General features: G+C 47.1%; 6 protein-coding genes across 10 annotated transcripts in view; 3 read left to right on the plus strand and 3 right to left on the minus strand.

Moving 5' to 3' along the window:
- Window positions 1-20,461: 20,461 nt before the first annotated feature.
- On the minus strand, window positions 20,462-42,725 carry AREL1 (apoptosis resistant E3 ubiquitin protein ligase 1). Of its 3 annotated transcripts, none has more exons than XM_055715492.1 (20): window positions 42,615-42,725; window positions 38,133-38,380; window positions 36,921-36,980; window positions 36,038-36,261; window positions 34,139-34,376; window positions 32,969-33,138; window positions 32,736-32,889; window positions 31,744-31,991; window positions 30,137-30,214; window positions 29,487-29,628; window positions 28,958-29,079; window positions 27,134-27,209; window positions 26,655-26,764; window positions 26,033-26,212; window positions 25,737-25,862; window positions 25,417-25,546; window positions 25,277-25,335; window positions 24,976-25,065; window positions 23,833-24,008; window positions 20,462-23,647 (listed from the first exon to the last, which is right to left on the minus strand). In XM_055715492.1, the coding sequence occupies exons 3-20, from the start codon at window positions 36,934-36,936 to the stop codon at window positions 23,545-23,547; spliced, it is 2,442 nt and encodes an 813-aa protein (XP_055571467.1). In that variant the 5' UTR covers window positions 36,937-36,980; window positions 38,133-38,380; window positions 42,615-42,725; the 3' UTR covers window positions 20,462-23,544. The 3 variants fall into 3 exon arrangements, with proteins under 3 accessions (XP_055571467.1, XP_055571466.1, XP_027668355.1); XM_055715491.1 differs by having other exon boundaries at window positions 32,709-32,889; XM_027812554.2 differs by lacking the exons at window positions 34,139-34,376; window positions 36,921-36,980; window positions 38,133-38,380; window positions 42,615-42,725 and having other exon boundaries at window positions 32,709-32,889; window positions 36,038-36,172.
- FCF1 (FCF1 rRNA-processing protein) lies at window positions 42,690-47,268 on the plus strand. Its single transcript, XM_055715493.1, has 8 exons — window positions 42,690-42,786; window positions 42,875-42,942; window positions 43,061-43,132; window positions 43,340-43,488; window positions 43,932-44,004; window positions 44,908-44,995; window positions 45,443-45,537; window positions 46,637-47,268. The coding sequence occupies exons 1-8, from the start codon at window positions 42,784-42,786 to the stop codon at window positions 46,683-46,685; spliced, it is 597 nt and encodes a 198-aa protein (XP_055571468.1). The 5' UTR covers window positions 42,690-42,783; the 3' UTR covers window positions 46,686-47,268.
- A 4,302-nt stretch (window positions 47,269-51,570) lies between these two features.
- Window positions 51,571-90,326, plus strand: YLPM1 (YLP motif containing 1). The gene is given in 22 exon segments (XM_055715562.1): window positions 51,571-52,530; window positions 52,532-52,681; window positions 58,042-58,284; window positions 59,211-59,405; window positions 60,637-61,367; window positions 65,163-67,544; window positions 70,276-70,381; window positions 72,438-72,681; window positions 73,849-73,941; window positions 74,289-74,463; window positions 74,604-74,749; window positions 75,135-75,289; window positions 75,916-75,978; window positions 76,279-76,398; window positions 76,679-76,855; window positions 77,074-77,157; window positions 77,419-77,502; window positions 78,975-79,061; window positions 82,103-82,154; window positions 87,393-87,523; window positions 89,346-89,525; window positions 89,891-90,326. Coding segments are annotated over 21 exon segments (6,471 nt in total). The 5' UTR covers window positions 51,571-51,624; the 3' UTR covers window positions 89,493-89,525; window positions 89,891-90,326.
- Window positions 90,327-107,784: 17,458 nt separating this feature from the next.
- On the minus strand, window positions 107,785-111,597 carry PROX2 (prospero homeobox 2). Its single transcript, XM_055716504.1, has 4 exons — window positions 109,992-111,597; window positions 109,337-109,444; window positions 108,701-108,895; window positions 107,785-108,593 (listed from the first exon to the last, which is right to left on the minus strand). The coding sequence occupies exons 1-4, from the start codon at window positions 111,522-111,524 to the stop codon at window positions 108,408-108,410; spliced, it is 2,022 nt and encodes a 673-aa protein (XP_055572479.1). The 5' UTR covers window positions 111,525-111,597; the 3' UTR covers window positions 107,785-108,407.
- Window positions 111,598-115,836: 4,239 nt separating this feature from the next.
- DLST (dihydrolipoamide S-succinyltransferase) lies at window positions 115,837-132,432 on the plus strand. The gene is made up of 15 exons (XM_055716149.1): window positions 115,837-115,961; window positions 120,554-120,587; window positions 121,872-121,920; window positions 122,984-123,039; window positions 123,397-123,471; window positions 123,872-123,927; window positions 124,632-124,743; window positions 125,170-125,325; window positions 125,614-125,699; window positions 126,375-126,472; window positions 128,308-128,438; window positions 129,005-129,078; window positions 129,942-130,025; window positions 130,569-130,736; window positions 131,218-132,432. Exons 1-15 carry the CDS (start codon window positions 115,893-115,895, stop codon window positions 131,350-131,352), a joined length of 1,383 nt encoding a protein of 460 aa, XP_055572124.1. The 5' UTR covers window positions 115,837-115,892; the 3' UTR covers window positions 131,353-132,432.
- A 2,098-nt stretch (window positions 132,433-134,530) lies between these two features.
- The window catches only part of RPS6KL1 (ribosomal protein S6 kinase like 1), an 8,347-nt gene continuing 2,418 nt past the window's right edge, over window positions 134,531-140,459 (minus strand). The window contains exons 4-10 of one of the 3 annotated variants that reach the window (XM_055716146.1): window positions 139,954-140,001; window positions 139,091-139,223; window positions 136,845-137,756; window positions 135,938-136,027; window positions 135,707-135,789; window positions 135,318-135,413; window positions 134,531-135,218 (exon numbers count right to left, since the gene is read on the minus strand). In XM_055716146.1, the coding sequence (XP_055572121.1) occupies window positions 135,108-135,218; window positions 135,318-135,413; window positions 135,707-135,789; window positions 135,938-136,027; window positions 136,845-137,756; window positions 139,091-139,223; window positions 139,954-140,001 (1,473 nt within the window). In that variant the 3' untranslated portion in view covers window positions 134,531-135,107. Of the gene's footprint in view, window positions 135,219-135,317; window positions 135,414-135,706; window positions 135,790-135,937; window positions 136,028-136,519; window positions 136,581-136,844; window positions 137,757-139,090; window positions 139,224-139,953; window positions 140,002-140,459 lie in introns of those variants that run through there. The other 2 variants (XM_055716147.1, XM_055716148.1) reach the window with 2 other exon arrangements.

The raw sequence follows: 140,459 nt of genomic DNA on the forward strand, positions 1-140,459 counted from the left end.
GGGATGAGGGCATTGCTGCCTGCCCTCCAGGGCACACAGAAGCCAGGAAAGGAGTAGAAGCACAGGGAATGAGTCCCCCAAAAGCACACTGGCTCTGGACCGGAGTTCCAGATGGATCACATCCCCTCTGGCTGGGGTCCTGCAAGAGAGAGAGAGGCGAGGTAACTTGGCAGGTGAGCAAGCGCAACAGAAGCGATAGGGCTGAGTGCATTCGCGTTCTGACCTTGGCGCTGGCAGCTGGCTTTACAGGGCAGCGATGTCAGAGGAAATACCAGCGGGTGCTTTGGCACTTCCTGGGACGCCACCAGCTCACCAGCCCACCCTGCCAGGGCAGAGCCACTGCTTGGCCAGGAGCTTGCATGGCCCTGGATGCTGTGAGCAGTGAGTGCCCGATAACAACCATGGCTCATTTCTTTGTTCCGAGGAAGAAGAATGTCCTTTCCATCCTCACCTAATTACTTTCTTATGCAGCAGTGGAAAGAATGCTTGCGCCTAAACCTGACACGAGAAAATTATCAACGCCATAAACAAAGCCATAAACAAAGCAGCCAAGAGCCCAAGCAGTGCTCAAATCTAGAGCAGGCAACCCTGGAGCATACTGACTTGGGATGCAAGTGGATTCCTCCTGTCTGGAGGTGCTGGGTCACCCCAGGGAAGATGGAGACTCACGGCACCCCCAGGAGACCACACCTCCACAGGAGCCTGCACTTGGAGCCCTGACGGTGGCAGGGCTGCAGGAGCTTGTGCTTCACTAACAGAGCTGGCAAACGAGACGTGCAAACCCAAGGAAGCCATCGATGGCCCTCCAGTACCTCTTTGCAGCTGGCTGTAGCGGAGCCTGGCCCAGGGAGCTGGCATCCCTTCTCAAATCAGCTTCACTCCATGTTTACAGTAACCCTCCCCACAGCTGGACACTGCGCTCCTTCCAGCCTCACACATGCAAACACTCCTGTGCTCTGCTGGGACATGCTGGTGCCGTTTGATCCCATGTTAAGCGCTGTGGCAGAGCCGGGGCTGGCTGAGGGCACAAGGGGCTGCAGGCACAGGCACCTGGGGAGGGGAGCGACCACATCCCCAGTGCAGGTGGGTGATGTCCAGGTGCTCAGGCACGGGCTCGCTGCCTCTTGGCCCTATGGCTCATTTCATATTTGGCCATCCCTGAAAACACACCCTTTGGAAAAGGGGAAGCACAGCACATGGGGAGTCATAGCTCAGGCTGGGCTTCCGCGTGCCGCTCAGTGGGGGCTCAGCAGGCAAACATGAAATACCTCATTTCTTAGGAACTCGCACAGGCAGAATGCGGACAGTCAGGCTGATGGTTGCTCAGATCGAACCCATGCCCAGGAGGAGATCAGCAGCAGAGAGAGGATGGGGCAGCAGGCTGGTAAGCATGGTTTGACAGCCTGGCCTCCATCAGCAGGGAGCACAGGGCTCCTCCGCAAGGGGCCAGCTGCAGGTGGGCAGCTCGAAGTCCCCTTCACTGCCTTCACTTCCCCTTAATTCACTGCACGAACTTCTAGGCAGCAGAGATGGCACCAGAGGAGAGGCTGAGGGCAGCTGCAGCTGCAGTACCTCTCTAAGTCCATGCTTTCCAGAGCCAGAGCACCAAGGTGAACGAGGCAGACTTGGGGGCCAGCACAGAAAGCAAAGGTCTTATCAGATCCTGCAGAGAAGAGCAGCAAAGGTGGACTATGCTGATGGCATAGCCCTTCTCACCTGCCACTGCTACGGCAGAGATGAGGGGTGCTTGGGCAGCTGAGGATCAAAGCCACAGGGCCAGAGGCAGAAGGGTCAAGGTGGGCTGAGAGATGAGCACGAGTCACATCTCCCTGAGCCCTCTCAAAGGACAAGGAGGTAAGGGGGTCTTCAGGACTGCACTGATGGGGGTCCCTCTGTGGCAGGACCCCTCAGTGCTCTCATTCCCCTACCCACTTGCTCCACACCAGCTCTGCATGACTCCCTTGGGGGGTAGCACCTGGGAGCCATGCTTCCAGGGCCAGTTGGCCCCCAGATGTGGCTCCTGGCACTGTATCCCTTAGATTAATTAGCCCCCTTTCTCTTCCTCTTTAGAAGGGTTCACAACCCACATGTGCTGCTTCCTCCGCTGTGAGCAGAACCCTAACACGCTGCAGATGGGACACATTCCACGGATTCAGGAGCTGCCGGCAGCTCCCACAAAGGAAGAAGGAGCACTCCCCCCTACTCGGGGCTGAAGGGCAGGGGAAGGTTGGCCAGCTCCACCAGCTTAAAAATCAGGGTGTGGAGCCAGCCTTTTAGAGGTGCAAGTCAAGCTTCTCTGAACAGAGCTACCTCACACCAGGAGGGAGGACACGGCAGCCCTGGGGAGCTGGATGGAGAAATAATAGAGGCAGCAGTGCAGAGACACCTCTGGAGGGGACCTCTGTAACCACGAGCATCAGAGAGGCAGGAAAAGCGGCTTCTGAATTTGCAAACACATCCAGCAAATCCTCCACAGACAGCATTCCCACCCCTCGCCTTTGCCATGACATACACACAGCTCAGGACATGCATGCTTACAGCACCCAGGGAAGGAGACGTTCCCAGTGGACAGACAAGCCACTCCAGTCGGACACACAGCCTGGCCCTCCAGCCACCTCCACCCACTCTTGGTGTGTCCCTCAGAGCCCTGGGGTACATCCCAGCCTCTCCCTGTGAGGAAGCCGCCAGCAGGCAGCCGAGAGCCATGTAAGCCACGGTTTGTTGACAGAAAACAGAAGGGAAACTGTCCAGCAGCTCCTTGTCGAAAGCCAAAGTTTGCTGGTTTTACTGTTCCTTCTGCTTTGATTTAACCAGGGCCATCTCTGAGAAGGAAGAAGGAGGCTCAGACCAGCCAAGTGGGTGTCCCACAACTGGAATCCTTGGTTGTGGCTGAGCACATGCTGGAAAAGAGGTTACAGCAGGAGACGAAAACGTGCCGCTAGGAAGAAGAAACCTGGAGAACAGGACCAGATGGCAGAACCCAAGGGATGGGGGTGCAGAGTGAGGCAGTGAGGAGGTTGCCGTAGGCTACTGCAGCAGAAAGGCTCTGGTGGGGTTGGCTGCAGAGCACAAGTGGTTCCTTATTTATCCATCACATTCTTTCAAGCCCCTTCAGCAACCCTTCAGGAGAGGGGGAAAAAAACCCACCAAAAACAAAACCCAAAAAACCAACCCTCAGCTAGAATGTGACTCATGCAGAGCTACAGCAGCTCAGGGGAAGCTGTCCATTTATAATTAATGAAGTCCTGTTTGCAATGATCCAACTGCAATCTCCTCTCTCCCCAGGAGCCTGGTCTGGCCTCTCTGCTTCTTCGATACCTGCGGCTGGAACCACACGTGGCGGGGAAAGGGGCCTGGAAACCAGGAAAGCCTGAGCATCCCCGAGGAGCACGGAGGCTGCCCCGACCAGTAAACCCATTCCATCACACATTCCCTGTGGCAGCAAGCCTGGTCAGGACATCAACCTGATGTGAGGCTCCAACCAGAGTGCTCATTAGTCAGCTGTCCTCACTAAAGGGAGGAAAGGAAAGGAAAGAAGGAAGCAGAACCTCTTGCCATTTTCAAGGGCTGTGACCCATGAAGCGAGAATATTCCCCACGTGGTTGTGGCAGTGTTGAGTGTGGAAAGGGCCCCAGTAGTGTGGATTTCCATCACCTTTCTTCTCTTCCCTTTTCCACTGGGGTCAACACAAGAAGGCTTTTCCTGAGGCAGCCATCAAACATCATCAGCTTGTCACAGACTGAAAGGGAACAGGGAAGCAGGAGCAACGACTTAAGGATATGCAGGGAGCGTGGGGTGCTCTCCTCAGTGGAAAGTCTCCCTTCCTGGTCTCTGGTACCACTTCAGAGGCAGTGCTTCCCAACTAGCCCACAACCTGGAGAAAAGATAAGGGATCTAAGCAAGATGACCCAGCAGCAAGGACGGAAGAAACCAGGCGATCCCCAGACTGTGCTGAAGAAGGTCTCTCTGAGAAATTCCTCCCACACTGAACTTCTCAAAAGAGCTGCATTTCCTTTGTATTATTTTAAACAACAAAAAGACCAGAAAAAAACCAAACCTAAATCAAATTTTGATTTCTACTGGGATTAAAGCAGTTTCATTCCTGCTTCTGATTCCAAAGCAATCTTCCTAAAAAGCAACAACACTCATTTCCTTCAAGTTGCTGTTCTTCCCTTAAAACCCCCACCTTGGCTGCCCAGGGCATGGGGAACTCTGACTGGAAGTCCTTCAGCCCATCAGCTTTGCATATCCAAGGAAAACTGATGATGGCCACATAGATCCTGAAATGGGAATGATCAGTGGGGCTGACATTATATCTGTATTTTAGTTTGGTTACTCTCCTATCCTGAAATTGCAGGCCTGCTCCCCATCGCAGGATTTTAGGTGCTTTCCTAACAATTTGGGCGCTGGAATGGCTGCATGAGCAGTGATCTCAGCTCATTACAATGCAGTGATTTCAAGTGGATGTTTAATAGCTTATTAATGAGTGAATCTTAGGGAACTGCAAGAAGTGGCAATTATTAGGTGGCGTGTGTTAGGACTGAAGTCGAGCAATAGACCAGTTCATTGACACTTTACAGTCCCATTGGGTAATTATTGGGATTAGGCTGAGTACCCAAATTTCCCAGCTATGACTTCATAGGCTGGGAATCCAGCTCTCCCATGACATCACAGCTCCAGAAGTCTCCCTCACCAGTTGCCACACTGACTCTGCTGTCACCCACTCTACAAACAGGCATGGCACACAGCCTTAAGAAAGGGCCCAGACTCTTACAGGAAAAAGAATAATGAAGAATAAGTTTAACAAGGAAATAAATGCAGGGCAACTGCAGAGAACATGAGCAAAGCCCCTTTCCATGCCACACCACATCAGGTCATCTTCTGAGAAGAGCAAAGAGCTTGGGATGGGAAAGCATCCACTTCCCTCCAGGGCAGGGACCACGCCAAGTGCAGAACAAAAAAAAAAAAAAAAATCTATAGCAGTATTACAGAGATGGCACTTGCAATTTTCCTGCCTCTCCCAGAACTGGGTTTGGAGCTCAGGGAGAAACAGGGACAATGCAAACCTGCCCTCTGTGCCGATGATTGCTCCTGCCCCATGCGTGCTGAGCTCTGGCACGCACTTTCAGGCCATGCCTCTGCCTTCCCTCCCTCTCCCCTTCCCCTCTCTCTCAGCCCCGCTGAGCAGGCAAGGCAACCTCGCACAGCTCAGCCACGCAGCAGCGCCAGCAGCCTGGGTGGCTGCCCCGATGGCAGGGGTGGTGGCTGAGATGGCAGCTGGCACTGCTAAGGTGGGAGAGACCCTCTCTCCTTCCTCCCTCTTGGAGCCTGGCCCCACGCATCCCTGAGCCAAGCGAAGCATGTCTCGGAGGGTCGCAGGGCTGAAGGAGGTGGGAAGCTCCCAATGTCCCTGGGGAATGTCCCCACAGCAGCAGCATCAGGCCAGAACTGCCTGCTCCGAGGCTGTGTGAAGCTAGGTGGGTCTACAGGCAGCTCCTGCTGCAGGTGAGCAGGAGGAAGGCAGGCAGGGGTACGGAGCAGCAAAGGCACTTGCACAAGCCAGGAGTGCTTGTGCAGAAGAGATGAAAATGAAGCAACAGCACCAGTCTGCCTTATGCCCGCCAGAAGGGACAAAAGGTTGCTGAAGGCTCCTGGCTCGGCACAGAGCATGGCCAGGGCCACCCCAGGTGCAGGAGAAAGTGCTGTTTGTGGGGGCCCCTCTCAATGCCACTTTGGGCTCTTGTTCCGTGAGCGGTTAGGACTGATATGGATCCCGGCTTTCCTCAGTGCTGCCCCTGGCCCGAGTTACCCCTGCCTTACTGTCTGCTTCCAGCAAAGGCAGCTGCCCCTACGGCACGTGCTGCCTACCTTGTTGCTTTTGGTCAGGCTCTGCTCCCCTGCAAGCTTGGCTGGCTCTGTGGTGGCTCTGGAGGGTGTGAGCATCACTGACAAAGCCTTTAGGCTACACGAATCACCCAGCAGTACCAGTGGAGCCAAAATCCTGTGTGAAAGCAAGCTGAGGAGCTTGAGGTGTAGGGAGATAGACCATCAGCCTGGCTGTCACCTCTGAGCCTGCATGCACCATGTGTAGCTAAGGTGGTGTGGTATCAGCCCTGCCTCATCCCCACCATCCACAGGCTTCCTGCACCCCCTGCATCCACAGGGCTAGCTGTCCCCCCTACCCCAGAGGGCTGGTGCCCCCCTCTCTGACAGCTCACTGCTGCCACTGGTCCTCCCACTGGGACTGCACTTCTCCCCAGCACAGCTTTTGGGAGCCTGATCCAGGGCCAGCAGCAGGACACCTTCCCCAGCCCAGGGGGGATGCCTGCTTTTCAGGCCAAAGGCACATGGGAAGTTTGGCCCAGGGAAGCAGTTGCCCCATCTCAGTTCCCTGGACAAAGCCGGTGGGAAGCTGCTGCGACCTGCAGTGCCTCCCAGACCACAGAGCTGCTGGAGGGGTTGAGACAAACCACAGAAAATACCACAGAGGCTGGTGGCCAGCTCTAGCTCTGTGCTTCCTCACCAGGACAGATCTGACCAAGGCTGATGCACCCCCCGGGCGCATCCATGTCGCCCGTACAACCAGGACAGCTTCTTCTGAGATGGCTCCAGTGCTGCTAAATGGAGGCTGGGAGCTGAGGGATATTCTGGCTTGCCCCTTTCTTCCCTCACGGTCTGACTCTGGGTTGCCATGAACTACGGCTGACCCACAGCTCTGTGCCTCACCTGTCCCTGCCCCAGTATCCATATCCTATATGGCACCAGCCCCTTGGCCTCTGCTCAGCTCAAGCCTCCAGCTGGCTTTGGGGCCACTGCTAGAAACATTATAGCACACCTGTTCTTCAGATGAGGGTTTACAGCCAAGGCTAGCACATCTGGATTGTAAAATAGACATTTGGAAGTTTATCAACATGTTTCCAAACAGTCTGGGTATGGCAGAGGCTCTGTCTCGATGCTTTAGTGGAGGAAGCAGCTGGACTGGAAGGGTGGTTCAGTGTCCTTCTCACGCCCCGTGCAGGCTGGGCCAAGCCCCACACGCACATGCACACCCCAGAAACCAAAGTGCCTCTTCCTGACACTCGTGGTCCAGGAAGCCGTGTCAGCAAGGCTCTAGGAGGGAAACGGGGAAGTGAAATCCAGTGCCCTTCCCACCCCAGAACCCGCTGACGCAGCTGTGCTGAGCCTAGACTTCAGCCAAACATCTCCTAGAAACACCGCCTGCTCAGAAAATTGGTTGGGAATCTGCAGCGTGTGCGCTGGGGGGGATAACTGACTCCATCAGCTTGGTCCTGTGCAAAGCTCAGCCGCCAACAGCCTCCAGGGCTTTCGCTCTCAGCAAAGTCCTGATCAGCAGCAGCGTCAAGCTGCCACTAATGGGTTTGTCAGCACCAAGCAGATCTAAAGGAGGAACATGGCCCGCTGCCCTGAGTTGTTTCACGTGCGCAGCCTCTCTCATCGTATTAGTTCCTCAGATGTGCAGCTCTCACACCCGTGCTAACAACAGACCTCCCACGTAAGCGTTCAGTAACATACTCTGATTTTGGTCTCTACCCAGCCATCCCCCGCCAACAGAAACACAGCTGATACTTCGGAGTGTGAGTGACACAGAGGCGAGAGTCGCACAAGACCTGTAAAGCTGGTGGAGCAGGAGGTAGCTCTGCCCCCAGCGTGCAGGAGAGCTTTGGTAACGTGGTGGTGGTTGCTTCCCACAAGATCTTCAGGTGGTCTAGGTCTAAGTTCACAGCAGCTGCTTAACAATCCTTCTCCTGACAGTAAAGCAAAGCAATGCTAGATACAGATATGCTGCCCTCCAAAACTGCTCCTCCCCTCACTCTCATGCTGCAATAGCCTAGCTGGCAGCTGGCATGGTCTCCCCTCATCTCATTCCATTTTGCCGGTCCACCTGCAGGTGAAGGCAACACTACCGCCATGCTGTGCTCTCCTCACCCCTGAAGGAGAAACCGCTTTGCTAACCTGGTGGCTGAGCACTGCACAAGTATCTACAGGAACCAGCAAATATGGCACAAAAGGAAACACTTCTTTCAAGCTGGATTAATCCCTTCACTTCTCTGCAATGCAGTAGCCTATACATTTATACCTATTTTACAGCCCTTTGGGGGCTTGGGCAGACCTAGGTTCCTGCATCAGCTCCACCTGAGTGAATCTCTTCCCTCTCCAACCCACATGTTCTCAGTAATATTGAACTACATCTTTAAAGGCACTAATTCAAAATGGTTCCAAGCTCAGAGCACTTTGGTGCAGGAGGCTGGGGAGAGATGAGGGTGTGAAGGCCAGGGGTAACACCAAACCTTCAAACGCTACACCTGCAGTGATGGAAATGCAAATGTATTTCTCTAGTGCTTTGCCCTCGGCCGGGTTCTTTGGCCTTATGGATCTGTTTCAAAAGCCTTGTGCTGGGGCTGCAGAGCTCCCAAAATATCCTGGAAATAAGAGCGACCTGACTTGGAAGAGCAGCAGCATAGAGAGACCTGATGATGCCTAAACAGAGCCCGTGACAAGGGGGGCGGGGCACTGCCCCACAGTGCTGATGCTGGGACCCGAGTTCAGTCCTGGCTCTCACACAAGCTGCTTCTGTGATCTCAGATGAACCATCGAGCTTCAGCCCTCAGGTACAAAGTGGGAAAGAGACCTCCCCCACACACCCACTCTCCTGTTTGCCCGTATCCCGTGCTGGGCCCTCTGGCACTAGAGTGAGCCACATTACACAGAACAAAGAGCATACTGTAGGAGAAAACATCTGAATTCATGTGAGAGCTGCACACACGCCACCGCTGAGGGGAAACAAGCCTGTTTAGCTGCACCTACCCCTGAGCACGTGTAACGCTGTCCAAAGTGCATGCTAGGGCCACATTTGCTGCTGGGTACTTCTTCCATGGGACCTGGAGAACATGCAAAGTTGCTAGCAGCAATTCAGGGTGAGAGGCTTTGCAAGACATGACCTGGAAAATAAGGAAAGGGGATCCAAACTGTCATCTGGATCTTCAGGCAAATTTGCCTCTTGCAACTGGATGGGCCGGTGGGCCCATCTGCCCAGACCATCCCAGATGGTGTGTTTTCACCGACAGAGGCAATATAGCTTTGCATTTCTCAGTAAATTGAGCTGGTCACCTCTAAGCTTACAGGTCACTGGGTCTGCTGTCCCTTCCTCCCCCTTGGGGCATAAATCTGACCCCACCCCCACCCCCCCACCCCGAGGCAGGCAGGTCCTGCCCATGACAGCCAGCGCTTTGTTCGGCAGCTGAGCCAACATTTCCTCCCGAGGGAGAGTGTAACTCCACAGAGGCAAAGGTCAAGTGTGCTCTTCCCAAAGCTGAGGATTTGCCTTTGCCACTTAATCCAGGCTGAGATCTCACAGCCGGCACAGAGCTGCTCCCGAGGCCGGGAACACAGCCTTTGCGGGAAGAGGAGGGAGCACGCCTGGGGCACGAGAGACCGAACACCTGCCCTTCACCACAAGCCTCCAGGGCAGCAGCAAGGAGGATGCCAGAAAAACAACTCCCCACCAGATACCTCATCGCTATTTTGTGAAATAACCCTGCCCTTGCCCCCACCGATTCAGGTCGATCACCAAAGAGTCGGTGCCTAAGTTGCAGGTCACTTTACAGCCCTGCCTGCTCTGGGGAGGAGTGGAAGCCAGCCAGCTTCACCACCTCAATGCCTGGAGGCAGCACCTCAGGCAGCTTCCAACAGCTCTCCGGAGTGGTCCTACCCTGCAGGGCTCAGCCACAGCCCTGCAAGGGAGCGGTGAAGGACCTCATCACGCTGGTTTCAGAATGGAGGTGAGGAGGAAACAGGCTCCTACTGTCCTTGTCTCAGTCAGCCATAAGCCTCCCAGCCATGACCAAGCAAGAAGGTGGTCCTGGCAGTGGACAGCATCCCTTGGTAGTCTTCCACAGAACCACAGACCGGTTGACGTGGGATGGGACCTCTGGAGATGGTCCCCATCCAGCCTCCTACTCAGACCAGGGTGCTCAGAGCCACATCCTGTTGGGTTTTTGAACCCTTCCCAGGATGGAGGCTCTGCAGCCTCCCTGCACAGCCTGCTCCAGCGTTGTTTACTGTCGTCTGACCTCTAACACAGGTGGCCACTGGCCATCTTTGCTGCAATGGGTTTGGTCACCACCAGAGGAGATGGGGTGCCTGTCTTGGGGACGTGACATCCCTGAACTCGCACAACACTCCTGGCTGCGCCGCCTGGCTCCAGTCCCCAGGGGTGTCCTCCAACCCCCAAGTCAGGGCCGGGTTCAGGAGGCGAAGCCCAGAGCAAAAGGGGGGTGTCCCCATCACTCGCACTGACCATGCAAACAGCGACAGCAGATCCAGCCCTTGCTGTTTCGCTCCACTTCTTGCTTTCTGTTCAAGGCAACCGAAGAAGCATGGGGGGACACACACATCATTTGGCAGGAAGACTTTCTTCTTTCAGAGTTGATTGCCTCTGAGGTTGAGGAGGATTAACCCTACAGCCCCTCTGTAAAGACCAGACTCCCCCATGGCCACCCTCCCTGCCGGCCCTGCAGTCAGCGCGGATCCATGAGGATCCCCAGCCCATAAGCCTGTTTTCACGGATCTGTGCCATTTTACCTCCCGGTGCTTTTCTGGTTCTCATTATCTCTGCAGAGCTGATGACACTTAGACATTTCAACTCCCTGGAGGCTTTTTCTGGCACTTTAAGCCTGATTTATGCAATGCAGCCATGGCCTTCCCAATCACCCAGGCTCACCTCTGCCTTGTTAACACCCTGGCTGGCCAAGGACCTTCCCCCACCTGCCAGCAGATCCGAACCAGGCTGACCCTCTGCACCCTCCGGAGTTAAAGCCTTGGCAGTTTTCTCCTGCTATCCCTTTCCCTCTCATTCATCACTGGTCATTAATCACAGCAGCCTCTTTCCACGGGGGACCTGCCTCCACAGACCCAGACCTGCCCCTGCAGCTGCCAGGGGAAATCCCAGGGGCAGGAGCGGAACAAGGGTAAACCCAATTAGCAGTCATCATGTAACGCTACCAATAACCTTAGCCTGGTCATTAACCTCAGCTGCTGGGAGGGCATCACGGGCTTGGGGTCCCTCCCCAGCCCAGTGGGATGCTTCTGGCAGGGAAAACGGCCTCTTCCCCAGCCTCACGTCTTCTGCTCTTGCTAGAAACCAGTTCAGAAACACAACAGTTTGGGGTCTGAACAGCCCTTAACACTTATCACTGCCTGTCCCCAGAGGCAAATCCAAATCCAAAGTACAGCTACAACACATGTATATCTGTTTGCAACACCTCGTTGGAGGAATTAAAGAGTAACAATGATACCGTACTTGGGACACGATGACAACCGCTTCCATCCAGCCAAACAAGACCGAGGCCAAGGCTGGTCCAGCCTACTAAATGGTGCTAGAGCTTCAGGCTGGGCATGGTACCAAACATTACAGTGGAGCCCCTCTACATGGCCCCTAGATATCTTTGCATTTGCAGGCCTGGCGACCTTTCCAAGCTTCTCTCCACCATCCTGCTATTTCTTTTCAGGCCGTTTCTTGCTCCTTGTCCATACTGCCTGCACGAGCTGTTTTGCAGGAGGAAGGTCGTTTCACGAGCCGTCTGCGTTGTACCTTATGCAAGGCAGGGTGAACCGCCTCTGCAAGGCAAACCTTGCACCTCCATGTTGTACTTGGACGCATCCGTCTCGCTTGTGTTATGGGAACGGCCTGGCCTCTGTCCAAGTCAACCACTGCTGTCACCTGGAGAGGAAGGGTGACAGCTCTATGACCTGGATACCCCGCACATTCCCTCCGAGACCTCTGCAGCGCCCGCATCCCACCGGGCCTGCCAGGGAGCAGGATCGAAGGAGGGCAGCTGGACAGGAGCCCTGCAAGCCAGCCAGGCCTCCATGTACCGGCCACTGGATTTGAATCTGAAGCCGCTAACAAATGAGGTGAAGGAAAAGTCTGGAACAGGGACCAAGTCTGGTCGTGGTTTGAGCCCTGAGTCCAGAGCAGCTGGTGCAGCCTGGCAGGCGATACACAACTCAGCTGTCCCGAACACCCTTGCTGAGCTGAAACTTTCTCCAGCGTGGGCCATGCGTACCATTCCACCTCAAACTCCTGCAGTCTGGTAAAATTACAGGTAAGGGAAGGACCCTCTGCCCCCCGCCCAAAGCCGACTATGCATCCAGCGTGCAAGGCAAGCTGAAGCCCCAGAGAGCAGCTGCCTAAAGCTGTTTGTAGTAATTTACCACAACTGAACATCCCCCCACCCCCAAACTCCTAGGTCCCAGGACCCCAGCAACACATCATCCAGAGCACAAGCCTTCCTCAGCTCACACCGCGCTGTGAGCTCTCCTCAGAAGACGGGTGCCCCTTCCTACTCTGCTTGCAGAGCTGGGGCAGGCTCTCTTCCAACTGGATGCCATCCAGAGCCTCCCCCGAGGTCCGGAGAAGGGAGCACTGTTGCTCCGAGGGGCGGGAGAAGGGACAGGGAAGGCAAGGCACAGGGGTTAGGTGGCACTACAGGAACCCAGTACCTGGGGGTGTTGGGGTGAAACGTACTGTGGGGTCAGACCTTTCTGTCGCTACAGCTCCAGCGATTTCCCTCTTTCCATCTGCCTTCCCACCATCTGCTGAGGCGACTGCAAGGGAGAGGAGGTTTGCAAGGGTCACTCTTGGGCCAAAGCAGATGGAAAGGACCTGCTGTGAGCATTTTGCTAGAGATGGGCCAGACAGCTGCAGCATGCCTCTCAGCCCTGCCGATGGCTCACCAGATCACCCAGCACACGGAGAGCACCGGGGCCAAAGGAGCTGGCTCAGGACGGCACACGCTGCCCTGGAGGCTGGCCTGCAGTGACGGAGGGTCTGCAGCTGGGCAGAGGAGTGAACTAACAAGCTGTTCAAGTCCTTCATCAGAAGCCTGAGCAAACAAATACTGCCAGGACCTGGTCTCTCCCCAGTTGGGGACCGTCCTTCTGATCAGACACGGTTTTTCACAGCATTCCCTGAGGGGGAGAAGCAGCAGCACCTTTGCTACACGGAGCTCCAGAGCCTTCTCCTCCCTCCGTGCCTGTGAACCCGCTCCAGACTTCTCAGCCCTGCAGGCCTCCAAACCTGGCCTGCCGCAGACTTAATTAACTCCCTTGCTCATTTATGGTCTTTTGTCACTAAAGCAAGTAATTGGCGCACAGAGGCAGCAAATCCTCATGTGTGCTCACATGGACCCAACTGCTCCCTTTGGCCTGCTGGGGAAGCCCTCTCCTGCTCACCACTGGTGCCCGCAGCCCCCCTGCATGGCCAACCACTTCAGGATCATCCGTAGGGAGCAAGCACGCTGCCTCCCTGTTTGTTGCAAGCTCCCTCAGCACCTTTGTGGCCATCAGAAGACACCAGAGTCTTCTCAGGGCATGACCCCTTTGAATTGAAGCAAGAAACTTTGTCTGGATCATACACTGCACGCTGTCTCCCTGTCTCCCTTGCTAGCACCAAGACACCCCTCCGGGTTTCTCATCACTCCCTTTTGTTTGCACATTTGCTCACGCACGCTTGGAAGCCTCCAGCCCAGCACAGGCACCAGTGAGACTGCCACACTGGTTTCCCTCCTCATTAGTGCTCACTCAGGTTTGCACACAGCCGGTGTAAGAACAAGGTGGCCCCACTGCTCCTTTAACCCCCATGTTCCCTCTTGCCCCTGGCACCACAAGGATGGAGAAGAGCAGAGCGGCAAGGGCCTTTTTCACATGGGGGTATCTGGGCAGGATTACCCCAGGGTCCTGGACCAAACAGGCAGCTCCTCAGCCTTTGGAAACCTCCCTCGCCTTTGTTCCTTGGCCTTCTAGGGTTGGGGGAAGGGATCCCAATGAACATGTTTGTGCTGTTGTTCTTAATAGGGTGTTGTGTAACACAGAGGGAAGTGACTACACCGGGGACCCCAGCTGAGAACAGAGACTTTAATCCTGCTGCCCAGGGAAAACTTGGAAAAAATACCTACATCTGTTCTGTTGCATTAGGCTCATGGCTCAGAGACTGACAGCTGACCCTGGCTGCTCATGATGCCAAGGTACGGTCCCTGCCAAACAGTGCCAGGGTAAATTACCATGACTGATTAGAAAGGCAAAAGGCAGCCAGAGAAAACTAGGGGAGGAGCTCTCCCTGTGCAGGTTTTTCTGGAGAAGACCAAGCCAGAGTGCATCAGGGCACTTTATCTCGCCACATAGCCAACCAGAGCAGAGGAGCAACAGTGGAAGACAGCAGAGCAGGGAATGGGATGCAGGGAGAGGGATGAAGGTGTCCTCACCAAAAGCAAAGAAGAAATCACAGCTGCATCTTACCACTCTGTGGGGCTCACCAAGGGTGGCCTTCAGGAGACAACCCTCCTCCTCCTCACTGAACATGTGCTAGGCTGAGGCCACAGAGGAAAAAAGGTGCTCTTGTGTCTACAAGCAGGGATCATGGTTCAAGAAGGGGAGGGGGCAAGTATTGCCCGCACAGAGCAGCGCACACTCTTCCTGCCATGAGTCTGCCAGCTCTAGGACAAGTAAGAACACAAGTGTGGGGCTTCCTGACCCAGCACTGCAACACAGCTCCCTTCCAAGCTCAGGCGTTGTCATCACCTCACATCCATCCAACAGCTCAGAGAAGAGTACAAGGGAAATAAGTTACCCAGGGAACAAAACCACACTACCAAAATTTGGCTAATGGCAGACACCCAGACACTTTGGAAACATGTCAAAGACTTCTCACTGTATTTGGTGGGGCTCTACATTGATACACCCACTGGGAATGCAATAGATGCTGCACTGGGACCACAGGGCACGAGGGAGAGCCCCTTCTCTGTGCAGCCTCTCCTACAAACACAGCAGGGTGCTGAGGGTGGCCCTCCTGCAGCTGGGAGAGGGTTTCTGGACATCCATTAACACCCAGTTTTCTGTGAAGGATCTGCCTGTTCCTTATTCAAGTATTAAATCGACTCAACCGTAATTAGCATGACATCTATGACAGGATTAAAGCGGATTCTCTCTTCCTGCCTAGGGCCACCAGTTGCCAACCACTCCTCCAGGTCAGCATCCTGCACAGGGGTGGCTAGCAGAAGCAGAAAGGAAGTGCCTTTGTAACTCCTGTCTGTCAGAGGCAGGCTTTGGCCCTGAAGCAGGAAGGTTTGTTTGCTTTAAATCTTATTTAACCGCGGCTGTTTTCATTATCCACATCCATGTCACACTTTTATCCACCCTTCGGAGGACAGGGAGGAAAGCTCTTGCTTTCCTCAGTCCATCTGTGGAGCAGACAGCTTTGATTAGCCACGTGCTTGTTGCCTTTCAATCCCTGCTGGCTGTCGCTTTGACCTTGTTCGACAAGACAAAGAAATCAGGAGAAGCTGTGTTTCCTCAGGACCTTTCAGCCTTTTATAAACTTTTATTTCAACACCACAACCTCCTATCAGACTCCGGTCCTCCATCAGTCTCCATAGGCTACCTCTTCACACAATCCTAAAGCAAGAATCCTGCTGGGAAATGCAGCCAGAGAGATGCCTTCTGATCCATGAGCACTTCTGCTCTAGAATCTAAAGATGCTTCTCGGGTCCAGCACCACCAGTCCCATGACTCTACCACCTTCTTCCCACTCTGCTGTTGCTGTTTGACCTGGTGCCTTTCCCTCTGCTCCTTACACTGCTGGGGAACAGATCCATCAAGGTCAGAGCCTCAGGCCTGAGCTGGCTTGGCAGCACCAAATGCATTACACCTCGCTAATGTGTTTGGCATGTGGCTCCTCTGAAACCCTGCCACTTTGCACTTCCATCGCAGCTCAGCCCTGCTCAGGGGGAGGAACCAGAGGGGCTGAGGCACAGCAGAGCCAACTCCTAGAAAGACATTCCCAAAGCGCCTTCCAAAGCTACTTCCAACAGGCTACTGACACCACTAGCTACAAAGTGCAAGGTCATCTGGGCCAAGGCACCTCTACTCAAAAAACACCTGATGCAGAGTGAGGCCTGTGCAGGGACCACTTCAGGACAGTTGCCCTCTGAAGGTGGTAACAGGGTCCTTTTTCCCTCCTGTCCTTGGAATGGCTGCACTGCCTCAGTCACCTACTGCAACTCATCCAAGCTCACATCACCTTCCACTCCCCCAGGCTCTCTGGAAAGGCTAGTGGTGCCTGCAGTTAATTAAAAAAAAAAAAAAAAAAAAGGTCCATTTTGTTATAACGAGTCCTAGAAAGAGAATGTCAGGTCTCTCTGTGCTCTGTGCATCAGCTCAATTCTGCTTTCCTGGTTCATGCATTAAAACTCTTTCTCCCCTCGCAAACCAATGACTAATCTGCATCTCAGAGCCTGAGGGAACACATTTAATCTGGTTAGTGTTAACCGATGTTGTTTGTTTGTATTAAGCACATTATTCTTCCTAAGCTATTTGTCTTGAATCTCCTGAGAGAGGGCTGCAGGTTAATCATAAATATGTAAATCCAGCTTCCCTTCATGCATTTTACATGTGTTGCCTATTGGAAAACAAAAAGGCAAGGGGGAGTGGTGCAACAGGGAACATTTCCGAGATGCTCATGTCTCATATGCTCCAGTTTGGGGATTAGAAGTGCAGCAAGAGAATCTGCCAGCCTAACAGCCGTTTACCAGACTAACAACAACAAAAAAAAACCCACCACAAAACCCCAACCTGCAGCGTTTCACGAGAGCTGAAGCTGGCCGCTTAAACCTGACCAGCTCAAGTCGACTATCGGTCCCCCTCTGGTGGCCAACCAGCCGGAGTCACCTTCTGTCGGCAGAACAGGGCTGCCACATGGGTACCTGTCCCTGCACCGCGGCACCTGGAGCATCCCTGAGCCCGGGGCAGTGTCATGCAGCGGCACTTCAAAGCGCAGGGCTGAGTCAGGGAGCATGGCAGACCAGGGCATCAGGGTAGAATGTCACGGAAGTCTTCTAAAAAAGGAAAAGGTTCATTACCAGAACAGGCAGCATCTGCCCACTCCCCTCCAACTTGGCAGCCTTAGAGCTATCTACAACTAGGCTCTCCATTTTTAAGAGCAAAATAGTGTAGCACTAGGAGCCCCCACCTTGAAATAGGGCCCTATTGTGCAAGGAGCTATACAGCATCTGGTCACAGAGAGACTGTCTGCTCTTTGGGATGGGGAATGAGATGGGGAGAAAGGACAGGAGATGAACAAGAAGAAAGCCAGCTGAAGGGAACTGGTCAGTGTAAGAGAGAGCAAGCGGTGAGATGCTCTCAATGGGTGAGGGAACGCAGCAAGACAACAGTTCAATGTCTTACTAGAAGACGCCAAGGCAACATTTTAGCGCTGTCATTTTTAGTTTCAGCAATGACTACAATTGCTACCAGTGTACCGCACGTTGTTCCCAGTACAAAAAAGCCTAGGAGAGGGAAGGCTGCATACTGCTGCTGACTGCTCTAGTCACAGACGACTGGGCTGCCAGTTTTCCCTAAAAAGGAGTCTGAGTCTGTTCCACACCAGCAATAAAGGCCTCGGCAAACCTGAGCTAGCTTCTACACAGCAAACCGCTTCTCCAGACAAATCCGAAACCCCCAGAGCTGGTTTAATCATCCTCCAAGAGGAGTGCACAGAACCGCGTTTCCTTGTTTCTTCACCCACTGCCGTAAGCGGCACTATCTCACCTCAAGGCAACCTTACACTTCAGCTACTGCAGCACAAGAGAACCCCCGGCAGCTGTTCCTTCTGGTAAGAGATGAGATTTCTAAGATTACTCAGAAAATTGCATGAGTTTACAGGCCTTCAGAATTATGTTAGCATAATTCCCTAAATTAAGTGGTGGGTACGGGCCAAGACACTTCTTGCAGCTTATCAGAAAATTGCCTCAAGAGGGAGAAAAGAATTTGGTTTTGGCCACAGCAGAGTCACTCCCCCCAGAACCACCCAAACTCACTCCGGCCTTCACATGCTTCAGAGTTTTCTCTGAAGCAGCCTTAGGCCAATTCCAGTTTCTCCATCCCTCATATGGTGCAAAAGCTCTACTTCCTTCATCTGTACTCACTGCAGCTTTATACCAAGGCTGAGAGGCTTGGCTTTCGGCCTCACTCTCCACTTCCAACCCCGTGTGCAATTGCCCGTGCCTCAACAGACTTTGTAGCACGCCATCCCTGCAGAAGGGTAGCTGGAAAACACTGATTGGGAATTTTGGGTGAACTTCAGCTACAGCTGTTTCATTTTACTGCAGAAAAAGTTATAGCGAATGATGTCTACAAATGAACACATTCATGCAGTAACACCTCCCTCCTACAATCAAGTTTCATGCTCTGGAGAGCGGAGATTAGGGTTTCTCACGCATTCAATAAAAAAAAACAAAAAACAAAAAACCCACAACAAAACAAACAAGGAAAGAGCTTAAGAGGAAGATTTTAGAATCTCAGATCTTTGCACCATACAACTGATGCCAAGACAGGCTAAGGTTCTGGTGGACTTTGCTGTTTCCCATAAGTGTTTTCCTTTTATAGCTCCCACAATCACAAGTTCAAACTATTTCTGCTGCCATATGTCAGGTCAGTCAGACACAAGATGGTAGCAGAACAGCCAAATCCATACAAAACACAGCAATTCACAATGTTACAGCCTGGTTCAACTGACTAATTGAGCCATAACACTATGAGAGCAAGAAGAGATCTTAGCAAAATCAAGCATAATTTCCCAATTTTCTCATTCAGGTATCTGAAAGAAAGTCCTTCTCTGTTAGTTCTACAATTGAGGCAACCAGACAGCTGAGCAGCGAAACAATGCACAAAAATCCATTTTTCCAAGCAGCACAACTTGACACATCTGAGGTCAAGTGGCTGTGTATGGAAGCAAGGATCCTAAGACATTAGGCAACTCCTTGCTATTGCTGGACACACAAGCTGAGGCATGTAGGATTCCAGCACGAAGCGCACAGGCATTATTTCTCTCCTAGCCACAAGTCCGTGCCAGGTGCCAGAATAAATGGAGGCTGTGCAGTCAGCAACAAGTCACTGTCACCACTCCCTCTCCAAGACATCACAAGAAACTGGCGATCAGGACGGACAATGTGGGCAGCCAGATGATAGCACACATCCTGCAAAGAGAGGCAGAAACTTTAGCACCTACTTCATGCTAAAGTAATCCAGCATGTCAAGCTCCCTCCTTCACACCCAAACAGATAGTTTCTGAAAACTCCAGCCCCGACTTGGCCCCCTTCCCGTGAGTAATACTGGTCATGGCGTGCAAAGATATGTCCACATGTTTTACTGTGTATCATTTTGCTCATGCCAAGTTTGCAAAGTCACCCACCTTTTAGCGCCCTAACCCCAACTCTGGCTGCCCTAGACTCACAACCTCTGCAATTTGCAAGGGTCACTGGAACTTCAGTTTCTGGATTCCTCATTGCTTTATCTAACCTCCGCCTTCTCAGAGTTCAGCGTAACACAACTTTGTTCCCACTGGAGCTTCTAAAAAATACCATGACCCAGCACAATGCTACAGAGGCAATCCCAGAGATGCACATGCACCGCTCGCTCTCTTCTATAGCTAGTGCTCATGGCTTGAAAGGCAGAGTCAAGGCTAGATGCCAGTTTCATAATACATAACATCTCCTTAGTTACGTGGTGGAACACAACACAGCCAGCCATTGCTATACTGGCTGAAGATGGGCTAAACTGGGAGCCCAGTGGGATGCTGGGGTGGAGGTACCACATTCTGTCCAGTACCATTGCTCCGACACCAAACACAAAGCCCAGGAAACAGTGTTTTCACCATTTTAAAGGCAACAATGCTATTGGACAGAGAATCATGTTGCAGAATCTTCTCAAGTTTTAAAGTTATGATTTAAATCCTTAGGCTATTAAAAAAAACCCCAACCTCATCCAAGGAAAACCAGCGATAAATTGAATGCTTTTTGTCAGAGCTAGCAACAGCTCAAAGAATCACAGAAATTGGATATTGCCCCTGAAGGCAACAAGCTGCTAATTTACTCATTACTCCGTATTTGTTAGCACGTACTTGCAGGTACATTGTTTCCACCCTGCAATCGGAAAGTATTTTATACAACTTAAAACTCTTCTCCTGGCTTCATCTAACCCTCTTAACGCTATAGTGAAGCATCAGCAGTACAAATACCTGCAGCTCAGAAAGTCAGGTAATACACGGCGAGATGGAAAAGTAATGGCACCAGCTGCATTATTAGTTTACGTAAGAGTCCTTAAAATACTTTCTGGCATTACCAGCTGCTTCAGCCCATATTCCAGCCTACTGCAGAGAAGTCTCACGGTGGTCTGTAAGCCCCCAGCCCAGAGTCCTGCCTCTTCCCAGAAGCTCACAGGTCCTGGGTTCAGTCAGGCATCCTGAAAGGCTGCAGGTGGAGAACCGTCCTCCCCCGGCTGCAGCAGACCTCAGCGAGACACCTGAAGACCTGGAAAGGCCCCTTGCCTAGGGACAGCACTAACCAGTTTGATTCCCTCTGTACCAAAAGAACACTGAGCTGAGAAGGCAGCGTTTTTAAAATATTTTATTTATTATACAAACTATTTACAAAATCAGCTACTACAACCGCAGGCTTCCAAATTTTGGCTGTTCTCTGCCAGCAATTCACCAGAGGGAACTAGCATACGACCTGTATCATCCACAGCTCCTGGTTTCTAAAAACACGCAACATGGCCTGCAGGCACAGGCTGAAGCCAGGCCCTCTGCACCTCAAAGCAGCTTCAGGAGATACGAAACCTGTCTGAGATGATACCAGGATCCTAAAGATTTCTACAGAAGGGCCTCTATTAAGTGGGAATAGAGTGGGTAAAAAGAAAAGTAACGAGCCTCTGCCAGAAGTAACGTACAGTACAGGTGACCAAAGCACATCCCCACTGCCAGTGTTAAGGGCAGCATAAAAAGTGACTGTCCTGGGAAAGGGTATAAAGCTAGAGACAAGTTTAGAAACATTATGATGGATCTCAGGAACACGGGACCAGCTAGGGGCCCGTGGAAACAATGGGAATGGGTTTAGTTGACTAAGCACCCATCACAGTTCTGACTGCACTTGTGTTAAGAACTCCTTGGCATCTGCACAGCTGCTAGGAAGCATGGGGTGCTGGCTGCAATGTGATGAGAAGCATTTAGGAACTCCTTCCAGCAGAGGAAGACTGCTCAACATCCAGCTACTTTATCCTCAGAATAAAAAAGTCCAGCTCAAGAGAAGAAGGGAGAAGATTCCTGAGGAAGATGTCACTGGCAGAGTTTACCCATAGCTGCAAGTCTGGAAACGCCCTCACCAGGTGAGACTGCAAGACAAGGCTGCAACATGGGAACAGCATGAAGCTATGCCTCTCAACAAACAGGAGTTAAGCCAAGCACCACCACCTTCTCTCAGTCCCTGGAGAAAGCAGTGAAGTGGTGGCAGGGAGAACACAGGAGCTGTACCTCTACCGAACATGGAAGCCACCTGTAGCGTAAATAAAATAGTACCGTACTCTCCACCCAAAGGAGGTCAGGACCTTGCAGAATGGAGCCCGCACTAGAAAAAGGGAGAACAGCCACTACTGAAGTGATCCATCAGAGCGCGACAGTGGCAACTCTCACGCTGGCAGCCTCCCAGCACCTTGGTGCCAGTGAGGGAATGAATTCACAAGGCAAAGAAATCCCCCTGAGTAGTCTCAATGTTCAGCTGGCTGCTTTTTGGCACCAAAATGGCTTATTCTTTAATGTACAGAAGTAACACACTCAGCCCAAGAATGGCTAAGATGCTGCCTTAAAAACATTTCCTAGATGTAGAATGTTTCCTCCGAATTCTCCATCAATTCAACTAAGCTATACTGGAAAAGCACACACAGTTATCTTAAAATATCCATACTGCGCAGAAGTCTGCCCAGTTCAGCCTGAGGATAGCAGAAGGGGACTGAAGAGGATGATGTGACTTTTCATCTAATAGCGTTCTAAAATTAGCTCAGGAAGGCCAGTCTGAGACTCCATTCTGGAAGAAATCCAGCAATTCCATAATCCAGGGAAAGCTTACGTTGCAGGTAATAGCAACACAGATTTCTCATACTTTGACTCCTGCATGCCTTTGACTCCTGACCTGAAACGTCTAAAAAACAGTTGAGAACTTTAAATATCTTGAATTTTGCTTCACTGAAGAACTCATCAAGATTCTCAGATTTCCCTTCCCTTTATTTCCCTGGGAAGGGCTGAATGGACTGCCAGCAACAACACAACCCAGTCATAAGCTCACTTCTCACGCTGGTCTGCCCACTCCTCTCCCCACAAGCCAGACAACAGTGAGCGCAGGCTGTTGAGTGATCACTTGAGTGAAGTTCTAGTTAACATTTTGTGCTGGAAAGCCTGCAGTACTGAACAGAACAGGAGGAAAGGAGAGCTGAAGAAGGAGGTGGAAAGACTGGGAAGACAGAAAGCCAGCTGCTCTCCAGGCACCAGCACCCCTCTGGAAACTCTGCCTGAAATGCAGGAGAGAGAGAGAGAAGCCTCAGGCTGCTGCATGATAGAGGTAGAAGCCAAGACCCTGTGGGATGCTGGGGTGGAGGCACCATGTTCTACCCGGTACCATCACCCCAACAACAAACACAAGCCCAGTGCACACTGTAGCTGCTTACTGACCTGTCCCTTACTACAGAACGTACATACCCTGAAGGTGAACGTGGGATAGGCATTGGTGCTCAGCATTGAGGGATCACACCCATGCCCATACTCTCTCTCCTGAGGAAAGGAAAAGAAGGCAAGGGCATGGGACAGCTTCCTGTGCAACATCAACTATCAGAAACATTCAGTGGAGGAGAAACTCCTCTTCCAGTTCATTTGCAGAGGCTCATTACCAGCCGCTGCTGGAGAAGGACGCTTCTGCTGCTGGACCCTGGTGGAGGTAGTACAGGATCACTGTCAGGGCCAGCACTTGTGCTCCAGTGAGATTGTTCTCCCCCTTGGGTTATTCCCTCCAGTGGACACTGCCCATTTTTCTCTGTGGCACAGGCAACAGCAGCATCCAGAGCAAGATGGAGAAGAACCACCAGAAACCCTTCTGGGTCAGGTGCTGGAAGGATGGACAACCCTATACTCCTCACGAGTCATAGAGTTAGATGAGCTAATCGGAGACATCACTGGGGGAGTTGAGCCAAGACATGGGAAGTTACTAAGGCTTCCCGTGAGCCAGGTTTCCAACAAAGCTCCATGCTGGTCTTCCCTCTTCCTGCCAGAGAGCTACAATAAAGGCAGCTCAGCGGACATCCTGCACCTCACTGTAACTTCTGCTTATAAACTTCATCTTGTCACAGAAGGATGGTGTACAGGGTGCACAGAAATCAAATGCAGTATCTTCTTGATGAATGCACCACAGTCCTTTCACTGTTTCATGTTGACCCAGAGGGAGAATGAGGGAAAGGAAAAAGATGAGCTCTTGATGACATATCTGGGACACAGAAAGGCCACGTGACATCTTCTAGATAACAAATTCCTTTACATGGAGTCTTTGCTCTGCTTCCATTGCCCATGTGAAGGGAAGGAGAACAAGCAGAGGACTGAACCTGGGTCTCGCCACGAAGAGCCAGGAGGCTAGATGGTCTCCTGGAAAGGGGAAATCACAGCATGCCAAAGCCCTCACAACCCTCGCTGATAGCTAGCTGCAGCATCTTGTGCACTTCTTCATAGGAGTCATAAGTAGGGAGGCACAGCTGGTTAAAACTGTAAAACAAAACAAAAATTCCATTCAGACCAGATCTGAGAGGTGACCATCTCCATCAGCTGCTTTTAGACGAGTTGACAAGAGCATCACACACATTACATGTTACACATTGCTTGCCCACCACAACTAGCTAGTCATTCCCAAAAGCACGATGCAGAATGTTCCACTGTCCCAGGATACTTGCCAAGTGTGGGCTGTTGGCAAAGTACTGTGAGTTGGAGCCGCAATGATCTGGAAAGATGGGCAGAGTGCAGCAAAACCTCCTGGGGGCAGCTGGGAGGAACCAGTTGTGAACTGCAAGAGCCTGGCCAGCTCTTCCTGTGTGAAACTGGAAACCACGGTCCAAAACCACCTCATGACCTGTTAGGAAACAGGAAAGGTAAAACCAGGTCAGCCAAGCAAATCAAATAAGCATATAAACGATTTATAGGAAGATCAGTCAATTGCCCTTGCAAGCAAGTACTCTACTAATAGTCACAATTTTTTGTTTTTACCAGGATGACACATAGAGACAAGTATTAGATAGTTTGTTCTTATCAGTTAAGAAATGTCCCACGCTACTACCTCCCACCATTCCTTTCTCTTAAAGCAGAAAGGCTTCTGCTCTTCCCACAGAGATTTTATTTTTAGAAATACCTGCATAGGCAATGAGGCAGGTCTACAATGCAGAAGCTCATTTTGCTTCATGCACTACGCTAATCTCTTACTTTATCACATCCTCTGGTACTTTTGTAGGAAGGTGGAACCATCCATGTTTACAGCCAGAAGCTTGTATTCCCAGTCTCTTTTCATCTTGGGTGTTTTGGCAGCTTCCATTATTTTTCTAAATGAAGCTGCTACCATTACCATACCCCTCCCACCGGGAAAGGCAGGGAGGGATGGAAACAATTACAGGGTACAAAATTAGGCTACTACATCAGTAGCCTTTACCACAGCACTGAATTGCAAACACTCCATGTGGGCTGCAATCACGATCTTCAAGCATCCCTTAGAGATCAGTGTACCACCGTTAACATCTTCAGTAGCAAGAATTGCCATCAATTCCTCCCGATTCCCTGCTGAACTGTATTTTGTTGGATGTTCTTACAAAGACCACTGCCGCTGATTTTTACCTCCTGGTAACTGACTAAGCATCGTCTCCACTCAGCCAGGCTGAAAGATCTCTCTAGGGGGAAACATTATTTCATAATGCAGGGAGTCCTACTCCTGACCCCTGAATCTTCCAGTTCATCTTTCTGGAAGCTTAATTTCCAACGAGGCAATCTGCCACTGCTGTAGTTGGGATAATGGGTTTCAGCAAGCAGGAGGGAGAAATCCTTTCATTTACCTTCTCACGGAAGTGCCAAGATCCTCCTACAACTACAGCATGTGCCTTGAAGTCACAGACACTGATATCTCCAGTACCACACATCAGCAACTGAAAAGCAAGAGACTGGAATCAGAAAGTCAGGAGCCCAGGAAACAAGGTAACAGCTACTGTGCAAATTACAAACATTTAAAATGCTTAGAGAAGAAACATTTTGACTTTATTCCAGATCCAGGAAGTGCTCTATTTGTCAGAGAGGAGAGGAACTTTGTCAGAGAGGAGGGGAAGTAAGAGTAGAGATCTTTAGGGAGGCAGCAATTACCTCAAGCTCATTCTCATCAAATATAGCCAGGAGGTTCTCAGGAACTAGTTCGTTAAGACCTGGAAGAGAAGAGCAGAGCAGCAAGTGCTATCCCCTGGGACATAAAGGCAGAAAGGAAAGGGTAGCAGACAGCATGTTACCTTTCAGGAAGTGATCCACCTCCTCTCTAACCTGATTGGCCAGCCTGTACTGCGCAAGCAGATTTAGATATAAGATTTTGTTTTCATTGGTCACTGGTACTTGTGCCCCTCCTGTCACCAGTTCAACTACCTGAAAACAGGAGAACACTTGACATGAGCAGCCTTCCCCAGACCTCAACTCCCAGCCAAAATAACCACAGGCAAGGAGCTACTGCCCAGAGTAAGCTCAGTTTTCTGGGGCACTGAGCCGAGTTCTCAGCCTCCACTGCTATAGGCAGAAGGGGTTAAACTGTCCCACCTTCAGGAACTGCCTCCCTCACCTTCTCCAGCTGTCCTGTTTTGCTATACTTCTCCTCAGCAAAGACCAGATCCATCTCACTCACATCATTGTTCAGTATGAAACAAACTTTGGATTTATAGAATTCTGGATCATCTGTTTCAAAATACTGTGTGAAAGAAAAAGAAGGCAGGGACATGGAGGGAATGAAAAAAAAAATATATACACTGTTAAAAATATATACACTGTTAACCAGGACTCTGGATCTGCTTCTACTACACTAATGTTCGACCTCTCCCCAGACCAATACAGGCTTCAGACGAGGCTGGGAAGGTTTACCTTATAATGCATGCGTAGTCCTATGATCTGAGCCAGGAAGGATCGGGTGAAGCGAGCTCGAACCAGTTGTTTGTAAGCACCTCCCAGAGATGATTCATAAAGACACTTTCCTACTAGGCGGCCTGCAAATTCATACACTTTGAGTCGTAAATATGTGGGACGCCCTGGATTTGGATGCACCTGTGAAAAGGAGGCAAAATGAAATATCCAAATATCAGACAAGGCTAGCACAAATAGCAAGTATGGAACCAGTTCAAGTCACTACATCTCTCAGGCTGCCCCAAGGAGCTTTAGTGTACTATCCTCAAAGCCAAGCAAGAGAAATAAAATACCTGAGCCAGAAAAGGATTCTGAAACATTCAAACCCAACATAACCTCTGGACACTCTGACATCAACTCCTCTTGCCCAGTCCACCCTTCCCTGTTCATCTATCCAGTTCTTTGACACTTTAATGTGTTAAGATCATCAAGCAAAGCTTTGAGAAAGGCACTGGAAGTGGCTGTGCAGGCAAGCTAAAGAATGGGTAAGGCTGCACATCGCTTAATAGCAGCAGCATTATTTAACCATCAGCACATCAATGCACACATTTCTGTGCATTCAGCATGGGAACTGCAGACTCACCAAGGCCTGGTTGTTATCACTAAAGCGGGTAAAGAGTTGATTGGTGGTATCAAATAACGCCTTACAGATGAGCTCAAACCACTCTCTTCGTGGACCTCCCCAGTCCAGAGCTACAAGATAAAAAAAAAGCTTGGTCATTCATGGGTCATTAATTTAAGAGTTTCATGCATGCTGCTTAGTATTACCTGACACGAGAGCCCATGACAGTGAGCAGCTCCATAGCAAAAAAGCAGTAGACAGGGACTCCAGCACTCTAGGTTCTTCCCCCAAACCTAATCCTAATACTTTTTATTTGGTCCCCATGTAAAGTAGGGATAGAATTGCAGCAGCAGGATAATTGACTAACATCTGTGAGAAAGTGAAAGGGCTGGAAAGCCACGAAGGATAGACATACTACAAGAAACCAGAACTTCAGACTAAAACTAATTCATCAGCATCCCTTTCATTTCCTTCCCACATATATTCACAGGATAACTCACCTTCTTCATCCTGAAAAATTACTTCAAAGTTTTTGCTCCAGTCAGAAACAGAAAAATTCCGTGTTGCTTTAAAAGACTGGAAAAAAAAAAAAAAAGAAAAAAAAGAAAATAGCAGCAGCCGTTACTGCTTGGCACCTCATAACCAATATGCAATCCTGCACATGTGGATGGGCAATTTAAGCAACACAAAAACCCAAGAAACAGTCTAGTACTCTAAAGTATAACAGTGAGAATTAGGAACTCCTAAGGTCTGATTCTTATTTGTCTAAGGTCACATAAGCCAATTCCTCATTTCCTATTATGAGACACATTATTCACACAAATACAGCTCATCTTAAAACCAGTGTGAGGTCTTAGCACAGCACAGATATAGCCCTCTCAGGGCTGCAGTACCATAGTTTAAGGTATGAAAGTGCCTGTGGGAAGAAGCAACTTCTGTAAAGCACTCTCAGCCCACGAGTTAGATTTAAAAAAGGAATGTTTCAGAGAGCATTAGAAAATAGCTTGAAGGTTTCACTGAGTTCATACTTTAAGCAAGTCACGATGCAAAAAAGTAACAAAATATTTGAAGTGTCTAGAACTTCCTGCATCCCAATTCTGGATTCCAGTTGAAGAAAATTTAACAAGCTATACAGCAGTCCTCAGTCATACAGGTAACTTTGTCTTAGCTTGTCTTCAAATAGGTTAGAGCATCACACTAGTCACGCCTCTGCACTAAACACACTGGTCACATTCATTGTGCCTGTCAACCTTGGACACTAAAGCTTACATCCATTATTACGGCACTAAATTTATTTTGTCTTACTAGGCTGTAACACCAATGCTCATGACCGTGCAGGAACTTCCAAAATAGTGGGGAAAAAACAGTCATGGAAATACTGTTTAGAAGTGAAGTCATTTTGTAGCAAGCTATTAAGAGAAACAATCTTGCAAACACTTCAAGCTTATACATGCAGAAAATATTCCAAAACACCAGGTTACTGAGTATAAATCAATGGAAATCTCAGCCACTCCTGCTTTCCCTTCTATGTTCTTTTCCATCTTTGCAACACTACTGTTGTGAGATGCGGGAACAGTAAGTCAGTGTACACCGTATTTAGAATGTCAGTTAACTGTATTATATGAATGACTCTTAAGTTCGATTTTAGAAACACATCAGCTCAGGTCAGCATCAGTGAAGCCTTAACTCAAGGACTCTACAGAATATTTTATCATCACACTGAACCACTACTAGAAGCCTGTTGATGCAGAGTTTCACGCATGCAGCTTAGCAACACCTGATTTGACAGCTTATCTCACTGAATGGCTCTGTACCAGAAAAACTGTAAATAAAGACTCAGAAGCTCTAGGTTCTGCACCCAAATCTGGTCCAGTTAGACATCTCCCTCTAGGCCTCATTCCCAATGTAAAGCGGGGACAGAACAGCACCAGCAGAATTCCTGCTTTTACAGGCTTTGCATGCATTTACCCTAGACATCTCGCAGGGCTTGATTTCCTCTGTGATGAGCTCCTTAGAACCTTACCAAAGCTGAAGTTTCCTGATTACTCAAGAAATTGATCTGATCTTACTGGCTGTAGAGAAGTAATGCAGGACCCCACACAATAAAAAACCTGAACACAGAGGAGCTACCTTGAAAATTTTTATGTGGGTTCCCCCCCACTCCCATCTCAAGCCATCTACTGGCATCTGTCTTGAAGCAGAAGGTCTAATGATTTTCAGCACGGTTGCCCTAGCACATGCCAGTTGGGATTTCTTTAGGCACCAAGCAGAAGGAAAAGCATGAAGAAAGCACCGGGTTTAAGTGAAGTGACCTATACACTCACCGACTCCAGCAGACAGTGACGGCTGACCTTCAGCGTGACCTTCGAATGAGGTCTTTTCATATGCACCTGACGTAGCTCTCGCTGAAAGAAGTTCACTTTGTCCTGGAAGGTCTCCGAGCCTCCTGAGAATAGCGGCAATTTGGGTCAGGCCTGAGATGTCAACACCGCAAAAATCTTGAAGGCATTCCTAAGACTAACTGCACAGATCAGCTTTACAGCCCAAGGATGAGTTTATTACAGCACGGTTTGGAGACAGAACTCCAAAGGCACTTTGCAGTTAGTCTTGCTCACATTCAGACACTCACAGGCGTTCTTTCAAAGAGCCTGACAGAAAACACGATATGAATAGGAACAGCTGGCATGATGAAATACATTCACTGGAAGCACCAAGAGGAATAGAACATGATATTCCAGGAATCAGAGTTTTCATCAGAGGTCATTGAGTGCTGGAAATCCTCATTCCCCAGGGAAAGTACCAGACTGAAGCGCTAATTTCCTGACTACTGTACCCACCTCACCACCCCTTTACCTATGTTTTTATGCAGAGAGCGAATGAAAGTGGCTGCCAAGATGTTCCTCTCCTTGCAGCTGAGCTCCACAGGGGGTTGGATCCCATCATCCACCACCAGTGTCAGTAATTTGTGCACAGGGTCAGGACCAAGGTATGAAAACTAGCAGCAAAAAGATGCAAGAAAGAGTAAACCCATCATGCACAAGACACAGTATGCTCAGCACAGAGCAACACCACCTGCAATCTAAGACTTTCTCTGCTCACCCATGCAGATGCAGCTAACAGGAACACTATTTCAAGCATTCAGACTCCAGTTAGGAGACTGCTTCAAACTTCACACCCTAGCCTAGGGGCTTCAGTGGACACAATCACAGCATTTTTATAGCAAGGTTATGAGGAAAAAAAAACCCAACCAAAAAAAGCAAAAAGAATCAAGACTTTTGCCTAGCACTGGGACAAAAGCCAGGAAGAAGTGATACAATAGGCTCCTATTCATAAACATTAGCAGAATTTAGGCACCGAGAGGGGTTGTGTTGATTTTTTTATGCAACAAAATGTTGCTCTGTGGGTGGAAGCCCTACTCTCCAAAAGGAAAAACGCTGTCGTTCACAAGGACCACAAGCTAACGACACAGAGGTGCAGTGACAGCTACATGGAAAGAGGCTCACCTTTGTGCCAGGACATACTCTAAAGGTGAAAAGGCGCCATGGAATGATCTTCAGATAAAATTCTTTCACTGAGAATTGCTGAGTAACAACAAGGAAAAGAAAATGTTAAAGGTCACACATCTGTTAAGGGCTGTCCCTTAAACATGAGGCATAGCACAGATCCACAAGGCCAGACCTCCCTCCACGCCCAGGGACAGGTTTCTGCAACATTTGGTGACATCTTCTGGCATGATACATAAAAACCTTTTATGTTATACAGAACTGTAAATTACCTGTCAGTAAGACTTTACTGCCTGCATTTATGATGCATGTGGGATCCCAGCACAACACAGATTTTACAGCAGTAAGCTGCTGCTTTCAGTAGAACATCACCAGTCTAACAGGAAGGTAATGTTAAGTACACTTGAGAGGCTGAATTCAGGACAAGATTGTAACGTACTGACAAAAAGGTTTTGGAAAAAGTCACACTAACAAAACTATTGCTGTTACTAGTCCCTAATTTTCAGAACCATTTCAAACAACTTTTTAAAAGCACTTGCAATTGCTAAATCCAGGAGATGTAGAGAAATTTCTTCTCAATGTATTTCTGCCAGGACAAATAACTACCAATTTTGGAACTGTGGCCTTCTGGAGAGCAAGCTAAAATGAAATTTTAGCATCTTTAGACAAAACAAAAACCCATTTCCTGCACAAGCCTGTTCTAGCTGTGATGACTGGAAAAAATGACGAGCAGCATTTCTCCAGAAACAAAGCTAATATGAAAAGCAATCCCTTAAAGCAATAACAGCATACTAAGTTATCTGCTGTAGCGGACAGATGCTCTAGGTACATATACAGATATCCAGGGATACAATTATGCAAGCAGGCAGCAGATTTCTAAATCTCTAGCAACACCCTCCATCCTGTAACTGTTTCACAGTCCTCTCTCTCTCAGAACAGCAACTCCTACATTAGTCTTTGATTTTGATATTTACCACTGCATTTTTCAGAATGAATTCAGATTGATAAATTAACAAAATGAATTTAAATTTATTAGAAGATTTAGTGGAATTTTCCTTCTAGTTTCCCTAAATGCTCATAGGCAATAATAAGGGGAAACAGTCCATTAACATATTCTTACTATAAGAGTTTCTCAGTTTCTCTTGACTTGCTTGAATTCTGTTTCTTTTACTTATACATTTATCCTTTGTCCTCTGATTACTTTTTTTTCTTTTCCCTGAAACAGTCAAGAAACAGAACAAAGACAAAGTCTGAGAATCTCTAAGTTCCAGTCTACAGGTACCAGAAATTAAGAAAGTGAATTGCAGGTCTGACCTGACCAGAACAAAGGAAAGGTAAACGGAATATCTACTGAACAATCAGGAAGAAAACTCCTAGTGCACTTTAGATCAGGCTTAGAAAGATGCATGGAGTCCTAAAACTTCAAGGAGGATTTTAACATTATTCTCAGTCATGAGCTCTGTGTTTGCTCTCTAGCCTGAGGCAAACCTTTTTTAACCAAATCTGAGACGCCTAAATCTGGAGCTAAGATACAGGGCACAAGGAAGCTCTTCAGCTGCAGTGTACTTTAAACGTGCACTCAAGAGTGGTAACTTTGTGATATCTACCTTAGGTGACACATAGCAGTACACTTTTTTAGGTTTCTTCACTTTCTCAGGAGTTTGGCTGTCAGAGGGAGAATCTTCATCTTCATCCTCAGTTGCAGTAGAAGGACGGCGCTGGGAGGAGCTCAGATGCACTGGTGGAAGTTGCCACTGAGTGTTGGTATAACTAGGAGCATCATAAAGGTAGGCTTCAAAGTAAATACTGACACCTGAGGTGGACACATTGCGTTCTACAATGTTCTTTTCATTCTCTGTGGGAAACAGATATAAAAGAGTTGTGTAAATCTTAATGGAGACCAGAATCAAAAAGTAAAGTGTCCACAGACCACCACCAGATTAGTTACTATGATTTTAAAGAAAAAGCTACACATCCAAAGGAAAACCTCGTCAAATAAACTCTGATAAAGAGAACCCAGGAGTGAGATGAAAAGATTTCCAAACAGCAGTTTGTGTCCTGGCTTCAGACAGTGACTGGTTGAATAAAAAAAGGAAAAAGGCATACAGAACCTCTCTCTCAGAGCACCAGCCTGAAGGGATAGCCACTTGACAGCCACATTGCGAACTGGCTCACTCCTGAAGAAACCAGGAATTGTGAAATAGTGAAAAAGCACATAAGTTACACCATATAGCTTAACATACAACACCTGACTGGCTCACTTCCAGCATGGCTCAGATGCCAAGTATTAGCAAGCAATAAAAATTGCCTCATTTCAGAGGTAAACCACCTGAGATAGGGGAAAAAACACATGTGATTTTATCCGCTGATGGAACAAGTGTATCAGCCTTCAGAGATGTCCCTTGCCAGCAGCAAATTCATTTACCTTAGCATTTTTAAATGAACAGGCATTCCTTGAGCAATAAAGCATGGCTAGCCTGTAGGGAAGCCACATTTGCTCTGCTACATAAATGTGCAAAGCACCTTGTAAGAGGACACCTGGACAAAGAATACTGAGTAGCTCTTGACTCACCACTTAGAACAATGATATCAAAATCACCATTGCTTATGGGCTGGTTCTGGTAGGAGATGCAGGCATGGAAACATCCCCTACGGTGCAAGGTGAGTCGGAAGAACACTTCACAAGTCTGCCTATCGGACACCACAGACTTCTCAAACACAACGTCAGAGCTCTCTTCTTCTTGAGGACCCAGCTAAACAGAAAACAAATTAATAATAGGGGGCTCTCTAGCTCACCTGAAGTCAAGCGGCAAGGGATAAGGTTGCGCTCACCTCATGGATGGAGAGGCTGTAATTGTGCTCATCTATCAGGGACACAGAATTGCTGGTGGGATTGTCATACTCATCTCTGGGAGCTATCTGCAGAGTGTGCTGCTGCCCACAGGTCAGCACCAGAGTGGAGAAATGGCAGACAATTTTGGTTTTGGAGGGAACCACCATCCCTGAAGCAGACAACAGTTTAGAGTCAAACAAATTGCAAGGTGAAGCTACAAAGAACAAAGGAAAAGCAACTAGGGGCACAATACCCTTGAAAATGGATCAAATCTAAACACATTCCATGCCCCTAAATTCAAAAGACAAAGTATCTGAGCACTGAAATACATGGTGTGGTGCACAGGGCTTGCCTTGGATCAGAAACTTAATACTGATAAAGCAAACCCGGTTAGTAGCCCTCTAAGGAATACTTTTTTCCATCATCCCAACCTTCAGCTCAAGAACTTGATCCCACTGCACGTATAAAACACAAGTCGGCTGACATCCAAGGAAACCTGCAAATTCAGCTTACCAAACAAACTTTAGCCTGGAGGGCATCTGAGTTAAACCTGAGCTGCTTCTTTCTGAAGGGGTATCTCACCAAACTTTGTGTCTATTCACAATGCAATGATATTAGAGCTACTTTCAATGAACATGCACAAAAAATATAAAAGATGCTGATTGGGGTCAATAAACAAAAGTAGAAGGGAACAAATTCAAAATGGATAAAAAGGAAGTGTTTTTAAAGAAGTGTATAACCAAAGGTATCAACTGCTTCAGAAGCTTAAAGAAATAAAGTAAGGTATTCAAAAGAGGAAGAGTCAAATCATGACAGCATTTCTAATTCAGATACAAATGAACTCAACACTCACAAAAGGCATTCTCTGACTACTAGATGGATCACGAAGAACTTGCTACAGAACAGAGAACGTGACAGAAGTGATTAGGGTATTTAAGCAGCACTAATGACTTGTTCTGTAAGACAATTTCTATTTCACCACGTACTGGCAGCCACAAGCACGTTTTAATCATGGGTCTACTGCTGGGATCTACACAAGGCAAGAGGAAAATGGTGTAGGGCAACTCTTTCCCTGTAACTTACCTATTTTAGCTGGAAACACATTTACCTAACTGCCTCCAATACCTCGAAATCTACTTTGAATCATCAGAGGGCCACTTAGACCTTACCTGGCTGGAACACCTTGTAGTAAGGGCTGTAGGCCACATTCAAGCCACCAAGTTTTACAGTGATCTCGTATCTCCCAGCCCTGCGCACAGTGAAGGCCACTTTCACCACATTAGAGTTAGGCTCCTGAAGAACTTCCTGGGTTACAGGAATATCAATTGCTAGCTCCACATGGCAGATGTGAACTCGCAGCCCCACAGTTCGGTGAGCAGGGAAGGGCTGCCCATTTTTATAGAATAACTGCATGGGAAATAGAGAAGTCCAGGTAAGCAAAAATGTGCAGCGCACAGAGTAAAAGAAAGCAAATTGCCTTGGGGCAACAAGGGCAAGAATCCCAGCTCGGTAAAGGAAAAAAAACTAACAGCCAGCTCTGTCACACAGGCTGTGTTTTCCAAAGCGAACAGGGCACAAGTGGGCATTTAACAGCCTCATGCTCTTTTGTGCTGGGGTTCAAATGAGTGCCCTGAAATGAACATCTCTAGGCACTTCTTCTCTGCACTGTTAGTGCAATATGAGAGCAGAAACCAAGAGGAGCCACTACGGAAAAGTAAAAAGGAAAGCTACATGCTTTCAGAGAAACAAGCAGGTCTTGCCCATTTGTACAGCTAAGCTGTGGAAAAGCTGTCACCAATTTGTTACAGAAAACACCACGGAGAAGATGCCGACATAAGAAGCTGACCCAGTGTGTACTGATAAGAAGCATCAGCATGAAAATGCGTTAGATAAAAATCACAGGCAGCTCAATCACAATCTGCCAGACAATTTCAGAAGGTATCACACCTCAACAAGTACTTCTTTCCAAGGGAAGAATTACACCTTGAAACCCCGTGTGCATGGCTCTTCAAGAGCCAGCAGCTTGTGGGCCAGATCCTGCCTGCCACCTGCAATCAGCCTGCAGTCAGCAAAAGGTTACTATTATTCCCTGTTTCTAAACAAGGGAGGGTGGGTGGCCTGAAGTAGTATGTATCCTGACTGTCAGTGAGAGAAATCAGTGCACCTAACAGCTACTGTTGATGAATAAAGGGCTAAGCAAACGGGAGACAAGCATGAAGCAGAAGGACTCACTTCTGGAGCTGCCATGAGTGAGAGTCAGTAAGGTGAAGGGACTATATTTAAACAGCAGGAACAGAACAAGACCCTTTCCCTTTAGCTCTTTTACACTGCCTGCTTTGGACTTAGAACTCCTCACTCATCCTCAAGCAGAAGGGTTTTCTTTATCTTCCCAAGAGGGATAGGTATGGCAACTTAGATGAACCTTTCTTCTTATTTTGATACCCTTCTGGATAGGGAAGGTGAGGCAGAAAGGTGGGCACATGAGCCCAACAAAACCTGTTCAAACTTCTTCCATGTAATGCCGAACTCCCAGCGTTCAGGCCCCTCTCCCATCTTACTTGTATACTTGTCCCATTCCCCTAGACTTGGCGTTTTGGGATTGGAGGGAAACAAGACTCCTTGGCAGGCTTTTCCAGGTCAGGCACAATAACAATAAATTTTGGAGGAATGGGGAGCGGCCATAAAGCACTAAAGCTCTTGGGTTGGTAAAATGCCCATTCCCACGCTCCTGACTTCAGCTGCACAACCAAAAGAAAGATAGCACCAAGTCTATTAAAGACAGGCTCAGCCACTCACTTCCCAGTAAAGGAAGCATTAGACAGGACAAGCTTGGTCTCCTCCGGCTCTTCAGAGGATTCTAATCAGAGGGAGATAATACTTTAAGGAGGGCAAACCTCAGATATGTGCTTACAGAGTTCTGCAACACAGTTACGGGGGCAGAAGACAAACAGATAGCTTTCCTACTCCTTGCTTGGAGCTTGGGCCCAACGAAACACATCTGTAAATCCCACCCCTCAGACCTCTGCTTCTGCCCCCAAAGCTGTATGGAAACAGAAATATTCCCTTACATGCACTCGGAAGGCCATGCTATGGCCCACCTCATAGGGGTCCTTCCAATCCCAGGAGATTTTGCAGGACCGGGGATCCAGGTAGTTGCCTCGCACGTAGTCATAAATAGTTCGCTCCCCTCGGCGTTCCCGGTCCTCATGCTGAAGGAAGCTGACTATACGTGCGGCAAATTCAAAGAGGAACTTAATGGTGAAGAAAGCTACCACAGATACCGTGATCCCACCTGCAGCAAGGAGAGAACAGAGGGAGGTTGCAGCAGCATGGCTGAGTCAGGCACCAAAATCCCCTCCGCATAAGCCCAAGATGCCTTTTATTAATGACATTCTACTCTACTGCAAATTAGGTGTTTAAGGCAGAAGCTATTGTGTGAACATTTATCATTTGTGTTATGCTACAAGTAAGGTTAGAGAGTAGCAAGTCCCTTGAAACCCTGCAAATGACTGCAAACAGAGGAAATAGGTAAAGGTGGTACAGAGCCTCAGGTATGGCTAGCAGACATCCCAACAGAAGCATGGAATTTCCTTTGAGTTGCAAATCAGAACTACAGAGGTTCCTTTAAGGGAAACAGTCATATAAGCACACAACCCCTGCACATCACATTAAGGCTGAATTAAGAAGCACCATGGAGGCAACAACCCTGCACTAGTTCTCAAAAGAAAAAGTAAGGGGATGGCTTGGGAATGAGGTCAATGGAAGGATTTTAGGAACAAGAAGAATGATGGAGAGGCAAGTCTGCCAGGTGGAGGGCACAGTGTGGGGTGACAGTAACTTCATGTTTGTTAGGTAGACTCTGCACTATCATGAAAGCAGAGGCTTTCAAGAAACCCTTCTAAAGCCTATGGAGAGGTCAACAAATACAATGGCAGCCTTTCCTTCACTTACCAATAATGTAAAACATCAGGTCCCTTCGGTGAGACACACAGCCGAGGATCACAGCTGCATCTAGAACACAAAATAGGCCAAGTCCAGTCCAATGACTCTTCCTCACACACATTGGCCTAAATTTAATCTAGGATTCCTCAGGCAAGTACCTATTGATCATCTGTCTTCCTCTCCAAAGACATCCCTAAAGCATTATTGCGTAAGACTGTGAAATAGACAAATAGCACAGCATGCTACAAGGAATGGGTCTCCCTCCATCACAGATTCAGAGATCTATAGGGACAACATACTACCCTCAGAAAACAGTGAAAGCAGGCTCTGGGTACAGCAAGAAGGAACTGCTTTTTGCAGGATCACCAACTTCAACAGCAGCAGCTAAAAGCCATTCATCTAAACACACCCACTTGCTTCTACAAGTTGCAACGTTGACTTCCAGTCTGCACATCACAGAGCCACCACCGAAATGGAAAGAACTTGGCCCTCAACCAGCAACCTTAGAAGAAAAAGCTATAGAATAAAAGGGTTGTGGACATCCCCATTTGTTCAGAACAAATAAAATCCTTCTAGGGTGGAGCAGAATCCAGTTTTTGCCCTGTAACTCTACGACAGAAAGTACGAATGCAACTGCACAACAGCCCACTTGTATTTTCCTACTCACTTCCACAAAGTGGAACTCACTCAAAGTGCTGAAACTCTTGCTGATCAACACATAAACTAAAACCTTGGGGTTTTACGCTACTAAGATTACCGCAGTTTTTAGAGACACCAACCTAGAATCAAGTTTTCACTGAGGGGACTGCTAAACAAACATGGAGTGAAAAGACCGCACCCAGAACAACAACATGCTGTTTGGTTGATAAGACACAGCTGACAGATGGAACAAGAGCAGCAGCAAGGAACATGTGTGGCAATTAGACAAACAATTTCACATACATTAATGCATACAATGTAGCTCGCCATGTCACCATTCAGTTAGTGAGAAGGTACATTGTGCATTCAAGCTGCTTTTTCTTTTTTCTTTTTTTTTAACCAAACACAAAAGGGGAGTTATTCATCAGTCATCTCAACAGCAGCAGCAATGGACATCAGCATGCAGAAAGCTTAAATGAGGTATTTCCCCCCCAACAATAGCCATGACTTTCCAGCCCAGCAAATCCCCTTTGCTGGCCTCCACAGATATTCCATCGCTCCAACCAAAGAGGATCCACATACCTTTACACAAGTGCCCATGTTCTAAAAGCCAAAAGGGGGGTACCCATTCTTCAGCATCCTTCCTCTTTGTGCCCAACACTGGGGCAAATGTCAGCAAGAAGAGGCCATAGAGATGATGATGAAATTCCTGGAACTTGCATCACAGAATCACTGCTGAAAGGTGAGGACCCGAGCACAGCAATTCCTTCCTCTTTGTGAAAAAGGATTGTCCTGCAGTGCTGCTCCCTGTAGCTTGTTTGCTAGGTTCCCTGGAAATGGAAAAGGAGAGAGAAAAGTTAGATCTCTCCATTGTTGTGAAGAAGTCTAGCAAGTAGAAACATGTGAGGGCTGCAAGATGCAAGAGTATCACCAGACATCGTATCCATAGGAGAGGTGCTATACAGGTATTGCTGTCGATGAGGTCCTAGGCTTCACCGTATCCTCAAACCCTGCCCTGTCACAATCTCATTTCATTATATGACCCCCCGAAACCAGCAGATTCAAGATGGAACAAAGTATGTCCTCCTCCATAGGTTTCATCAGGCTCATGGGTTTCATGGAACAGCTAAGAACCTGTGCTGTTCATGAGGAGTGCTAAGGATCGGTACCACTTCAAGACTTCAGATCCCACAAAATGCCATGTACTATTCTCAGACTGATTTTTCCCAGATTTAGAGGGCTATTTACAGTAAAGCTTAAAAAAAAGAGAAGTCTTTGAAAATTCTTGGACCCCAAATCAAACCAGGTAATTTTTTTTTTGCTGTTGTTTTAGGTATTCAGGAAACCAGTATCCTCATAAGGCACTTTGCTATCCACTAAATTACAGTTTACTGCCAGGAGTGAGATAAAAGAATAAAAATCTAATAGTAGCATACAAAACCCAGGACACATGCCAGAAGAAAAGCCATAGAGCCTACACAGTTGGTACGCAGAACACAGATTATATAAAGGAGTGAGAATGAAATGAGCAGACCCAGGCTCATCACAGCAGCTGTCTGTAAAGACAGTCACCTCTTCTGGGGATGTGATGTGCTCCTCCTGCCTGCCATACCACCACCTCAGCTGCCACTTCCTCCCTTCTCCCCCCTCATCTACCTTCCTCTTCAGATGTCTCTTATGTCCCTCCATCCCAATAATCATACAGATCTGGCTGCCTTCGTACACTTCCACTAAGCTTTCTAACACAGATGAAAACCGACAGCTAAGCCTGTGCGGAGCTCTTTGATTGCACTGCAGAAGCAGCCAGACTCTCACAGTCTTTTCATCCCCCACATCTCAAGGAAAATCCCACCCACCCAACTATTTTCTTCTTTCCTCTGCTTGAGCAAACAGTGTTGCAGTCCCCAGGGCATAAATTCTCATTCTCCTCCTAGACAAAGTTTCAGGTTTCTAAACTCTTATCTCTGAGTATTAAGGATCACAGAGCCAGCAATTTCCTTGCTATTTTAGCTCTTTCACAATACATACCCAAGATGTGCTACAAATGCCTGGTTGAAATTCTACTCCAGCTTGGCCTGGCTGCGGAAGGTGTGTGGCTCCTTCCCACACAGCTGAGGAATTTCACAGAAACTTATCAATATTTGGGAATCTATGAGATCTCCCTCCAGCACCTTACAGAACCAGTCTCTTCATGTCACCAAAAAAACGTGACACAAAACCGGCCCTGTGGGTTCAACTACCCAAGCTATTTCTGCCTCTAGTTGGCAACTCTTTCCCTTCTGTAAAGCATACCACAAGTTACATAGCCTCTCTCTCTCTCAAGCAATAAAAAGAGAAAGACCCATAATTTCAGTTACAAGCATTTTAAAGTCAATTGAAGCCTGAGTCTTGATCAGGGTTGCAGAATTTCAGAGCTCGCTGGACACAGGGAATTAGAACTGAATCCCTCAACCAGCACAGCAACTTCTCATTTTATTATCTCTGCATGAAGTGGTAAACAAGACATCAAATCAGGCAGCCACCAGAGATGAAGTGCCTGTCATACAATCAACCTCCTTCTAACATACACGCTGCCAGCAGCTTTAAGGATGCTCTTGCAGCTGGGATACATCGGGGTAAAGAACCTCGTGGCAAGTAGCTGGTATCCAAGAGATGTTGCCACTCATGTATCAGAATGCAGATCTAAATTAAAATAATATCCGCGTTAAGAATTGTCAGCTTACACTCTGGGAAAATAGTTCTGAAAATCAGCAATATCAGGTGCCAACATAGCCAAGCTGGAAAAAAAAATGCTGAATTGTCCGACAAGCCTTAGTGATCTTGATCCAAGGACAGAGCAAGCAATGGTCTCCTGCCACCTGCAGGGAACATGGGGATTTGGAAAGCTTCACCTTGACTCAAGGAGAAGTACTGGCATAATCAGGATAGACAGCATGGAATCATAAAGTAAACTATATTAGTGCCATTGCTTCTCTCAAGTCAGCAAGGAAAAGAAATCCAGTAATGGGCAATATGTCTTGTTTCTACTACAGCTCTGCAAAGCCAGAGGAACACAATGCAAAGCTCCAGAAGGAAGCACAAGTGTAGCTGCACATACAAAAATAACTATATAACGCATTCACACATGGCTACAGCTACAAAGGCAGTCATGAGCACGCTGTACAGAACTGATTTACTGAGCTCATTGGAAATCTATTGTGCCTACTGGGTTTTTTGGTGCTTTGATAAATTTAGCTTCCTTTCTTCTCTCCCTTGACAAGCTCCAAAATTAAGAAGAAAGATGGCTTTAAAACCTTTCTGCAGGTTGATACTACCTCATACAATCAAGATGAGAGAACATTTCATCTCCGTGCAGAATGTCCTCTCGATCCATGTGCACAGATGTCCACCACCAACAGCACATGCATCTTATGCCACGCACAACACAATTCTCTTCTGAATGAAAAGGCACAGTATTTTCTCACACGAAGTAAAGCTTGCACAAACCAATGGACAGGAATGCCCATGGAACCCAACTTTAAAATACAACTACAGAAGTCTGAAGAGTCAGCGCAAAAGGCACTGAGCAGGCTCCAGTATCAGCTGTCAAGGACAAAAGCCACATCAACAGCCAATGTCCACACAGAACAGTCACTCACTCATCAGGGCTGGAATTTGTCATATGCATTTACACACAAGCCCAATAAAATAGTGGCAAGAGGAAAAAAAATATAGGAGACTTGCCAACTGCCTAAGTCTAGTGAGTTTTCATCGCAACTGAACCACCACCAGCGCTGTCAGCTCCTCCCATCCTCCTCAAACACAGCCAGCCAGCCAGATGGCAGCTTTCAGGCCAGTCTCATCTTGACACCAGATCTGCTCTCCAAACCACAACATTCAGCCACTTGCCACCCTACATGCCCACGAGGAAAGCATATCACTCCCCTCATCCTTGATTATTTCCTTCACCCACACCTTTTACATAACTTAGGCAGCATCAGGGGAGCTCCACCAACTACATTTCATCAACCACCAATTAAGCCTGGTACAATCCCCTGGGTGGACAGCTCAGCCATAGTTTCCCTAATGAATCCAGTCCTTCCTTAAGCCTAATTTTCTTCCTCATTGTCAGAGCCTCAGTTCACAGTTCTACTGAAGCCAGCACTTCAGGAAAAAACTCTCGCATATTAAGTACCTCGTTGGCCGCACGGCTGATTTTTCTGACCAGCACACCAGATAAAACCGGTTGCATTTGGAAGATACCAACAGCTACCAGTTCCCACTAATCCCAGAATCTTGCATAAGAAAGATGGTAACAGGGAGGCCTCTCTCACCCTTTCCTGCACAGGGCACTAGAAACCAAGTGCCCAGGACTAGTTTGAGAACTTGGAGAACATCTTACGTGTGCAGGAAAGGTATTTTGAGCCAGCCTACACTATTACAGCTGCAGCATGCACAGCTGAAGTGACGCTCATTGGCTAGGATGATCTCGGGTCACAACTGTTGATAAGATCTACAGATAACGGCAGCTCGCTGCTCTTCATGAAGTTCCCGATCCAGGGCGCAGCAAAGCCAGCATTACGTTAAATCTTCAGAACTCGCCAGCCCAGCTTAAAGCGGGCTGAAGACCTCCATGGCCCGCCAGCCCCGCAGAGCGGCACAGCCGGCGGGAAGGCGGCCGGCCGGTGCGCTGGGGCTCCCGTCCAGCCCGCACTGGCTGCGGCCCGGCCCGGCCACCAAACCCCGCGGCCTTTCCGCCGGCCCCGCTAGACCGACGGCCCCGCGCAGGCGGCGCAGCCCAACGGAAAGCGAAAGCTGGAGGCCGCGGCGGGGCAGGCACAGTCAGCCCCTCCCGCTCACCCCGAGCCGCCCGGCCCCGCCGCGGCCCTCCCGGGGCGCCCACCCGCCCAGCAGCCCCAGAGCCGGCAGCGAGGCCGCCCGCGCATCCCCCGCTGCCACCCGCGGCCGGGCCGGCACCCCGGGGGCGAGGCGGGGAGGCCGGGACACGCCTGCCCCGCCTCGCCCCACTCTCCCCGCCGGAGCCCGCCCTCCCGTTTCCCCGAGGCGCGGGAGGGGAGCCATTACCGAAGGCCCCAGACGCGGCGCCGGACCCGCTGCTGTGCGCGACCGGCACAGGCTGCCGCTGCCCCGTGCTGGCGGCCGGAAGTGACGCCACTGCCGGGCCTTCCCGGCGGGGCGGGGCCCGGGAACGCGCCGTGACGTCACCGGAGGTGGCGGCGGCAGCGGCGGCAGCATGGTGAGCGGAGCGCGGCTCAGGGGCGCCGGGCGGGGGGTGCTGGGGTCTCTGCCCGATCCGTCACGGCTGCGTGCCTGTCTCGTTGCAGGGGAAGCAGAAGAAGGTGCGGAAGTACGCGGCCATGAAGCGCATGATCAGCCTCCGGGACCAACGCATGTGAGTGTGGCTGCGGCGGGGCCCGCTCCCGGGCGGGGCGGCCATCCCGGGCCAGGCCTCTCGCCGTGGCCGCCCTTCCCTGTCGCGCTCTCCCAGGAGTGCCTCTGTTTCTTTGCAGTAACGAGAAGGACCGGGCGAAAGGCCCGGTGAAGAAGAAGGAGGACCCGAGTGCCATCAAGGAGCGGGAGGTGTAAGTGCTGCGGTGTTCGGGGGGGCCGGCCACGGTGCCCCAAACCGAGGGGACTGGGACTGGGAGATGGTGAGAGGCCCGATGGGTCACCGTGCCACGCTGCCGTGTGTTATTTCTGCTCGTTACCCTTCCTTTATTCTGTGCAAGTTCTAGGATTGGATGTTTTAATTGCAACTAACTGATTTGAATTCTTTGCTTTCCTGGCAGCCCCCAGCATCCCTCTTGCTTGTTCTTCCAGTATAATACCCAGTTGGGACCCCCTTACCACATCCTCGTTGACACTAACTTCATCAACTTCTCCATCAAGGCCAAGCTGGACCTAGTGCAGTCGATGATGGACTGTCTCTATGCCAAGTGTGAGTGTCTGCAGTGCTCGCAGCTTCTTCTGGACCATGTAGCACCATGGCGTGCACGTGATGTGCTTTATCGGCCTCACGCCACTAGCTGAGGATAATGGAAAACTTGAAAAAAGGGATACATGCCATAATCATCGAGCTCACTGTTCATGGCAGTGGTAACCCTGGAACTGTTTGTGGTTTCAGTCAGACAGTGGTCTTAAATGCTAATCTCAACAAAGGTAAAGCATTAGTAACTTAAAAATCTAAAATTGCCGTGGCATGGGCAAACTCAGTGGCTCTACATTTCATCACTTTGCAGTGTTATTTGTTCTCATAGGTTTAAAACTGTAAGTGATATGTTATAGAATTCCATGGTAGATAGTTCCTGGGCATGTGGGTAATATGCAGGGGTCTGTGAAGAAATACTGCTTGCTTTTAATACAGGCTTTTTTTACGTGTAGGTATTCCATGTATCACAGATTGTGTAATGGGTGAAATTGAGAAGTTAGGGCAGAAGTACCGTGTGGCGTTAAGGTAGGTGCAGGGTGTTCTTTTCCATTTGTGGAACTTAATATTTTAATATAAACAAATGAAAAGCACTTTTCCATGATGGTGCTCTGGCAGTAGAGGGTGTTGCAGAGTCCCAAACTAGGTTTTCTTTCTCTGGCTGTACGAGATCAGTACAATGGCGTGAGTTTTAGATTTTTTAAAAAAAACCTGAATGCTAAGTGTGAGTGCACAATGTTGATCTGTAAATATTTTTTACTCCTATGACTTTCAAAATAACTTTCTCGCGTTTCTCAAAATATATATATTTTTTTTTATTTACAGAAATTTCTAAAAATTAAGAAGTGACCCAAGTTTTATGGAACCCTTCACTCATGCCTCATGTTATTCTTATAGGAGTAGGTAGCATGTACTAATAATCTAGAGCCAGGTTATTGCGTGATCTGTACAAAACTAGTCCAATGTAGTTCATGCTGTCCCGGTGTACCAGTCATGTATTGTTCTTTACTTTTTATTTTGGCCCGTTGTGTTGTAAAGTATCTGAGTGCATCCCTTAAACAGCTTTGATGTTCTCTTTCAGAGAGCGAGTGAAGTGTTCCTATATGCATGATATGAACGGTCAGATACCAGAAGTTCTAGTTCTTCTCACAGATAACTTGTTTCAAATGACTTCATTAGGCAGGAGCCTAACATTGTAGGGATCTTGAATCCAACTAACAAGTAACCTATAAGAATTAGCTGAACAAATTTCGTTCTTTTTTTGCTCCTTATTTCAATTGACCTGTTGTGTACCTTTCACTCCATCCCTTCAGCCTTTGTTTTGAGAGTAACGTGCTGTATATCACAGAAAGGGGCATTCCTGTTCCTCCATACTGTGTTATGGTACACTCCAGCCTAATTGCTGTGATGCTGCCTTATGTGTCCCCACAGAATTGCCAAGGACCCTCGGTTTGAACGCTTGCCATGTATGCACAAAGGGACCTACGCAGATGACTGCTTGGTACAGAGGGTCACTCAGGTATTTCTATTTCTGAAATTTTCTTTACTGTGCTAACATACTAAAAATTCCTGAACCTTCCTAGTTACTGATGACTTAAATTTCTCACAGACTAACTGTAAAATCTCACTACAGGACAGTTTCAGTCCCTAGCACAACTTTATTTGAAGCAAGGTATAGTCTTCCCTGAGCATTCTTGTATAGGACAGCACCAAGAAGCACTTGGGGTGGGAGAGCTGTTGGCTGGGAAGGCTGGACAGACTTTGGATGTTTCTACGAGTGTGTTTGGATGAGCAGAAGGACATTACTAGTCTGCTATGGAATTCTGTACAAGTCCTAGTTACACCTTGCGAAGGGCTCGTAGCTCTTGTGTTAAATGAGCCCACCCCAATAGAAGTTTTTGCTCAGCTTTGCCTCCTTTCTGTGAGTTCACTGGTGTTGAATCTTGACTGGCTTCTTTCTCTGCAGCACAAATGTTACATTGTGGCCACAGTGGATAAAGAGCTCAAGCGGAGAATACGAAAAATCCCAGGAGTGCCTATAATGTACATTTCCAGGCACAGGTAAGGGGCCTCTGACAGGGAGGAACACCACCTGGTACGATCTTGGTCTGACAGGGTGAGGCCAGTGTTTCCATAGATCAGTTCTGCTTACCAGCAGCAGGACTACCAGGCAGATGCATTCTACAAATCGTGAGGAAAAGAACCTTTCTTCTTCCACATTCTATTTGGTAGCTTTGTGTACCCTCAGCTATGTGATTTAATTTGTTTCTTAGCAAAAAACTAAACCAACTCAGAAGGATACTAGTGCAGCAATTTCAATGCAACAGATTTTTCCAGTACCTTCAAGTACTGGCTTACTTTATTATTTTTTTTTTATATGCAGTAGGACCAGTGATCTACTGTAAAAACATTTGTTTAAATTCATCTGTTCCTTCCAAAGCACTCGTAAAGCCTAGACTAAGAAGTCTTTACTCACCTTTGTCATATACAGTGTTGTAATTTTTCCTCTGCATAATGTACAGCCCAGCAGATCTATCTTGCATCAAGCCTATGCCAAATTGTTTCACAGTATGGTAGATCTGTTTGGTAGCATGGTAAGGAGATAAGTCAGGGTGTGGAGAGAAAAGGGCCAGTGTCTTCAGATTGGATGGGAGAGATACTGGAAAGGAGGCACTATGCTAGCAGTGGAGACAATGAGTCTAGTAATGCAGACAAAGCAGTGTATCAGAAATGTATAAATATACATAAATATGTAAAGTCTTAACTGATCTATAACGTGGCTCAGAAGATTTTTCTCTCAAAATGTCTTTGCCTCTTAACTCACTCTGGCTACAAATCATAAGTTGAATGGCCAAAGTTTTATTTGCCATGGTGGCTGGCTCTTGAATCCTAAGTCAGATCTTATCACCAATTTTTTTCCTTCTCTGGAGACAATGAGTTTTTGAGATGCCCAATTTCTGAGTTTGAGGTGAAGGATAACAGCAGTCTTATGAAAGTTTTTCACTTTTGGAAGTAATATTTTCTTGCTGGGTATCTGAACTGCAGATAGAAATGCGGCAAAGCTTGTTGCTGTTCAGTCTCCTGTAAGCCTGTTGCTGCATGGGGAGAGTAGAAATGTGGAGCAGGTTGTCTTCATAGGTTTTCCCTCCTTCTTTCTCAGATACAACATTGAGAGAATGCCAGATGATTATGGAGCACCTCGACTCTAATCTGTTCAGCCAAGCCATCAATGCCAGGACTCAGAGCCAGGATAAGGGTCTCTCTCGTTCCAGCCCTCCTGCTTCCTTTTTTTGCTGGGACTCTGCACATAGGACTGTGGGTGACATTGGACTGACATCATAGCCTTGATCTTCCAAGAAAAAGCTACTTGGAAGAGTCTGGTTTTATTCATCCTTGCTCTGACTTGGCCTGACTACCTACAGCTGGGAGAAGCACATGAGAAATAGAGGACAGCAGTGTCTGGAACATACTTAACTCTCTCTTCATTGGGATCATTGGAAAAAGTGATTTCAGCATTCTAAATTAAATATTGGTGATGCAACTCTGGCTGAGAATGAAACCACAGATACTTCAGAAGTTTTTTTATTGCTGCACCTGTAGATGGACTAATACTCCTCTGGGAAGCTCCCTCACACCTGTGCCATGAGCAAATCAGAATCTGCATTCTGGAGAAAAGGCATCAGATCTGCACCAGTTGGTGTGCCTTCTCTGGGCCAGCGGTCTGGAAGATTTTAATTCAGAATTGATAAGCTCTTACTCAACTGTACAATGAATGAAGTTCAGTTAAGTGTCCTGCTCAGATTCCTGTGTCTGTACTGGGTTAGCTGGCAGCCCGGTCCTTTTGCATGCAGAGTGCTGGCAGGAGGGCAAGGTTGGGCCAGGACAGATCTCTCCCTCGTGTTTGCTTGGCACCTATGCACCTCAAAGCCTTATCCCTTCCGTTAGGTGTCAGGGAAGAGCAGGAAGGTATCAGACTGTGACAGGAAGGTGTCAGACTGGGGAAGATATTAATGTGGGCTTGAAGCAGAGTTGGGGGGTGGAGGGGGAATCAGAGCAATGGCAGTGGATCAAGAGTCACACAGACCTGCAGCATTTGCTGCAGGGAAGGAAGTGGTCAGAGGAGGGAGGAAAAAGAAGTGGTTAAGCCACATGGAGAAATGCAGGGGAAAAAATACTTCAAAGCCATGACTTTGCATTCTCGTATCTTCATTACTTTTTAATTTTTAGCAATATAATTTGCTCTTCTGATCTCTGCGGTGAAGAGAATTGTCTTAAGACTGAGAGACAAGAGAAAATATATGAGGGTCACAAGGAGCCAACGTGCCAAATCATGCTTCCTGGCCAAAATGCTGGAGTTGAGCTATAGTGAAGGGGGAGAATTAAAATCTATATTCTTGGTATAATTAAGAAAACTTCCAAACTTTAAGAGTTTTTTATCCTGTAGTGCCTGGTTTGGCTGTAGAGAATAGCTGAACTCAGCTGTCTGTATGCTGGACACCATACAGCGATGATAATGCGTGCTGGTAACTTTCTTGCCAGCACTCTGCCTCTACAGATACTACAGAAAACTTTGGGAACACATCAGACTCACCCTTCATATTGTCTCTTTGCTTGCTGCAGGCTCACCTACTAAACTCATCCCTGAAATAGCAGCATACTGACACTTGCAAAACAAACCCCCTTCCAAGCTATCATAACTGAAGTTTATCTTCTCCACCTTCAGCCAGCAACCCTGAGATTTTACACTCGGTGTGTAATTGTACATTTCAAAAATAATATCCTTGGTTTTCTTCTCTCAATCCAAGTCACATTTCCTTAAGCTAAATGTATTGTCACAAACACTTGAAGACCATGTTTAGTCAAATGAGGACTGAGAAACCGTTGTAGAATGAGATCTGTGTAACTTTGTTTTCTGAATAATTCTGGTGGTTTTGAAAGATTTTTTCAAGTACAGAGTTAACTAGAATTGTTCCTGTGCAAATAACTTCACTAGAATTAGCCCAAATGGAAGGAGGCTGGAGGAGAAACGGTCGCTCCTGGTAATATTGGATAGAAATCTTTTTGGCACTGGAGAGGAGGTCAAAGGCACAGCAACATGATGAATTTGGGGGATGTCTATCTGCCAGCAGAATGCCTGTTGGAGGGACTTCATGAAAATATATGTATGTAGCATGAACTGTGGGTAGGAATCAAAGCAAATGTGTCCATTTACTGAAGTGTTTTACTCCTTAAATTAACGTTCCAGTTTTGCCTCCTGTTGCTAAAAAGGCAGATTACAAGGAATAGGCACAAGGCAATTGCTAAGGAAGTCTTAAGAGGGCTGGAGGATTAGCAGCAGAGAGAAAGTATTGGCAGTGAGAAAACCCATCAGGAAATTTTTATTAATTGAGGATAATTGGCAAGACAGATTAACTCGAAAGAGCCTAGTCAGAAGAGAAACAGGACAGGAAAGGACCACCAGAGTAATCAGTTGCTTCCCCTGCAGTCCCAGGGAACCTGAGTACCAGACACTTGGTTCAGAGGAAAAATATTTACTCCATGCAGACCATGGCATCCCAACCTCAGATCCAACTTACAGTATATCAAAAGGAGGAAAGATTATAACAGGAAAGAGTTTGGTAAGCGAGAATGCTTTGATGTTCCTACAAATGCAGAACTCTGCCAGTCCAAACCAGAAAAGAAATTCTTTCCTGACCCAACTCTGGCAGTTGGTTTAAACCTGCACATGAGTTAAGATATCAAACAGATGCCTGCAGTGTTTCTCGGTAACTCCAGGGAATCCGGCCTCCCCCTTAACATCCTGTCTCTTGCTGTAGCCAGTTTCCATAGCTTCAGAGGACAGAACAATCAGAAAAGCCACAAAAAAGGTCTGAAGTTATGCAAGGGATGGGGGAAAAAACAATTCCTGCTTCTTTCTGGGGGCCACCAGAAGGCCCAGGATTGCTGAGCATTCCCACTGGGTAATGTGAAGAGATGTAAGGTGCTGATCCAAGATGTGACAGTGGTTAATTGAGGGATAAGTGAAATGTGGTAAAATAGCATTTAGAAGCAGGAAGAGCACAGACTATTAAAAAATGAACTAAAACTAGCATGATGACATATATTAATGTTACAGACTGTAATAGACTAAAAGGGCATAATGTGGACTTAAAAGGGTTGCTTTAGGACAAGGTAATGTTGGGTAAAGCCAATGTATCTTGGCTGGCAGGAGGCAACTCTACTGCGGCACGAACCAGATTTGGGTATTGACAAAAGCATCTGTCAAGTTATTTGGAAATCACAGTTTGGCCTCCTTGATACAGGCTGGAAAACAGTTGCTGCTGAAGGTGGTTGAGTGCATGTATTTCTTCATAAGGGGTGTAAAAGGTTTCTTTGCAATATTGAATAACCACAACAAACAGCAAGAAACAAGCAAAACAGCAGGAGAGACGTGCCTGCAGGAAATAACGTTGAGTAAACTGATGACAAGAGAACTCGCTTTCAGTGAACCAGTCAGGAGGGTAAGTCAAAGGATGTTTGCAACGGGAATTCCTTATTTTGAAAGAACGGGCTTTCAAAAGCTTAGTGAGTAAACTGGTCCAAAAAGCTTGGGTATATAGGTGTCAAGTACATGTATGATATGGAGGAGATGGGGGCTAAAAGCACAAATGCTATCTGGAAGTCATATTTACTGCAAGAGAGATCTTAAGAGTTGCACCACCCTACACAGAAAAGGATTAGATGAAAAGAAAGGATGCTGAAGAACAGAAAAAACAGGATACTAAAGAACAGAAAAGACAGTTCTATATGTATTAAATTAATTAAAATAGTTTCTTTAAAGATTTGCATCTTGTAACTTGAGTTCATGCTCTACTTGAAGCTTTTCTTGTAGATTCATGGCGCATCACCTCCAGATTCCCTGTAACTATAAATGAACAAAAAAGTCCGACTTTTCCAGCAACTGGGACAACACTTATTTATACACCTAACAATCTGTTTTTCCTGATTGGAAAGGCTTTGGACTTTTCCTCCAACACCTGCCTTTCTCCGCTGGCCAGGGATCCTTGATTCACCAGCCCCAAACCAGAGACTGAACATCAGTAATTGCTCAGGTTTTCTGTTCAGGAAGGAGGGCAAGCAGCGGGACACCACAGCGCTGGTGTGCTGCTGAGCAGAACAGCAGCCACTAGGCTTTGCTGCTCAGCTTACTAGAATTGGTATGTCCAAAAGCTCCTGTCTATTCTCTACAATGGGAGTTCAGCACTTCGTATATAAACCTTTGTTAACCGGCTATGGAACATCTCTCTGTTTAACTTGTTACTTCAGTGTGGGAAGAGAGAAAGGAGGAAAAATTCTTCCCTGCTCCTCGGGGGACAGTTGCTTCTGGAATGGATGGGGCGGTTTCACATATCCGCTGCTCTGTTTGCCTCTCGCGTTTATTACAGCGTATATTCAGCGTATGCAGTGAAAACACAAAATCCTTCGCATCGATTCCAGGCGGCAGATCCCCTGGATCGCCCCCTCCCCCGCACCGCCCTTCGGGGCGCGCAGACTCCCGAGGCCCAGCCCGGCCGGGTTGTGGTTGCGCTCGTTTCACCCTTCAGTCACTACGACAATTAATTAGCTCCACCGGGGCACCGGCTTTGGCGCGGCCGCGGCGCAGCCCCTGAGGAGAACGGCGGGCAGGCGCGGAAACATGGCCGCCGCCCCGGGGTAACCGAGGCCGCCGGGCCGGCCACGCACCGCCTGGCTCGCAGTCCCGCGGCACCCGCCGGCTCGTCGCCCGCCGACACAAAATGGAGCCTCGCTCCGCCCCGCCCCGCCCGCCGGGGTGCGTTCCATCTGCCCTCCGCCGCTGCCTGTCTCTCACCCGAGCCGACCGGGGGCTGGCGGGAAGCGGGGCAGCGGCGCTCTGCACTCGCCTCCGCCCCTCTCTATACGCTCTGCCGCCTCGTTAGCGGCCTCCCCCCCGCAGTGCCGGAAGTTTCCCGCTAGGTGGCGCGGTGCCGGCGCCTAGCCCCCGGCGGGGGACGCCGCTCGACGCTCTAGCGCGCCGGGCGCGCTCTATTGCCCGGGAGGGCGGAGCGCGCCCCCGCGCAGGCGCCGTGGGCCGCACGCGCCGCCGCCGCGGCCTGTGGAAGCGCCGCGGTCCGCTCCCGCAGCCCCGCCATGTACCCGGCCTGGGGCTTGTACGGGGCGGCGGGGCACTACCCGCCGCCGCCGACCTCCATCCCGCCCCCGCCGCTGCCCATCCCTCCCCCCAGCGTGCCGCCTCCCGCCGTCCCGCCGATGCCGCTCCCCAGCTACCCGCCGCCGGGCCCCGCGCCCCCACCCGCCGCTACCGCCGCCGCCCCGCCGCCGCCGCCCGCCGGTACCTCGGGGTTCCTGAGCCTGCAGGAGCAGCACCTGGCGCAGCTGCAGCAGCTCCAGCAGATGCACCAGAAGCAGCTACAGTCCGTGCTGCTGGGGCCGCCGCCGCCGCCGGGGCCGCCCCCTCCGGGGCTGCCGCCGCCGCCGCTGCCCGGCTCCTTCACCGACTGGCAGCAGCCGCCGCCGCCCGTGCCGCCGCCGGTCCGCAGCTACCAGAAGCAGTTCGCCCACCGCGAGCCGCCGCCGCCGACCCGCAAGCCGCCCGCCGCCGCCCGGGAGCGCGACGGCCAGGAACCGCCGGGCGGCCACGGCGACTGGGGCGAGCCGGTGCCCTCCTCGCCGGTGCCCATGGACATGGAGCTGTCCTCGCCGCCGCAGTCCCCGCAGCCCGCCGCCCAGCCCTACCTGCCCCCCGCCCAGGCCTACCTGCCGCCCCCACAGGCGGAGCCCTACCCGCCCCCCGCCCAGCCGCCGTCGGCCCAGTCCCCGCCGCTCCAGCCGTACCTGTCCCGGGCGCAGGCCTCCCAGCCGCCCCCCTCCTTCTCCGAGCCCCCGCCCTCCTACCTGGAGCCCCCGCCGGCCACCGCCTCCCAGCCCTACCTGCCGCCCCCTGCGCAGGGCTACATGGCGCACCCCCAGCCCTACCTGCTCCCCTCGCAGGCCTCCCCCTCGCAGGGGGCGCAGCCCGGCCTGGCCCCCTCCATCCCCCCCCCCTGCCAAGCCGTCGCAGGCCCATTTCCCCCCGCCCCAGCCGTCCCTGCCCCTGCCCGCCGCTGCCCAGCCGGAGGCCGCGCAGGGCGCCGCCAAGGAGGCCGGGGGCGCCGAGCAGCCGGACCCCTCCACCATGACTCCCCAGGTAAGGCAGGGCCAGCCCCGCACTCACCGGGGCAGCGGTGGCCGCTGGGCCGGGGCCCGGTAAGGGCACCCCGCGGGTGCGCTCGGTCCACGTAATCCTGAAGGATTCAGTCTGCCTTGGAAGCCCGGGAGCGACATGGCTCTGGCCAGGCTCCCTAAATTCTTCTTTACCCCGTGGTGGTTGTCAGGATGTAACAAACTATCGTTTCTCCAGAGCGGATGAGTTGTTTAAGGGACAGTCTGACTCCTGGCTGAATTAAATTTATTTGGTTTTTTGAGGGAGTCTCTGTTAGTCTCTGGAGAATTGTTTTCCAGCGTACAGCGTGTGGGCAACCTGCACCAAACCTTTGTTGACTTCATCCAACCTGTTGTGAGATGCAGCACTCTGCTTAGTGCCCGCTGCGGGATGGGTGCTGCCTGTCTTCAGTGCTGCCTTCATTTAGTTTTCTCATGGGATTGTGTTTCAGTTGTCTGATTGATGTCAGAATCATGACTTTTAATCTTGCCATACGTTGTTAAAGCTGCAAAAGTGTTCCTGTCACGGTACATTGTTGCCCGTCACTTAGACCTCTATGTTTTGTGCTACACGTGCTTGATCTTCTGGTCTCAAATTGTATGGGGCGTTGCAGGAAAATGTTCTGAAATGCTTTTGAGGTAAAAAATATTGTTCATGCTGTGTGCTTTTTGTGTACACTAGGGCCAGAATGCCTGCAAAATGTTGGCATGCTTCACTTCTTAAAGGTGGGCAGCTCCATTGAGCTTGACATTACTGTTCGTGTGCATTGAGTTAGGGACAGGCCACTTGCTTGAGGTTAAGCATGCACAAGGAGACACATGTGGCGAGGTCCTCAGCTATGTATGCAGGTCAGGCAGATTGACTGAAGCTTTTGCATGGTTTTAGGGTCAGGTTGTAGAGATCCGGCTGCTGGAACAAAGCTGAAGTGCACACTTTGCATTGAGATTATTAAAGTTTTAAAAGACAACTGGGTTTGGCAAATTGATCTTAGGATTTTGATTTGAAGCAAAGTTTGCAGATATCCTGAAGTCACTGACACTTTAAATGTTAATCGTTGTGACACCTTTTTAACTGTGTCCATTAAAATTCCATACCAATACCTGAGTATGTTTGGGAATATATAATAGTTAAGTTTGCACCATATAATTAATCACTGCCTAGCAAAGGGGTGCTTTCAGTTCATGCATTTAATTTTATGAAGGTTTTGGACAGAACTAGGTGATCTTTTACAGTGATAGCAATGGTGTTGTCTCTAAAATGACCGGTGTGCAGCAAACCAATCTTACACATTGAGACGAGATACTGTTTTATTACAGATGCGCAGGTCTGGATGCTAACAAACCAAGCTAGCATACTGCTGTACAAAGTTACAGGCGTTATATACAAAATCTTATCACACTTGCCCTGCCAAGAAGGCAGGTCCATCTAGAGGATTGACTACACATTGGCATATCCATTACCTAACTTACTACTAGGTATGCTCGCTGAGGAAGGGTCTTTTAGGGAGCCTAGGGCTTTCCCTTAGGAGTGTGACTTTTAGTATTATAATGAGGCTAATTCACTTCTAGGGGAAGGCTAAAGACCATAAGAGCTCAGAGTTTTAACATAAATAAGGTGGTCTAAGTGATGTGCATGGCTTACATCAGGAAGATAGCATGTTCTTTGTTTCTCCCAAAGCTGACTCGCTTGATTAGAAGCCCAGTCATTAGTTGTTCTTGATGACTCTGGGGGTCAACTTGATGTAAACTCTGTGCACATGTAGTTAAGCACTAAATCAGAGTTCAAGAATTGAGGAGTTTTAGATGATAATGAGACTCATTAATTTTTTTAATGACAAAACCCTGAAAAATCAGGTGTAGAAAGTGATGTTAATTTGGTATTGAGGCCACTTGCTGACTTCTTAAATTACTGAACTTAAGGCTGAACAGTAAACTGTAATTCCTCCCCCCTGACGTAGCCTGCAATTTCATTAATGTTATTTAATTGTTCTAACCACTCTCTCCTTTCCAGAAGTCACAAGTAATGCATTATTGTGGTGTGCACATAGAAGCAGCAGAATACTGCTGAAGTTTGTCTGGTGTATGAGTGTTTATACAAACAACTTCTATCCTGACTAATTGGATTACCGTCATGCACAATTCAGTCTTAACGCAAAAGGAGTATGGTACTTTTGCTGATCATAAAATCGTATAACAGATTGATACAATTTTGGCTGTCTTGGGCTGTAAAATAAGACAGGATTTGGAGCAACAAGTCCTTAAGCAACAGGAGTAGGAAAGCAAAGCATAGTGATGCTTTCTTGCTAATGGTCTTAAAATCCAAGTAGGGAAATACTGTAAGTTGCCATGTATAAGATCCTGTTAAGCCTTTGTTTAAACTGGTAATAGAAAACGATTCTTTCTCATCCCACAGTAACAGTGGCTGCAGCCACACAGATCAGTGTTTTTCTCTTAACGTAGACAATATTATGCAATTTGCCATGAGTTAGTGTTTTATTATTTCTCTTTCCTGTCTAAAAATAAGATACCACTCTTTGCCTTGACAATATTGTGAGTTTAGCATGGTTTCTTACATGGGTGTGCAGTTGGATTAATTTGCTGGATTCTTGTGTTTCTCTACAATCAGTTGCATCTTTTGTCAAGTCCTGATAAAAAAACCTGTGGTATGCTCCATCTAATATTCGGGTGCTGAATGCTGCTGTTTATTTGCAGTAGTAAACAAGTATGTGTGGGTGCCACTGTACCCATAAATATGCATTTATCTACATCTGTTGAAACTACCTTAGCTTTACCACATTACCTCTCAGGAGTCTGCTGCACTCTTTGAAATCCCCCCTTTGTTTTATAAAGGGTGCTAAGCCATTCTTTTGCCGTCTTTACCAGAAAAGGACCAAGTGTTCCCCAAAATAGGCATTATGTTATGGTCTAGGGTCACCTAAATTAATTTCAAAGTAGTCTTTTGGTACAGGCTCTGCGTTAATATTTTTAGTGGTATGTCCTGCGGTCAGGAGCTGATAGTTTTGGTTTCAGTGTTCCCTGTAGAATGCAGCAGGTGTAGTTTCTCGGACAGCCAAAGATGGAAAAATGCAAGTGTTGATGCTGCTGTGCTTCTTGGGTTTAAGGATTGTAACTGGACTTGAAAAATGACAGTCATCGTGAGAAGATGAGCGCTCAAATAACTGAGCTTTTCACCATCAGGGATTTTCTACACTAGCACTTCTGTTTTGCTCAGACTAAGCTGTAGAGATCTTCCTTTCCACTTTTCTTGTGCTTCTCAGATAGAACCTGCAATACATGTGTCACTGACTTCATCTGCTACAAACAGTAGGTGACAAGATGTTATCACAGCTCTTTGTGTGAACCCCTGGTCATATTACGGGTTTTGGCCCTTTGTCCAGTTGGTAGAACGAAGAGAAAAAACCAAGGATCTGCAGAGACAACAATTTTTTGGCAGTAGAACGGGTGCTCACCAAGCACAGCATCCAACACTGTCATGGTAAATCCACCTTTTGAGAGGGATAATTGAATCAGCTTCTGTATAGCTGGGGATGTATACTCCTCCCTGGTGTTGAAAGTTGCACTTACTACAGCATGTTGTTGAAGGCTTCAGAGTGTGAATTCTGGAGTGTGGATGTGTATCTTCCACCCAGAGCCATGGCAGCTCTTCTGAGTCATATTCTTGTTAAAAAGATTCTTGGCAGGAATTGCTGCAGGATCAACATAAAGTCCAAGAAGCATAGCCTCTCCTTCCATTGACCTCATCTCCAAGTTACAGTTCTACAGAAGTACTTTTTTAAAAATACAGCTCCGTGTTTAATTGCGCCTGCTAGATTACTACCAGTAGAAAACATCATTCCTTATTTGAGAGTAAGGTAGGCTTTTGGAGGAAGCGTGCGCTTCTTTTAAACCTGTTTTAAGATAGGCAGAATGGTTCAGTTTTGAGAAATCTCATCAGACAGTACCTACCGCTTTGTTATTGTCACACTTGTATTTTTAAATACCTGCATCTTTTCGATTCTTCTGTTTCTGAGTGGGCTTTATCTAGGTGTCTTTTCTTAATTGTGCATGCCTGGACGAGAGGGAAGAACAGAATATACGAAAGAAAAAGAGCAGTCACATTCTCGGAGGTAGTGGGGCTGACAGGAGAGCACGAGAATGGTTGCACTAGGTCAGACCAAAAGTATGGTATTTTATCATTGTCTTTGACAGTGAATAAAAGCAGATGCTAAGAGAAGAACTTAAAAATCAAGTGTGTAGTGGTAGTTCCTAAAATATAGGAGCTGCCTTAGCTGCAGTTGGTGTCATTTATTTTTAAAATCTGTAGACTTCTCTTCGATGAGCTTATGGAGCTGTGTCTTGAATCCACAAAACTGTAGCCCTTGCAGTGGTCTCTGACAGGGACTTTGGTAGCACGAGGCCATGTCAGGTGAAGAGCTGCCGCCCACGTGTTTTAAATCTGCGTCCTGCTAGTCTGGTTTGATGCCTGGTATTTCTTGCGTTGGGAGAGATACAGAACTGTCGGTTCCTGTTCAGGTCTTGTTAAGAGGTACCACTTCTTAGGTGCTGAGATACATACCTTCAGTGTTTTGTTCTTTATGTTGGTGGCAGCTTACAGTGCTTTGAATCTACTGTCATCTGCCTGGAGTACTCTAATTCTAGCCTGAAATAGTTAAAATTGAAAGCTTGGTCACTTCTTAAGTGAAAATTTTTTTGGGGTGCAACCATCTCTACTTACCTCTTCAGCTGTTCAATGAATAAGAATTAACGAGAATTCAGACAATAAATAATCTTTGCTATATGCTGGGTTCTGATCGTGCTTTTCTCTGTCACAGGCTTCATTGAAATGTCTCCACCACAATTTCTCAGCTGTCATTTTTGCTCTACTTGATGTGCATTCTCTGTTTCATTCTTTCTTGTACATTTCCTCCTTTTTCTCTTTACTGCTCCCTTACTCATATTTATCCTACATTTTCCCTTCATTTTACCTAAGTTAGTCTTATAGTAAGTACCTATAGTTGTTAGGAATAAAAAGCACTAAAAGTATGGTACTTATCACATATCTGTAGTAATTTGGTTTATTGTTGGCCATCTTTCTGCTTTTCATTATTGTTCTCTTTAGCTGTAAGCTTTTTGAGATAGGAAATCTGCTGTAGGTGCTGTGCCTTATGTAGTGGTTTCTGAATTTTGGTTTGTTCTTCTGACATCCATTGTAATACTGTCGATGATGAAGGGAGTTTTCCCTCAGATTTTAATACTACTGTAGAGTATAATTCTAGTGACTATCATGAATTAATTTTCATGGTTTTTCCCATGAAACTTGTCTTAGAAAATTTCTGTGTATTGTAGGAACAGCAGCAATACTGGTACCAGCAGCACCTGCTTAGCCTGCAGCAAAGAGCAAAAGCCCATGCTCAGGGACAGCAGCAAATGAAAGGTCCAGTAGTGAAGGATTCATCTGAGCAGAGAGCAAAGTCTGAAGAAGGGAAAATGAGTGCTTCAACTCAACAGTCTGAACCTCCTCCGCTTAATGAATCCCTGCCTCCAGCTTCCAAAGACGATGAGTCTTCTCTTACATCCACTGAAACCCAGGTAGGCTCTGTAAAGTGATGCCACTCCATTTGTTGTGCTAGATGGGACAAAGAAACAGGAAAATAATGCCATCAAATTGTCATGTATACTATGTAACAATAACAAAATATGGCAAAGCAATCTTAAAAGAACATTTGCTAAGGCTGCACCTATTAAAAAAAATAAAAATACACTCCTTGTATATAGACTTATATAGTCACCCACACATGCACCGAGTGAGTCCAAGCTTGACTCGCTTACAACTTCCCCAACATTGTCATCTTTATCTGTGAGATACACTTTGTGGTACCTAAGTGCAAAATCAAGTACTCGGTAGGTAGGGAATACTATCTTTAAGACACTGTTCCTTAATTCCTCTCTGGCAGTTTGTCAGTTCGGGCTCCCCTTCTCTCTGTGTTACAGTTTGTCTGAAAGCCAAGAACTCTTCATGCAGTATTTTTGTCAGCATGCTTAATTACAGTATATAATGGATGGAGATCATAATCAAAGTTTGAACAGATTGCTGTAGGGTAGTAAATTGACCTGCAGCATGTGCTCCACTTTAACCTAAGGTGTGTGGGTTCCTACCAAGTGGCAAAAATAATGCACTCAGAGTTACTTTACCTCATCACAAAAAAGCAATGTTGTCTCATTATGCTGTGAGCACCAGATGACAGATTTTATTAATCTCTTTCCTGTAGGTAGTTTCTGTATGTATGAATACCCTAATTGCTATCAACCTAACCTTTAGATTAGACTATTCACATTCAGAATAAATGATATAAACATCAGCCTTCCAGAAGCTGTGGGTGGCCAGAACACTGAAATACAGAGTGATAAAATAACAGACACTGAGAAAGTTCTGGTGAAGCGGGTAGTGGCCAAGCGTGTTTCTCTTTTGACAGAAGGAGCTTTCTTTTATTTATAGTATTTGCCTTTTTCTCTAGCTCAATATTGAACCTCCTGATGACCCTGAGGAAGATTTGAGATTGCAGCAACTGCAAGCAGCAGCAGCTCAGTGGCAGCAGCATCCCCATCACCGGGTTGGATTTCAGTATCAGAGAATAATGCAGAAACATGCCCAGCTGCAACAGATAGTACAGCAGTATCAACAGATTATGCAACAGCCTCCACATTTACAGGTGAAACACTAAGGAATATACTTCCTGCGTGACCTAACACTCATGATCTACTGAAAAACAAGTAGTTGAATAATTTCTCGTGGTTGTCTCGTTTGTCTAGCTACTTTTTCTGCTTGGGTAGAAGTCTATATCCCCTTTTCCTACTGTCACTCAACTTCAGAATGAAAAAAGAATTGACAGATGGCAATGAAGCTTCAGTAGGATGAGAAATACACAATTTTACACTTGTAAGATTTTTCAGACGTACCTGGGTGTTACAGGAGCAAAGCTGAACACAATATTTAATTTACTCAGCTTTGAATGTTTTACTGCTGGTGAAACGGTTCAGAAGAAAGGTCGGATAAACAGATGATTCCATGGAGTAATTTGGTGGCTGCTTTTCTTTATAACACTGTGTAGTACAAAAATAAATATGTACAATGATAAGTAAACAGATGCCCAAAAAATGCAGTTAAAGTAATTTAAAAAATCACTGTCTCGTATTATTTTTGACTCAGATAATCAGTGAAATAAAGAGTCTTAATAACAAGTTCAGATAGTTGTATCAGTGTTGCAACCTTTAAGCTTTTAAGTAGAAGATTTCTTTATTAGAGAATGGAGTCAGCTTTTTCTGGAGTGGGGGAGTTTGTACATTAAGGATTTCTTTGTAGCTTGGGCTGTCTGCTTGTTTTTTAAAAAAAGTCTTAGGATTCCCTTGAATCCTAAAAATCTCAGACAAGATCAAGCCATGGATATTAAGACCTGTATCTACCTATAATGAAAGGGAGTACCTCCTTGAAAGAAGCTTCATTGTGCTAATAAGATGATCTGGCAAAGGCTCAGAGAAGAATAATTGCTGACAGTGAAGCAGGTTAATAGCAGAAACTGAAACCTTGAGAAATAGCAGTGTACTGTATATATTGAAAGTGTGAAGAATGATTTGGGCTTTAGCCATTGTTATTGTCCAGTAATAATTCAGCTTGGAGCCCTTTGATTATAGCTTTCTTCAGCTGATCTGTCTGGAAAAAAAAAAAGCCTTTTACACATAGAAGTCCTCTGGTCATAAAAATGTGTAAATTGTCACAATGAGTTTAGACATCACAGTTGGCATTCGCTTTTGTTTCAGTGCAGCTCTTCCTCAAGCTTCTGCCCAAGTCAGAAATTGTGATAGCACAAGTGATACTGAAATATGTGGCTCTGAAAATAACTAAGATGGCATTTTGAAGCAATTCTTGTATTATTATTATTGCAGACAATGTCAGTGGACATGCAGCTGCGACATTATGAGGCACAGCAAAAACAGTTCCAGCAGCTTCATAAAGATTGGGAGCGATCAATGAACCAACAGTGGCAGCATCAGCTTCAAACCTACCCTCACAAAGACCAGCTTCAAGAGTATGAGAAACAGTGGAAAGCATGGGATGAACAGATGAAGGTGACTCAGTCCCACCTGCAGGAGAAAGTGAGCTCACTCCAAAATCTGAAGAACCAATATCCTGCAAATGTTTCGCTGCCACCTCCATTTGTTCCATATTCTCAAACCACTCAAGGTGGCATTCCTATTATGCCTCCAACGTTACCTTCAACTACACCTCCACTGGTGCCCCCACCTCTCTCTTCTCAGTTACCCAACTCCTCTGCCCCTTCAGGATCCAGTTCTCAAAGCAGTCAATCTACTGAAACACCAAGGCCAGCTCTGCTTCCAACCCCTGGTACCTATGCATCAAAAATAGCAAGTTCAACTGTCTATTCGTCTTACCATTCTCAAGTAGGTTCATCCTTTGGCTCTTCAGACCATGGAAAGTCTCAAGTTCATCTTGGTAAACAGAATATTTCATCTGAGCAAGGATGTGGGGATCTGAAAGGCACTTCTGCAGTGTCTTCAACACATGCACCTACCATGCAGGATAAGCCAGTGAGGTCGGGTGGATTGCTTCCAGATCCTCCCAGATCAGCTCGTTTTGAAGGCCCCAGAGGCCCTAGGTAAGGATGGTTTTGTTGATTTCTACATGTTCCAGGCTACAAGACGTTCAGTGATATGTTAAGAAATGAAACCTATATCTTACTCTTAAATCTTTCTGAGGTCACTTGAAGTGTTTTGTCTTTGGTGAAGGTTTTGGTTTTAATGTATGTACACCATGCTCTGTATTTATCTTATTAAAGCAAGGATAGATAGGTGCCTTTCACCTGAGCATTATCAAGAATAGAATGCTTCCCCCCCCCCCCCCCCCCCCCCCAGTAAAATGCTTGGGCACACCACACCATTTTCATTCCCAGAGACATAATATCCCTTTATGTGAAAATGGGAAAGCTCTTGTGAATATTTGATATGTCTTTGCTGTCCTTAGTTTGAAGATAACTCGCACTTGAAAGAGTGATCCTATATGAGAAGTGATCTAAATTCCCAGCATTTTCTCTGTGGTACTTGGAACACAGTTTAGGAAAATTTAAAGCAAAAATGTTGAAAGGTTGTTTTTTAAGGTGTTGCTATGTATGGTAGCACTTCAATGTGGGCATTCTGGAAGGCATTCAGGAAAGTATTCAGATGTATGAATGTACTAACGTAGCTGCTTACTGGCAATTTAGATGCTATTTATTTTTTAGAAATGACAAAAAGTACTCTGTAATCCAACATTTATTGCAGAAAGAAATGAAGGTTCAAAACTGTTCAGTACTTGAACTTCTAGTGTGAGAGAGTTCTGAGCTGTACACTTGTCCTACTCAATGCATTTTTCAAAGTGGCTGTTTGATAAGAGAGGTAGCGCTTGTCATAAGTACAAATCAGTGGTTTTCTACACGTGTGGCATTACTCAGCATTGAAACAGTTATAAACAAGCGAGAAGGAAAGAAATGAAGATTTGAGCCTTAGGATCCTAGCATTGGGATTCTTTGCCACTTTTTCTTTTGCATTACATCATGATGGTCTTTGTTTTGAAAGTTGGTACCTTTAAGTTTTGGTAAGATACGGGATTTTTTTCTAATTTATATCTTCATTTTTATCAGGTGGATGGCCTGCTGTCTTAATGTAAAGCTACTCTAAAAGCCAGTGTTCTGTGACTCTTAAGCGGTTTTATACCTGCCACACGGTTTAATCCAACACCTTGGTTTTGGAATGTTTTTCTTTCATACTTGTCGTGGTATCAGGTTGCAAAACCACATCTGTCCTGTCCAGTCATTAGTTCAAGATGGGTTGATGTGATGCCTAGTGAATCAAAGAACAGTGGTGTTCTGTTCAGTTGTTTCTATCCTTGCATACCCTGCTAGACTTTACAATCGTATCTTGGTATTTATTTCCCTTCTCTTTGCTTCCAAAGTTATTTTTCATGAATAATAATTCATTAATTGCTAGCAATGTCGATTATTTTTTTATAACTTTGAATAATTTTCTACCTCTCGTTTTGTTTTTTTTTTAAAAAGTGTTGTTTCTGGTGCTGGGGATTTGTTGGATGTACTATTCTGAACAGACTGCTTTCATGATTTGCTAGTGCATGTCTTTTATGTGTACTGGTTTAGAGCTCAGTGATGTGTGATGATTGGCTATGAATAATCAAAAAATCTCTACAATGTGCACACAGGAGCTCTGGTTTTGAGCATACTTACAGTATTTAATTAACACTGTAATCTTTGTGCATTCCTATATTGTGATTGCATGACCATTCTAGTGTTTTATCAAAGCTTTCCCAAAAATCTGTTTACTGTCTCTTCTTAATATAGTTAGTAGAAAAGAGAGTCCCAATAAATTTTTAACTGAACTTGAGATAAATTAAATTTTTTGTGGTTACCTGCTGCCATCCCAGCTAAAATGTCCCAGGTAATGACTAAAAATATGAAAAGACACACACCTTTCCCCTATTTTCAGCAATTTTCTCAAGAAACTCTAAAGAACTGTCTTGAACTAGTTTTCAGAATTTTGGGGATAAGTGTGTCTTACAGTATCCAGCCTTTTACCTGCAGCTTCCCTGTAAAAGTTGATCCTTCGAATCTAATTTATCTTGCCACTATGCTTTTAATTTCTTCTTTTTTCTCTTCCTGTTCATCTTGACCTCCCTCTACCCCCAAAAAAGACAGTTAACTGTGTTAATTTACCAGGGCTATTAAAGCTGTTTGAGGTTGTATAAATTATTTGCCAAATTGCTTACTGAAAGAGTAAATTCTACAAGTCAACTGCTGTTGGTAACTAGGCAGTAATGAATTAATATCCATAGAATTATAGTTTGAGTTGGAAGAGAGCTTTAAAGGTCATCTAGTCCCAACCCCTCTGCCATGAGCAGGGACATCTTCAATGAGATCAGGTTGCTCAGAGCCCCGTCCAGCCTGACCTTGAATGTTTCCAGGGATGGGGCATCTGCCTCCTCTCTGGGCAACCAGTTCCAGTGTTTCAGCACCCTCATGGTAAAAAATTTCTTCCTTATATCTAGTCTAAAACTAACCCTCTTTTATGTTCCAGCGCAACAGGCCTTACTAAAAAGTCTGTCCCTCTCTTTCTCATAAGTCCCCTTTATATCCATACTTCCATAAGTATTGGAAGGCTGCAATAAGGTCTCTCCAGAGCCGCCTCCTCTCTAGGCTGAACAACTGTAACTCTCATCCTGTCCTCATGGGACAGGTGTTCCATCCCTCAAACCGTTTTTGTGGCCTCCTCTGGACCTGCTCCAACAGGCCTATGTCTGTCTTGTGCTGAGGACTCCAGAGCTGGGCACGGTACTGTACAGGGGGGTCTCACCAGAGTGGAGTAGAGGGGTAGTCACCCCCATCGACCTGCTGGCCACACTGTTTTTCATGCAGCCTAGGATACGGTTGGCTTTCTGGGCTGCAAGCACACGTTGCCAGCTCATGTTGAGCTTTCTGTCTACCTGCACCCCCAAGTCCTCCTCCACAGGGCTCTTCTCAATCCCTTCATCCCCCAGCCTGTATTGATACCAGGGGCTGCCCCAGCTCTGGTGCAGGACCTTGCAGGATCTTTGTGTCCCTTGCCAAGTTCAGCTCCAGCCACACTTTAGTCTTTCTGGCACCATCCAGTGAGACACAACCATGAATCCCAAACGTCCAAGCAACCTGACTTAGGACATGAGTTCTCTATTTTGTGTAAAATGATTTTGATTTGTTCGAGTCTATTATGTAAGTCAGTATTTGAGCATATGCTTAAAGATTGAATTTTTTTTACTAGATTGGCCTTGTTAAATATGATCACAGTAATTATTCTTCATTAGTTTGCCTGACCTGTGTCCTCATATTCAAACAACAGTTGCAGGTGCTCTCAAAAGAAATTATAGAAGTGATGTAATGAAAATATATTTGTTTTAGGCATATGTTCTTGCATGGAACTGACCAGTTATCACAGTCTGTGCTTTCTGAAAGGATCCATATTTACAGATTTGTTTAGAAGGCATTCATCACCATAGTTAAGTAGGCTTGTTGCATACTGTCAAAACAAAAGTTTGAGTTGTTGACTGCAACAAAACTTCTGTTAAAAGTTGAAACTTTTTTTCAAATGAGTTTGCTGGCTTTCTTTGTCAGTCAGGTTTCAGTCCTGAGGTATTTAAACCAAATTTCCTTTTAGGGTTGCATCATCTGCAAATGGCTTAAATGGGTCTTCAGTGGACGATATTGAATTGGAGACCGTGTCTCTGTGCTCCTGCACTGGTTCATTAGGGACTGATCTGAAGGCACGCTAGGATTCATCAGTTAGAAGTTACTTTTGGAGGGGTGAAACTGTCTTTTAGAGGATTTGAATTTGATGTGTTCATGTGACTAAAATGGCCATTATGTCATCTATAGGTTTGATCGACCTCGAGGAAGAGGATATGACAAATTTGAAGGCTCCAGACAGAGAGGGCCTCGTTTTGACTCCCAGCGCTCAGAAGGATACCGGTCGCGTTTTGACCGCCAGAATACAGATGGACAGTCTTCAAGTAGGTGGGGGACTATCCCACGAGGACCAGCAGCACAGTTTTATACTTCAACAAATGCATCACACGGACATGGTTCCCGACCTAGCGGCCCACGGTGGATGGGGCCCAGGCCTCATTTGGGACAGCAGCAGCAGTCACAGGCAGACTCACAGTCAGAAAACAAAGAACCTTTTACAGATGTAGCTGGCAACCAGCAGTCCGTAAGCAGAACACAGTCTACTCCAGATGCACAGAGTGCAGGTTCCGTTGAGCCAAATGAGGACCTGACAAGCACTCAACAGGAGCCATCCAAACCCGAAGTTAAAGAAACTATTTCAGACCCGCCCAAAAAGTGGACGTGGAGTTCACACGATCCTAACCAGCAAGTAGAAGAGTCCAAAGCACCTACTTCACCTATTCAGAGCCAGAAATCCGCAACCCTTTCTAGTAACCCTGTAGCTTTGCAATCAGGTATTGCAAGAACAGGCGGTGCGGTAACCCCCGTCACAGGAAATCAGGATTTGGATTCACCAGATGACCAGTTGATTGCTTCAGATAGCACGCAGGGTCTGCCCGGCCCAGAAGGCAGAGGGAAAGGGCCCTTTATACATGAAGATAGAGGCAAGGGACCAGTAAGCAGGGGAAGGGGGCAGGGCAGGCTGGATGATGGCCGTGGCAGAGGGCAGGGGGAGGGCCGTGGCTGGGGAATGGGCCGTGGCCGGGGGATGGGCAGGATGGATGGTGGCCGGGGAATGGGCAGGATGGATGGTGGTTGGGGAATGGGCAGGATGGACGATGGCCATGGCCGGGGGATGGGCAGGATGGATGATGGCCGTGGCAGAGGATACGTGTACAGAGGCAGAGGGCAGGCTAGGCAGGCATCCATCCGTGGCAGAGGGATGTTCAGGAGAGCAGGCAGCAGGGAGAGGATGCCAGATAGGCGGTCAGGCAGCAGGGAGAGGATGCCAGACGGGCGGTCTGGCAGCCGAGAGAGGGGACTGGGTGGACGGTCAGATAGCCATGAGAGGGTGTTCTGTAGCCGAGACAGAGAGCTAGCTGCACGGACAGGCAGCCGGGACAGGGGACGGGCAGGCAGCCGGGAGAGAGGCCTCGTCAGGCGGGCGGGTAGCCGGGAGAGAGAGCCCATGCGGCGGGCGGGTAGCCGGGAGAGAGAGCCCATGCGGCGGGCGGGTAGCCGGGAGAGGGTCCCTGTCAGGCGGGCAGGTAGCCGGGAGAGGGTCCCTGTCAGGCGGGCAGGTAGCCGGGAGAGGGGCCCGGTCAGGCAGGCAGGTAACCGGGAGAGGGGTCCCATCAGGAGCTGTGAGAGGGAAGCGGGAAGATCGGACACAAGCAATATAGATAAACCCATTCACCTAGGAGATGACCCTGACAAATTGCCTCCATACCATCGAGATGAGACGCTCAGGGGTTCTTGGGGTCATGAAGATGATAGAATGCAGGAGGAATTTCCTTTAGATAGTCAAGATGACCCTTCTTTGGAGCATGAACGATTGGATGACTGGGAAAGAGAACGATACTGGAGAGATCACAACTCTGATTATCAGGATGATTCTGTAGATACATATGACAGAGATGACAGGTTGCAATCCCACCACTCATTGCCTCCATTATCTCCCCTACCACCACTACCTCCTTTATCATCTGATCGTGACAGACGAGATTCTTGGTGGGATGACTGGAAAAGGCCAAGAGAGAGGGAACTAGAGAGGGATCTAGATAGGACTGGAAGATCCTCAGATATGTATGATCAAGATATAGACCGAGAGTGGGATAGAGACTGGGACATGAGACCTATGGATGACAGAGAAATGGGGAATCGTGACCTGGATATTCCCCCTCTACCACCATTACCACCTCTTCCACCTCTGGACAGATACCGTGAAGATAGGTGGAGGGAGGATCGGAACAGAGATCATTATGACAGAGACCTCCGAGACAGGGGGGAGCTGAGGATTCGAGAATATCCAGAAAGATACGACACATGGCGGGAGAAGCAAGACTACCTTCCTGAAAGGACTGACTGGGAGAGGGAACGGTTGTCAGATAGGTGGTACCCAGATGATGGAGACAGAATGCGGTCTTTGGATGATCATTCAGATTCATCCCTTCCTCCACCTTCACATTCCTCTGATATGCTGGGAGCAGATTCAAACCTGGACTCAGACCAGTCCTTGGGAGGAGTGATGGTCCTTAGCCAAAGACAGCATGAGATAATTCTGAAGGCTGCCCAGGAACTCAAAATGCTTAGGTGAGTTGCCTGCTTCTGTCACTTTAGGTGGGAATCCCATTCTGTGGAGAATGGTGCTCCTTTCCTAATTCGTTCCTTGATTTACGCAGTAATGGCTTAATTTCTTGTCACCACAGCATGATAGTAGGAACTCAGGTGGAAGAAGTTATTTGGAGTACCTCCATCACATCTTTTGTGGATGGACTTTTTTCTTAAATAGGTGGTTGTTCCTTTCGCCATGAGTATGGAGTTTCCCTGTTTGTTACTTTCCAGGAAGACGCCTGTCCACATCACCTGACCAGTCTTACTGTTGTCCTCAAGTGAGCTTGTTGATAATTGCTTTTTAATAGTTACCTGTCAAGATTTACATTAGTGTGGTTCTTAATTCACACAATAGGACCTATTTAATTTTTTGATACTGCTTACTTTTTAATTAAAGCATATGAGGGTTTTTTCTTTTTACTATGCTCCCTCATTTGAAACCCAGCATAGTCAGTGAATAATTTTGTCAAGTTCAGTTGATCTCAGTTCGGAGGATCAGCATAACAGCAGGGGTAACAATCAGGAAGATGTGAATGCAAAAGTCACCAAGACCACGTTTTAGAAAGCAGCTACTAGACTCCCTAAGGCTTTAATAGGTGTTTATTTCAAACTAAATAATGGAATATCCTCTTAAACATCAGAAACATCCTACGACTCGGTAAATTTAGTAATATTAGAATGAACGGAGTACATATCATCTATCCAAATGCTATCTTTGTGATGTGATGCATGGGTTTAGGTGCATTAAGTGTATTTAAAAAAAAAAAACAAAACAACAAAAGAACACTGGAAGATTCGTTTCTTTTGACTATTTCCAGTGAATGGGATCTTTGAGGAGATTGTAGAGAAAAGAGGAAGAATCTTAGAGACAGGGGTTCACGCGGTTCATCCTATTCATGAGTTAGTGAGAGAGCGCTAAGGCTTAGTGCCTAGTAAAGACAGGGGTTTAGTTTCACAAACAAGATCTGCTAAAATAATGGGCAATTAAAATGAATGTTTGGTTATCATTATTCCATTTACATCAAACCATGCTGAAAGATACAGAGGTGTTTTGCACTTTCCTTTAAACTGTTGTTTTCAGACTCATAAGATTGCTAAGCATCTGCCCCATATGGAAGGCCTTAGTTGCATGCCAAAATGCCAAAAAAAAAAAATCAGTTTAAAACCGGAGAACTTTTATTCTGAATAATTTAATCTTTCACTGCAATTGGATTAATTCAACAGGTGTTAGTAATGGTGAAATCTGTGTTATAAAGCAATATTTGCCGAAAGTTTGGAGCAACAGATAATCTTCAGCTTCCTGACTTCCCCACTGCCTCAGCTTGCCAGGCATGTGTTTTGCTGTTTAATGTGACTAGCTGCAAGCCAGTAGACTTTAAGCTAATGACCAGAGTTTGGGAATCACTACTGAAGTGACTACCTTATTAGGGCTGAAATATTTAAACATAGGAACTAAAATGTTTTATGTAAGAAAGTAGACACATACACCTCTTTCTAAGACAGTAAGAAGGAGAAATATAAACATGATACTGATAACTGATTTTTTAGTTGAATATGAGGGTAATTTTAAAAAGAGCTACACTGGTACTTCTCATGAGGTTCTGATAAGCAGATGACTCCAGTCTGAACAGCAGGAACAACTTTAAGGAGACTGCTTATGTTTTGGGGTTTTTTTGGAGCAAAGAGTTATTATACCGATAGTGTGGTGCCTAACTGCTTTCATCTCCAAAAGTAAAGCCTTCATCTGGCTTTGCTTTTATTGTGTATAAAAGAGCATACTCTGAGTTGCATGCTGTTCTGTATTTGTCATCTGGTGTATTTTTCCTAAGCCAGGTGTAAAGAAGACATGAATGGTAGCAGCTGTTCACTTTACTCTGTACTAATGCAGCAATTGAGATCCCTTTCTCTGAGCCAAGTTCCCCTTGTGCTGGACACTGAACAGATTCATTACTAGTCAGGATGGTCTCCGTTGTGCCTAGTACAGAGGGATCCCATTCTTAGTTGGTCTTTGGGAACTGATTTAATGCATACAATTAATATGAACAAAGTTATTAGCAATAAAAAAAACTAGATTAAAAAATGCTAACAAAAACTGGGAGGAAAGGAAATCATACTGAATACAACTTTGTAATCCGGTGATTGTCATATTCACTCCTGGTCTTGGTCTCTGCTTCGTATACTATGTATTGGTTGTATATTAAATAACATTTTGATATATAAAACAAGGAAACAAAAGTTTAAATCACCATTTGGTTTTAAATATTGGAATCTGTGTTGTATTTTGTTGGCCTCGATCCTGTTAGTGTGCAAACCAGAGCAAATCCCTGAGAGCATTTATGCACACATTTCCGATGGGCTTTTTGTTTACCTATTACAACAGGTGTTGGCAGAAGCCAAAATTCCAGCTTTGCTCTTTGCTGTCCAATTGGAGTGGTTCTGGCCAAGCGCAGAAGCATAGCTGCATCTCTCGGGGAAACTTTTGATCAAAAAAGGATGCAGCTAATACACTAAATACCACCATGGTTAGGTGGATATGAAACGGGGATTTCCGAATCACAGTGTTGACCATGCAAAGCATGGTGTGTCCTTTTCTTCTTTCTTCTTGGCCCCTGATGCTAGTGTAATACGTAGTTTTCACCATGAATGTTGATTTCTTTAATTTTTCATTTAAACTACAGACTGATAATGCTTTCTTGTGATTCATGTGCAGAGAGCAAAAAGAACAGCTACAGAAGCTGAAAGAATTTAAACCTGACATTTCCACGCAGGACTCTCCGAGATCACAGAACACGAGCACAAGGCCAGGTGCCTTTCAGGTAAATTCATCTTACTTCATAACATGATGTTAGTAATTACTACTAATGTGTATGTCCAATCAGTTCCATGCTGTGATGGTCAAACTTCTCTGTGGAATGCCTCCCCAGCAGCCCTTACGACCTCATCAGTCTTCTGTCGGGGCAAAGCAACTTCTTAGTTTCTTTAGATTTTCAAAAGCCTTTTCTACTCCTCCAGTCCACCGTGTCTTCTGAGCATGACCCACTGGGGACAGTAGCACATGCAGGAAGAGGTGAGCTCTTCCAAAACAGGGGCGTAAGGCTTATGAGAACACCTTCCTCTTCCTTGCCTAAGTTCTGACATCTTGCTCTGGTTTTCCTACTGTAAGAGCACTCTTCTCTTTGAAGTTAGAGAAATTTGAGGACAGGTCCATCCGGAAGTGAAATATTTCAACACAGAGTGGGCATTAGCTTTCTGTTTGCCGTCTTTACTGGGAATTCTCATTACCCTCTGGAATATTATAAAAGTGCATGGAAGCTCACATTTGTGTTCTTCCGTGACTTCGTCTCCTGTTGTGATGCAAGTTATTCCTCTGCTGCAATCTCCTGGTTGGTTCTGGGGACTCTTCTCAGCTCTTTTTTTTTTTTTTTCTTTTTTTTTTTGATTATTCATACCCAGTCATAAACCAGCTAAATTTCTGCAGTCCAGTTAACTGAGGTTTATAAACCCTACCTAGAACAAACAATTTTCTTAAATGTTTGTTGGAGGAGACACCTGGATCGATGCACAGTCTTTATTCTTCATCCCATATTAACCCCAAAGTTACCGCTACTAATAAATTTAGCCGTAATGAACTCTGGGTCTGACATTTAGCCAGACCAAGCTTCGTTTGTCCTTCCCTCCAGAGACGTGTTATGCAGTGAGTGAGGCACTGCAAGTTGTTGGGGTTTCTTGCCTGGGTAACCAACCTCTACCTTGTTTATAGTGTCTATAGAGTAAAATAATGGAACAGATATACTACCAAGAACTGCAGGTATGTGGATCCCTTTAGGAAGTGACTCTACTCAGCTTTGATATTTTGTATCTCAGACTACTTCAGCCATCTGCCTAAAGGTGTTCAAATAACTCTTGTCTTTCTTGGGATTCCTGCCTTCAGGTTTCTGCTGTGACTTTGAACTGTTTTTACGAAGTTCAGCTTTGCATCTACAACCATTCTTCAAGTTTTGTTGCATGTTACTAACAAGGCTGCTTGTAACTTGGCATCTGCTGTGATGCTGAAAACTCTTGTGATGCAGCATGCGGGGTTCCACAGGGATGTTTGGTCCATGATGGGTTTTTTTGTTGTTCTGGTTTTCCACTAGGCAAGACCTCCCCATTTCTTACATTGATCTGATGTTGATCTCATTAAGGGATTTCCAGGTTTTCTGCTCTCTGGGAATTTTTCCAGTGACTTCCAGAAAGAAGCTGGCCTTATCAGTCCTTTTGTGCCTCACCAAGCTGCCCTACTTTCAGACTTTTTCAGCCTCCTCACAGACAGCAGGAATCTTTGCAGACAGCAGGAGTCTTTGGGAATAAAACCATAGACACTTTTGAGCTGAGATAGGCCTACTGGAGCTTAAATTGGTAAGGTTATTTTGAAGGAGAAAATAAATGGTACTTAAGCCTTCACATAGTGAACAAATGCTGAATTAATTCAGGCCACCCGTTCTTGAAATACTGTCCTCCTACCTGTAGCACCTTGATGGAGGTACTAGAAAATGCTTATGATTTGATTACTGATTGCCATTGTGCTTACTGACTTACAGAGGATGAGAGAAGGTTAGTTTACAGATCTACATTAAAAGTGCTTTCTGCATCTAGGTCTCTTCTCAGCTATCTTCAGAGGCACCAGTAGAAGCCCAAGCTATTAAACCTTCTCCTGCTGTTATTATAAAGCCTCCCGTGTTGTTCAGACAGCCCACCCCTGTGACAAGACCAAGTGCCCCACTGACAAGGCCTGCTACACCTATGACAAGGCCACATGCTCCAGTTTCTACTCCAACTACAACCCCAAGTCATGGTCAGTCTTTAAAACCATCACCTTCTACTGTGGAACAGGAACGCTGGGATGAGGATTCTTTCCACGGACTGTGGGACACAAATGAGGATAAAGGAGCAAATATGGAGTACGAGTTGTGTAAACAGGAGTCAATGATGCCTCCACCTGTCTCCTCGCCTGTGAAAGTACCTGCTGTTCACACCCCTGTTCCGTCAGCCGTACCAGTGTCCCTTCCTCCAGTTATTCCACCGGTTCCTAAAGCACCTGTAATTCAGCAGACTGTGGATTATGGCCACGGGCGAGGTGGGTATTACAGTGTATTTGTTCGATCTGTGACAGAGAGCTAGCTAGTCCTCCTAGCTTCTTTCTAAGGAGTATGCCACACAAAGCAGGCTTTAGATGTTCTGCAGTTGACCTGTAGGCTGTGTACATTGCGATCCAATGCTAAGCCATGCAGTTTTAAGGAATCTGTAACCTCCAGTCTTGAGTTTAATGTTTTCTTCAATGCTGTGATAATGAGCTACTTCATGTGAACTGACTGGTGTATAGCTACATCTGCTTCTAATAAACACCAACTGACGTGATGGCATCGATGTGCTATATTTAGATTGATATTGATACTTTCCCTTAATACCTTTGCAGCTGAGTATGGAAATAACTATGTTAGAAGGTGCTTTGGATTGTTACAGTTCTTGGGTGTGACTTTGTAACTTAAAGCAGAATGTGACTGATGTTTGCATTATTTATATAGTGCTTAATGAGTGTGAGGTACCCTCTAGGCAGGGAGGGAGAAGAAGTCCTAGTTCTGAAGAGTGTGTGCCCTAGATAAGCATTTAACATATAAACAGTCAAGGGCTCTGATTTTTAGTGTTGAGCTTATCAAAGCTAAAACTCAACACTAGTTTTTTAATAGAATTAATTTCCTTCATTCTTCATTTTTTAACAGGAGTGAAATCATGTCATAAAGAAGTTCTTAAATTGTGCATTGCCATTTAAAGAGTGTTTTTTCTCTCTCTAGGGTGCCATAACATGAATTGAAGCCCTATCAATTTCATCAAGTAGATGTTTTAGTAAAAGCTGTTAGAAAAATCGTCACTGTTAGGAATCTAAAGTGAGCGTTTCAGTTAATATTCTTGACATTACAGTAGTTCTATCACTTATTGAAATTTCAGAGCATTTTAATGTTTATAATCTTGTGACCATGCGTGCTGCCTAAACTCATGTAAGAAGGCAGAAGTCCCATTCTTAAGGCAGTGATATACATACTTAAACACACAAACCCACTTCAGACTTTCAAAACCGTGTTGTTGTGTATTTATGTATAGCTCTTTTTGCATTATCCTTTAAAAGAATTTCTGGTAAATGATTCCAGTCACTTTTAATGCCATTGATTACTTTTCATGACAGAGGAAAGGCAATGAAAGAGGGGTATCTTAAGACCTTAATTTTTTTATTATTATTTTTAACCAGATATAACCACCAGTAAAGTGGAACAGATTCCATATGGGGAGAGGGTGACCCTGCGACCAGAACCTCTACCAGAGAGACAAACATTTCAAAAAGGTAGGGAGCACTTGGCTAGCTCTCAGAAAGTTAGTTAGCTCTTAAGAAAAGTTGTAAGGCACTAAAAGTGTATTTTAAACTAAGTAACTCTTGTTTAAGCTAGAACTGCTTCATTGCTTTTCAGAGGCCCATAAAAATAACGGTTCGTATTGTCAAGACGAGTAATGCAAGCAACGTAGCTTTAAGTAGGATGGTATGTTATGGTTGTCTCTTACAGTCGGGAAAGAGATTCAGTGGCTGATTAAGTCCATTCTGTATACCTTTCTTGCACTCTTCTTTATTGCTTTTCCTTCAAAAATAATAAGAAATTCAGAGTAAGTTTTAGTAATTTGGGTTTCTCCTTTCAGAGCACCCTGGTCGTTACAACAGAGAAAGAGATCGTGAGCCTTATTTTGAGCGTCAAGGTAATTCCAACACAGATCATCGGGATTTCAAGAGAGAGCGGGAATTACACAGAGACCGTGGTCCTGTGGACTATGAACGAGAGAGATTTGAAAAAGAGCGGCATCCCCGAGATGATAGGTATGTGGTTTTGGAACACTGTATACAATTCAGGCAGTGCTAAGTATCAGGCTGTCCATTTTGCCTATGAGATACATGTTCATTTCTCTCTGGAATGCATAGCAGAAATTCTAGAAATATGCAAGATACTCTTTTGGCAGGGTTCTTCCTCCTACACCTTCAAGGACTCAGTCTTACCGTGACAAGAAAGACCATCCCTCCTCCAGGCGGGGTGGTTTTGAAAGACCACCATATGAACGAAAGACAGATCGTCCAGCATATGATCATGGTCCTTCCATGTTTGGAGGTACAGTTTCTCAGTCTTGAAACCATGCTAGAATATTATGAAAAATATGGACTCACAGAGGTAAATATTAATCAGGAGAAAATTAATTTATTTACAGTATTTCTTTGTTCTGAATATATAATTCAGGAAAATTTATTTGGGGAGTGTCATGTAGTTTTGAGTGGTGATGTGATCAGGAGCACAACAGTTTTATAATCTGCTAAAAAATGTCTTTGATTGTAATATGTTCAAGATAAGAAATCTGAATTATTTTGAGGACAAATCTGTGAATTTATCCTAAAATAATGAAGGTCTGTTTAAATCAGCTCAGCTGGGTATGAACATCTTAATTTTTTTATTTTACTGAACTAAGAAAATTCTTCTGTCCAAACACTGGAATTTGAAGGTGATCGTAGAAATTACCCTGAGGAAAGGATTCCTATTTCTGCTCCTTCAATGCCCCGTCAGCCACCACCTGCTCCACGAGTGGAGAGGAAGCCAGAATCTAAAAATGTAGATGATATTTTGAAGCCACCAGGACGGGATAGCAGGCCAGAGAGGGTGAGTATGCATTCTGAAAGCAGTGATCGGTTTCTGTGAGGTCTTTATTCAGGTAAAATGCTCACAAGGGGAATATGTTGGGAACAAGCCTATATGTGAGGAAGCTCTGGAAATTCTCTTGGTTCCTTTGCAAATGCCTACACAGCTATTAGGAGTCTGCAGGAGATGTAAACTTCCTGGGATTCCTATGATAAAATTCCTGTTAGTGGATAACATTAATGTATTTTTGACTCTTCTGAGATCTTCATTTGGGTTTCTGATGTAGCGGAGGAAAGACTTGGCTTTACACAGAATCAGAAATTTGGCAACGCACCATATAAAATAAGAAAGAACAAGATTCATGCTATAAAACATTTAGACAAGTTTCAGTCAGTTAATTATACCTGAACCAGTTCTGTAACGTCTTACACTGTATAAGCTGCTGAGATGATTAATGTAATTTATTCTGTAGAACTGCTATCACTCCTCACGCCCTGGCTTGTAAAATTGGCAGTAAGGTATGCTACTGGCTTTGCTTGGTGATCTGCGAGCCCAGAGCAAATAATTTTCTAGAAGAAATTTTTTGCAAAAGGAGTTCTGTTAAATGTAGTACAGTATCATGTCTTCTTACATGCTCTTTGTTTCAGATTGTAATCATAATGAGAGGGTTGCCTGGCAGTGGAAAGACACATGTAGCAAAACTCATCAGGGTATGTAAACAACTGCTCAGTCTGTAGTGCTGCTTGTCCTTTACGTGCTTCCTCTGCAAAACAGCAGAGGAAAACAGCTTTCTGTTTGTCTGGAATTTCAGCCTGTTGTTCTTCAGTGTTCTGTCTTCATATGGCCTGTGAATCCCTTGCACTATTACCAAACATGAACGATGCTGCTTGCTTCTTGTTTTGAATATAGAGCAGGGGACTGCTCTTTGCCAAAAAAAGTTTGAAGATCATCTGTAGCAGGATGGAATTTTTACAGCAAGAGTTCATGTTTTCTTTTTGCTTTCTTTCCAGGATAAGGAAGTAGAGTGTGGAGGACCTGCACCAAGAGTCCTCAGCCTTGATGACTATTTCATCACTGAAGTGGAAAAAGAAGAGAGAGACCCAGATACAGGGAAAAAAGTGAAAAAGAAGGTACTTTTAGTTCAGTTGCTTATCTTGACAAAGAAACATTCTGGAAAAGCACAGTGGCAATCAGGATTTCAGTCTGTGGCTTTGTAAGAGTGCAGGGATCTGTGGGCTGTTTTTCAAAACAAGTCAATGTAACTGAAGGGCAGTATGGGCAGTTTCTTAAACGTTGAACTGGAAAATGTGTTTCTTACACCAGTGTACTTTGTGGACATGACAGTCAGCAGTGGAACATTAGCAATTTAATAGGTGTCCTCTTTCTTAAATGCTTTTGTCCTTGATAAAGGTGATGGAGTACGAATATGAAGCTGATATGGAAGAGACCTATCGTACCAGCATGTTTAAAACTTTCAAAAAGACCTTGGATGATGGCTTCTTTCCCTTCATTATCCTTGATGCTATCAATGATAGAGTGCGACATTTTGAACAGTTTTGGAGTGCTGCAAAAACCAAGGGGTTTGAGGTAATGGAGCCTAAAAAGCATTTGAACTTCCTAGCACCCATATGCTGGTATTTCTAAACTTTTGAATGCAAAGTCCCTCCCTCATTCAGGAAAAATGCTGTGGTCTACAGTTACAAATTTGCCTTTCTTAGAATGTGCAACTGCAGAGTGTATCGCCAGGTAGAAAAATAGCTCTAAATACTGATTTACAATATTTAATATTGTCTTTCTCTTTCTAGGTGTACTTAGCTGAAATGAGTGCGGATAACCAGACGTGTTCCAAGAGGAATATTCATGGACGCAAGCTAAAGGAAATCAGCAGGGTAACTGTATACATCTGGAGTCATAGGATTAATGATAGGTTTCATTGTATTTTTAGCCCTGCTGTTGTTGGAAAACTATAGACCTCTTTTAGACTACATAATGCTCACACTTCTCTAAGAAGAGCTGGTAGTTATTTCATGGGACTTACTGAAATTAATTTTCTTAAATACAGATACATCTTGTTCATTAATAGAAACCCAGTTTTCCATTGAATCTATTATATTTTTAGAGTTGCTTCATTTTTGTTTGTTTTTTGTTAGATGTCTGATCACTGGGAGGCAGCACCACGTCACATGATGCGCCTGGACATTCGTTCTCTATTGCAAGATGCTGCTATCGAAGAGGTGAGAATCTCTGTGCTCATTAAAATTACAAATTACATACATGTGACTATACTGAAAATACAAAGCAAAGCGTGATCACAACAGGGCAGTTATACTTGGCACTGTAGAAAGCCAGAATCACTGTGTCAGACAAGTGTATTCCATTATTCCTACCAATTACCCAAACATGAAAGTACATGTTACATTTATATTACCTTTCTGGAGACTAGACTTATACATCTTTGAGCAAGAGTTGAAGCCACTTTGCTCTTAGCAACTGTTGAGTACCAGTTAAAGAGGATCTTTGCTCTCTCAGATGAAACTCAGGACTTTTTCAGATTACTGGATTAGTTGGATCATAATTTGAAGAAGTAGTTTGATAAAATAAATAAACAAATTTGAACTACTCTCAGTCCCTGCTTTGAGACATACAGACCTGTAGCAGAGAATGAAGAAATAACTTGTAGCAGAAAATTACACTTGCTGTAGAGGATTGCCTCTTTTTTATTCCATCTCCAGTTTGCCATGACATGCATCTTTGGTGTGTTGGCTTTCTCTGTTGTTGCATTTTTCTTTGGCAGGTGTTTCAGGTGCTCTGGGAATAAAGTAGTATGTTAATCGTATGGTCATCGAAAATGTGCCATAGTTGTATGTTGCTGTCAGAACAGCTCTTGCCGTGGTCGTAGAAAGCGGTGAACTGCTGAAGTAGGAAGAGAGTTTACTCTTTGCAGTTTGTGGTGAGATCAGCAGGTTATTTTTGAATCTCCAAGTTCCTCGTGTCAGAAAATAGTAATCTTCTAGAGGACAGCAAAAAGCTCAGCTCTCATGTAGACGCGGAGAAGGGCAGATTTGGGATTTACTCTGTTTGTATCAAGGTTTTACTAACGGTATGAAGAACTGTACGTACTTGGAGAGTTTTAGGTATTCTATGGTATACACATGAATCCCTATTAGAGATGTGGACCCCAGAAAGAATTCTGTTAGATGGGTAGGGTTAGATGTGTGCCTTAACATAACAAAGAAAATGGATGCTTTAACCTCTGTGGTTGTTATTCTTCACTGTGATACTTAAATATATACAAGATAAGAGCTCGATTAGAGATGTTTTATGCAGAGCACGCCATTCCAGTGATATGTAAATGGCAAGTTTAAGATCTTTTTCTGAGATTTCAAGTTTCGAGATGTGATTACATGGGAAGCAAGAGAAGGATCTTACTGTTACAGACACTGACAGCACAAAGAAAGCATGTGAAAGAAGAGATTAAACAAGTGCTACTTTCCCACACAGTTTGTCACTAGCTAGAGCAGAGCATGCTTCTGAGGGAAGCTAAAATGGAGCCAGTACTCATATATATTGCATCATCATACTTTCCAAGATGAATCCTTTCTTTCCTCTTTTATTTGAACTTGTAATCTTCTACTTACTCTGCTAAAACCCCAATATTTACAAGTCAAGCCGTGCCTTGTAAGTCTGTGTTTGTGCTTTGGAACAGGTGGAGATGGAGGATTTTGATGCAAATATTGAAGACCAGAAAGAAGAAGTCAAGAAGGATTCAGCAGAGGAGGAAGAAAGTGAACTGGTAGGAGACACATCAACCATCTCTAACAAAATGTTTGTTAATGTGTCTGAGGGAGAATCTCAGTCTTATAAACGCCAACCCACTGCCATTCTTAGCAGTGCGATCTTAATACACAGATTTCTAGTTGTTTATTCCTTAAACACTTCTAGGAGAACTTTAATGTTAAATCATACTATTCCTAACTGATTTTTTTAAGAATCTGTGAGTGTATGCCACAAACCATTATCAGTGGAGAGTGGCAACATGCCTCTTACAGCCATTTATAAGTTGCACTATACTATAGCATTGCCTTCCAGATTATCTAAGAATTACACTAAGTTGAGGATGGGAAGAATGGGCAAAGATTAATTTAGCTTATTTCCTCTCACGTGTCTAAAGACCTCTTCTTGACTGTCACAGTATATGACAACAGTTTTGAAGAAGAATGCTTTCTCTGCCAAGGCTCGCTGACTTTGTTTGTCAGTAGGTATCTCCAAGATGAGGGATTAGGTCTCTTGGGTAAATGAAGGTTAGAGAATTGCCCTGAGGGCTGGTGGTTTTAGGTATGTATTTAAAAGGCTACGAAAGGCTTCCTAATGTAACTTCTTGGTATGTGTTGGAGCTGCAGCTACTCAGTGCTTGATGAGTTGAACGTGTCAAACCCTGGTTCCCACAACCAAGCAGTTAAACTCCAATAAACAGGAAGTAACCGAAAATGTCTGAGACGAGCAAGTCCTTTTTCTTGATGGAAATTCAGTATTCCTCAGGAGTGACAGTTTAGAAAGCAGTTGAAGGTACAGAATAAAAAAAATTAAGCTTAGGAAGAGTGGATTTTAATAAACATCTGGTTTTTTGCAACATGACTTATTTATTCTCTTTACTACATTATTCTTTGGCACAGAGTATGAGACTGCATAAAGTGTGGTTAGAACATTTCAAAGGCGCATCCATGTTTACAAGAATATGGCTGCTAGTCTCGTTTCTTGGAAATGAGCTATACCTGGAAGAGAAGGTTGTCTTTAGTTTTTGAGACATCTGTGCACAAGAGAGTGTGTGTGTATGTGTGTGTTTATGGGCTCTGGGGAGTGTCCTAATGTGCAGCCAATAAAACAATAGGCCTTTTCTTTATGAGACAAAGGAGAAATCTTGGTGGTGAAAACTATGCAAATTATTCATAACTAAAAGTAATCTACTTATAAGAACGTTTTCTATTCAGATTCACAAGACATGAAAAATAGCAAAGAAATACCTGCCATATGTAATCTCTGCTGTTCAGTCACATGGCTAATCTCGGAGAGGGTTATGTCAGACAGAAAGGTGGAACAGTACACTGTATTTGGTATCTGCCTTCTTGAGAGCAGTTGGTAAGGGTTCTTCAATTCGTTTTGCTGCATTTAATCCTGTGGAAAAGAGAGAGGTCTGCAGTTCCTGCTATCTGGCAGATGTCCTTGAAATATCCAGCTGTCTTGTACCAAAGCATGAAGTCTGAATCTTTTCTTATCCTATTTGAGGACCGGGATATTGTACAGATTCAGCACACAATAGGCCATTTCACACCATCAAAGTCACTCTTTTGTTGCTATTATCAACTCCCATAGGGTTGTTTGTAGCATTCAGACAATTCTTGCTTTTCTGTGCTTGATGGTATGAATTATTGATGCTTTTAACTTAGTGTTCTCACCAGTGTATCACATCACTTTGTTCAATACAAGCTTCTAGCTGTGGTGTAAACTTACTGAGCAAACTTTAATGTGCAACTTTGTTTAAAAGTATGAATATGCATATATATATATATATACATGAAGTTTATTTGTTACAAGGAAATACTGCAGCACAAACTGTAGTAGTTTGTATTAATTACAGACTTGATTAAAAACAATAGAATACAGAGATCTGATAAGTCACTGATATATGCTTGATAGAAAAGAGGTCTTTCAGGGATTTTGGAACAGCAGTGCTGAATGTAATCAAAAGCATTGTAGCTCTCTGGAGTAGTACACTGATTGAGTAACCTTTAGCATTAACAAATACACGTTTTACACACTGAGGCAACCTATAAATAGAGCAGGAAAGAAGTTAGTGTAATAAAACTGGTCTGTGGATTGTTGTTTTCTTGTTGAAATCTTCTAGAGTAGTTCTTTTCCCTCTCTATTAAAAATCATTCTTAAAATAATGATATTCTCACAGGGGTTCCATTTCACTACATTGAACTTTTTATGTGATTCCAGAGAAACATAAGTAGTTTTACACTGAATCTGAACAGCTGATATGAGTTATAAGGGGTGCTTAGTAAGGATTCACTTGTCCAAGAGTATAAAATGAAAAGATAACAAGAAGATATCTAAAATAAATAAGTTTTTACTGAATTTAGTATCACTATGCTCGTTTACAAGGAATAAACTGGCTAAAGATCATTATATGTAAAATGCATGATGACGCTATTTGTAGGGAAAAAAGTGTTTTAAAAAAATCATTGAACTAAGAGGGTTATATTAAAATGAAAAATAATACTGAAATCTTAGTAATTCACAGATACTCGCATTTAAACTAAGGAAAGAATTTTGTTTAGATGTGGACTAACCACTCATACATGAATTTACTATGTCCCTTCGAAAGGATTAAGTAAAGTTTGTATGTGGTAAATCTCGGATGTAATGTTAAAAGTTCATGACTGTGGTAACTTTTTCATTTGTATTTGTAAAGCTTTGAATATTCTTTATGCCTGATAAGTTGCGTTACAATAACTTTGCCACCTGGGAAAATGTAATATAGTAACTGTGCACACAGTGCCATTGCTGTCTTTAGACTCTTTCCGGAGTTCTGTGTTTGCAGAGGGCAGCACTCTTGTAACGATTTGCAAGGGCTGCTAAAATCACTGAATGGGAAATGGATGCAGAAGTTCTGAAATACTGAGTAATTTGTTTCCTTCATCTGATAACAAGAATTGTGACTTACAAAAAGAAATACCTTAAGCTCCCATTATAATGCTGTTTCCAGTTCAAAAGTGATATGCATGTGTGTCTCTCTCTAATCCTCCGAGCTTCTCTCTGTGTATGATTTAGGGTTACATTCCGAAAAGCAAATGGGAGATGGACACTTCTGAGGCAAAGCTAGGTGGGTATTTATTTTTTCCTGTTTCTTATAGTTGGTATCTGATCATGTTTGCAAAACCTGAATTTTTTATTTTTACTGTGCCTCCTTACCCAAACCAAATAAATGTGTTGATTTCACATGTGTCTGAAACTGCAAAAACATTTGTGTGGAAAAAGAATGTGTCTTCTGCCAAAGGCAAGGGAGTTATGACTTTCTAACCATCACTGTTTTATATATTCATTAATTGTTCTTCCATCTGTTCAAGGAAAGTTCTTTGTCTTAAAATTTAAAAAAAGCAGTATTTCTGTTCTTTATTCATCTCTTCCGTATTATAAAAAGCAGAGTCAACTTACATTGCACTTGCATTCTTGTTCATACTGCATACCTTTTCTTCAAGCCTTAATGTCATCAGTAACTTACTTTCTTGGAGACATGCCTAGTAGCTAACTGTATTGAAGATGTTTCTCGCTCTCCAAAATAGACACGTGTGAGGACAAAGTAGTGCCGTGTTTTGAAGCTGGTTCTGAATGTTTAGGCCTCCGTGTATCCTATCAACAACTTGGGTATTGAAAAGTTAAAGTGCGTTATGCTTTTCAGTTCCAGGAGAATACTAGAATAATCCTTCTTAGTAGGATGCAAAATGGACTTTGCAGGAGCACAAGGGCACTATTTTTGCTATACTCTTTGTTCTGATTAGTGTTGGTGGTCGCGTTAGATGTAAGTGCTAATATTAGGATTCTGTGGAAGTCAAAAGCAACTTTCAGGCTGAAATGCATGCACTATGGCTGTGATGGAAGGTCTACACATGGAAAGGGGGTTTTAGTCATTATGATCAGTTTGGGAGTTTGTTTGTTTTGGGGTTTTTTTTCCCAACTGAATAGTAATGGTTCTAAGTGAAGATTTTATCAGTGCAATCTGCATAAAACTGCTATTTTCTGTCACATCTATGAGAAGTAACAAATATCTGAATGGGACACAGCATGTCTTAACATTTTTGAGGTTTGCTTCCGCATGTGTGGTACAGCCCTGTGTATCATAACTTTCCAATAACCAAAACCACAATTGCACCATAGAAACAGTATTAGAAGTTCTGCCTTACGTAAAGCAGCCTTTCATCCTTTGCTGTTAACTGCTTAGTTGCACCATCTCTTCTGCTGCTGTGCTCTCTTTTAAGTCATTTAAATATTAGTGGAATATATTGACACTGTGGCACCTGCAGTACCACTGGAGGAGCCTTGTACTTAATGATTCTGGCATATCAAACAGCTAGGCAGTTAGAATTAATTCAGGATTGCTCTGCATTTTTGTTAAGAGTTGATTGTTTTAATATCTTAAGATTATTTCTCAAGTTTGTAATGATTTTTATCCCAATTATGTATGAAATCATGGTACTGGAAAACTGTATTGTTGAAGAATGCTCTGATACTTTGTGTTGTATTCCAAATAACATAGACTACTTTAAATACTGAGTAGTAGGAACAGATGCATTGCACTGGATGCGGTGAACTTTAAGTCATCCCGTGTGTTTTACAGATACCACAGGAGTCCAAAGTGTGTTCTAAAAATACTGAAGTTTTGTGTGTAGTTTCTGGCAGCGTGGAGACTGTGACTGCAGTAGAAATTTACAGATAGCTTTCAAAATTGACCTCTCTCATGATCAAATACTGCTAAAAAATAGAAATTAAGAACTGTGTTGTGTTTCTTTGCATATGAAAACCCTGTAATATAAAACGCAGGATTTTTATATGGTCTCCACTTAAGTGTAAAAAGGAGGAGCAGGTAGCAGGGTCAGTTTTATGCTAATGTAAGTTACTTGCAAGGCTGTCGCAATAATCCTTTAACAATCAAAAACTCCATTAACAAACTGGATGTTAGCATGCTGCAAGACACAGATACAGGTGCCAAGAAGGTCTTTCTATTAAATCTATATTCACTGTTTTGCTTTCATAACTACCTTCTAGATTAATTTTTATAAATATATAGAACCATAGATTAAAAGTAAATTCTGAAAGAACATACATTTTTTTAAAAGCCAGGCATTCATATAGAAAGAATGATGTTTCTTTGAGAAATTGCTCTGCAAAGGCAGGCAAATTTTAGCTCAAGGTATGCATTATAAGTGCTTGCAGTCTGTGAGTAAGAATTATTATATTTATTTCACAATAAGACTTTGTTGTAGATTACCAATTAAAATTACCTCCTGAAAGGCATGTAAACTGTGGTATGCATTTGTTATTTCCTGGGAGCTGGCCTTCCCGTTAGGTTTTTTGCCTTGGTCCCAGAAGGCACACATTTGCAGAAGTGATTTAAGTGCAGAATCCAAAAACAACACTAAGTCTTGTTCTGCTTTTATTTTCTTTCTGAGTAAGCGTTGTTACAGGAAATCACAATAAGATCTTACTGATTGTAATAAGCCTCTGAAAAGTTGTAGTTCTTTAGCTGTGACACTGACTTGTGACAATCGCCATACTGTATGCCCCAGAGCTCTTGTTTTAGTTCAGATTTACTTTGGCAGGGGTGATGCATTCCTCACCCTGAGTATGTGTGTGGTATATCATTTCCTTATGTGCTGTGAGTGCACAGCCACATTTTTATTCTAAAGTCTAATTACTGGTCTGTCTCAGTGCATAATGCACACTGGTTCTTGCATTTACAGAAGTGGATTCGCACTTTAAAAATTTGACTGTATTCAAAGTGTTTAGCACAATACTCTGTTTCCAATTGCGGCTTAGTGGTGAGTTCTCTGAAATTTCAGGAAAGGAGAAAAGAGCTCTGGCATAGCTGAAGTTTTGGTACCTTTGTAAAATTTACTCTAGAACACAAATAACTTTTTACATAAAACGTTGTGGCTTTATTGTATAAGAAGGGCAAAAGATTCATTTAGTTTTTGAAGGAGCTAATTAAGTCACTTTCTGATGCTTTATTATTAAAATTCTAAAGGTGAGTTTTTAACTTCTGCGGGTTTCTAGAAATGCTGCTGCTTCGTTGTTTTTAAAATTGAAATGGTAAAATGATGTTTGATAGTTTAACACCAGTCATCCTCCATATATATTCACAAGTACCATTGTTACAAAATGACACCTTGTCTTATTTTCAGAAAAGAATGTTCTGAAATGATGCTTTGTGGTAGGCTTTTGACACTTCTGTAGTGTGTCTACTGCATGGCACCTGTGCTTTGAACCACGATAGTATGGATGGAAGCAGATCCCTCTGGAAAGGCAATCCAACTTCATACATGGAAGGAGATCACATTTTAAAATAAATTCTTTGTAGCAGTAACAAAAAGGATCAGAGGGGAACTTCACACCCTGAATGCCTCCTGAACTCCTCTGTTGATGTGTGAGAACTACACATCTCTTGGCGATATTTTCAGTTGGCCTGTGTGCAGCAGGGAGGGGGGAGAACGAACTCTTTTCTTCCACACTGGTGACGGGATGAGCTTGCATCGTAGCACATTGCCTTCCAACAGGAATATGTCTCTGTACAGATACTTGCCAAGAGAGAGCTCCTGAATTTTCAGTTCTTCATGTTCCTAAATGCTCCCCAATGCGTTTGTTGCTCTCCTTTTCAATGTTTTGGGTTGGGTTGTTGTTTGGTTTTTTTTCTGGAAACCCTTATGCTACGAATGGTCTGTGCTGATTGTTCTGAGAGTAATACTGAGGAGCAGTGCAAGTATGTTACATGCTGGAGTAACAGGGGAATATTGTATAAATTAATTTTGTCTTCTAGAGCGAGTGCCGTCTTTCTGTGGAGATTGAGCTTCAAATTTGGCAGATATAACTTAGAGCAAAAGAAGAACCTTAACTGAATTGTGTCACAAGATACCACGTAACAGATACAAATATCCTGCACTGTTATGTTGACTTTTATAAAAGGCAGAGGGGGATTAAAACGTTTTCTTAGCAGAAATTCTTTATCTGTTCCAGGGAAATGGGGCAAAGGTGGAGTCTTTAAAAACTCTAGAGTTGTATGAGGGAGAAATTACTTCATTAGTTTATGGCATTTAAATTATACTGGCATGTCTGCATCACCATTGCCTCACATTATCTCCGTTGTTGCTCTTTTCTCTCTCATATTAAGAAAAAAAAACAACTCATCTCTGAACTGAGCTTCTTTAAATACATACCTTTGAACATCCTCTTCTGCTGTCCAGAAAATATGCTGCCTTCTATTTGGTTGAATTCTGAGGCCTTTTGTGGGTGAATTTAATTACATCAGTGACTTCTGAAACAATGTTACTGACATCACTGGAAATGGTTTACAGAATATAACTGCCAAGCTTAGTGTTCCTTCTGCATATACTTGAATTGTTGTCCTATAAAATGGTAGCATACATCGACAGAAGTACTAGGATTTGCTCTGACTTGTAAAGCTGATTTTCGTTTTCAGGCTTTATTGTTCGTAATATTACAATGAATACTTCATCTTTCTAAAAGCAGTTTGCCACATTATTTCAAGAATGTGTTGTTTTTTCACTGAAAATAAAGTGTCCAAAGAGGAACAAAATTTTAGAACCTAGGAATGGAATTGTTTCTTCTCATGCCTTATCGATTCAATAAGAAAAAGAAGAAAATTATGACTGTGGGACAAACACTGCTCAAATATTCATGACTGACCTCTTACACCATGAAACAAAAGATTCTGAGAGGGTTTTTTTTCCGATCCTGGAGGATTTTTTGAGTGTGTTTTCCTTGTGGGGAGAGAAAAAGTAAGGGGGGGGGTTGGGGGGCGGGGATCAGGGTTTCCAAGGAGCTTTTTGTTTAGCAGAAACAGTATCTCAAAAAACTTGTCTTTGATGCGTTAATTTCTATGATCGTCACTTGTTCCCTGATACTGCATGTATGCCGTGTTTGACACAGTATTAAACCCCAAATTTGGGGAAAATGCTACAGCTTTAGTATTGTGTTCAAATACAGAAAGGTGGATATGTGGTTCCTAGCTATTTGTGGCTACATTGTACCTGTAAGGACAGACTCCATATAGTGTGAATATCCAGAAGAACAAGCTTTTTTCCCTCGTACAAATAACAAGACTGAGTGTTATTGCCACACAGTTAATGTGAAAGATCAATAAAACTTGAAAATGCTGTTGAGTCTTCTCTAGTTTATTTCAACTGTCATCATTCTACCTGTCAAGACAAGCTGGATGTACAAGTTCTGCTGCTCATTCTTTTGAAAATTTTTCCACTCTCGTCTTGTTTGTGTGAATAATGGAAAAAAAAATTCTCCTTTAACTCTGAGGCTCTGTGTTTGTTCTCAGACAAGCTGGATGGTTTGCGGACTGGCACTAAAAGGAAACGTGACTGGGAAGCAATTGCCAGCAGAATGGAAGATTATCTACAGCTTCCGGATGACTATGATACACGTGCTTCTGAACCTGGAAAGAAAAGGGTAATAAATTTTCAAATGACTTACCGTCTGTGTATGACCATTTAACGGTCTCTGTGAAAAAGAGTTTGTGTCAAGTCGTTCAGTGTCTATGAATATGGCAATTTCACTGACTCACTTTTCATTTCGCTATTCCATTAGATTCTGTAAGAGAATATTCTTGAGGGTAGGGTCTTCCAGAGGTAAACAGATTCATTATAACGAAGTGAGGCATTGTAAATAGTAAAGATTAACTATGCGTGATATGGCTTTTGAGATTGAGAATGGAATCATGTCCCATTTCTTGCCAGGGGAGATGACGCGCTTTGTTTCAGAGCAACCCACAGAGTCCTGTTCTTATGCTGTATGTTTTGTCATGAGATAGTGTGATATACAGTGCAGATTCCAAGATAAGGTGATGAATTTATTAAGCTGATTTTTTGTCAGGTTTTGTAATAAGTAGGCAGAGAAATGGTAGGCTGTTCTTATGTTCAAAAAGGTTCAGCTGAGGAAAGTATCAGCTATGTAGGTTTTATATCAATTAAGTCTTGTAGATGTTACCTCCTGCATATACCTTACATATAGCTTGGGGGATGGTGTATAAGAAGTTGGCTTCAACCACTTTATATGTATTTCTGTTCTGAACACAAAATGCTACCTCTTCAAATACCATTGTGAAAAAACGGGCAAAAAATCAGAAGATGATGAGAGAGGTAATAGGAAGAGGTAATGCCTTTTTTTTTTTTTTCTCCTCCAAAACAGAAAGACCAGCTTTTGCCACTAAAAGTAATTTGAGTTAACTGTTGGTGTTGAGACTCTGTTTTGTTCTGTAATGTCAAACACAAAACGGGACAGCATGCGTGAGGGAAATGGAAATACTAAGGCACTGGCAGAGAAAGTGATGGTGGAAGAACGCAGACATTGGTTATCAGCAGGAATGCCTGGGGAGATCCAAGTAGACTGTGAAATAGGGAGGTGCTGGCAGAAAGGTGACAAGCCTACGTCCCCAAATAAGAAGTCAGCCCAAGTGAGACTAATCAGTTAGGATGTCAAGGAAGAGTTCCTTCACTTACCGTTTTTTCTCATCCTGCAACTGTGTGTTCCAGCTGAGTTTCTGGACTGTTTTCCTTCATCATCACCTCCCTCACTCCCTCCTCCCTCTTGCACTCCCTCCCATTGCTGTCTGTGTTTGTGGGTTGAGGGAGTGTATGTCTGAGGGGGAGGAATGCAAGTCATCTGTGTGACCATGAAGAGCCACAGAGGAGATGGCTGCACCTGTAAAGATGGGAGATAAAAAACACATGAAGAAGTTTTTTAGTGTAAAGAAATAGCAGGAAGATGTAAATAGACACGTATCACAGAAGATAGAGAAGAAAATTGTCCCTCAATCACTCATTCAGTGCTGAGTTGCTCTTTAACACTGTCTGTCTGTAGTTTCATTAGTCATCTTCTAGATGTTTCCATTGTGCAACTGAAAGACAAGTTGTACAAAAAAGGAGGACATTAAATGAATCTTTGATCGTTCTTCCTGCAGAAAGCGTTGCTTTGAACGGAGAAATAATTGTAGTAATTACGCTTCAGCTCTCAGAATTATAGCATTGAAATGGAAAAGGCTCATCATCTGTACCTTTCTTCTACTCCATGGGACACCTGAGATACTAAATTAGAAATAATATAACTCCTGTAGTTTGCATCCTTACCCATTGGAAAACAAATCAATATTTACATGTTCAAAGGAAAATGAGTACAAATTAGAGAATTCTTGTATTCTTATCTGCAGTGGAAAGCCTAGACTTGTCTCAGGATTTTTTAAGAGGTTGTCTTACTGATAGTGTGTTCTCCATAGGTGCGGTGGGCAGATCTAGAAGAAAAAAAAGATGCAGACAGGAAAAGGGCCATTGGTTTTGTTGTTGGACAAACAGATTGGGAGAAGATAACAGATGAAAGTGGTCATCTTGCTGAGAGAGCCCTCAACCGCACCAAGTATATATGAAAAAGTGGTTAAATGGAATTTTGTGCCTTTAAGGTAAGTATTCACTCTTCCTGCGTGTTTATAGCCTTCATGGGTTTTAGATTTTTTAAGAGTTAAGGTTGCAGTTCCTGTCATTGTTAGAGTTCTCCCAGACAAGAGTATTTTATTTGGTACCTTGTGTAATAGGCATCAGCTGTGCCCATTCAATGTGCACCCTCCTGTACAGCATCTAAAAATAAAAGGTGAAGGATTGTCAACTCTCTCCAACCCTTATTATCAGGAAAATAACGTTTTCATTAAAAGAGTAGTTTAACTGCATGCCTAGTCCTACCTAGTTCAGATTTGGCTTACTGTATCTTAACTCTGACCACATTAATTGCTGTTTTACCGGGTGTAACAAACTTTTCCTTTCTTTACAGGCCATTTGCTCTGAGGAGAAGTCAACCAAGGTGTCATGAGCATCTTGCATGGGTCATGTCACTCCCACCTTCACAGTTTTTCTTTGTTATTTTAGTTTCAGCAATTTTCTTGAGATATTGGCAGATAACCAGTGCTCTCAAAAAAAAAAAAAGAAAAAAGAAAACAAAAAAAAGAAACCCCACACCGAATCCCACTGCTCCTAAGTGAGAGAGACAGTTTACTTTTTAATATTTTTGGAGGGGAGGGAGGGGGAGGGCCATTAGTTTTAGCTGCTGTTTGTGGGATAAAGTGGAAGGACTAGACAGATGTTACCTCCACTGTACCATCACAGAATGTTTATCACCTTTGCTTCGTGGCCGTTCTCGTTTTATACTGTATGTACCTTGTAGCTTATTGTATTAGGAAGCAGAACAATAAATTTCACTATAAACTCGGTGTTCTTGGTGGACCATATAGCATGATTTCTGTTCTGACATTTCAAATGTGGTCTGTGTTCACATGTTGGCAGTACTCAGAACCGTCCTTACCTGGAAGAGGCTGTGCTTCATATTCTGGAACGTGTCCTGTCTTCTAGGTTTATCACCTCTGCTCTTCTCAGAGAGAGCTCCATTAAGGCCCCAGGTTTTGCTGGCTCTTAGGAGTCATACCATTCTCATTCCTCCTGGAGAGCAGGAATGATTGTTATTTTTTTGAATCCTAGTTTCTCAGTTATGTCAAATTTCCATTACTACGTGAGTATAAATTCTGTTGGATGGCTCTGAAATACTCAAGGTAGTAATGTGTGAAAAACATTTATTTAATGCTCAACTTGAAAACGGGTATTGCACAGTTTTCTGGAGAGTAGCCTAGAAAATTCATTTTGGTCTTACTCTGTCTTTTAGTCAACACTGATCCCTATCAGGGTATTTCATTCCATTCCTAAGTCTACTGTCTCTTAGGAGAAACATCATGAAAAGAAGCAGCAAAGACCAGAAGTTATACCCTTCTATTCCTTTAATAAATGTGTTTAAGCTTGCTAAAAAATATAAATGAATAGCAGTCCATACTATTAAAAGTGGTACAAATTCTTCATAGGTGCTGGTATATGGCTTCTGCACAGCATCAGGTTTGCTGGTGAGAACGTTCTTTTGTCCTCTCAAGTTTTGAAGCAAATGCCTTGTGTTAAAAATGTTGTGACCAGGGAAGGTGTTTAAATCCGAAAATGGCTGCCGTTTTACTGGTGAACTAAATTTTTTCTCCTGATCTTTCTGAGGGAAGAAAATGAGGTCCTGAATTTCCTTCTCTGCTATTCTTTGTTGCTCTGCTGAGTGATTGCAGTACGGTTTGCATTTAGGTTGGCAAATCAACTAGTTCTGGTCTGGTGGTAGTTCATGCGGCTAAAGGAGAGCCGTGGTGCTAATGGATGGTTTGGTTTGTCACTCTTCATATTTTGATTTACTGGATGTTTCTCAGCCTCATCTGTGATGCATGATTGAAAGCCCACTGGTGAACGAGGGGAATAGCTGAACTTGTGTTGTGCTCTGAATGTGTTTAATACAAGAAAATCAAGCTCCCCAAATGCAGTGGTTTTAAAATGGAAGGTAATAAATGTGCATTTTCTGTGCATACATACTACTATGTAGCATATATACTTTTTTTAATGTTGCGAAGTACTCTTTGAATTCTGACTGAAAATTGTTCACAAAGGGAAAAGAATTAACGCGAAATCAGTATGTGTATTGCTGTGGAAATCGGGCAAGCTTTGGTTTGGAGAAATTACTCTCTCAGGTATGTGCAAAATGGGTTTCAGCCTATCCTCGGTGGTCCATAACAAAATGGGAGTCCTTGTGGCACACCATTGTTACGAGTTGATGCTGTTTCTTGACTTTTAAGAACTGATAATGATTTTTGTCTGTATTTTTGGTAATGCACCTGAACCAGATGCTTTTCTAACATTTTCCTTTCCAGGCTAAGTAATATTTCTGCAGCATGCAAATGGATAGTGTGTTGCAGAACTGATTATACTGTTTATTGTTTTTAACAATTTTGAAAGTTACGTTAGTAGATAACACCCGGAGGGGTCACACTGTTCATTCCATGGTGCATGTAGAATTAGAGATAAGCAGAGAATACATGTAAAGTTATACTTTACTCTGGTGAGAACAGAGAGAAGATGTATGAATCTTCAAGTTTAAGGAGAATTTTCAGTTACAAAAACGTAGTGTTTCAGACTGTCAGACTGATCAGAACAGGCTGAAGGCCTTGGGGTTTTTTGTTGTTGTTTTTGTTTTCCTGGTTCCCTGAAGGTTCAGAACTTACCCATTTCTGTAATGCAAAAATATCGTTCCATAATCTTTGCCTTTTGTTGCAGTTGCTTTGAATGTTTAGCAGGTCGGTCTCCACTTGTTTGATGGGAAGTGGTTCTCGAAGTAACTTATGCCATAACTACAGCCTGTAACAATTACTCTAGTCCTTCAGTGAATGAAGAAATGGAGCCAAAAGGAAAGATTCATCATTGCTGCTGACAGAACTGAGAGTAGCTGGGTAGTCCCATGCTTGGCTCGTAGTCAGAGGTTGGTGATTAGTGATTTTGCTTTTGTCTGGAAAAGCCTTCACTACAGAATCAACTAAGTTTTGATCTTGATTTAGTTCTTACTCATCATCTACTCGCCGATACTGGCAGTAGATTCTTTCACAGCACTGAACAGAAAGAATACCCGCTTTCTTTGATGGCTAAATAGGAAAGTGTGCATCCAGCGCTTGGATAATGATCTGTCTTTGACCATGCTAACTCTAAGTTGTGCTGAGTCGTAAGTTGGACTGTTCTGTGCAGTGCATCACATTTAAAAATACAACTCGGAAAAAATCTTCAGCTGCTGCAGGATGGAACCGCTACCTCTTGAGCAGAGTTGACTGTTAAAACAATATTTTCTGTGAATTATGATTTCTCATGGCACTTCAGTTTTTCTCAAGATGGCCTGCTGTTTTTAAGAATATTGAAACTGTCTTGCAGTAGAAGTACACATGCTTTTTGCAAGGGAGTGTGTAACCTAAGACATGCTGCTGCTGTTTGACTGTAGGATTGCTCATTAAGCATGGTGGTCTGACTATGGTGTGAAAGAGTGAAAGCAGCGTAGAATGTTAAGTCAGTTCTGGAAATGCCATGGCTTTTTTTTCCTTATATCTTTACATTGACATAGATAAACGACTTAACTTGCATTATTAATTCCCAGTCTTTAGAAGGGAAGATTTGGTGCTGGTAAAAGCTAGGGTTGTATCTTTCACCCATCAGGTAGGATTTGGTATTTTTTGGACTTTGCTTCAGTCGGCTTTGTGAACCCTGTCCATTAATTGTTCCTCGCCTCTGTTGGTCAACAAAATACATGGTTGTTACTGTCTGTTTGTAAGGCATTGTTTTAACTATTTTCTGAAACCTGTTAGTCTCTGAACAATCCTTTAGATACTGTGGAGATCCTCATTAGGATTTCAGCAGTGGCTTTTATGAAAGGATTGAATTGGAAAAGTAGAGTTGTAATATTACACTGAAACAAATATATTAACTTATCCCCAAAAAGCCTACATACAATCCAATTGAATAGTTAAAAATTATGAAGAATCGTGATTTGCAAGTCACATCAGAAAGTATGCTTCCTGCAGAAGAATAATCTGTCATTAGTGTGCTTTTAAATGAGAGAGAACAACATGACTTCACCAGCCAAAGTCAGGTTTTCCCAATCTGAGATTTCAACATCATTGGAATGCTCTGAGAATCCTTACCAAAGAAATGAAGTCATTCAGCCTGTGGAACAGCTTGTTGCCACCTAGACAAATTTATTGTTACCAGAAGAAAAAAATATTCTTTGTCCATTTATTTAACGCAGCTGTCACGGTGGATCGTTTCATGCCCTTCAGACACAATTTCCCTTGGCAGATTGTGCCCTTTTATTACTAATACTGCTGCAACCAAATTTGGGAAGCCCACACAATATTGGACGGACTCTCGGGACTTGAAGAAAACGTGGTTTATCTGAGTTGGAGGCAAACTGTGGGTTTTGCTATGAAGTTCTTAATGTCTTTGTCAGCATGCAGCTAGCTAACCATGAGTTGACTGAACTGAAAACCAGGAACTCTCTTGGAATATTGTGACTTGGTGTACATGGACTAAAAAGGGAAAGCATCTTTGCCTGTGGAACCTGTGGACCTGTTCACATGGTCTGCGTCTTCAGGAAGTCAAATACTGATGGGTGCATGGTTCCTTCTTATTATGCTTCTCTTTGTTATTTAATGTTTCCCAGATTACTTCTGGAAAATGAGGTCTCAATACTGAACCTGAAGTCCACTGACAATTTGGGATCAAACTGCACCAGGACAACCTGGATACTATGAGATAACGTATTTGAGCAGCAGATGTGGCCATCTCAGTTGAGATCTGCCCATGTGCAGCGTGAACTATAAGGGGGTAAAAAGAAATTCAAGTTCCTACAATGTGGTGGTGTAAGACTGTTTATACTTGGGTTTCTTACAGTAGAAATGATGAGAAAGAACAGAAAATTCCTCAAATTCAAAATATGAATGGCACAATTCTCTGTTTTGGGTGTCTAGAGCAACCATCTTTTATTCTCTCATAAAACTTGAGTCAAAATTGTTTTCTCCTGCTCATCTGTTCCTACAGGTGCGAGTCAAAATCTTTCAACCAGCTAAAGGAACACCAAGTAACTCTACTGGATTCTGCTCAAGATTAATCACTTTTTTCTTCACGGTGGAACTGTTTTGTTTCATTCTTACCAGGGGAGTGTTACAGCAATTCGGTGTCCCTTTCTACCACTGCCAGATTTGGATGGTAATGGACCTGGAGCCTTAAATCTTCTGTGTGCATGTAGGTTGGAAAATTGGCGATTTTGTTCAGGTGGATTATGACTTTCTAGCTGATTAATTCTGTTTGGCAGCAAAATGTGCTCTTTTATTCATGGTTTTGCTTAAACCAGGTAAGCGCAAGTCCGGTTACCTAACAAAAAGTACAGTACTGGAAATGGAGAGATAAGTGTGTTCTGAAGTCGTTCACGTTTTCCATTCTGTGTTAGGTTTCTAGCCAGGAGGCTCTGGTCTCTTTGGATTGTAGGATTTAAGATCTGAATGTGAAAAACCTTAAAGCTGCATGGGTGGAAATGGCATGGTTTCATTATTTTTTTCCTAATATTTTTTGGACATGTGGAACTCGAGCATGGAATCTCTTTGGGAGGGGAGGCCTTTCCCTAGGGCTTGTGCTCTGGAGCATCAGTCATTCAAATATTTCTCCATACTGCTTCGCTTGTATGTGTGTACAAGGGACAAAGTTTGTTTCCCTGACTGTTGAAGATACACATGTATGAATGGATCTTCAGCTTTACACAAGAAATTCCTGATACTTTTTATTAGGATGGCATCTGAACTGACTGCTGTGACCAGTATATTTATGTATGAAGCTACTGTGTTTGTACAGTTAGTACTCTCAGGGGAGCACATGAAGACTACAAGGTTGTCACCACTTTCCCAATTCCTGTGATGTTGCTGTCTTTGGAGAGAAATCATAACTGTAGTGCTCAAGGAGGTGGGGCATGGACCACCAACCTGAGAACTCCTAAGAAGTGAAAACTCGCCATCTAAATGAAGAAAAAACAAAGTGAAAGAAATGAAAAATAGGAATTCAGTTCGTTTTACTCTAATTACCTGAGCTGGAATCTGTCTTGTGTGACTAGAATATGCTAGCAATTCCACTGCCTGGGGTATCTGCTTTAGCAACTGGCTGCATATATATTTATGGAGGAGAATCTGAAATTAATCCCTACCGTTTTTTGTCTGCAGGTCAAAAGTACAGTTGAGCAAACTGATTTAGAAAGCAGTTCCTCTTGAAAAAGCCTGTTAAGGGTGATTTGAAAGTATGTTTTAATTCTCTTTAAAAGTACAAGCCACTAACAGTTTGCATGTAAACTGAAATACTGCCCCCCAAAAAATACAAGCATCTTTCAAAAACCAAGATTTCTTCTGTTTAAATCTTGTAGGATGTTAGTTTTCTCTGGGGAATTAGCACAGAAAGAGAACAGAACTGCAGTTCTTGCCTGCTTCAGAATGTAAATGGCCTTAAAATGCAAAAACCTAAATACTTGTTTTGACAGGTAGGTAATACAGGCAATTACTTTAATTTGGCACTACACCATATGTGGATGACAAGGTATCTTAAGCAGTGTTTAAAAATTATCTTTTTATTCTCTGTTGGTAAGTCTGATGCAGGTAGTAATAAAAGTTTTGTTCGACCACTGTTGCTAGCCTTTGTACACGTAGCTTCTGGTTTTTGAGAATGCTGTGTTACTGTTTGGAGCGTAGAAAACACAGCTTTACCAACAAACACCTATACTGTTTCAACTTACTCATCTGTGGATGCTCAGAACTCTTGTGCCAGCAGTGAGTCTGTACTGCTATTGTTTGAGGTGTTTGTTTTTCCATTTCCTTTGAACCAAAGTTGCCAGATTCTTTTTGAAGAAGACGTGGACAGATTAACTTGTCTGGTAGCAGATCTCATTATACTCTTAAATTAGTCACACAGAAATCAATGTTTTTCAGGTAATGACAAGCAGATGGCACTAAAGCTTTGATTTCATGGGAGGATTACATTGGAGAAAAAACAAAAGCTTGAAATTGTTTCCACTATAATTAAATTGTTGTGGTTTCATATTGCTCAATACAGTTTTAAACTCTTAAGTTATATTTCACGAAAGAAAAAGTCACCACTTTTCTATGGAAAAAAATTCAGTGGATTAACATTGCACTATTGTGTGGAGTATCACTTGCGGTCCACAGTCAAGGTTTTGCGCTCCGTTGAACCTGCGTGCTGCACAAGTATGGAACAGTATCTTTCCTCTGCCTTAAGAAGAGGCATCAAAATTAAATAGTCTTTCTATACCCTGCTTGAAAGCTTGACAACTACCAACATCTGATGGAGAATGAGATTTAACTTGCTAGTAGCTGCTTTTGGATTGTAGAGTCTTTAAATATATTGTAGCAAGAAATAGTTCTTCTGAAGCCTTCCAGGGTTTTTTATTGAATCTTTTCTTTTTTCCTCTTGGAATGAAGAAACCTAAGGATAAATATCCAAACCAAAGCACTAAAGATACTTCTAATTGAAGAACCCACTGGCTTCACTCTGACTAAGAAATCTCAGAACTTCAGCTTGATCAGAGATGCTACCAAGATCTCTCACAAAGAAACTTACTTGAAGCTCTGCTGTGAACAGCTCAAACAGGTTTGCATGATATATGATACAATTACTGCACATTTTGTAGAAGGTACTTTATAGTCAAGGAGGAATGTGAATACCCTTTTCCAGTAAGTCCACAATCTACATGTTCCTTTATTAGGAATATAATGATTTGTATCTCCTTTCCCTTCTCCCAGCAAGCAGAGAGAATCTGACGTAAGGCTGAAGGGATGGCCCTGAAGTAAACTTGGGTATAAACTTCCTCGTTTTTACTTGAAAGTCCGTCTGTTACAGTCTCATTGCAGTATATATGTTTCAGATATAGCTTGAGAATAATATTCAGATACCCTTTAAGCAATTTACTTACAAATCTCTTAGGGGGAAGACACTAACACGGTGAGTATGCTGCACTGCTACTAGTATGCTAACAGTGCGTGTCTGTACCTCCTATTTGAAGATTAACTTGGAGCAGAATAAAAATCTGACTAAAAAGCTAGATTTTCCTCAGTAAAATGAGTGGTACCACCTTCAGTGATAAATATTTCTCCATTGCCTCCTTTGTCATTGTGCCCGGCACTGGCTTGTAGAAGATATTCTCAGTCCTGTGGATTTCCATCTGTCCCTTGTCCCTAAGCTGGACTTGCCCCGTGCTGCATTGAAGGGACTATCTAGAAACGGACTGGCACGTTTTATGTTTTGCTAAATGCAGAAATGCTGACCATACCATGTTGTCACTTTGCACTCTGCTTGGATAGTTGCTTGGATTCTGCATCTAAATCATAGCCTTGAATTTCAATTGAAAAGCCACAGTTGCCCAGGGGATTTCTCTCAGGCTGTCCTCCGCTCCATATTCTGCCGCAGTGGCAGCCGGCACAGTCAGGGTGTCGGAGGCGAGTTCCTCGGCAGTGTCCGTTCGAGCTGAGTGTTCTCCTAGAGGTGGGCTCTCCAGGAGTATTGTGGAATTTCTGTGTTCATTCAGACATTTCTTCTCAGCGTCTGACCTTTTTGGTGCTGAGTTCTGTAAACAGAAACCCAAGGGTGCTGCCTTCTTGTTCATGGACAGTTGTTCACCATTCCTAGTGAAACAACTTCAGAAATACACATTTCCTTATAAATCTGTGCAACTGGCGTCAGGTCCGGGGTTGGTGATGAGGTGACTACATTTTTGCAGGAATGTGATTTGTGTGTGTTCTCTGTCTGGGTGTGTGTGTTCACAGCAGGATTGATTTCAAATGTCATGGCCTTGGAAAATACTCTTTTCTCAGCAGTTCTGTATAAGTCTTATTTAGATGAATGCTTTAGGCTGAGACTTTGGTATATTAGTTAGTCCATTTTAGGAGATTTACCTTTCTGAGATAAAGATGTATAGCTTATCTCTTGCAGTACAAGAGATTTTCCTTTTCTAGACTATTGTGTCATTTCCTTTTATCTTAATTTGTCCTTGGCTACATGCGTTAAGATGAGGGAAATCTATTTTTAACAGTGGAAGCTACTTGTTAGCCTCAACGTACAGGAGAGACAAATAATGTACTTATCTCCTGGTGTTAATTAACCTAATTAACCTTTTTTTCTGCATTTTCTAGCACAGGTCATAAACAAATGTGTAATGCATCTCTCATGTAGATCATAGAAAACTTAAAAGTGTGATGCTGAGATCAGTTTCATTTACGTTCAGTTCTCCAGACTGGATTAGTCCAGTCCAGCAGGGATTTTAAGACCTGTATGTGACCTCCAAAGCCTTCTGCACTGCTATTTTTCAAATTTCAGTCTTTGCTGTGATTTTTTTTTTTTACTGTTATTCCCTTCTGTGCTTGTGTCAAGTTGTATAGACCTGGTGAGTAAAGAGTTCAGTATAGCTGAATGTACAGATGGAGTCTGTGTACTGTAGAAACACTGTTCACTTTCTACAATATGTACGTTGCTTTCTTTTTATTGATTTTTATATTACTGGTTTCATTGTTCCCTACCTTTGATACGCCAGCTGTGGAGAAGGAAGACCTCTGAAAATAATGACGCTAAAGTTGCCATTGAGTTTAAAGTCATTAATGTTATTAAAATATTTTACAAATGCACACCTGGTCGGCATCTTCCCTGGCAAAAAGGATATAAATTTGAAGCAAAATCAAGACTGGACAGTGTTCTAGGTAATTTTGGAAAGCATAAAAGGGTAGAAAAACATTGCAAAAAAGCAAGAATTTGAATTCAGCGTTCAGTGTTATGGTCTTTTTTTTTTTTCTTTGCTGACTTTCTAACTGATAAAAGACACAGGTTTTGAAAACAGGATATTACGTGAAATTCTGCTTTTTGTGATCTCAGGGAGAAGAATGCTCAGTAGGAATTGGGCACCATTTTTTGACTTACAGTGTTACTAACTGGGATTTTTTTGTGTGTGGCTGGGGTTTTTTTTGCTGGTGTTGTCACAGAGTTTGGTTTATTTCAAGAGCAGTTTTGCCTTTGGAAGCAGCAGCGTACCTCCAGCAGCGTCACTGACATGTTGCCCTTGAACCCTATGCACACAGGGATTCCGTCCTGCGCCCAGGATGCCTCTGAGCCAAGTTCTGAGCAGTTAATGTGGAGCAGATAAGCCCTGTTACCAGAGAGGGAGTGGCACAAAGATGCATGTCTTCAGTGATGCTTCTCAGAAATCACCTTATAACTTCTCATAGACTAATTAACTTTATTTTTGTCTAGGGGTTTATCCTCATGAGTCAGTGCTCTTCTATTTTGCAGATGAGCTGGGGGGGATGCTACGCCTTAACGTGGAATGGTGGATGAATCGCGTGTAATTCTGAACTGTGTGTGGTGTGCATTCACGTGCTGAGGCACACCAAGTGTCCAAAGCTGTGCTGCGGTTGTATGTATTGATAACACACCTGTGTGCTAAGGCCTGAACCGTGCCGAACTGCGTTGTCATGGCAGGGGATTTTCCCAATGCTACAGTTCTGTTTAAATGTCTTATGGGGAAAACAGATCTTGGAGAGGCATCTGCGTAAAACCTTCCTCCCTGTTAATCTCGGTGCTCCTTTGTTTGTACCAGGATTTAGGGCTATTTATTGTATGTAGATCTTTCACATGTAGGACCTGATTATTTTTTTTTTTGTAATGCCATATTTACCTTGTCATTACTCCATTAACTTTACGGATTTCTGTTTTGCACCTGCATGATATCAGTAACATCTACAATAATTGCATTTATCTATCCTCTCCACATTCCTCTCCCCCAGCTCACTTAATTGTTGTTTTGTATATCTGAGAATCCTTTCTCAACTTCAGCTTCCAGCGTGCGTTGTTATGTTTTGGGCGTGGGGCTCGTAACTCTATGGTTTATTTCCAGTGGAAAAAGCCACTGAATTCTTGCAAACACATAGCTGCTCAATAACAAACTGAATAAGAAAATTGAACTGGCACCAGAAGGCTTATAGGAGAAGCTTTGTGAGACGGTGAACTGAGTTTTGCCAACCGCTGAACCAGCAAGATCCTTGGATCACCGGAGCATGTTGCGGGGGCAATGCAAGGGCCGGTAGATTTTTCTGAAAAGACTTTTGGGACATTACACGCTGCTTTCAGGTGATGTCAGTGCCTGAGGAACGCTTTCCACACTGGTTCCAGCCTCATTTGCAGAGAGGAGCTGCTCTGCAAAGGATTGCTACTGCCACCGCTTGCCAGAGAACAACTTCTGCAGCAGGAGCAGCTGCATGGTGCTGAGGCTGGTGGCTGGCTGTGGTTGGCATGGCAGGCTAACGGTAGTGTTAAGAGACTTAAGATCTGATGGTACCTGCCAGTCTACTGACTGACTGAGGCCTTCATATTTGGTATTTGTTAAGGAAAGTATCTTGAGTTTTGACGTTAGGGTATTCCCTAAATATTCACATAAATGTTGGCCTGTGATTCATAAATCTGGGGGTGAATGGTCACAGACGGAGGTGGGGTGATCGGAGTAAATCAAGGCCGTGAGGCGATGGTGGGCTTCACTGGGAGTGCGTCGGTGCAGGCAGACTGTAGGGTGTTGGTAGGGAATAGAGTGGCTGCTGGTGTTCCTGAGCATGTAAAGGAAAGAAAATGCTGTCTTTAAGATACACAGTGCAGTTTCATGAAAGCAAGCTTATGATAACTGGAGATACAGGATTCTGGAGTGCTGCCTCAGCTGTTTGAGAGTTTGCACGACAATGATTTGTTTGGTACCAAAGAGATGCTCTGTGCCATTGCAGTCTTCCCCAGAGTAGCTGCTCAAGAAACACTGATGCTGAGATAATTCCTTCCTGCACGAGGTGACCCCTTCTAAAATACGAAATGCAACCATCTTGAGGAGTAAGCCCAGGATCTGCGAGGATTTTGTTTCCCCTACTGGTGTAACCGTCCACATGCAGAAAGCATGGCCACCAGCATCCTGGTTACATTGCGGATATGGAAGATACTTGCATGAACAAATCGTAAAGTATAGTGTTAACGGACATGTTTCTGGTGAAATGCTAATGTGGGTGAGTATAGTATTGTCGCTCCTTTACATTTCAATAATTCATCAAAGCTCCCTGAAATTCTCAAAACAATGTTTGGCACAAGATCAAATGCTCCTGCTGTGGTTTAGCTTGTTACAGCCTTGGGAAGCCAGGATCGATCCTGTGCCCTGAATACAGACACCTTCACTGGCTGGACCATGACTGAGATGGTGTTTCCAGCTTCCAGATGCTGCCAGTTCCTGCAACGATTGCTCTGGTCTTTTTGATAACATCACTCATTAAAAGTTTAATCAGAAATGGAGGTGAGATCGCTTTGAAGCTCAGGGGTTAGAAATAGCTGCAGAACCAGTGGTCCGAAGTCACAGCGTGACGGAGGAAAAGGCGGTGAAGGGCTTTACCTGCGCTCTGACAGCAGCAGCGACCCCGGGTCTGCACAGGGGCTCTACCCGGCAGTTGTGTGAAGAGCCCAGTGCTGAGTAAAAAACCCCCGGTGGTCTGTGCTGGCTTGGGAATGCCATGCCGTGGGCACGGACTTCAACAAAAACCAACAAAAAACCTCTGCCGGAGCCGAGAAGCGCGGCTTTGCTGCTGCTTGGGGTGATGCTGACGGCCGCAGCCTGGAGCATCGCTGGGCATGGATGGGTGATACCTGCTCTCTGTAATGGTTGCTCAGGAGAGGAGAGCGCTGTGGCTTTTAAGGATACAGTTTGTATAGCGTTACCTTTTTGTAGCTACTATTCCTAAAGTGTTTTATCTAAAAACAGCCTTTGTAATAGTTTTTATTTGAAGCCGGGTTGCGCTGCCAGCCACAGGGACTTGATAGGTGCGGAGCTGGGTAGGGCTGGCCTCGCCTCTCCCTGGAGCATGAATTCATGGTGTTTTCAAAAGTTATACTTATTTCTACTGTTTCTTACTCATAGACCTGGAAATCAGAAATGGATTATTAATTGAATATTCTGTGCTCTCTGAGAACCAAATGAGGACGAGTTTTATGTAGAGATGTATAGATACATATATACACATATATGTTGTCAGGTATTTCACTTAGTTTTTTAAAATAATACAAAAGTATTTTTTTATCATTTCTGTTCTTTATGTAAAGCTATGGATGACATATATACGTGCTTTGGGAAATCCAGTAAAATATTTTCTTTGAAGTTTCAGGTTTTTTCCTCTATCTTGTGTTTTTCGTACCCCCAGCTTTTCACTTCCCCACCTGCTTTAAGCTGCTTGTTTTCCGTGATTGCAATAAGAAAAGATTGATCCTGTTGGGTGCATGCTGGCACTTTTAATAATGATCCTTGTTAATCTAGTAGAACAACTAGCGAGAAAACAATAAAAGCCTGAGCAATAAACGCCAGCAGGGAAGCTGCCGTGCTGGGCTCGTGCCAGTTGGATTTAATGCTGTGTCATTAAGAGTTGCTTGGTAGGTAATGGGAAATAGTCTCAGAAAGTGTCTGTCAAGTGCCCGTTTTATTGGAATAGAAAAACCCAGAATGGTGTTTGATCCTAATTCACAAGACGAAAATTACCCTACAAGCTTTTAATCAAAAGCCTAGTGCTAAGAACGGGATTACGGAATCTGGGAAGCCTGTAAGAAATACTGCAGATGCTGATGGTAGGTGTGATTGCTTACTGTAAATATGCTGAAAGTCAGCCAAAAGGGAAAGTGCTCAAATTTTAGGTCTTCATAATGTTTGTATGTTGCTAAAAAAAAAAAAAAAAAAAAAAAAAGCCAATCGTGGCATGAGACTTGATGATAATGAGAGTTTACCTGCCACTTGTCAGCCTGTCCAGTTAGCTTGGAAGGAATGAGTATGGACTGTATTGTCACACATGTTGAATGTTGACCCAAATCTGCTTTTCCTTGAGACCCACGGCACAGCTCTTGCTAGCTTTACTTGAGTAGCCATTCTCAAGCATTCTAGGTGAGGCCTGCTTTTAAAAACGGATTTACTAGTTTGGTATTTCTCTGTGCATGGACAGATGTGCTTGTTCTCTGGCAGCCTGCCCCCCAGCTTCCCCACCCCAGCTGCCTCCCCTCCAAGACGAGCGTTACCCCCAGCCGACCTGCTGGGCCTGTGCTCAGCATTCAGCAGAGGCTGTCCGTCCTCTCCTCGCTCCTTTGTGCACCCTTGCCGAGAGTAAATATCCCCCTCAAAAGCCCCTGGGCTACAGGACTGCCCCCATATCGCTGTGCTGGCCAGTGCTGCCTGGTTGGGGCACAGCTCCCAGCAAGAAATCTCCCTTTTCCACCCTGTGTGTCCCTGCGCCCAGGGTTTAGTGCTTGCACCTGAGCTGCTGCAGGCAGGCTGGCAAGCCGGGGCGCCCCTGAAGGCAGAGTGCAGCCCTCTCTGTGTGGCTGCATTGCCACCATCTCATCAAAATGGTATTTTTATTGCATAAGTGGAGAGCAGCTCAGCTAGCTGCTGCTGGAAGCAGCTTGCACAGTCCCGCTGCCCAGCTCCCATCCCCTGGTCCATGGCTCCGTGCCAGTGTGATATTTCACGGTGTGCAAAAAAAAACCAAAAAAAAAACCAAAAAAAAACCCCTTTTGCTGCCAGCTGGAGATACCAGTCTGTCCTGGGGGACCCCACAGGGTGTTTCATCCTTGAGACTGTCTCCACAGTCTCTCTGTGCATAGCTTCTCCTTCTCCTGGCGTGGCCCTGGGTCTGCAGCATAGGGCAGCTGAACACACCAGGTGCAGAGGAAAGGGTGTCTTCTCCAGCTGAAAAGTGATGTCAGATCTCGCAGATGTGGTATTTGTACTGTAACCTGGATTAATCCATCCTTCCAAGGCATGTAATGGGACAGCAAATGCTGCTGAGGCTTTGTGAGCACAGGCCACTGGCTCACCAGGGTACGCTAACCTGCAGAGAGCTGCACTGATGCCAAATACTCATCTGAGCTGCGTATATGAGGGAAGGTGCCTTCCAAGAACATCTGCTCGAGCTGGGAGCCTCTAGGGCTGGTTCAGTCCCTGCAGACAGGTCCAAGTCATTAGGAGTCAAGAAAAACTAGAGATATTTTATCGTTTGTCAGAGTTTCCCCCCCAAGCTATTTTGGCACACTGGATGCACATTCACTAAGAACTTCAAGCTCTAATTAGCTGTACTTGAGTAATAAGGGTTCTTATGCTAAGTAATAACATAGATGAGTATGGAAGTGCTCTCAGAACCTCAGCAACTTAGTCAGTGGGGTCACATCTCCCTCTTTTGGCTGCTGCGAGATGCCAGCAGTCTGGAGGCAGGGAACAGCAATATGTAGTGCTTAGCAGTCTTTGCTGCTGTTTAGCTGTATCGATGGGGTGCGTTGCTTTGCATGGGTTATGAATGTAACTGGAAATGCAAAAGGATAGCCCCAAGGAATTGGTCCCAGAGGAGACAGGTGCAGGCGGCTGTGGGCTTTTTGCGTATGCCACAGAAATTTGGATAGAGGGAAGGAAATGCTTTTTGGGTTTGGGGTTTTTTTTTAAGATGAAATTGAGTCAGCAGTAGGTGCATGTGCTACTCACATTGCTTTCTTGGGTAATTAGTGGGAAATGGTTAAGCAAGAGTCCACCCAAGCCCGAGGGTCATGACAGCAGTCACAGCCTGGGCATCGGCTCTCAATCTCCCCTGTTAGATTTTGTTTGAAAACTAGCTGCTGTACCTTGGGCACTGCTAGAATGTAACTGAAATTACAGGTGTACCCTGCGTGGCACAACCAGTAAAACGCTAATTTCTTAATTCATAGTTTCCCTTAGGCTTCGGGCTCCATTGCCCCTAGAGCAACGCCAGCTCTCCCTGTGTCCCAGCAGGTGTGCTGCCTTCTCTATGTTGGTGCTCCTGCGACCTCGCTGCAGGGAAGGTGGTGCGAGTCCCCCCTTCCTTCTGTGCCAGCCATCTGCTGCTTTCCAAGGCTCTCGCAGGAGCGCAGGGCTGTGATTCAGCTCGCCCCACTTCAGTGCCGCACACCAGAGCTGTGCCCACCCAGGTGCAGCCTCCCTGGCCACGGGCAGCCGAGCATCCCCGAAGGAGGCAGCTGCACCCCAGGCTCCCCAGAAAAAGAGCCTGGCTTGCAGGGGGAGCACGAAGTGAGCAAAAGGTGGGTATACGCTCCCTCTGCATCCTTGACAGCTCTGTGTTCTCGGTCACACTTGGCTGAAGGTGGACAGGGGTTGAAAAGTTGCTGGGGAAGGTGCCAGCCAGACAAGCACCCTGTGGTCCTGCATCCTTCACAGAGTCCCTCTAGTCCTGCTTTTTTTTCCTGTTCCTGTTGGATGGGAATTCTGCCTGGGAATTCAACCTGTGGATACAAGTGGCAAGGCCTCATCACTGGCAAAGGATAACTGAAGTGAGATGCTGTTTGTTGTGGTCACGCTTTCATGCATTTCACGTTGTGGTCCACGCTTCATAAAAGCCAGTGTAAACCAGCTCTGTAGCTCCTGCTCCTTTGCAGTTACATGGCAAACACTGGAGCACAGATATTGCTCTGAACACTGGGTCCCATCCCGTTCAACATCTTCATTAATGGCTGGGTTGTGGAGTCTCCCTCCTGGGAGACACTCAAAAACCATCTGGACATGGTCTTGGGCAACTGTTTGAACATGGGATTGGACCTGCAGAGGTCCCTGCCACCCTCAGCCACTCTGTGACTCTGTGACTTGTGGTCACAGGTTTGGCCTTGCCCTAAGCCCCCCACCTGCTGCTTTACTGACATTATAAACACACGTTATCAGAGGAAGCAAGAAACTGCTTCCCCCAGGGACTCGGCGTAAAAGCTTTATTTCAGCAGGACGTCTTCAGTAAACCTGTACCTTGGGTACCCTCACTGTTTAGCTATGGCCTAAAGAATTTACTGATTCCCTGGGCCAGGCCATCGTTTCCTTTCCCAGCAGCACAGGTTTTGCCTACCCGGCGTGTTACTTCAGCTCTGAGGTGGTTATTGCCTGCAGGAGCGGCAATAACCTGTCCATGATGCCACCAACTGTGCTTCCCCGATGCTGTACGTTTGAGTCCAGCACCTGTAAGCTTTGGGATATGGCTCTGTCTGCCTCCAGCCCCTGCTTCCTGATCCCCCCAAGTTCCACTTGGGCTCAGACTGACCCCAAGGCATTGGGGTGCAGTTGTGTGTTTAAACGAGCACATCAGTTAGTGGGGGCCGCTCAGCCCTGCAGGGATGCTGGCAGGAGGAATAAACCCTTTTGCTGGAGTGTCATTCTTTTCCCAACGAAAAGGCCAGAAATTCCCAGGGTAACGCTTTAGAGCAGAAGTTATCAAGTGGTCTCTAGGGATGTAAAGGGGTAACAAACTGCATTTATTTAAAAACAGATTGAGTAAATTTGGTGTTGGGGTTGCAAAATATACAAACCTCAAGAAATGAGCATACAAACAGAAGCAGGAAATCTGGCTAGCGGCACTTGGGATGGGGGAACTGCTGTAAAATTGCCCCTATTTTGGAGACCCCATCCTGCCCTGATGTTACCACGTGCTTCCTTACCCCTGCAGACGCACCCTGTGCACTCGTCTGACGCTGGAGCTGCGATTTCCCTCTCCTGTGTCACTCACTGGGCTCTAGTACCCAGCCGGCACCTGGCAGCACATCCAGCATCTTGGCCTCCTCCCAATCCTCTTCTCTCTCAGTGTTTTGCACAGGGACGTCATTGTTCATCCACAGCTATGCATCGCTGCCCTCCCAGAGGCCCCTTGCCGTGCCTCTCCCAGAACCTCCCTCCTCCTCACAGCTTTTTCCCTCCCCACCACCTCTGCCAGGACGGCAGCACTCTTAACACGCAACGCTTTGCCACGGTCCATCAGGTGGAAAAGCAGCCACTGAGTCTTGGTCACAGGGAGAAGAAACCTCCTTGCATTTACACCCCTACGCCAATGGGGCTGCAGACCTCAGGGCCCAGCTCCTCACCAGCTTGTGCTAAAACTCACTGGGACTGTCAGGTCCCAGATAATTTGCTCCTCTTTCACCACGGGCAGGTTGCAGCAATGTTTGGGGCAGCTTTGCCCACAGAAGCACAGCATACAGGGACATAGGTGGGTGTTCATCGTGCTGCCCTCCTCCCCGGCGCTGGGCTGATGGGGGCTGGCTGGGGGGGGCGAGGGGTGCCGGCTGCATGCCCTGCTCCCCCCCAGCCCCGCGGGTAACGCTGCTGCTGGACGGTGGCTCCGGGGCTGCTTCCAGTGGCACACGCTCACCGGCTTGGCCACAGCATGCAGCTGCACGGGGGGGGGGGGGGGGGGGGAGCTCTTGCAGACCAGCACAGGGGAGGGAGGGGGGGAGTGTTGGTCATGCTGGCTACAACAAACACTGGTTTTACATCTCCCAGACAGGGTCAACTATCCCCTCGGGGTGCTTGAAACGCTGGAATTCACCAGCTGTTTTCTTTGGACACGGGCTTGTTGTATCTGGACAGAAACCGAGGTGTGCTGTTGGACTGGGCACATCCACTAGTTTGCTGCGCCAAGAAAACTTTGCCCACTGCTAGGACCTCTGCCTGCTTTATAAACAGAAAGCCTGTTTGCCCTGAGCTGTGGCCCTTTGGAGAAGGAAGGTGGCTCACCCAGGGTCATGGGGAGAGCTGGGGCAAGGCGATTTCCCAGGCTCCAACCTGATGGCTTCATCTCTGTCCCTCCCCCGCAAGGGTCCCCACCAAGACCCCACCATCTTTGAGCAGACGAATAAAACACACACACCATAAAGTCCCAGCACCTGAGGGATGTGACAGACCTCACCCAAGGAGCTGTCTTATAGGCCAGAGAGAAAATACTCAGGATAATGGATGCTGTACAGAGTGCCCATGGGGTGCGTAGCACATGGTGGCTGCACACAGGACTCAGGGCTGCTTTCACAGAGTCTCAGCTGCGGAGCAGTTCCTGGGAGCAGTCGGCAGCTTTGAACCCTTCTGGGATGTCACTGTCCAGTTTGGAAATGATTTTGTAAATAGGTTTCTTCCAGGAGGGGTCGGCATCCTTGCCCGCCCTGACAGCACTGAAGAACTCCTGCAGTGTGAGGCTGGCCACCTCCAGGAACCGCCCGGGCACCTGCAGTGAGACAGGCATCACCCACGGCACCACCAGGTCCCCAGCTCCCCCTCACCCTCGAAACCCCACTGCCCCACCACCCTTGCCCCCCAGCTCCCCCTCCTCACCTCAAAGTCATTCCCCTTGTTATAGTGCATGTTGAGGGCGCGGAAAAGCTCTGAGTCCCGGGAGACCCGGAGGGTGCCAGCATCCATGACGCCCTCCAGCAGGGCCTGCCGGGCAAACTTCTCCACCTGGATGTAGTAAAACTCACGGAAGTTGCTGAACCACTTGATGAGCTGGGAGGTGATGCAGCGGCTGAACTGCCGAGGGGGAGAGCCAGAGGGCAGGTGTCATGCCAGCTTGGAGCCTCTGCAAGCCCAGCCGCGCACCCAGCCCTGCCCCAGGGCTGCAAAAATGCCAGCCAGGACCACGACGACGTGGGGGAGTCTGTGGCACCTCTCACCGCTGAGACTCAGATCCCAACCACCTCGCGGTGGGGAGGCACGTTTGTGATGCGCTTTAATCCCAAATGCACCTTGATTGCACAAAGCAAAGATCTGGCAGCCCAGGTCTGCCACAGCCCTAAGCACCCACTCCAGGGCAGCCCATGCTGAAGCAGGTGCCATCCCCCTGCTCCTGCCAGCGAGGTGGAGGGCACACCAACGCATCCCCTTCCCCGTGGTTCCCTGGCGGGGAAGGTGCTGGGTGCCATGCCGCACGGGAGTCCTGCCTGGCAGCAGCACCAGGCGCTGCCGTTTTACCTGCACATCGAGGAAGTAGGTCTTCAGGAGAGTGGAGCTGGGGTAGCGGGTGAAGAAAAACATCAGCTTGGCCTTCTTCAGGTGTCCGGGTGTCAGTGCCTCCTGCATCTGCCTCGGGGTCAAGGAAAGCCTGCACGCAGCAGCCCCACCGGCTCGGCACATCCCTGAGCACACGTGCCTGGTGCCCACAGGAAGCCCCCACCACGGCCTGGCAGGAAGGTGTAGGGGGTTCAGCCCTGGCTGGGCAGCCACTGGCTTTTCCCTTTGGCATCCCCAGGGAAGCTGCTGCTCCCCACAGCGCTTCCCAGGCCGGTGGGAACAGAGATTTCCATGAGGCACTTGTTCCTGGCATAGGGTGCTGGGACTGCCGGGATGGCCTAAGAGCAGGCTTGGGAGCTCCCAACTTTCACCCCCAGCTACACTATAGCATCTAACCAACCCTGAGGAGCAGCAATGGCCCTCCACAGCTCAGGACACCTCTCCTGCTCACCCCTTAGTAGCTCTCTGTGCAGCAGCAGGGACCCTGGCCCTGGGGAGACCAGCAGGGGCTGTGCCGCGCTGTGGCTCCAGAGGACAAGGGGAACACACCGAAGCCCAGGGACATCTTTACCTCCAGCCAAGCCCAGGGACCTCTCCAGCTGCCCCCAAAGGATATATGGGTGGAGGTGAAGGGTGCCCCATCCATCACAACCTGCAGCTCCCCGCGGCCATCGCTGCCAGCCGGCAGCAGCGCCAGGCTCTCCATGTCAGCAGGGCTCAAGGGCAAGGGATGCTGCTGCTGCTGTCTCACAACCGACGACCTCAGTTTGACGGTTCCCCAGTGCAAGTCGAGGGGCTCCAGAGGACCCCTCTCTGGAGCAGAGGGGCTCCCATAAGAGCTGCTGCCCCAGAGGCTGCGCTGGCCATAGCCCAGCAGCTGGCTCAGCAGCTGGCTGTCCTGGACAGGGGCAGCTGAGCCCAGTGAATAACCCATGCTGGGTATCTGAGAGGGTTTTCTGGCCCCCTTTGAACTGAGAGAGCCAGCATGAGAGCCTGGGCTCTTCCCTGAAGCTCCTGACAGGGCCTCAGCCCGGGGTGAGCTCAGCAAGCCTGGTGTGTTCACAGGAGATGGCTTAGCAAGTGGCTTTCTGCATTTCCCAGCAGGAAAAGACTCTCTCTTGGCATCTGGCTCTGGCACTGGGAGGCTGCGGTGCTGCTGCAGAAGGTGACTGGCTGTCTTCGGCCAGATGGTCTTCAGGACAGAGTCCACCACCTGGGACATCACCCCAGCCAGCTCATGCTTCAGCGCCTGCGAGAGGACCCTCACTGCCAAGGGCAGGCCACCTGTGTCACCTCTGTCCTTGTCATCCTCTGGCCCATGCACGTCGAGGACGCTCCTCCAGAGAGGCACTTCATGTGAGTCACTGGTGGCAGTGGCACTGTCCTTGTCCTGTCTGTCTCCAGGCTTTCCAGGCAGTGGATGCACTTTCTCAGCACCTTCCTGGGATTGGGCATTGTCCCCAGAATCACAGACCTGGGAGAACTTCTCCTGAAGCTGCTTCAGCTGCTGCTCTAAATAGCAAAGCTGCTCCTTCAGCTGCTGGCAGTCCTCGGCATGGAGGCTGCCTCCCGCAGGGACCACTCGCCCAGCCACCCCTGCACCCTGCTGGGGCACCCTCGGCTTCCTCTTGCTCTCCCGGGGCACCTCGCCACCCCTCTCCCTCTGATGCCCAAAAGCTGCCTCCAGGCTGGTGTCAAATGCCTGAGGGGTTGGTGGGAGGCTCATGCCTTGGATGATGCTCTCCACCCTGGCCCGCTTGGCTCGGAGGTGCTGGTCAGAGAGCTGGTCCCTGTCACCAGCACAGGGCACGGGAGCCAGGGTCCTGGGGAATGCCAGGGCTTGTGCTCCTTCTCCAGCAGATGCACCACACTCGTGGTCCTGCGGCAGGGCCACTGCCTGAGAGGAAGGGAAAAGGATGGTGGGATCCAGGCTCCTGCCAGCCGCTGGGTGGCTGAGGAGCTGTGAGATCAGGGTTGCACTGGGGGAAGGCAAGAGAGAGTCGGTCTGGAAACAGGGCTCTGACTTCAGCCGCTGGCCGTGTCCTGAAGCAGCACGGTCTCTGTCCTGCTCAGAGCCAGTCCTGCCATCCATCATCTCTCCTTCCTGCCTCGACACCGGAGAGCTGACCCTCAGCTGGTTGGGGATCATTTCCAGTGACAGACTGGCAGGCTTCCTGCGTGTCTGATGTTTCAGACTGCTAGCGGTGTGGAGCTAGAGAAAGAGCAAGAAACATCAGTGGGCAGGACCTCATACAGCAGCTTTCCATGCACACGGCCAGAGATTTTTCCTTCCACATTTGCAGGGCATCCCTGCTCCTCTGCAAAACCTACTGCACCAGGGAATGACCCAGGCAGGAACCTCCAGCCACTGCAAAACCTGTGAGCAGGTTGTCGGCTGTCACACAACAGCAGCAACGCTCTGGACACTGTCACAGCTCCCACCTGCCAACCCGGCATTCATTATGCCCAGGCTACATTTAACATGTTGAGCCCTTAGATGTGCCCAGCAGCCCATTTTGGGATGTGCCCAGAGCATTTGGGAAAACTCCCCCTGGGGCTCTGGACTCAGAGTGGTGAGCACCAGACAGAGTCCCCTGCCACACATGCCTGGGCAAAGGTGGTTTTGGGTGCTCCTGGGTGCTGGCAGAGCAGAGGGACATCCCTGCTGAAGGCACTCACGGCACACAGCAGCTCAGCCAGGGCACGGCTGCTGTCTGCTTCTGCCAGCATCCAGCAGCCCAGAGGGCACGGTGATGGGCGGCAGCACTGCAGGGCCAGGGTTGCACAAACAGGCTGGTGGAAAGGGACATAGCGAGGGTGAAAGTGTGATGTGAACTGCTGCGAGCAGGGCACAGGGGGATGTTCAGGCTAACACAGCACGGGGCTCCTAAGCACTTGGCAAAACACTGAATGAAAGGGATGGGGATTACCCGGGAAGAGAAAAACTACTGACCCAGCAGCCCCAGGCTTAAAATTGTTACGCTGACTCCAGGCAAGGGTCCACCCCCTCCTCTCGTTTGCTCGCTCAGACAGCTTTGAAAAAGTAGGTGCAAAAGCTCGTATTCTGGGCAATTACAAAGTAACCACCCCTGTGGGATGCTTCTTCCTCATCCACATTAATTAGCAGTGGGTTTGCATCCCTGAAGTAGGACAGTTTGTGTCTCTTCCAGACACCTTTAAAGTGTCTGAGATTCTTTTGCTATACCCAGAAATAGCTGATCATTTTCATATCCATCAGTCTCCTGTCCCCGTGATTATCTGCTCCACGGCGAGTCCCCCAGGCTAATGAACAGTGTAGAAAATGAGTTTCTTCTCACTGCTTTATAAGCAGGGTGCCTTTCTTTGAACAGCCCTGTATTCCAGGCGGGTATCTGGGAGAGCTCTACCTTTTGTAGAGCTCTAGTCTTGACAAACCCAAGTATTTTCTGGGTTGTCCAACACTACTTGTTGCTCTCCCTTGTTGTCTCCCCACCACTCCCAACTAGTAGACTTTCCTTTTCCTAACAGTCTGCCATGGGGGCATTCAAACTGCTTGGCTTACTGATGGCCAGCGCCAGGCCGGGGTGCCAGCAGCTCATGGCATCACCTGGTGCAACAGGCTTCACCATGCCCGCAGCCGCCTCCCAGCCTGCCGGCCACTTCCAACAAAGCCACACAACAAATGCAATGCGGTCGCAGGTTTCATCCACCCTCAAGCCTTTCTGAGTGGTGTGGGCATGAGACAGCCGGTCCTGCTACCTCGCTTGGTTAATTACAGAAATGCCTTCTTTTGGCCCTTGGTCACAATTTCTCACCTCCCCTGAGCTCAACTGCAAGGTCAGGGAGCTCACCCAGCCCCTCCGCTGAGGCATCCCGGAAAGCCGGGGTGATACACCCCTTGCCCACACATCGCCTCAGAGCTGGCCAGAAGCTCTCAGCTTGCCTAAGGCTTCCAGCATCTTTCTGCTGGAGATCTGGAAGGTGGGAGCGGAGCCTGTGGTCTCAGGCCATGGCAGCCCAACGTGGGTGCCCTCCGCTCCCCACCGCAGCCTCGCCAGCGCCGGCAGCTGCTGCCCCCAGCCAACTGCCCCCGCTGGCACAGCAGACGGTGCCTCGGTTCCCTTCCCACCAGCCGTCACCGTAGCACCTTCCAAAGCACTACAAAGCAGCCGAGGCTCCTCTTACCTGAAGAAAAAGACCAAGTAACGAGACGCAGATGCTCAGAAGGGAGCGCGTCCTCCCCCGCGGCAGCTACCCCAGGGGGGCTCCTGGGCAGGACAGCCGCCTGTCGCCCCCCGGCACCGCGGACCCCCCTCTCCGAGCCTTCCCCGGCCGCTGCACCCCCTGCCCAGAGCAGGGGACCCCCGGGCCGAGCCTGGCCCCGCTCACCGGCGCTCCGCGGGCGGAGGCGGCCGGGAGCAGCGTGCGGGGCCGGGGGCGCGGCGGCGCCTCCTCCCGCCGCGCTCGGTCATTTAAAGCGGGAGCGGGGAGGCGGGAGGTGGCCAACCGGCTGGGAACGGCTCCTGAATATGCAGATGGTGCCCGGGAGGTCAGGGCCAGCCCGGGGGCCGGGCAGCCGCCTGCTGCTAATAGACCCCGGCTCGGGCGGGGAAGGGGGCGAGCTGCAGGCTGCCCGGGTGGGCAGAGGGCCGTTCCCCCCGCCAGAATTCCATCTGGAAACCCCCAGCCAGCGTTCGGGATGCTGAACTGTTGGTGGGATGATGCAAATCCACGCGGTTAGAGGCCAAGCGGTGCCCCAGGCAAGTGAAGAGCCGCCCAGGGGTTCCCGGTGCTGCCCAGCTTCCAGGGAAAGCGCCCAGGCACTTGCAGCATCCCTGCCACGGCGGGACAGAGGCATTTCGGCTGGCCTAGAGGTCTGCGGTGGAGGATATGGCCAGGAAAGGGAACAAGACAGGAAAAGCAGCAACACCAAGTCCCTTGCTTACAACAGGGTGTTTTAGAGACACTGCCGGAGCTGTGCTCTGAGCTGAGCGCAGCCGGTCCCCGGCCCCAGGACAAACCCACCTGCCCCAGGGGCACGCAGGGTTGTGAGCTTTGTGTAGAAGCCATGGGACAGGTGGACAAAGCCTACTACGTGTGCCGCTCCTGGGGCTTAGCCTCCTTTGCCTCCATATACTTCCTTGAACGTGGTGATGTTTGGTGTATTCATTTGGTACAGGAGGCTGTGGTTAAAAGCAGTTGGCATCAAGTGGTCTTACTCAAAGATATCAGCCCTCAGACAACAGATCGCAGAGAAATCCCTGGCAGAGAGGTCTTTCGGGCTCACTTGCCTTTTATTAAAGCAGTCAGTTCAACCTCAAAGCCACAGAGACTATCCCCTGTTGAATTTTATCCAACCTCTTACATTGAAAATGATCCCAAGGATGTTCATTGAAAATTTATATGAGGAGACTATTTTGAAGGTTGCAGTTTACCATTCATATATTATTAAGCAATGGCTAAATTGAGGACACGTGCATAACCTAAACTTGGCCTCTTTGAGAGCTGTCTGGCTGCCAGACAGCCTTTTATGACTATCCCAAGCTAATTCTCATATTCTGCAAATGGGTTCCTTGAGTTTTCTTCCACCAGCGGTCCCCCACCTGGAAGCAGGCAGAAAACAGAAGCTAGCTGGGGGATTTTCAAATGTTTTCAATATACAGATGGCATTCGAGGAACGGGGCTTACTTGTGGACTCGTGCATGTTTGTCATGGTGAGAGGGCCTCCTTGCCCATTTCCAGCCATGCAACATCCCACTGGCTAATGCCAGTGACCGTGTCATCCTACCTGAGGCCGACCCCATGATTTTGTCAAGGCGAGAAGGAAAACCACTGGTACAGCTGTCCTGCAGCAATCCAGAGTTGGTTCAATAAAGCGTCATGAAACGGCACCCGCTGGTTACCGGGTGTCCATTCACATACCAGGAACTGTAGGTAACATAACTTACAGGTAACATAACTTGTAATGTGAAAGCCCCTGTGTCCGCTTGTGCTGGGGCCAGTACAGCACGTGGACAGGCAGGGCTGCACAAAGGTAGGGACAACCAGGACACAAGGCGTGACTGAACCATCTGCCTGCCACGGGGTCCCATGCGGGGCTGTGGCAGACATCTCAGGTTCAAAGGAGGCTCTTGAGCTACCACAGCCTATCTGCAGCCTTGCCCTGCCCCACAGCCCCTGCCTTAGGCCTGTCCTCACCCCACAGCCCCGTCCCCAGCCTGCCCTTGCCCCACAGCCCCTGCCTTAGGCCTGTCCCTGCCCCACAGCCTTGTCACCAACCTGCCCCCGCCCCACAGCCCCTGCCTTAGGCCTATCCTCACCCACAGCCCCGTCCCCAGCCTGTCCCTGCCCCACAGCCCTGCCTTAAGCCTGCCCTTGCCCTCGCTCCCCCCCCCCCCCCCCCCGCCCGCGGTGGTGCCGGCCCTCTGGCCCCGCTCCCGCCGTTCCGGAGAGGTTGGTCCGGCCCTACGCACTTCCGGCTCGCGCCGGGCCTGCTTCCGGTGTCCGCCCTCCGGCTCCTCCCGCCGCCGCCACCGCGATGCTGCTGCTGTGGCGGTCCCGCTGCCTCGGCCGGGCGCTGGGCCGCTCGCTGCGCGCCCTCCGGCAGGTACTGCCCGCTGCGGGCACCGGCCGCGAAGAGGGAGGAGGGAGGGGCGGCGGCTGGGCGGGCGAGGACGGCGGCGCCAAGGGCACCGGGACGCGTCCCCCCCTTCCCCTCCCGGCCGCCGCCCCGCGGGGGGGGGGGCGGGGGGGGCGGCGCCCCCGGGGCGGGGGCCGGGGCGAGCGCGGCGCTGCCCCTCCTCGGGCTCCGCGCCGCCGGGGGCCGCGTTCCGCCCCGCGCCGGGCCGAGCCCGGCCCGTAGGGAAGGGCAGCGGCGGCAACGGGCAGGGCTGGCTGACGGGCAGAGCTCCCGCAAACCGCCGCTCCTGCGCTGGGCCGAGGCGTTGGGGGTCTCTGTTGGCAGCCGCCACTCGCCTCGCACCTCCCCGGCTGGGGTCAGCCCGGTGCAGCACTGGCCGATACAGCGGTGCCCGCTGCCTCATTTAGTTCTTGGGCTCCATTTCTCAAAGCGGTGGTTGGACCGATGCGAGCGGCGGGGCCCCGGGCCGGGCCGCCGTGGGCTCGCAGGGGCTAACAGCCAGTGCCAGCTGCTCACACCCACAGCAGGGCTGCTCACAGCCACCTGGCTTCTGGCCTTTGCTGACTTGTGGCCACATCGTTTAAATAGCAAACGTGCCTAGCTTTGCGTGCGTACATATATATGCACATGCGTATATATACATATACATGCATACCTACAGGTGGGAAAAGATCACTTCACTTCCAGATGACCAGCTGAAGGCTTAGAGCAAGACATCTGGTTTTAGCCATTGTGTGAGTCTAAGCAAGCAAGTGTTGACAGTTAATTGTAATGTTGAACGTTTAATTATGTCATGCTTCCTCCTAGGGCTGTTGTGTATTAAATGCTTGTCTCTGGGTGCTACAGACAGATTTGTGTTTATAAATACTTTGTGTATATATGAAACTGTGCTATAAACAATTTGTAACTATATTATATTTTGTTATATGTACATGCAAACTGATTATAGTGCAGTTTAAAATAAGTTTAAGTGGCATTTTAACAATATTGAGGTTTTGTCAGCTCTCAGTGGTGCTGTGTAATTGTACAGAACAGGGGGGAAAGCCAGATGGAATATTCAAACCTGTTACAAAACTAGTCTGCAAATCAGGAGGTTGCAAGAGATTATAGCTGAGGACTGGGAAGGGGAGGTAATTTTAGCTGTTAGGTGTACTGGAAGAGTTGAGAAGTCAAGGTGGTAGTAGTAGTTTAATTTCCATTTGTGTAGGTATATGGGAAGTAAGTTTTGACTAAGGGGGGTAATACATGCTTTTTGAACAGACATCAAACCTCTGATGGGAGAAGTGAGAACAATAGACGTGTACCAAATTCATAAGTGTAGGGTTGAATGGGAGAAAAGTGGAGTCGGCACAAAATGAGGGTAGGGAAGGGTTGGCTGGATTTTGATGATCTCGTGAAAGAGGAAGAGGTCTTGGATTAATCTATCAAGCAGAAGTCACGCATGTGCATCAGTAGCCTGCATCTGAGCATGTAAGACTCGAGGTGAGGGGGTACAGCTGTTGAAGGATGACCTGAAAAAGTCCAGAGAAGAGCTAGTCTGAAAAAAGATGGTTTGATCAGGAGTTGCATTCAGTGCTTTGAGAATCAAGTCCTTCTGTTTATGTGGGGAAGAGTTTGTAAGAACTTTTTCATCCCTGTTTGATCCTCCCCACATGCTGGAGGAGTTCTCAAGCCTGTCGTCTTAGTAACAGTATCCTTTACCACTCAGTATTGTTATCTCCATCTCATCTTAGCATCTGTCCTGCTGTGCTATATATAATTGTGTTAAAATCCATGAAACATGTGCAGTGGGTTTTTTGTGTGTAGCAGTGGTTTGGACTGATCCTTGTTTTGAAAGCAGCAGCTTCTTTGCTTTGAAGAAGAAGCTGGGGCTGGAGGACTGATTGCTGTGGTCCCTGTCATCAGAGCTGCCCAGCACTGGGCTTCTCTTTTGCCTCTGTTGTAATTAACTGTAGCCTCTTGTTCACTTGGTGTCCTTACCTGAACTGGTCCCTGTGCCCGCAGTTGCAGAAGTTTTGTGAAAATATGCAGGCTGTCACTTCAGCTGATTTATTCTGTAATTTATTTCAGTGTGTAGTGACCTACTGGAAGGTGACAGCTCCTTGAAAGGTGTGGCCTGGGACACTGTGCTAGAGTCATTTTGAGATTACAACAGTTATAAAAACAATTCTGAGAAGTCATGTGAAACATGGGGGAAAAATTAATCAGTTGGTTTGTGAGTCACTAGCTAATTAGACCAGGATTTACTTTTCCAAGTGGAGGCTGCCTTTTTAAAGTGATCCAAAGTGCTAATGTCAGCTGGTAAAACCTAAATGTTTCCATTTTCACTGAAGAAGCTCCAAGGTCAGGCAGAAGGCAGATTTAACAAGGTGATACCAGGAACAGGTGCAATCATAGCAGTTCCTTCAGGGAAAAAGGGAACAGGAAACAACAGCCTTGTCAAGCATCTCCCGGTGATGCATGACACGCAATGGTTCTGCGGAATGCAGGACAGAGGAATCTCAGTATCTTGTATGAGCGACTTCCTCCTCACATTAGAGCGCTTTCCCTCATTTTGTAACCTAAAAGACAGAAGGGAAGAGTGATACCAATTTTTTCATTAATTTTGCACCAGTTGTGGAACACAAACTTGGCACCTCATGCAGGTGTGTTTTCTCACAACAATTTATTTTAGGACAGGCCTTCTAAACTTTTTTTTTTGTGTGTGTTAAACTTTACAATAAACTGGTCCTGAGAAAATAAAATTGGCTGTTTCTGCTTCAGTCTAAGTTCTTTCCTGACAAGTTATTGTCTGGGACGTTAAGAATACCTTTAACCACTTTTCTATAAAGCACCCAGGAGGAAATTAATGGTCAGAGGGGAGCTCAAGTTGCTTGGTATTTTATTTGTCATTTGACTTCCTATTATCTGGGACATTACTAGAAAGTGGGAAGGATTTGATCAATACAGGAGCTAATGTATGTGCTGAGGATTGTGGTGCTTTAGGTTCTTGACCAAGTGTGGTTACATTGAAGTTTGTCTTCCTGATCTCAGCTTGAGGCTAGCTCTACACAAACTAGATCTGAGTTAGCAGGGGGCCAGTGCTGCACCAAGATTAAGAGTTGTAGCGTTCACGATGACTCTGCAAAGACTGTCCAGTGCTCCTCCCTGCTTTCCCTTTCCCAGCCAGACCTGGGGCAGGGACTCCAGCGGGCCCCGCTAGAAGCCAGTTTTGCAGAACCGTTAGTCCAGGATCATCGGTCCCTGTAGTGGACCATTAAGCAGGGTAGCAGTAGCTGCATGGCGCTGGTGGGGCTCCCGAGCTCTGCCAGACCCAGGCTGGCTTAGCAGTGACTCAGCCTAGCTGCCTGCATCCGTAGCATGCTAACCATAACCATGTTGAACTGCCCATCGGTCACTGAGTTGACTATGCTTTAATATCAGAGAAGGCAAATCCATCAGTAAATTTGGATAATTAAACTGCCAGTGGGTCGATTCCAGGCCTGTTAGTAGTTCTGATGATATGCAGTGTTCACTGAATGTATTTTTGCATGCTACAGCACTCGGTCCTGTAGATGGTATGACAAGCTTAAGTATCTTTTTGGTCCTTGATCTCTGTGTTGTCATATCACACGCATCTCCACAAATTATTTTGATATTTAAGATCAGTTATATCCCATCCTACTTGCTTCGGCGAAGTTGAAATCAGGGCTTGTACACAAACGTCCCTTCAGACACTTGACAATGCGAATGAAATCTAATTTTTACCTCTTACCTTAGCTGCTGGGTAGGGGTGTTTTGAGCTCTTGAGTAGCTGTTGTTCCAAATCAGTCAGCTGTGCTTTTGTCATGCTTACCATGGTATTTTCCTATAGTTTTTAAAGAGTTCTTAGGTTCTCCAGATCTGCGGGTTTGATGCTAGAGAAATGTATGATAACAATAGGGAAAGTAACTAGAATACCTTAAAATGTCTTTTTGAGGAATGTTATGCTGAGCTAGAAGTGCAGTCAATGATTACATGGGTACAAAACGTCACCAGAAGGTGGAATTCCTGGCTCGCTGAAGGCAGTAGAAATTTTGCCATCGGGGGAAATTCTGACCTTCTGGAGTTCAAAGGCTCCATAGCCTTAAAACAAACAAACAAAGCCCCCCAAATGCTGCGTTCATGACTGTAGGAGTAAACAACATGGGATGTTTTTTTTATTGTATTCAGTAGCTATCCTTGACCTCATTTGTAGCAAATTTTAGTGAATTGGTCTTTAGAAATCTGTTCCTTCTTAAAGAGGAAACTGTGCATGGGAAGGTCAAAGCAGCTGGAGCCACAGCTGAAAACCACGTGCATCAGGTTTAACGTCACTCTACAGGAAAGCGTCCTGGAAGCAGACAAAGCAAAGAGGAGGGTGTAGATGCCCTCACCATCTCCTGCTCTTGCACAATATGGGAAAGTAGCACGCCAACAGTCTGGAGCATGGGAATGGTGGGTCCTGTCTCTCTCTGATCCAGGTCTCGTGAGAAAACCAAAGTTCTTCTAGGGTGGGTCCATCGCTTGGCAATACTGATAGTTCCTCTTCTCTCTGACAGGGGAACTGTACTCTGGCAAGATGCTCTCTGTCTGGTGAGTCTTATGCTTTTATTTCATTTCAAACTACCTAGACAGAACAGAGCTGATGACGGAAGTTGGTAATAGGTTTGATTGGAATGTATTTCTGTCAATCAAGTCACGAAGGAACAGTTGGTGAAATGAGCTGTGTTTCCATGTGAGTGCCTCCCTTGCCTAACGTACATGCTGTCCATTCCATTGGGCTCTGGTGAAGATTTCACAGCAGTAGCACAGTGTATTTCAAGCATTGCAGTGCCTGAAACACATGCTATTGCAGAGCCTAGCTCTCTAATAAACTCCTTTGAAAATGATGGGTGAATGTTAAGTGACATGTCAAATCTAGTATGCCTCTGAATTCATCCTTGGTGCTTAAACTGGATTTTCCCAGAGCTGTTTTTTCTAGCTGTACAGTGTTTATATAGTGTTACATCACTCACTTCTGAGTCCACTTTGGGAAACCAGTTAAATCTGCTTACCTTCTCCGGTTTCTAGAGTTCCAATAACAGCTCTTTAGTAGGGGATGGCATCAAAATTATATTGCTTTTCTAAAAAATCAAATGGGGAAATGGTTCTTCCTTCTGGCATTGTGTAACTGAGATAATTATGTTCTTCAGTTGCTATGCTGACTCTTTTTAAGATCAGTCTGGAAAACTGCCCAGTGCCCTGAAAGAGACAAAGGACAGGAGTTCAGTTTGTAGTAAAAATTGCAGTGTCAGGGCATGTGAGCGGTGAGGGAAGGGGACACTGGGATATGTGAAACTGAGAAGCGATGCAAGTACCTCCCTGCTGTGAGTTTTGGAACAGGGGCTGGACAGAGAAGAGGGGTGCCGGTGGCTTGCTGTTTGGCCCTACACTGTTTTCGTTCCGTGAGACTGTGAGGCTCCCTGGGGGTGCCTCTTAGGGCACTGATGCCTTGCTCCTGTTAGGAACCCCTTTCTGTTCGTGAGGGTAACGCAGTAGCAACTGAGGTTTTAGCAGTCCTGGAGGTGTCCCATGTAGCTGTTCCCTGGTTTTGTTCTGACTGGGGTAGCTACTGCGTTGTTTGCCCTTTTCAAAAGTTATCCTTACTAGCTTTAAGGTCAAGAGAGAACTGGTTTTACCACCTCTGTAAATCTAGATGAAGACAAGACCACTGGCAAGCTCTGGGCAGGTTTGATGGCACTGAGGTGCCTCTCTGTGGCTATGTTCCCCACTTAGTCCCAAGCTTCTTTCAGGGTGAACAGTGGTGTCCTCTGCACCCTTTACCTGACAGGGACACTTGAGGACCGGATGGCTGGGTAACACCATTCTCATTCACAGGTGTGGCTGGAAGCCAGGGACTGGCTTACATGAACAGCAGGAAGCTTGTGTAAGTATCCCCTGGAAAGCTGTGATGTGGAGAGGTTGGGGCTGCTCTAGTCCTGATAAGATTTGAGGGCTGGGAGGCAGAATATGGTTGGCTGTCATAAAATCCCCGTGCATATTGTGGGAGCGTGGAGCTAGCCCTAACAAAATCTGGGGTTTGCAGGTCAGGAGCTGTGGCATGCTTAAATAAAATAAGCTTTGTTTGGAACCAGATACCAAGGCAGGAGAAGGACAGGGATGAGGAGACTGCTGATAAATGGATCTCTACCCTTTGATTATCTGATGAAAAGTCTTGTTTGCTATGTGGTGGCCTCCTGGTAGGATTTTGATAGGTGAAATGGAGTGGCTTAGGGAGCTGTCATATGGCAAGGTTTACATTGCTGGGGTGGTCTTGTAGAAATGTATTTGGGGAAATAACCTTAAGAGTGCATCCATAAAAGCCTGAAACGCTGGTCTGTTTGCACCAAGTAGCCTGTGTTAGAGGAGACGCTAAAGCATGTTTGCTTCAGGTTTCCAAATGTGTGAGTAGGTACAAAAAAATCCTTTGGAATGCTTGGGGTTGCCAGCTCCCTGTGAAGGGACATGGTGGAGAGAAGTAGCTGGATGCGTTGCCATAGGCAATGTATGGTTCTTTCTCTTTTGTTGTTGGGGTTTTTTTTTCTTCGTTTGGTTTTGGAGCAATCTAGCAACTTCTGTAGAGGGCAACAGTCCTGATCTGAAGGTAAAAAATGGTTACCCACCCATAGGGTGGGCTGGCTAGGTCAGCCTTTTATCAGTATTTAAACCACAGTGGTTCCATTGGGTTGTCTCCCTAAATTAAAGCTCCATAAATGTCAGTTCTCACTGAGTTTCTGAGGGCACTAGTGATGGTAAGCTGTTATGTTTCCTTTCTTAGTGGGATTGCTGCAGCTTGAGGGGTAAGTAGGAGTCCCTTGGAACAAATACATCAGAACAGCTGAGCAGCCTTTCAGATCAGTTAAGCAAATGTAAATTCTGTACTTGGGCTTGGAGCTGGCAGCCTGCAGAGGAACATCCTTCTGTGTTCATCTCTTTCTCTCTTTCTGCAGAGTAAATAGCTCCAGTGTCTTCACTGTCCGTTACTTCAGAACCACTGCATTACGTAGTAAGTAAAAAGCCAGGAGTCAGTGGGATGGCTCGTGTGCTACTTGTTGCTGTCCTGACAACAGCCGAAGCTACCTCTTCCCACCCATGGTCTAGGCGCATTGCCGCCCTGCCTCGATGGATGGCTGAGGGTTTATGTCAGCCCTCAAGATTTTGTCTGGCATTCCTGTCACAATGTGACTTTCAGCCAGATGGGAATTTCTCTGGCATTTAAATGTTAATCAGCGTTGAAGGAAGAAGGCCAACATTTGATGTCTGTTGACCTACCCCCTCGAAGTAGAGTCCTGCAGACAAGAATGAAGCAATGCTGTAAGTTTTGAGCTCTGAATGCATTCACGTCTGTCTGTCTCTCTCACAGGGGATGATGTGGTTACGGTGAACACACCAGCCTTTGCAGAGTCAGTCACAGAAGGAGATGTCAGGTGGGAGAAAGGTAAGCAGCTGCCTCTTCCCTGAAATTCTCAGCACCTTTACTGCTGCACTGGACAGCTCAGGGATGGATTGTAGTTCACTGGCTGACAAGACAACCTGCTCTGTGCCTTTCGATCTGTGACAAATGAGGCAGTTAACTGCAGTTCTCCTAAGGGGTAAGGATTGCAGTTACAGCCTTGGCACCTCTCTGTCGTGGGTCATGTTGGGTGAAGGGTGTTGTCTAAACTGGAAACAGACTGTGACTGTGCAATAGCTTGATTGATTGAGCTAGACTTTTCTTTAGAAGTTCTGGAGAGCTGGGGTGAGAAAATACTGGGTTAGTGGGGGAGACTGCTGTGGGTTAAGAGGGGAGGCTGGAGCATACCTACCTCCTCACAGTGGTCTTCATATCTATTGTTCAGCTGTTGGAGACACAGTGGCAGAAGATGAAGTGGTGTGTGAGATTGAAACAGACAAGGTAGGAGTTTTCTGGACCAAAACTTCTTCTAGTTCTGTAGTGGGTACCCTGTATGGCTTCTCTCCTGCTAAGAGCTCCTAGAGCCTGCAGGCCCTGCCTGTGTCTCCTGCTCCCTTCACGGAAAAAAGCTTTTCTCATCTAGTGTGAAAGCTGGATGTGCCTTAAGTGAGAATTCTTTGATAACCCTTGCTTCCTCATACATTTGGTTAAGCATCAGTGGTGCTGATGTTTGTTGGAGTTGCAGTTCCACTCCTTCCAATTCCGGTGCTTAAGCTTTGAAACCTGTTTGTGTTTAAACAGAGGAGAAATCTGCAGAGCCATAGGATGTCTTCAGATTGTGTTAAATTTAGCCTTTACGTTTACTCACTCCTTAAAGGACTCTTAAGCTTTGAAGTTCTTGCTAAAGTTCCCTGCCAAGTTATGCTGCTGGTGTTGCTGTCAGGAAGATGCTGGCAGTGGGTCAATTCTTGATTGTACCCTGGAGCAGGAAGGTCAGGCTATAAGTTACACTGCCAGCATCTCCTAAAACTTCTAAGTATTGGCACAAAATCCTGGTGGAGGATATGAACACTGGTGCCAATGGTGCGAGACAGAGCCGCTGTCTGTGCCAAATGACAGTGTGTATCTGCATATTGGCATCTTCTCTTGGGCGCTTGTTCTCCATCCAATGTCTGGGGAAGTTTCACTGATTTTCCTTTTTGCAGACATCAGTGCAAGTTCCAGCCCCAGCAGCTGGTGTGATTGAAGCCCTTCTGGTACCTGATGGTGGCAAAGTGGAAGGGGGGACACCTCTGTTCAAACTCAGGAAAACTGGAGGTGAGCCAGGCATATATAACTTGCATGAGCCTTCCTGTTTCCACTGATGTTTTTCTGAAGATGGAAGCAAGGCATTTAGAGGGATCCTGAGAGGGCTTATATGTTTCCTCCATCTACCTCTCTAGCTGGATGAAAATACTGCTGTTGTCCATTAGAAAAGGGGGGGAACTTTCCTTTTGCTCGCTCTGGAGGAGACTGCAGCTCTAAGCTAAAATTAATTGAGAATTCCCCTGATACAGCTTTCTTCCCTGCCCTGTTCTCATCAGCATCCAGTTTCCTACCAATGAGGAGATCGAAGGTGTTGATTAGTAAAACACTTTCACCATAGGATCTTCTTGTGGTGGCTCCTGTCAGTTCAGTAGTGCTGAGAATATAAAGGCCCTCTGCTGGGGGGTTAACTTACCATGGTTCTTCCTTGTCTTTCAGCTGCTCCTGCCAAGGCCAAACCAGCAGCAGCCCCTCCTCCTCCTGCAGCCCCTGAACCTGTAGCTGCGGCTGCTCCTCCCCCTGCTGCAGCACCAATTCCCACTACAATGCCACCAGTGCCACCTGTGTCAGCTCAGCCCATTGACAGCAAGCCAGGTGAGGCAACAGCCATATTCTCCTATTTTCAAGCCTTTCTTCCTTGTGGAGAGTGTGTAAGGTTAAAGACAGCAAACAGTTTGGTGCGTATGGTGAAGGCCTCCCCACATTATTGCCCTGCATGCTCCAGACTGGCGAGCTCAGCTGTGCCTGGAACCCGTCTAGCCCTGTTCAAGGCTGCTTCCACGCTGTGTTACTTGAGCAAGGAGCTCAAACGGGCTTTCTAACTCGGGGCATCGCGATCAAGACCTGGCTTCCCTTTTTGACTGATGTGTTCTTTACCCTCAGTGTCTGCGGTGAAGCCAGCTGCAGCCCCAGCGGCAGCCCCTCCTGGGGAGACAGTGCCCAGCAAAGGTGCCAGATCAGAGCATAGGGTAAGCTGTGGGAACAGGGGCATTGCCAGTGCTTCTGTTGCTGAGTGACAATCTGTTCCGGCATTTTCTGGCTGTGTCTGCACCTACCTGTTCACACCCAGCTCAATGGGGCTGTGACAGATGGGGATATTCTCTGCTTGGAGGCACACATTTAGGGGCTGGAGGAAGAGCCAGGTCCAATCTGACACAGGTCTTTTTGAGGCAAAAGTCTTGTCTTGAGCTCTCCTGACTGAGCACAGAAAGCTCAGTGTGATCTTCTTGGTTGGTCCACAAGCCCTCAGCAAAGGGCTGAGGCTGCTGCAGCTGCCTTGTGCATTCATAAGAGAACACGGTTGAGCAGCTGCCTTCTTAGCAATCTTGCTTTTCTCACATTAGCCTCATGCTGGGAACCTACACATGTTTGGAGGTCTTGAGAAACACATAGGTTGGAAGTAGTCATACTGTGATGCGTTTCAGCACTGCTTTTCAGGTGAACTGGGTGTTGAGCTGGGAAGCTCTGTAGTGATATCAACTTCTCAGCCTGTCATGCTCCTCAAAGAGACGAGTGAAAACCTTGGCCCTAGGCATCTTACTGGTCAACCAGACAGCAAGAAGAAGGGCCTGTTGAGTTTTTTGTGCATTTTGCCCCTTGGATGAGCTTGAGGCAGCTTCTGATTATATCTTTTTAATTTTCAGGTGAAAATGAATAGGATGCGTCAGCGTATTGCTCAGCGGCTGAAAGAGGCTCAGAATACTTGTGCCATGCTGACCACTTTCAACGAGATCGATATGAGGTGAGGACCAGATCTCTTTTTCCTTTTATGAGTCGAAATAGATGCAGGCAGTCATCTTGAAATAGCAGTCAAGACTTTGCTGATTCTCTTCAGAGAGATTGGCAAACGTATCTGTTGGGACCTCTTTCTTAGGTGTGTACCACACTGTTTGTGCAGCTTCACCAGGACCATGCTGGTGTTGCAATATGAGGGGTGCATAACTTCCTAATGGCCTGTTCTTACTTGGGAATCATCTGCTGCTTGTAAAAGGGGCAGCCTGGTTCCTCATCTGCGTGGTTCTTGGTTGAGGACTGATAGGTGTTGAGCAGAAGACCAGGTGTGACTGGTACCACTTGTAGAGTGGCTATTAGAAGACAGCAAGTTGTAGCATCTGCTTTCTGCCACCCCACCAAGTTACTGCTTTTGGAGGTGGGCCTATTTAGCTTCCCGTGAGGTGGTTCCCCAGGGCTCATCAGCCTTTCAGGTGAGTTTTACATAGGTCTGAGGCATTTGCTGTGGGATGGTGCAGATTTCCAGAGACGGACTAGCATCCTTCCGCATCCCCTTTGGGCAGGTGGGGGTCTTCTGACTCAAGCGATTGCATGGACTGAACGCACTAATGGCTTTGGAGGGCGGGCAGCTTATGTTACAGTGCATTAAGGGGAAATTGTGCCCAAATCAAATTGCTTTGTGAAATCCTATTCTGCTCCTTAAAGACAAAACATGTAAATATTTGGGTCTCAGAACAATAAGGCTGGCAAAATAGTCTTGATTGGAGGGGAAGTGCTGCAGCTTTATCTCCTCTCGGAGGCTCATTGAGGTGTCGCTTTACGCTGGCCTCGGGCTCTCGTTGCATCTGGTAATCTGGTTTGGATTGATTGCTGTGAGGTTGACTCTTGAGGACCTGTGCTGGGGCCTCCTGCTTCCCACGGGGGTCAGCGTCTGAAAGGAGGAAGCCATAATGAGCCGGTTTCATAGCAGACCTCATCCTTATTGCCGCAGTCCTTGTGTCTTGGGAGGCACTAATGTCTTTGGGTGGTAATCCTAGCCCTAAACAAGGTTAATCATGGGAAAACAAACACTCTAAACCATGGAGAACCTGCCCCAAGCTGAAGCTGTCTCTTCAAAGACTCAAGGTCCCTGGAGGGGGCAGGGATGGACCACGCAATTCTACAGCATCTGGCATTAGCCTGGTGTAGCCAGAGCTTGTAGCCACAGCTTGGTTGACTTTATAAATGGCCTATGTTCTGATAAATAGAAGCAGTGGGGAAACATGATTAGTCTGGATGAGAACTATAGGTGGGCTGGCACTCACTGCCATAGCATCTGGGAAAATTTCTCTCATATTCACTCAACTCCCAAAGCCGGTGAGTTAAGTACTGAGGCATCGTTGTGGTGGCAGGTGCTGGACTTGCACAACGATTGAAGTTTTTTCCCTCAAATCACCATGTGCGTCTTTTCTGCTCTTGGCATTTCCTGCTTTTTCACCCCTCTGGGGTTGGCCCAGGCACACCTGCAGTTGCTCTCTGTGGTACCACACTGGTATCAGCATTGGTGTCCCCAGAGAATTGGTGGCAATGTCAGGCTGAAGCAGGAAATACACCATGCCCCATCTTGCTTTTGTGCCTGGCAGGTTGAGTTTGCGGTCCAGGACCAGTTCCTGTTAGATCTTTTGGCAGGGGCCTTAGAGCCACCTTCAGCCCACTTCAGGTGTGACATTCGAAGGATTTTTCAGCAGACCAGGTGTTCGGCACTTGGTTTGCAGTCTTTGGGGCTGGTGCTGAAATCTGTTCTAGAGTGAGGGAGCGGTGTTTTCTTGGACTCCCTGCTGACCAGCGTTGTCATGTGTTTTGTAGCAACATCCGGGAGATGAGAGCTGTACACAAGGATACCTTTTTGAAAAAGCACAACCTGAAGCTAGGTTTCATGTCAGCTTTTGTGAAAGCTGCAGCTTTTGCTCTGCAGGACCAGCCTGTTGTGAATGCAGGTGAGTGGGGACCCTTGCCGGTGAGTCTCACCAGTGAACATGGCAGAGTGGGGAAAAGCAGGTTGCTAGGTCAGTGGCAGGGCTAATACTTTGGATAAGCAAGTCAAATACACAGGAAAAAGGAAGACAGTCCTGTGTGCTGCAGCTGGTTTTGCTAATGCCACTTACGTAGGCAGAGGACAGCTTGCCAAGAGGGGCTCTGTTATGCCGGGGTTGCCAGGAGCGGGGCTGGGGCCCCAGCCTGCAGAAAGCAGAGCCTGCTGGCTGCTGTAGTGGTGGCTGCTGTAGGTGCAGTGCAGTTCCTGGGGCTGTCAGAGGTGCTTGCTTAAACCCAGAAGAGGAGGATAACCAAGAGCATGTGTGAAGGGAACTGACCTATCTGGACTGTGTTTCCTTTCTGCCTATGCTGATGCTTCTCCCACAGGGGCAGCGAGGGCTTATTTTTCTCTGGAGTTGTGTTTAAGCTAGAGACGAGCAAGTTGTTATGATTTGGTGGCTACTTCTGGCCTGTTGAGCCCTTGATCCTGGGTACTGCATGTGTAACACAGCTTTTTTTTTTCTCCTAGTGATTGATGACACGACCAAAGAGATTGTGTACAGGGACTATGTGGACATCAGTGTCGCTGTAGCAACTCCCCGGGTAGGTACCTCAGATGCTTTGGCCATGCTTCCTCAGGTCTGGAATGGTCATATACTTGGAGCCAACTCAGCTTTGAGCTCTACTGCAGCAGAAACTTCCTGATGAGACTGATCTATAAATGAGACATCTTATACGTTGTGGACTGCAGAGATGGGTTTTGGGAGAAGATGGAGGACCAAAAATATTCTGCCACTGTACTAGGAGATATAGTAACAAGGTTATTATAGATCTCAGTGGTTAATGAGTAGGGCCAAGTTAGGGAAACCCTTTTTTTTTTGTGCACCTGTGAGGATATGGCATAGACAATAAAAGCTTTGCATGTCCTGTCCTTTGGCTAACCCTGCTGTGCTGTTCCACCATTTCTGTAAATGACATTGCTGCTTCAAAGAGATATTCCTGTCCAGGGAGGGTATGGGATGGAGATACAGCTGTTGAATTAGTTGAGTCTGTTGTGAGGCAGAGGTTTGGCCAGGACTGAGGTTCTGACACTGCTCCCAAAGTCTAGGAGAGGTCCAGCACAAAGAGACTCCACTATTCTTGCGGAGAAAGAGGTGGCAGCTGAACTCTGCCCAGTGTCTCACCTGCTTTTACAGATGTGGAACTGCATCCAGACAGACCACGTATATTTTATGAGACGGGCTTACAAAGGCAAAGATGATGTCTCATTTACCGTGTTGGCCCTCGGTGCGTGTCCTGGCAGATTTCCTGGCAGGCTGCCAGGGTGTGAGGCAGCTCTGCCAACCACCTGCTGTGTGCTGAGACAGCAGGAACTCTGCTGGGCTGAGGCCAGGCTCCTGCCCCGTAACAGTTACCTGTGTGTCACTGCAGTGAGTTTGCTGATCATGCATTTCGCTTCTCCCTAGGGTCTTGTGGTCCCTGTCGTTAGGAACGTAGAAAACATGAACTTTGCTGACATAGAACGTGCTATCTATGAGTTGGGGGAGAAGGTAAGGAAAGTTGGAGGGTTTTCTGGAAAAGGTTGGGAGGAATGGGAAGAACTGGGGGTGCTGGACAGGCACGAATTGATTCAATCCCTCTGTGTCATCATCTCTGACCTCTAACACACTTGAGTCGTGCTGTGGGGAGTGATCCAGTTACATCTGTGGCTCTGCTCCTGCCTTACAGGCAGGCCTGTCTACTTGTTGCCTTTCCAGAAGACCAAAACCTATGCATTAGTGACATGGTGTGTCTTCACCGTTGTCTTTAGAGGCCAAGGCTGAGATGCCCTGGGGTAGAAGTCCCTGTGTCTGTCTCCTACAAAATCAGGAGTTGGAAATGAAGGCAAGAGAATCCTTCCCCAATGCCAGTAAATGTTCAGATCTAAAGACAGGGTGCATTTGCAAGTGATTTGTGCTGGTTTTCAGCTGAACAGATCAGTAAGTGAAGCTCCTGCCATTAGCATTTATTCCTGGAGAGGCTGAATGTCCAGACACTTGTCCTTTGCCTTCTGTGATCTGTGGGGCTTTCTAAGACCGTACTTTTTCTTCTAGGCACGGAAGAATGAACTGGCCATCGAAGACATGGATGGTGGCACTTTCACAATCAGCAATGGAGGGGTTTTCGGGTCACTCTTTGGGACACCTATCATTAACCCCCCCCAGTCTGCCATCTTAGGCATGCATGCCATCTTCGACAGGCCTGTGGCTGTCGGGGGCAAGGTAGGTGGAGCTGCGCAGCAGATTTCAGTGAACAGAGGGGAGGGCTCGGTGGAGTGAGGACCACAGCCCGTAAGCTTTTTCTAGGGAGTTGGTGTCAACTTCTGAAAGGCTTTACTGTGAAGGGGGAGCAGAGACTAATGGGTGTAAGGCAGCTTTTCTGGCACCGGTACTTGCCTGAGGTGTGCAGGGGGTCTTGTCCTGTTTGTGAGGGGGAGAACTGGATAATCTGCTTAGGTGTGGGGCAGAGGAGGGGGCTGTAGCCTCTGTGATAGAGAACGGGTCCAGAAAGGGACCTAGTCTTGTGTGGCGATCAGTGCCTGAGTGAGTGAGTGGGTAGGTCATCCTGCCAGGCAGGACACATCGAGGAGAGCCTGAACCCTGGATTCAGGATAGGGAGAAGGCAGGGTCTCCCTCAGTTTCACAGGAGGGCGTCATGCAGGCAGTAGAGCTGAGCTCGCTAATGCCGGTCTTATTCCTTCAGATCGAGGTGCGGCCCATGATGTTTGTGGCACTGACGTACGATCACCGGCTGATTGACGGCAGAGAGGCAGTGACTTTCCTGCGCAAGATCAAGGCAGCGGTGGAGGATCCCCGCGTGCTGCTGCTCGACCTGTAGGGCAGCCGCACCCCCACAGCACCCACCCAGAGCAGGGCCGCAGCACCAGCAAGGGCAATGCAGGGCATTCAGGAACTGGCAGGGGTCATTCCAGTCTCCCTCCCTCCGCTGTGGTTGGAGCTGTCCCAGAGGGAGTTGTGGGGATAGCTCCTACCTCCTTTCCTATTCTGTTTAACGAAGGTTCAGTTTCTCATGAGGATTGCTGTGCGGTGGGCCAACCACTGAACGGCACTGCCTTTCCGGAGCTGTCTGTATGGCATCCTCTCCCTCACAGCACCAAACTCTCACCTCTAGCTTGTCCTATACCACTGGAAACTGCTTGCTGCTGCTGGGCTAGGGTACCCTTCCCTGCCGCTCCAAGGCGGGTTCAGCTTTATTTCCTAGCACTGAGGTTCCTGGGAGGGAGAGGAGAGGAAAGGCTACTGTTCTGTCCCTGTTTTGCTTAAAAATATTTCACACTCATCTGCTTTGCGAGGGCAGTCTGGGGACCCCCCAGGCTGCTTGCAGCAGAGATTTTGATCAGAGCAGGGCTTGAGGTAGGTGTCACGCCTCTAGCAGTGCCCTAGTTACACTCCCTCCACAGACAGGAATGCAGCAGCGGCAAGCTCCCCTGCTTTCCCTTGGAGATGATTGTCTCTCCAGCCTGGTCACCGTGGCATGAATGTTCGTGTCCGGGTGGGCAGAGCGCGTGACCTCTGTGGAGGTAGCACTGTTCCTGGGGGAACAACCCTTTTCACCATTACATGCCTGACACGGGGGCAAGAACCAGCCCCCAGCAGCTGTCCTTGAATCACAGCTCACTGATGGTGGATCCGACTGCTGGCTTCCTGCGTGCGAGGGCTTGGCCCGCTACCAGCGGGGAGACAGCTGGGGAGGGCCAGGTCTTCAATGTATATCCCAGCCCAAGGCTGCTGGTTTTGGGGGGAGGGGGGCAGTCCTTAATCTGATAGCGCACACATGTATTGGGGAGTGAGGGGGTTGCTAGTGCCTGCAGACTCTATTACTCTTACCCTCTACACAGAACTTGTAACTAAAATATTTAACACAGCGGATTTTAAATGAAATAAAAATGGGCAACAACTGCGAGGTGGGGGTGTGTTTGAGGGGGCAGGCAGCAGCTCCTGGACAAGGGCCCTGGCATCAGCAGCGTCGCTAAGTGTAGTGTGAGAAGCCTGTCACCTGGTGGTGAGAGGAAAGGGAATGGGAGCTGGGCCCTTCGCAGGTGGGTCTAAATTGTGGCTTCTCTGGCTGTGAACTGCTGTCCTCAAACCCTCTTTGGCACAGGGTTGGCTGTTCCCAGCAAAGATGAGGTTTTGGGGGCTGGAAATGGTCCGTTTCTCGGTCTAGCAAGAGAAGCGTTGCAGACGGTGAGGAAATCCCAGTGTGTGGTAAGTGGCATGATGGCCAAGAGGGGGACTTGGGAGAGGCTGTTACAGTACCGGTGTGGAGCCGGGTTGGTTTGTCCCTGATAGAACAGGGGAGAGCTGTAAACCATGCACGTGGGGAAAACAGCCCTTAGGGGTTGCAGAGGGAGAAAGCAGGCAAGATCAAAGGACTGTCAAGTGCAAGTTGGCTGTGGTGCTGAGACTTTCCCCAGGGAGCTGTCTGGGTTGGAACAATATGAAATTGTTCCTGGATCATGGCAGGGTTTTTCCAGCTCCGACACCAACTTCAGAGAATGGTTTGCCTTTCCCGGCTATGAGTGAAGAAAGCAGCCCCTTTTAACAGAAAACTGTTCCACTTACAGCTTGCGTGCTGGTGAGAGCAGTGCCTGGTGCTGGTTCCTGCATCTTCCTGGCAGCTCTGGACAAACTGGTGCGTGGAGTCAGCTTGCTTCTGACTGCCCCTGGTTGAGGTAGGTGAGGAAGAGAGGAAAAACCCCTTCCCTTGCTGTATAGGAAGGGCAAAGAATCTAGCCACTCTTGCACAAGTACATTGAAAGAGAAAGTTCTGATTAGAAAATGCTGCTAGCACCAGTGCTCTGCGCTGGTTTAGGATACGGGGGGCCCACCTTGGCTTTGTACGTGAGCCTGGGGAAGGGCAATGGCCATGTTCTGTCAGAGGCTGCAATAAATGGGGCCTTCCAACTGGGAATGTACAGCCAAGCTCCTAAAATGATGCAGTTTAGCCAACTGCTCTTATTTAATCTGCCTGCTCTATTTAATCCGCCCTGCTGGGGCTTGCTGTAGGAGGGCGGTGCAGCTGCTGTGCTTAAAGCTGCCTTTTGACCCTCCTGGGTGACACCCATGGCAGTGTCCTGCTGGGGCTTTGGCCACAGGGTGGGTCCTGCTGAGCCTCCCCTCAATCACACAGGATTAGGAGGCTGGTGGCTGTGGGTGCAGCCAGGAAAGGCTGCCCTGGAGTGGAAAAGCACCAGGCGCTGCGTGGAATTAGCGGTCTGCTCCCTGGTTAGCCCTCTTGCTCCTGCACGGCCTTTCAGGTACCTTCGCTGGAGTGGGAGAGGAGTTTCTCCCAGGCTTTGCTCCCCTCTGCTGGACAAGCACCCGGAGGCAGCGAGGAGCAGGCAGGGTGGTAGCGGCCGGTGGCAAGCAGGAGCTGGAACCAGCTAGCCACTGGGAAGTTTCACTGGTGCCGGTAATTCCTTACCGTTGGGGATGAGGGAGCGCTGCGAGCACGCGGGGGGGAGATGCAGCACTCCACTGCTGCCATTGCTAGCTCATCCTTCAGCCTAGGGCTTTGACTTGCACAAATCAGCACAGCAGCTGCTGCTTCAGGCTGTTGGCAGATGCCTTTTCTTCCATCCTGGTTTGTCTTTACTTTTGCCCTTCTTCCGTCTGTGCTGGCTCTCAGCGTTCATCCCGTTAACGGCTTGCTGTTTGATCTACCAGGGGCAACTGCGCTCAAAGCACAGCGGGGAGGGCAGCGGGCTGCCGTCCTGCAGCAGAAAGGAGCACCCAGGCACGGGAGGCTGGGGCCAGAACGGGTAACAACAAAAATCAGGGCTGGAAGAAGAACACAGGTACTCTGTGCGTTTTTCTCAACTCTGATCTGCGGCCACGCAGCCCCAGGAACCTGTGGGGCAGGCAGCTCGGTGCCACCTTCTGGGTTTTGGCTGCAGGGTGCTGACAGCCAGTGGGTGATGCCATCCCCGGGGCTCTCCCGCACTCAGCACGCTTGGTCCAGGCCTGGCTGGCCTGGCTCAGATACAAAAGGACGCTTCTGCAAGCAATAATGAGTGGTTTATTTTATTTCAGAGGGCTGAGGGGAGAAGAGCAGAGGGCTCCCTCCTGTCTCACCCCTGCATCAGGCATTACCCACACACACATGCAGTCAGGGATGGGCACAGACCCCAGGCTTGGGCACCAGCCGGTGGGGCCCAGAGGAGATGCACTTGGAAGCCACAAAAAAAAATAACAGGGGAGAGGGTCGCTGTGGTAGTAGCAGAGATAAAAACCATAGGGAGGGAGTCCCGAGGCGAGACGCTAAGCTGAGCAAGGGATGCCCCAGAAGGGGAGCATAGCCTCACCCCAGGGGTGGGCACCTGGCTTCCCTTTCCCACCAGGGAGGACCTAGAGAAGACAGCCTGGCCCAGACTGCAGCCTCCTCTTGGAGACACCAGCAAACACAAGCAGAGACAGAAGAACACGTCAGGCTGCAAAACCTCATGCGTACCCCACACCGGGACAGCCCTTGCAGGCAACCCCCCCAGCAGGCAGAGCTGCCAGTGCCACCCGGGGTCGCTAGTGCCAGGACAGTGGCTCTGTGCCCAGCTCCCTGCAGGGAGGACAGCCTGCCTAGCCCACCAGCTTGTTCCACGGGACGGTGCTGAAGAAGGAGTGGGACTTCAGCTTCGCCATGCCACCTCCTCCAGAGCCCAGACGCCACTTTGGGTTGTACTGCAGGAGCTGTGGAGAAAGGGGACGGGGCAGCAGGATGGGGATACTGGAAAAGCTACCCCAGCTGGACCCTGCCTTTCCACAGTGCCTCGCCCTGTGCTCCCTCACCTCGGTGAGCAGCGATGTGGCAGCCAGGCTAAGCCCTTCTGGCAGATGCAGCTGGGTGTGAGGTTGAATCCCTGAAGGGTGGTTTAGGGACAGTGGCTGCAGGAGGTAGAAGGAGATGGTGAGTGGAGGAACCGAGAAGGGTAGGAGGGCCCTGCTGAGCCATCATTGCCACACAACCCCAGCCCTGTACAGCAGGATTTAAAACCTGGTGTACTGAAGACCCAGAGGCTGTGCACAGGCACTAGGAACCACAAGCCTGAAGCAACCTGGCACAGCACCGAGGTGCCAGTGGGGCAAGGTACTGTCCCAGCCCCGGCATGGCAGGGAGACCTTGCACCACAGAGTCACCTCTGCCTCCCCCCTCCTTGCACAGCTCCGCTGCCTCTTACCACTCCTGTCAGCAACTCATACAAGAGTGAGCCAAAGCTCCAACAGTCAGCTGCTTCGGTGGGCTCTGCGATCCCCCCCACTTCTGCAGAAAAAGCCAGAGAGGTATTAATTAGAGTGGGAGGCAGGGAGCACCAGTGGCTGTACCACGCTGGGCCTATCTCGCTGCCTGCAGAAGCCCCCTCTTCCCCGGTTGGTGGCAGTGGGCAGAAGGCAGGGGATGCATTCCTTACCTGGGGCACTGTACAGCTCTTCCCGTGCCTGGCTGCAGTATTGGGGCTCCACCTCTGTCCACTGGCCAAAGAAGGTGAGACGGACGTGACCTGCAGAGCAGCACCAGAGCCAAAAGCAGGGAGGTTAGGACAAAGCTAGGGGCTTTGGTTGCAGCACAAAGCCAAGCCACATCCCTGCAATGGCAACAGCCAGGGCACTGGGCCCCTGCCATGCCCTGAATGCTGAGGCACTGCACATCCCCCAGCCTCCCACCGCTTGCACGAGATGCCCAGCAGGCACTCGCAGCTGGTGAGACTGGTCAGGTGGGCTCCAAGCTCACAGACCTCAGTGCAGGCTGTAGTGAGGAAAGAAGCAGTTTTTAAAGGGGGGGAAGGTTAGCTTTCCCATTGCAAAGCTCTCTGCATTTTTCTTTTCCTAAGCAATTTGTACCTCTCCAGAGATACCCAGATGTTGCCAGCTGAGCAGAGACTTGCATTCAGCTTGCACTGACAGCAGTAGCCGTGGCTTTGAGGGATGGGACGGCTCCAGAATCCCCCAGCAGGCAGTAACTACAAGCAGAGGAAAACTGCAGTCCCACTAACCTCAGGCACAGTTCAGCTGGTCTCAGCTTCCCCATGCTGGGACTTCCCAGGCAGACAGCCCCTGCGGGGGAACAGGGGCAATGCATTCCTGTGGCTACAGCCCCTGACTCTCCCACTGCAGAGCCATCTCTTGCAATACCGCTTGGAAATCCCAGCTGAGACTGCACTTCCAGGATCAGCAACATCCAAACCCCTCCAGACTCCCACCCTCCCCCAAAGCAAACTCTAGAAGGTCCTCATCTCCTGGAAATGGGGCAAGTGGCAGTCTCCCAGCCAAAAGGCCATCCTCCTCCTCCTCAAGGCAGCAGCCTGGGGCACTACCTACCAGCTGCATCAAGCAACAGGTTCCTGGGGTTGAGGTCCCGGCACAAGACGCCCTGTTGGTGAAGTCCCTCTAAGGCCAGGAGGATTTCTGCTGCCCACAGCTGCACCTGCTCCTCCTTCACAGCCCACGCTCTCCGGCCGTGCTCCTGGGAAGCCAAAGCCCTGCGCTGTCCTGATGGTGGCTGCTCGCTGAGCCGGCCACAGGTCAGCCTTGCTCCCCGCGAGGGCTCCCGTGCTTCTGGGTCAGGCCCACCGGGCTTGGCAGAGCTGGATGGGGCAACTCCTGCATGAAGCTGTCTCTGACCTGAGGTCAGGCAGGGCTGAGCCCAGGGGACCTCAGACACTTGCTGAGGCGGCGGCTCCCCTGCCCCTGGCTGGCCCCCTCCTCTCACAGTCTTTGGTAGAGGGGCAGGTCCCTGGGGAAGCCTGGGGTCTTGCTGGGAGGCTGCTCTCGCCGATATGCAGCCCACGCCACCTGTTAGAGCGTCCCAGGGGTAGACGACCAAGCCCTGGCTGGCAGGGTGGCCAGGAGCTTTGGCTGATGCTGCCGGAACATGGTCCATGATGCCAGACACAGCCTGTGTCACACACAGATCCTGCCCTCTGGCTGCAGCCCTTACGCTGCCAGCGGGAGCAAGGCGAAGCTGGCAGTGGTTCCCTAAGCTGGTGTCCGTGGGGTTGGGGGACTGCTCCCCAGGCGGCGAGGCATCAGTGTTTCCCAGTACTCGGTGAGTTGCAGAGCCTGGGAGGCCATTGCCTGTGCAAGCAGAGAAGATGGAGACTTGGCTGCTGCCCTGGGAGCTTCCCACGCCATCCTCTCTGCCACGGTCCCTCAGGGCTTGAACAGCGTTTGAATCGGCAGATCCCTGCTGGACACAGTACTTGGAGCGGAGGTGAGACCACAGCGTCTCCCCTGGAAAGCAGAGAGAACAAGTGATGGGGCAGAAAGCATCCGTGGCTCCCCCACTGCACACACAGCCCGTTCAGGCACAGGCCAAGGCTGACACGCTGGGGACGTGACCGAGCATCATTAACGTCCCCTGCAGCAAAGCTCAAGTCCATGCAGCATGCTCCCCAGCCCTGCAAGCACACCCGCGCTCAACACCACACCTCCCCGGGACCTAGCACACCAAAGGCTCATTCCACCCTCTTTTAGGAGCCCTGTTCCGCATCCTGCACAGTTGCCTTGATCTCAGCTCTGCCACTTCCATGTCACAGGCGAGCCACATCTTCATAGACCCCTGAACCCACCCCCACTTCCCCCTGAAAGCCTTTCCTCCCCGCATGACAGAGATGCCACAGAGCCCCCACAGCACGGCACAGAGCCCATGGGTCAGCGAGGAGCCAGCGCAGCAGGCCCTGGAGCCCGCAGCACCCGCCAGGGTTTCCCAGCCTCACTATGTTCAGCTGCTCCCTGCTTTCTGCACATTCACCCTACAGCAACACACAGGGCGTTTGAGACTCAACACACATCAGCCTTCATTTGCCATTGCTGGAGTCCAGCTGCAGCTTCCTACACATCCACTCAACCAGCAGAGAGCAAAGAAGCTCCTTAGGACAAGCCTCCACCTTGTCACACTTCTTCACCAGGATCTGGGACAAGCCTTAAGTTTGCCTCCTTGTTGAACCCGAACCCCGATGTGCTCCCTGCCCTTTATGCCCCAATTCTCCATCTCCTCTCTTTGGTCTGGTCTCAGAATCCAGTGCGACCTCTTCTTTTGTAAACAAAAAATGCTTTACAAAGGTCTTATCAAGGGAGTTTTGTTCTACAACATCCAGGTGAACTGCTTCACTTGGTTCTTCTCCATCACCTTCTTGTCATGGTCAAACAATGTCAGTAAAATGAAGGTTTTTTTCTTTTCAAGATGCTGAGCCACATCAACTTCTTTACATCAAGGCATGACATTTCCTCCCATGGGACTCTAGTCCCTAAGGACAGTTTCCATATAAAACACACCCACAACCTCTCTCCCCTTGTAGGTCTCCGCAGGTCCCATTTCTAAGTTACTTCCCCAGTCAGCTCTTACCAGACCTCCAGAATCCCCAGTACAGCCGAGCAGCTCCTTCTACAAAGTCTCCCAGCCTTGGTACCCACCACCCTTCCATGAAGAAGACAGCTTGTGCTGTCACTATTAAAAGTGCAGTTCCAAAGCAGCAGGAGAAACATATTTGAGATTACAAAGAAAGGGAGGCTGGGGATAAGAGCAGGATGCTCCACGGACAGGAGGCAATGTCATCTCCACTCACCCTGCACGTGCTCCAGGTGGAGGAAGATGGAGTCCTCACTCACATAGTAGCACAACAGCTTGACCATGAAGGGGACCCCATGAGGGATGATGGTCTGTCGCTCACGGGTCTCAACATGGGATTTGGGGAGGCTCTGAGGAGGTACAGGCAGATGGGTGTTACAGCGTGGTAGAGACTTGGACTCCCTGCAACCTAGCACTGGGCAGGAGGCCAGCCAGAAAAGTAGGGTGCCATCTGCCCCACGCCACGGCTGCTCCCCTGCGACACCTGCAATGGAGCTCCCTATCTGCAGAGTCCTGCAGCTCATGCTGAGAGATCTGTCAGTCCCCAGCAGCCAGCTGTGATGAGGCAGGGCTCTGCAAAGCTCTGCCAAGGCAGACCACTCCCCACCTGCACTGTGGGACCCAGAGGACACTGCTGGTCCACCCCCCACAACTACCCCTACTCCCTTCAGACGGGAACCTGCCATCCCAGCCCTCTCTCCTCTGGAGCTGATGCTTCTCCCTGTCAGGCTCCTTGTCCAATTATTAAACTCCTTTATTTTTAGTTCAAGGGTGCTGGAAAACGCCCTAGGACTTGTACTGAGCACACCTCATCCACAACCTGTTTCAGGGGTTGACCCAGATTAACATGGGCATAAGGTTTGGCTTGCAGCATTACAAGGCAGAGAGAGGTGACCGAGGAGAACCACTTCCCTTCTGATCACGGAAGATGGCTGAGGCAGCCAAAAGAAACTTTATGAACAATGAACTTCCTCCAACACCTCTGTCAGCTGCTATTTTTTGGTCCTCCAGCCATCTGTTTGGACAAGGAGGCTCTGGGACAACAGGGAGAAGCAGGCAGATGGACCTGAAAACACCCACCTTCAGTATAAAGGTCCCACCAGTGGCCGGATCCTGGACAATCTGCACCTGGAAACAGTATATACAGCACCGGTCAGAAGCGGTGATGGCTCCCACCCCAACACACAGCCTACAGGAATGACCGCAGGGACTCAGCTCTGCATCTGCAACAAACTCCCACCCAACTCGAAGAGTTTGGTGGTGCTCAAACCCCTACTCCTGAACGACAAAGCACGGGTTATTAGTAATGAGATAGCCATGCAACCAGGGAGCAGAAAGTTAATCAGGAGGTGACTCCCACACCATTTTTGCTTCTCTCACAAAAGAAGGGTTTCGCACTGCTCCTTCTGGGCTCGGTGGGGTGCGCCGGGCTGCCCACCTGGGCCTCGGCAGGGACAGGAGGACCGCGCCAGTCCTGCCAAACTTAGACGTGTGAACAGCAGAGGAGAGCAGTGTGCCAGTGCGTGTATGGAGACGGTAACCTGGCACCTTTGCTCCAAGATGGTGAGCTACTGATTAGCTGGTTC

This window comes from Falco cherrug, chromosome 7 (genome assembly GCF_023634085.1).
Source record: "Falco cherrug isolate bFalChe1 chromosome 7, bFalChe1.pri, whole genome shotgun sequence".
Classification (NCBI taxonomy): domain Eukaryota; kingdom Metazoa; phylum Chordata; class Aves; order Falconiformes; family Falconidae; genus Falco; species Falco cherrug.

Bases quoted from the DNA above. Each gene is read 5' to 3' on its own strand.
- AREL1 (XM_055715491.1), bottom strand. The intron at 29,080-29,486 runs GTAAAGGGGTGG...CGCTATTCTCAG, and splicing joins CTCTCTGCATAAAAACATAG to GAGGCTCGGAGACCTTCCAG. The intron at 25,066-25,276 runs GTAATTGCTGCC...CTTGCTTTTCAG, and splicing joins TTGATGAGAATGAGCTTGAG to TTGCTGATGTGTGGTACTGG.
- DLST (XM_055716149.1), top strand. From the start codon at position 115,893: ATGCTGCTGCTGTGGCGGTCCCGCTGCCTCGGCCGGGCGCTGGGCCGC. The intron at 115,962-120,553 runs GTACTGCCCGCT...TCTCTCTGACAG, and splicing joins CGCTGCGCGCCCTCCGGCAG to GGGAACTGTACTCTGGCAAG. The intron at 121,921-122,983 runs GTAAGTATCCCC...CTCTTTCTGCAG, and splicing joins ATGAACAGCAGGAAGCTTGT to AGTAAATAGCTCCAGTGTCT.
- FCF1 (XM_055715493.1), top strand. The intron at 43,133-43,339 runs GTAAGTGCTGCG...CTTTCCTGGCAG, and splicing joins GCCATCAAGGAGCGGGAGGT to CCCCCAGCATCCCTCTTGCT. The intron at 44,996-45,442 runs GTATTTCTATTT...CTTTCTCTGCAG, and splicing joins TGGTACAGAGGGTCACTCAG to CACAAATGTTACATTGTGGC.
- PROX2 (XM_055716504.1), bottom strand. From the start codon at position 111,524: ATGATCCCCAACCAGCTGAGGGTCAGCTCTCCGGTGTCGAGGCAGGAA. The intron at 108,896-109,336 runs GTAAAACGGCAG...CCCCCTCGGCAG, and splicing joins CCTACTTCCTCGATGTGCAG to TTCAGCCGCTGCATCACCTC. The intron at 108,594-108,700 runs GTGAGGAGGGGG...GTCTCACTGCAG, and splicing joins ACAAGGGGAATGACTTTGAG to GTGCCCGGGCGGTTCCTGGA.